The sequence below is a fragment of the Bombyx mandarina genome, chromosome A1 (genome assembly GCF_030267445.1).
Source record: "Bombyx mandarina strain Sakado chromosome A1, ASM3026744v2".
Classification (NCBI taxonomy): Eukaryota; Metazoa; Arthropoda; class Insecta; order Lepidoptera; family Bombycidae; genus Bombyx; species Bombyx mandarina.
Genome location: NC_143234.1, coordinates 11,426,767 through 11,555,503, shown reverse-complemented (window position 1 = coordinate 11,555,503; position 128,737 = coordinate 11,426,767). Strand labels below are relative to the sequence as shown.

General features: G+C 40.0%; 4 protein-coding genes and 1 non-coding gene across 5 annotated transcripts; 3 read left to right on the top strand and 2 right to left on the bottom strand.

The window, feature by feature from the left end:
- Positions 1–26,054: 26,054 nt before the first annotated feature.
- LOC114240154 (carboxypeptidase B) lies at positions 26,055–37,987 on the bottom strand. The gene is made up of 5 exons (XM_028170605.2): positions 37,856–37,987; positions 36,554–36,763; positions 33,736–33,838; positions 27,744–28,055; positions 26,055–26,798 (listed from the first exon to the last, which is right to left on the bottom strand). The coding sequence occupies exons 1-5, from the start codon at positions 37,918–37,920 to the stop codon at positions 26,202–26,204; spliced, it is 1,287 nt and encodes a 428-aa protein (XP_028026406.2). The 5' UTR covers positions 37,921–37,987; the 3' UTR covers positions 26,055–26,201.
- A 3,684-nt stretch (positions 37,988–41,671) lies between these two features.
- LOC114240087 (carboxypeptidase B) lies at positions 41,672–44,969 on the bottom strand. Its single transcript, XM_028170518.2, has 4 exons — positions 44,734–44,969; positions 43,321–43,417; positions 42,343–42,654; positions 41,672–42,256 (listed from the first exon to the last, which is right to left on the bottom strand). Exons 1-4 carry the CDS (start codon positions 44,967–44,969, stop codon positions 41,672–41,674), a joined length of 1,230 nt encoding a protein of 409 aa, XP_028026319.2.
- Positions 44,970–58,570: 13,601 nt separating this feature from the next.
- On the top strand, positions 58,571–63,195 carry LOC114240145 (carboxypeptidase B). The gene is made up of 6 exons (XM_028170591.2): positions 58,571–58,691; positions 59,314–59,523; positions 60,661–60,766; positions 61,368–61,487; positions 61,572–61,760; positions 62,468–63,195. The coding sequence occupies exons 1-6, from the start codon at positions 58,621–58,623 to the stop codon at positions 63,059–63,061; spliced, it is 1,290 nt and encodes a 429-aa protein (XP_028026392.2). The 5' UTR covers positions 58,571–58,620; the 3' UTR covers positions 63,062–63,195.
- A 4,407-nt stretch (positions 63,196–67,602) lies between these two features.
- Positions 67,603–72,653, top strand: LOC114240086 (carboxypeptidase B). Its single transcript, XM_028170517.2, has 6 exons — positions 67,603–67,712; positions 69,148–69,357; positions 69,749–69,854; positions 70,850–70,972; positions 71,360–71,548; positions 71,956–72,653. Exons 1-6 carry the CDS (start codon positions 67,603–67,605, stop codon positions 72,550–72,552), a joined length of 1,335 nt encoding a protein of 444 aa, XP_028026318.2. The 3' UTR covers positions 72,553–72,653.
- A 46,954-nt stretch (positions 72,654–119,607) lies between these two features.
- Positions 119,608–119,679, top strand: TRNAE-UUC (transfer RNA glutamic acid (anticodon UUC)). The gene has a single exon. It is a non-coding gene; the product is annotated as a tRNA-Glu (tRNA).
- The last annotated feature ends 9,058 nt before the right edge of the window (positions 119,680–128,737 follow it).

Genomic DNA, 128,737 nt, shown 5'->3' with positions numbered 1-128,737 from the left:
TATTAGCAATACATTATTGTAGTAAAAATATATTATACAGAATTAAAATTTAAATTCTTAGATTTTATTTGATAAGTCAATGGTTAATATGCACCAAGAGCATTGATTGTAGAGTCGAACCTTAGAGTCGAGACCCTGACTCGTGAAACCATGTAGTACAGAATGGGCGTTGCACAACAAGTGATGGATCAGTCCGTAATACACAAATTAGTGATCAAATAAAAATTACACATGTTAGTAAGAGAGTGGCAGATCGGAATTAGAGTTGGGTTGGAGACTTAGTAAAGCGAAATTATAACAGGTGGAGTACAACAGTGACGGAATGGTGGCCAAAAATAGGTCTTAAAGATATCGGAAGAGCTATGGAACGGTGGACTGATGATATAGTCAGGGCGGCGCTGGGTGGGCTTGGATGAGAATGGCCAGCGAACCAAACATTATGGCATAAAAAAAACTAACAAAATATGCTTTTATAGAAAATCCAACTAAAAAATACATGCAATAAAATCATCTTACACTACTTTTAATTCAAATTTCGATTTATTTTCTATTTTTTATTTGATTCATTTTCTATAAAAGCGTATTTTTTTAGTTTTTCAAACTATTATTTTTATATTTTTCATTTATTAGCTGAATTTCAATTTTTTTATTTTTTTTATTATTGTTATGTCATCGGTCCTTAATAACTATACCAAATTTCGAGTTAATCCGACGTTTTGAAGAGGGTCAAAATCATGTTCAAAGATTCCGTTACATACTAACATACATACGTCTGAAACTAATAAAAGCGTATTAAAAAGGGAGGCCTATGCCCAGGAGTAGGTATTAAAGGGCTGAAGATAAATAAATAAACGAATAGGATTATTATTTCCCAGTTTTTCGATGTTGATTTGATGTCGATTCGATCTTTTTTCGTTTTTAAGAAAACTAACTATCAATCAAGACGACCTTGAGCTCTTTTTCAATAATATAATCTAAAAAAGAAAACCTCACGTTATCTCGACACTTATACTCTAAAAGAAAACTTCCGAGTCTGAGCGTTCTTCGATCGCCGAACGAAGAAAACTAATTTTAAACATCTCACAACTGAGAAAGTGAAAAGAATAAAAGAAAAAAAAATACCGCGTAGAAACTTGAGCGGGATCGATTCGTTAAATTGAAAATAGATCCTTCCGCCGTAGATTAAAGAAAGCGATTTGATTTTTGAACGAAAAGAATCTTCGATTTCCCTTCCCTAAAAATATCGTATCCCGAATTTAACGCGCCGCGGTCGAGATCCTTGCTCTCAATAAAACTCTTAATTCCGCAAGCGGATTTTGAGTTCTTGACACTTTAATTTGATTTATTTCCGTATTTATTTATTTTTTATTGTCCTTGTAGGCAGACGAGCATACGGCACACCTGATGGTGGGGGGTTACCTTCGCCCATACACTTCAGCAATGCCAGGAGCAGAGCCAAGCTGCTGCCTAACGTTTCAATATTTGAGTTATATTTGTGTTGGTTTTATGTTTCATATAAAACACATAAGCTTTGGTCATTATTGTTTTTATTGCTCTTGTAGGTAGACGAGCATACGGCCCACCTGATGGTGGGGGGTTACCGTCGCCCATGCACTTCAGCAATGCCAGGAGCAGAGCCAAGCCGCTGCTTACCGTTAATTAATTGAATTAAATTACCGTTAACAGAAAACATTATTAATAAATTGTAATTATCATTGCATTAATGCGATAATGAAGATGCTACACATCTTGAATTGTGCTAGAACGTAATGCAATAAGTACTGCACAAGTAACCTGCATTCTGCTCAAGCAGTCATGCGTTGTGGTCTAGAGGATACAATAGTGGTTACAAAAATGGAGTTTCCAACCTCACATCTCTTCACTTTGGAATATTTATAGACTTATATTTGCAGTTCTTGGGAAGCTGGTTTTACGGGTTGTGTGACTATAAAAGAGCGAGTTTTCCCATTCGACTTTGCGAGAGCGGTACTCCAAATCGATTAATCGAAGCAAAGTTCACATTAGACAAGGTTGAATGGGGAAAATTATAAATGATCGCACCGGAGAGAGGTCAGCTGAAATTATACGAAAACTGCTGACGAGGACGGCGTGTCGCAAACATAACAGTACAGTGATTAATTCCGACCGGACGTCTGCAACATGTCACTGTAAATGTGTCGTTGCATGCTCACCCTGTGATATACAGCGACTCGCACGTTTTGATACTTTATAAATATATACGTTGGAGACGGTCATTAGTTCGGTACCGGTCATCGTTCTCGTCGAACCCGCTTGCGACGAAGGGCTCGACGAGTAAATTAACCCACAGACACAGCCCACCGAGTTTCTCGCCGGATCTTCTCAGAGGGTTACGTTTCCAATCCGGTGGTACATTCTGCGAAGCACGGCTTTTGCTAAGGTTAGTGTTAGCAATGTCATCAGGTTTGAGGCCCATGAGCTCACCTACTTGTTAGGGTTACGATGGAATGGCCTCTCAAGGCGATCAGCTTAGGTTAGATGGGGAAAAAAGGCAAGCGATTTAAGTCCCTCGTACCATCTCGTGGCGGATTCAACAAATTTCAGTCTACTGATATAATTAGTTCATAACGAAGATTTAAAGCTCTATGCTTATGAATGAATGAATGAATGAATGATTTATTTTATTTCAGACAACAGCAACAAGTCCATATGTGTACATAGTATCATTGAAACATACTTAAAATTAACAAAACCAATCAAATAAAAAAGATACATTTATTAAAAATAATTATCAGTTGAATACATTTCAAATATTCCATTCAACTAATACTTCCTTCGAACCAACCATTATTATTATTATTTAGTCCGCAAGTGAACCATGGTACAATGGTTCAAGTACCGACAGTCATAACGGTCTGTTAATACGCCTTCAGGATGCTGTTCAGTTTAAATTTCAAACGTTGTTTACAGAAGGATTAATTCAAAGATGAAATTATTATTTTATGGTAAGAAATTGGTCAACTGTTTTTTATCTTTAATCGTAATCCACAGTGAAAAGACCAAAGTAAAAAAAATTCTGGCCTTACTGATCTCCAGGAGCTATATAGTAACCACTCACCTCACGATTCTTTATGATGAATAGCGTGAGCGCTCTCATCACAAGATTGCACTACTCGTCATAAAAACGCTTTCAGGAGGGAACCAGTTCACTTGCCCAGCTGCAATACCCCTTAGGCTACCAGCGATTGGGTAGGTAAGAAAAAAAAGGGCACTCATTTGATTACGCAAGACTAGATTAGATTTATCTATACTAATATTATAAAGCGGAAGAGTTTGTTTGAATGCGCTAATCTCAGGAACTACTAGTCCGATTTGAAAAATTCTTTCAGTGTTAGATAGCCCATTTATTGGGATATATAGGAAGGCTGTAGCATCACGGTAAGACCAATACAAGTGGAGCACCAATAAAGAATGTTTCAAAATTTGAAGTCGTCGTGGCCTAACGGATAAAACGTCCGATGCATTCGTGTTGAGCGATGCACCGGTGTTCGGATCTCAGGCGGGTACCAATTTTTCTAATGAAATACGTACTCAACAAATGTTCACGATTGACTTCCACGGTGAAGGAATAACATCGTGTAATAAAAATCAAACCCGCAAAATTATAATTTGCGTAATTACTGGTGGTAGGACCTCTTGTGAGTCCGCGCGGATAGGTACCAACGCCCTGCCTATTTCTGCCGTGAAGCAGTAATGCGTTTCGGTTTGAAGGGTGGGGCAGCCGTTGTAACTATACTAAGACCTTAGAACTTATATCTCAAGGTGGGTGGCGCATTTACGTTGTGGATGTCTATGGGCTCCAGTAACCACTTAACACCAGGTGGGCTGTGAGCTCGTCCACCCATCTAAGCAATAAAAATAAAATAAAATAAAATAGGGGTTCCTTACCATTCCATAATTCAACAATATTTTCACTTTCTTCGTAAATGAAATGGGGGGAGTCGCGGGCAAAAGCTTGTAGTAAGTAGAATATAGCAGAATTCGAACACAGCTCTTTTGTCTAGTGTCGCGAAATTCGTGAAGGTAGTTCTTCTGCTGTGATTACTGAGGAGATTCCCACAGATAACTGGACTTATTGAAGCATCTTTGAAGTAGATAAACAAAACTGATTTTAAGAGTTGATTGCGCGTTTTTTATTGCCTTTTTTAAATACTTTACAGTTTTCGTTGGCATTAGTCACGGACGAACGTAACCTATCGGTAAAGATAGTAAATACTGTCTCGAATAGAGTTGCAACCAGCGCCGTTTGAAAAATATTCTACTAATAAGAAAAATTAAATCAAGATAACAAGCTTTTCCTCACAGAGAATAATAGTAATTAATAATATAATTGGGAATAAATCATACACGGTCATCCGGCTCCAATTTAGGATTTCCTGTGTTATGGGCACCAGAGACTGACACACATACTTATCTTATATCTATAAACGAGCAATTCTTGTATATGAATATTTATATAATCTGAATCTTGGAAATAGCTCAACGATTTTCATATGATTTAGTATACAGGGGATATCGGGGGCGATAAATCGATCTAGCTACGATTTATTTTCAGTACATTTTGTTTTATTTGTGTTTTCAATAATCAACTTTATTGACTTTATCAATAATCAACTTAAACATAAACTTTTTTGTTTTTACTGAAAGAAAACAACAAACAGTATACCATAATATCAATAAATGTAATTCGTATTTAAATAGAATTTCGAAAAAAACACATTTATCAAAAAAAAAACAGATTGCCCGTTGTAAGAATCGAACCCAAGACCCCCGGCGTAACAGTCAGGGCCGCTAACTACAGCACCACCGAGTCAGTCAAGAGTCAGAGAAAACTCAACTCAATTCCTTTCATTTGAATTCACGGATCAAGTCTGTTTGGTCGGCGCACACTGCACTACGGCACGCGAAATCCCCAGCGCCTAATCGCTTCATTTGGTTGACATCGCATAATTTACGATATGAAACGAGTGCTCTCATCTTTATAATTTATGACGTATTTTGTAGCCCCACTAATCGTTATGTTAGTGACGTTACAAATTAATTTTAACTAGAGGTCCCGCAGTAGTCGAAATTCGACTATAATTAATTGGAATTGTAAGTTTGTACACAATTATGATTGTATTTTATACTTCTATAATCACAAATTTCGCCAAGACTACACTATAAAAAATATTAACAGAGACAAACAATATTTAATCTCAATTTGACAACAGTCGTCAAGAACAAAAGTTTGACAATAAATAGTATGCATGCGTGTGTGCGTCAAATACATGGTATGTAGTGTGTGTAATGTTTTCTTTATTGATTTAATGTATCTTTTATGCATTATTTTAAAAAATATATTATTATGAGCATTGTGCACTTCTTCTCTATATCTATACTAATATTATAAAGAGGAAAGATTTGTTTGTTTGTTTGTTTCGAATAGGCTCCGAAACTACTGGACCGATTTGAAAAATTCTTTTTCCATTAGAAGCCGACATTGTCCCTGATGAACATAGGCTACTGTGTTAATGTTTCCGAAGCGAAGCGAGGGCGGGTCGCTAGTTCTCTATAAGTGTAGAAAATTTCATACTCCTCCGTCCGCGCAATTTTCGTAAAAAGGGATACAAAGTTTTTGCTTCATGTATTAATATATAGATAATAAAAGTTACTTACGCGCGGGAGCGTTTTTCTGTTGCTATTTTTAATTGGCAGCGTTTTTTAGTGATACAAGATTTTTTTTATTGCTTAGATGGATGGATGAGCTCACAGCCCACCTGGTGTTAAGTAGTTACTGGAGCCCATAGACATCTACAACGTAAATGCTCCACCCACCTTGAGATATAAGTTCTAATGTCTCAGTATAGTTACAACGGCTGCCCCACCCTTCAAACCGAAACGCATTACTGCGTCACGGCAGAAATAGGCAGGGCGGTGGTACCTACCCGCGTGGACTCACAAGAGGTTCTACCACCAGAAAAAAATTCAGATTTCTTCAGATTAGAAGGGAGTCGCCATCTAATTTTGTTTGAGGAACTCTCTGAGTTAACTCTAATTTGTATGTAGTTGAAACAGCCTCTCTAGCGGCATACGAAGTGAAGCTTTCAACTCCATACAAATTTGAGTTAACTTTTACGCGATCGAGAAGTTAGAAAACTCGCACTAAGCCCACAGGTCGCCCACACACTAAAGTCAACAACGACGCCTTAAAGGCGACAGTGGAAGCTGGCGATATTTAATACCTTTTTTATTGCCTTTGTAGGCAGACGAGCATACGGCCTACCTGATGGTGAATGGTTACTGTTGCCCATGGACTTCAGCAATGCCAGGGGCAGAGCCAAGCCGCTGCCTACTGCTTAATACTCTCTACAAGCCTCGTTTGAAGAAGAAAATGTCATAGTGCTCGGGAAACACCATGGAGGGGAGCTCATTCCATAGCCGGATGGTACGTGGCAAAAGAGACCTCTGGAAACGCGCTGTGGATGACCGCAGTGGCTTCAGGTGATATGGATGAACTCTGCTCCGATGGCGGGAGGTGCGATGATAAAAAGGAGAGGAGGGGATCATCTCGAATAATTCGTCGGAGCATTTCCCATGGACCATGCGGTATAAAACACAGAGGGAACCGAAGTCCCTCCGCAGACCCAGAGGTTCCAAATGATCCGTGAGAATGGGATTATCGACGATCCGAACGGCCCTCTTCTGTATTGAGTCAAATGGAAGAAGCTGGTATTAGCTGGTACTAGCGCTGGACAAACAGCAGCCTTCGATGTTAGCTTCAAAACAATGTTGCTCCATTTGCGTCAAATTGGTAAGGTAAAAAACATTCATATGTGGGTGCCACATGATCTGAACGATCGCCAGCGCGACGAACGCGGTAAGGTATGCCTTGCAATGCTTGGTATAGAAACGAATTGTCACTTGCGATGAAAAACTGATTCTTTTTAATATGCTTTTATTAGCTTCAGACGTATGTTTTTTTTTTTTTTTATGATTGAAGGATTACTGGTGGCCCGGAGGCCTTTCCAGTTTCACCAGGACAGGTGGGCGAGCAAAGGCTCACCCAGGAGGGGTGGGATTTGCTAACAGCTACCCGAGCGCCTCCGAAGGAGACCTAACAGCTCAAGAGTAGCTGCTTCGCGAATGAATCTACTACCGGATCGGAATCGCGACCCGCTGAGAAGATCCGGCGAGAAACTCAGCGAGCTGATTCATGGGTTAGGTTGCACGGCGAACTCTTTGTCGAGTTCGACGAGTACGGTTACCGAGGTCCCTAAGCCTGCTCCTAGTGTTAGAGCTGAAGGCGTCTAATGCAAAGGTTATTGGATCTGATGGATCCGTAAGGACGTGTCTAGGGCGTCGACGGTGACTGGCTCCTGCGTGATCAGGATTCGGGGAGTAGTCAGCGGCGGCAACGATAAGGCGATTATCATGACGCATAGCCTTATCGAAGTACCGTTCCGACGCTGACTTCATGTATTTCTGGATAGATTCGAGGCCCAGGTCATCGTGTAGGTCAACGTTCCTCACGAACCACGGAGCTCCGACGGCTAACCTGCAAAAGCGGGATTGTAGAGATTGGAGGGTGTCTATGTGTGTGCGGGCCGCGTGAGCGAACACGACACTCGCGTAAGTCATGACGGGCCTTATGCAAGTTTTGTAAAGTGTCACCTTGTTCCGAAGGGACATTTTACTCCGTTTACAGATCATGGGGTAGAGTCTACCGAGAATAAACGCGGCACGATCACGGACTGATTTTATATGCGGGCGGAATGGCATCGATGCATCCAGGGTAACGCCCAGGTACTTGACTTTCCTGGCTCAGGGTATGGGTTGTCTAAAGAGAGTAATCGGGGGTGTGAGATTCCTCCTCCTAATCTGGGAGGAAATCCGTGTAGAGCTTCCCCTCTGAAATAGCACCGCAGTACTTTTCGCTGGGTTGATGTCTATGCGCCATTTTCGGAACCACGGTCCTAGGGCTGCGCTCTGAAGCTTCTTCGCGATTAGGGACTTGTTTCTACTGGAATAGTAAACAGTTGTGTCGTCGGCGAATAAAGCTAAATGAGTCGGCGGCGACCGGAGAATATCGTTAACGAATAAGCTAAATAGGAGGGGTGAGAGGACAGAGCCTTGCGGGACTCCAGCTGTGAGAGGTCGTGGGGAGGAGCGGGTTCCCTCGACTCGATATCGAAAAGAGCGGTTCGACAAGAAGTCCCGTATGATGAGCACGAGACTATCCGGCACGCCCATGTTGAATAGTTTGAAAATCAAACCATTGTGCCAGACTTTGTCGAACGCTTTTGCGACGTCGAAGAAGAGAGCTCCTGTGTATAACGGTTTTGGTCGATTAAGCCCCACAAGAATGTGCTCCGTGAGGCGGTGCACCTGTTGAACGCATGAGTGATTTGTACGGAATCCGAATTGTTCATCGATGAGAATGCCCTTGGATGAGACGAAGTCTCTGAGGCGTTTGTAGAGCAGACGCTTATACAGTTTGCCTAGAGACATGAGGAGGCTAATCGGGCGGTAGCTCGTCGGATGATTTTTTGGTTTACTGGGTTTATGTATGTCGATAACGTCCGCTTCTTTCCACACCGCGGGAAAGATACAGTTCGCCATAGCGGCATTGAAAATAGATGCCAACATCACGATGAGTTGGACGGGTAGAAGTTTAATAACGCGGTTGGATATACCGTCGGAACCGGGAGCCTTGCGAGGACGTAGGTCTTTGATCAAGTCTTTAACTTCCATCGGGGTGACGGGTGGTAGCGCATCCAAGGGTGCCAAGGAGGCTCTGCGTTCTACCTCACTGTCTACTAATTCTACATGAACAGGGTCTACGGATTGAGTGCTGGGCGTGCACTGGGTTTGCAATGTATCGGCCAGCAGCTCTGCTTTTTCGTCATCATCAAACGCCGCGAGTCGGCCTGAGGGCCCTACGAGGGGGGGCATAGTTACTACCGTATCCGATTTGAGAGTACGAGCTAAGCGGTAGTAAGACCTTTGAGAGGGCGCGAGTCCTTCTAAGAAATCAGACCATCTGGCATCTCGGACTTCGGTGATGCGAGACTTTACGTCGCGTTGTAGGGCACGCATTCGAATACGATTTTCCGCGGTAGGATACCTATCGCACGCACGGATCAGACGTATGTATGTTAGTATGTAACGGAATCTTTGAACATGATTTTGACCCCTTCAAAACGTCGAATTAACTCGAAATTTGGTATACATATTAAGGACCGATGACAATTCCATATTTAAAAAAAAATGAAAAAATTGAAATTCAACTAAAAAATGAAAAATAAATAATAGTTTACAAAAACTACGCTTTTATAGAAAATCCAACTAAAAAATAGAATAAAAATGTTGGGGCGTGAATCGAAACACAGTGGAACGTGTATTTAAGACTTTTATTGGGTTTAATAACATATAGTTAAAGAAAACAGATTTCTACGTATATAGCACAGGAGTGATACGAGCCGGTGACGGCGTGCGACTAACTTATGCAGTAATCATCAATCTCAACCAAACAACACTATACCAGCACGGCTCATGATCTTCGCCTATTTTAACACCTCCCCTCGAAGTCATAAGCCGATCAGTTATATATTACATACTCATCATGCCTAAGTTATGTATGCACTCATAATGTTTTGTTCCACTCAAACCTTTTGTTAAAACATCAGCTGGCATTCTATTTGTACATAAATATTTCAGATCTATTACACCCTTTTCGCACATATCTCGGATAAAGTGGTGCCTCACATCAATATGTTTTGTTCTTGAACGATAATTCCTGTTTTGAGCTAATTTCATTGCACTTTGGTTGTCATTAAACAACGTTACAGACTCACAATTTATACCAACACTATTCAAAATATCACTCAGATACATGGCTTCCTTAGTAGCTTCGGAGAGAGCCATATATTCGGCCTCTGTGCTTGACATGGCAATAGTCCTCTGTTTTCGTGCCTCCCAACTAATAGGTGCGCCACCCAATATAAATGCGAAACCAGAATACGACTTTCTATCAATCACATTTGCACCCCAGTCAGCATCAACCACACCAAATAATGGTAAACCAGTCCTCTCATACATTAACCCATAGCTCAACGTACCTTTTAGATACCGCAGCACACGTTTTGCTGCTTTCCAATGTTCAACATCATAATTGGTATTGAATTGACTTAAGAAGTTCACTACATACGCAATGTCCGGTCGAGTAGACACTGCTAAAAACATCAGTGCTCCTATGAGACTCTGATACGGATATTGACGCATCACACTTCCATTAACACACTGAGGTTTCGCTAATTTGGCATTCACGTCAATAGGCGTTAGTGCTGACTTACACTCACTCATACCAAAGCGTTCAAGAACTTTTTCAATGTACATACTCTGATTCATACATACTCTGTTCTCATCATCCCTAGTAAACTGGATTCCTAAACAATTTGTTATTTTTCCTAAGTCGTTCATCTCAAATGATTCAGATAACTGTCTCTTTACATCACTCAACCACATACTATCATTAGTAGCAATGATTAAGTCGTCGACATAAATAGCAATCAACATAATTCGTTCACTCTTATGTGCTATCAACAAACACTGATCTTGAGGCAGAGCCTCAAAGCTCATGTTAGCTAATCTTTTAATTAACTCTTTATGCCATTGTACCCCTGACTGACGTAAACCATACAAAGACTTTTTCAATAGACACGTACTATCATTACATTCATCCAATATTTCCTTCCAGCGTTTAGCTGTCTCAATTATTATTTTATCTTTAACTATGCTTTTCGATGACCCAATCTTCTCGACATTAACTATTTTTTCTAAAGTCTCATATAATTGGTCAGGTACGTTCATGTACACTTCTTCTTCCAATTGACCGTTAAGATAAGCGGTAACGACATCCATTTGATGTATCTCTAACTCAAGTTCTGCTGCTATTGCAGCTAGTAATCTTACTGACGTTGAACGAACTACTGGAGAGTATGTTTCATGAAAGTCCTCCCCTGGCCGCTGTGAGCAACCTTTTGCGACAAGCCTAACCTTTTTATGCTCATGTCCATTTATATTCTTCATACTAAATACGAATCGACTTCCAATCACTTTTCGACCATGGGGCCTAGACACTATCTGCCAAGTGTTGTTCTTTATTTGTGCTAAAAATTCATCTTCCATGGCACATCTCCATTTATCAACATCGCTTGTCTTTTCTGCTTCGATCCATGACATTGGTTCAATAGTCACAACTCCGGCAACTATGTCACTGTCTTCCTTTGTCTCGTTCTCGTCATTACTTTCTTCTTTTGCATGTATAAATTCTTTTCGTGGTCTTCCCGGCATTCCAGTTCTAATAATTCTTGGTCTTCCTCTTCCTCTTTTAGGAGGTCCTATAAGTTTTTCCCACGATACAGTTGCATTTCGTTTTCTCGATATACTACATCTATCATCTTCTTCATTATCATTATTTAAGTTTTCGAGTGATTTTCTCATTCTCATTCCGTCTCTTCTTGCTCGTATAGGTGCTTTCCTAGTGTCTTCACGATCGTCTCTTGGCTGATATAAATCTACTAGTATTTCATCATTTTCATAATTTCCTTCTTCATCAAGTATTTCTCTATATTCATTTCTAAAAGCTGTTTCATTCATAAACTTAACATCACGACTCACAACTATCCTTTTTGTTTTAGGATTGTGGATCCGATATGCCTTTGACTGCACATCATAGCCCATGAAAATACCTTCTTCACAGACTGACTCAAATTTTCCTTTCAATTTATTTGCACCTTTATCTTTGTAATATACCTTTGATCCGAACACTTGCATATATATAACGGTAGGCTTCTTCCCTTTCCATATTGTAAATGGAATATCTCCTTTTAATCCGGCGGTTGGGCAACGGTTTCGTATATAATTTGCAGTATTTATGGCTTCAGCCCAAAACGATGGTGGGCTCCCAGCTTGACGCATCATGCATCGGGCCATCTCTACAAGAGTTCTGTTCTTTCTTTCAGCAATCCCGTTTTGTTGAGGTGTATGTGGTACAGACAATCTTCTAGCAATTCCATTCTTCTTTAAGAAATCTTCGAATTGATTATTTATATACTCTCGTCCATTATCTGATTGTAAAAACTTAATCTTCTTTCCAGTGAAATTTTCTACTTCATTTTTATAGTTCTTAAAAATATTTAATACATCACACTTGCTTTTTATAAAATAAACTTCACACCATCGAGATTTATCATCGATAAATGTAACGAAGTATCTTTTACCAGCATACGATTCATGCCTCATTGGCCCACATATATCCGTATGGACGACTTCAAGAAAATCACTTGTTCTGTTCTCACTACCCTTAGGAAAAGGTTTGCAAGGATACTTCTCACTGATACATACCTCACACTCTAGCATTTTATCACCCCTTTTTATTGACAGTCCATGAACTAGGCCATTATTCGCCATTGCCAATAAATCACGCTCATTTAGGTGTCCAAGTCGGTCATGCCATATATTTATAGGATTTTTCCTCGCTTCAATATTCTTGGCCTCAGACTGGCTCATCCTTACATGATACAAATTACTCACACGGTCCGCACGCATGTGTATCTTGTTGTCACCATCCACCACAATTGCATCATTTTTCCGGAATCTTACTTCAAATCCACGATCGGTCATTTTAGCTACTGACAATAAATTTGTACGTAAATCTGATACATAGTATACCTTTTCGATATCCACACGGCGCTCTTCGCAACCAGTATCAACAGAAATGCTCACTTTACCCGTACCAGTAATACGGGTTCTCTCATTATTCGCTAAATTCAACTCACTATCCATATCCGTAAATCCTTGAAAGTTTTCTTTTTCATTACACATGTGACCGGTGCACCCACTGTCGATGCACCATACGGATGTCTTGTGATCACTTAACATCAGCTCTTCGGTGGTGCTCAGCATAGTAGTATAATTACTTCCTTGTTTAGGCTCTGTATTCACTCGTTCCGTTTGCCGTATATTTTGTTTCAATTTTCTATCTATTTTAGTTTTACAATTTCTCGCAATGTGGCCATAGCGACCACAACGGTAACATTCACTTTTATTCTTTGGTTTATTCATATTATAATTTTCGTTCAAGTGTTTCTTTTGTGTATTACGCTTAATATACATTGCCCCTTGGTCGACATCTTTAGATTTCCGTCCCTCATAGTCCTCAATAATTTTAACTTTGAGTACATCAGTTGATGGTAAATCATCACGCGATTCCATTGCTGTTCGAAACATTGAGAACGAATCCGGTAAACTATAAAGTAATAAAATAGCAAGCAACTCATCTATCACTATCAATCCGATTTCTTTAAGCTTCTTAACACAGTCGAAAAAGTCAGAAATATGTTTTCGTAGGTCTCCATCTTCTGGCATACGGTTCAATACAAGTTTCTTTAATAATGACGCTTTTCGCGCTGGCCCGCTTGACTCATACATAGATTTCAACTTGTCCCATATTGCTTTAGAGGAGTCTAAGCCATCCAGTGCAATTAACTCGCTCGGGCTGACAGCTAACAATATGTCCGATTCGGCTTTTCCGTCCATTTTAATCCATTCAGAATATTTAGAATCTGAATGTATTGGTTTCGGTATTTTTCCCGATACGTATTCCCACAAATCATTCTTCTTCAGAATAGCTCGCATGTGAATCTTCCAGGTGTCATAGTTATCACCCGTAAGTCGATCAATCTTAATATTAGAAGTCATTTCGTAGTTTCTTCAACACGAAAATAATATTAACAACGTAAACAGATGGCACGGCGCGGCGGCGATCTTCTCGCTCGATGTAACATTAAGTATGTACCTACATACATGTAGCCGGTAGCTGCATTCACAGTTCACATTAATCGAACGACACTCATTAGAATGACTTTCAATATTTTGTTTACGCAAAGTTTTTATCACTATATTTAAGATGATTCACTTTATTTTTCGATTCTCTGGGCCCATAACCTGTTGGGGCGTGAATCGAAACACAGTGGAACGTGTATTTAAGACTTTTATTGGGTTTAATAACATATAGTTAAAGAAAACAGATTTCTACGTATATAGCACAGGAGTGATACGAGCCGGTGACGGCGTGCGACTAACTTATGCAGTAATCATCAATCTCAACCAAACAACACTATACCAGCACGGCTCATGATCTTCGCCTATTTTAACAAAAAATTTTAATAAATTTGAAATAAAAATAATGTAAGAAAAGATGATTTCATTGTAAAAAAAGCGTGGGGTGCTTTTCAGGATATTATCAAAATAACCCTTCTACCTCCTTCTACTCATATCTGTTCATAAAATATTTATAACTACTGATACCATGCATTACTTATCTATAATCGTCAGCAATCCTGTTGGTTAGACCATTAAACTCAAAACTTATTCCTAAATAAGTTATGGTCATTGTTCGGTGGTCTAGTGTCAGTATAATTCAACACAGCTTCTTACGAAATGGCACCAGTATTACTGCGGATGTGCACTGTGAGGAATTGGACACAAGCTTTAAGAGTTAAGGCTGAAAGTTTTGCGTCATCCGCCTTATTCACCAGAATTTGTGCCGACAAACTGCTAGTCTTTCCAAGGTTTGGACAGCTTCTTGACAGGGAAAAAATTCAGTGTCCTAGAAACAGTACAAAGTCCTTTGAAAAATTTGTTAGTTTCCTTATAGCTGACTTCTTTGAGAAGAAATTAGCACAGTCCTAGTAAAGACGCATCGATATCATGGGTGCGTATTTCGACTGATAGAAATAAAAGAGATGTGTGAGAGAGAAAAAAAAATGTAATTTTTTGTACGTTATTACAAAGTTAAGTCGTACTCTGTGTGCATTACTAATTTTTACGTTATTACAAAGTTAAGTCGTACACTGTGTGCATGATTAATAATCCGTCCAAATTAGGTGAAATGACGACTTTTTATGGATGATTATGAAAAAACCTGAACTGACTTGTGAAAACGACACTAAGTATCTCCTATGGGTTTTTTAGCGAACGCCCTTCCTCAAAGTCATCTAACCTCTATTAAAGAGATAGGGATTCACTAAGGCTTCCATTAGGAATGCTTTCAGTCATTACACGAGGAAGGGGATTGTAAATGAACTAATCCGAGATAGGAAATGAACACGATCACTAAAACGATAGGGCATTAAATATCTCTGAGCCTGTTAAATCGTCTTTGGGCTCTTAAGTTGCGAGCACACTTGGACATTTATTTTAATAAAATATATTATGTCGCATGGAAATGAAATGACTAGTAACGCCATCTGTTATTAACAAACTAAATCTGGGTACGATAGAGATATAATCTGTGGAGGTTATCTATACTAATATATAAATCTACAGTGGTTTTTACGGATGTTTCGTTATAACTACTGAACCATGCTTCCGATTGACTTGAAACTTGGTATCCATGTAGAAAATACATGTAAAAAATGGATAGGCTAATATTTATATGAGTGTTGGACTCCCTAATAATAATGATAATAAAAAATAATGCTAATTTTAAATGCCCAGCGAAGCGGGCGGGTACGGCTAGTATATTATAAAAATTAGCTCGAAAATTATTTATTTATTTGGGAAATCAACAGTACAAAACATCCACATAATGTAATCGGGTAAACGAAAACCAAACAAGTGTTATATTATTAACGTTAATCATGAATGGAGCGTAAATAGATTAACTCGTCGTGGCCTAAAAGTTAAGACATCCAGTGCATTCGTATCTAGCGATGCACTAGTGTTCGAATCCCGCTGGCAAGTGCCAATTTTTCTAATGAAATACGTACTTAACAAATGTTCAAGATTGATTTCCACGGTGAAGGAATATCATCGTGTAATACAAATCAAACCTGCAAAATTAAAAATTGCGTAATTACTGGTGGTAGGACCTCTTGTGAGTCCGCGCGGGTAGCCACCACCACCCTGCCTATTTCTGCCCTGAAGCAGTAAAGCGTTTCGGTTTGAAGGGCGGGCAGCCGTTGTACTATACTGAGACCTTAGTTAGAACTCACGTCTCAAGATGGATGGCGGCATTTACGTTGCAGATGTCTATGGGCTCCCGTAACTACTCAAAACCTGGTGGGCCGTGAGCTCATCCACCCATCGAGGCAATAAAAAAAATGTATACATACAAAGGGCACCCCACCTTTTAAACTAGGACGCATTGCAGTTTTGAGGCAGAAATAGTTAGGGCAGCGGTAACTATCCGAGCGGGCTCACAAGACCAACCGCAATTACGTAAATTATCGTTGTGCGTCTGATATTTACTACACGACATAATTTTCCTTCATCGTGGAAGTTACAATGGATTTTAAAGATTAAATTACATTGTAACTCGTAAGTTCAATCCTGTCGTTTAGGGTTGGCAATCGAATTTTCTTTCCGCTGACTCGTCTATCATCTGATCTTACGAAACAAGGATAACCTATTTATGATTACAAAATCCAATGCGCATACAGCCTTAGAACGAAATTATTAGCCTCAATATACCTAACAAGTTACTTTTGTATCGCGGTAAATGTAATCGAGTGAAACGATTCATCTTTACTCTTCCGGTGTTCAGTTTATGATGGATTGTCTGGAGCGAGATTCACTTAGATCCTTACGTTTTATCAAGCGAAATTTTCCGGGTCTCGCCTTGAAGGATGTGTTGATTTTTGATATTGAATGTATCGAAATTTCGAAATTACGTATAGCCCTGAGAATGTGCAATAAGCACAGTATAGTCACACACAGTATGCTAATGCATTACTTAAAGAATTGTTCTTTTCATTATTCTTACGGAGTGGAGACCTGGACGCTAAAAAAGGTCGACAGAGACCGTATTTACGCCTTCGAAATGTGGTGCTGGAAGAAATTGGTGCAAATTCCATGGACTGCCTTTCGCACCAATGTGTCAATACTAAAGGAACTTAATGTTAAAACTAGACTCTACACACTATGCATTTGTAGAGTATTGGAGTTCTTTGGACACATTGCTCGAAAGGAGGGTGACAATCTTGAGCAGCTGTTGGTGACAGGCAAGATAGAGGACAAACGTCCCAAAGGACGCAGTCCCATGAAATTGTCGGACCAAAGTCGGTCGTGTCTGAACATCAAGCTCCACGACGCTCTCCACGAGGCGAAGGATCGCAGCAGATGGAGAACAATCGTATAATAGAGATTGATGAAGCGGGGGAGTCACGACCTTCAGTAATAAGGAGAACGACGCAAGGAAGAGAAGGAGGAAGGTAGAGGCAGTTCTGTTACTTGACTCTGTCTTGAAATGACTTGTTGTTGACTCTACCCCCACTTTATGATTAATGGTTCCCGCCGGTCATTGACATCAGGAATGGCAAGCTGCTAAGCACATTTCGTAAGCCTCGCTTGAAGAAGAATGTACGAGTGTAAGGCTGCTGTATTCCCTCCCATCACCGAAGAACGAACGAATATTTTGGGATAGAAAGAAACTGATTAATGTCCCCTGGAAGGATCCTGTCTCGCAAAATGTCCTACAGCTAGTTAATATCGGAGTTTTATATTTACTGGTATAAAGAGAGTTTGTTATTGTCGATTTTGTGGTCAATCTTTTAGCTTTCTTTTACGACACTTATGGGAAAAGACGCGGTGGTACAATTCAAAGTAGACACTGCGATATTTTACAATTTGGCTTTGGATATAAAATTTTCTCATCTTATTTAGGAGGTATACGTGCTCAGCTTTGTTTATCGTCATGAGTGCGACTTGGTTACAGAGAGTGTAGACGATTTATCCAAAAGAACGGTCCCCTAGTCATAAAAGAAAAAAATTAATATCTCTAAAAACTTACGAATGGAAACGAAAAGTATATTATGATTTCAGTTTGGCTTACGTTTTACTCACCACGGCTTACTTACCAAAAGTTCGATCCAAATAAGCGTCATGTAATATAGCTTTTCAGTTTGCAAAGTCACAGATAAGGGGTATCGGGAGGCCATTTGCCGCATAGCTTATAATTTCCGCCGCAAGATGGCGTCATTTGAACACTGAACGATTTCGGGCGTGGTGTTAGTGCGAGCGGGAGTTGAGTTCCTATTTAAAATTTAAAGTGCTTTTTATTATATGTTTGTATTGATATATATATATATATATATATATATATATATATATATATATAGTAAATCAAAGACAAAACAGTTCAATACCTATTTCTAGTGTATTTTCTACTGAATTTAATCTATTATAAACATGTCTCAAGTTGGGTGGCAACGTTTCCGTTGTTGATGTCTGGGGGCTCCGGTGCCCACTTGACACTAAATTGGCCGGTAGCTCATGTAACCAACTTGATAATAAAAAAACAAAATGTGTGCAATTCACACGTGGTAGAAGTGAAACCTTCCAAAATTAAAATACAATTATCCTAAACGTCTTAAGTATATGTAAAATTTTGTCATTAGTAAATAATTGTAAGGTAGCGCCCTCTGTGAATTGATATTTTAATTTCACGTATAATCCTAAATTAACAAGAGCTTTCATACACACGTTAGTATTAAAAAATCTCACAGATGGCGCTGTATTAAATAGTATGTATATTTCTGTCTCATTCTTTGCTGGCTTCATCCTACACATTTTTGTATTTGTGTCTCTTACCTGTCGTTTTTTCCGTTGCATCCGGTTTGAAATCACAACGATTCTAAAGAAGTTGTCACTTCAAAAATTAAAAAAGTATTACAAGAAATGATGCGAAATTTGAGTGTCAATGATTATTGAAATTCAGCAAGTATGCCACTGTATTTTAGGCGAACAATAGTAAAAACTTAATTCTCTACTTTTTACAATGAGCGTTGATATAAATCTCAAAATTACACACTAAATTAAGCCGCAAAGCTGTTTTAATTATATATAAATATATCTACGAGTAATAAATGTTTTTTTGTCATATCGTTCGCTTTATGTGGGACCACACAATAAATCTTTACAAATACGCAAAATTTTGTACGACACTTCTAAGCCCGCGAAGCTAATTTGAACCCTATTTTGGAAGACTTAAAAACTATCGCACACCGTACTAACGAATTTCTAAGTTAGCTTGTATGCAGAACTGTCTTCAGCCTTAGCGTTCTGTCAGAGAGTGAGACATCCATGATATTTGAAGATAAACAAGTCTTGTGGATCTCAGTAATGCTTATAGCGCCATCTGTTAACGGTATACGCAAAATGCTTCGAAACTCAATTTCCTTAATGGAAAGTGCAGACGTATTCATATTTATATATTTATGGTCTTGAGCTGGATTAAAGTTACAATTGTGTTTTCGCATGAATTTTTGATTAAAAGGACAATGCCCAAAAGTGGGCCAACTTCATGACAAAACTATTTGTACTTGAAAAACTATGCCTTATTTTTTCATGTTGTTTAGTTTATGTATCAATATTTCTTTCACCCTGGCATTGTTTTACAAAAAAATAAATTACTTATTTGATAACATCCCAAAACTGAGTGCCATACTTTTTAAATTCGCCAATAGACAAAGGGAAAATTAGCCCATACAGCCTTATAGTAAACTTATATGCTGACAAACGAAAGAGTTGTCTGTGACTTGAACAACAAATTAAAAAAATTGCTAATGGTTATAATTCACAGACTTTTTAGTTTATTGTTGTTCAATTCAATATTTATGTATTGTAATAATAATTATTACTTAAAACCATGAATTATTTAATATTTTTAGATATTAATGATTCCATTAGTAAAAATCTCAATGGCCTACCATTACTCTATTCTTATTATATATGATCAGAGAGTTTTGGCAGCAACCCGAGTGAAGCGTCACTTGAAGTTTTATTTTATGTTTTTTTAATAGCTTATTGTGATGTATAATATACAAATTGGGTGTTGTTTTGTATATTAAATGTCAATAATCGTTGTTCAAGATTATTGAGGCATTGGAATAAAACTGTGGCTAACATAGCAGTGACTGCTTTTTTTTTCAAGATAAAAGGTCTGCGGAAATTCACGCTCACTCAATGTGCTATTCATCAAGTTGACGTCAAAACTCCCAAAAAGCAATAAAAAGAAATACACCGGATTTTTATTAACATAAAAAATATATAAAAAATATAACTATGACAGACTAGGCTGTATAGGCTACGCTCTTTGCCTGCTTGTTGGCGAATTTAAAAACAACAACAATATCGTTGCCGGCTTCCGGATTTCATTTCATTTTATTATTATTATGAGGATATAATAATAATAAAATGTACGTAAGGGCTTATTTCTAGCAACATTAACCACAATTAACTTATTTAATACTGTAAATAATGATGAGAGCGATTATTGATTTCGAAGAAAACAATTAACAACTTAATTTTAGCTGCAGAAAAAAACAGATTTCTCTTAAACCTGGGTGAGAATATAAAAATCGTTTTCTGAATATGAAACGATATTTCTTTGTCTATCAAATTAAGTTAAAATCATCATCACCCGACAACTTTTTTTAGGGGCCCAAACGCCCATAGAAAATGGGCATTGTCCTTTAAACGTAATATTTCGATTAAAATTTTTTCTTAAATGTTTTTGATTAAATTTTTTGGATAAAGAAAAAAAAATTCTATTGTTTTTATTCTAGCAGTATCGTCTGTATCCTGTATCGTCTGATCAATAAATGCTTTTTTATTTAACGTTTTTTTGCGCGTTGCAAGCGCTTGATATTTTGTCAGGTAGGGATCTCTTGAAATTCGAATGTCTTGGAAAAATAGCGTGCTATAAAGAATACGTTTTTTTCCTCTAGATCAGTGAACAAGGTTCACTCTGTGTAAAGTGGAGCTTTAAGATTTAAATATGTGAATTCAACCACCCACACGGGGTCGTACGCTCAGTCGAATAATATAACGGCTGACCCACCTTCAAAACATGAATGGCAGAAACATTTCAAGGCAGAATAAGATACGATCAAAAACAGGGTAAAAATAAAACACAATGAAACAAAATACAATTCAATTCAATTTAGATATCATAATATAACCGGTCGAACGTCGCATATCATAAGATATACCAACGCTTTCAAACAAGACAGGATCTTGACGTTATGAAAATTCACACACACGAAGGCTACATACAACTTACTACATGATATTATTTCTCTGTGTCTAGGCATGTAACGCGTGTGAACTTTTGGGCGTCGAAGGCGTAATATTTTGATTAATTAACGCCGACAAACATGTGCAGATCTGTTTGAAGTGAATTAACAATATAGTTTACGAAATATAAAAATATTCAGTTTTTTCTTTGACATTTGTCAGTTTTTGGCGGGCTTTCGTTCTTCGCCACAGATTATAGCAGTGTGTGTAGTGAACGCTACTATAGGCTGTAGGTACGGTACTGTAGATATAGATCCAGACATAGATCCAAAAACTCAATTAGACAAAACGATTTGTTTTTGTAAACGAGCCTGGTGATCACCAAGTCGCACCTTTAGAATTAAAGAGACCTATTTCCAAAATTTTGGATTTCGACTTAATTCAAAAATTCGACTCTTAATAATCAAATGACCAAAAGTAGCTTATAAAGCGACAAACTTATGCATCGGTCTCTTTCACTCCATTCCCTTTCCCTACGTCTTTTCGGCTTGAAAACTATTCGATGCTTTCCAAAAAACGTATTTTTTGGGTTGGCTCTCTATAATTCTAACGGCGCGAAGTGAAGAAAAAATCAGAAAACATCTATTATCATCTTCTGACCAGAAGGTCACGACGCAACTGAACACAAGCAATAAGCCAACATTGAAAATAATAATAAACCGACTGTCTTAGACTGTCTGACGTACATTTAATTAATTAATTCTCGTTATTTATTACTTAGACTAATTTGATATTCTGGCAATTACTTTTTAGCTGAAAATTTAATTATTTTAAGGCTTATTAAGTTAATGTTGGTTGTAAGCTCAAGCAGGTCGATCGGATAGGCGCTATTATAATTCAATTGAGACCGAGACCTGATGTCTCAATTGGGTCATGGTGATTACGCTGTGCTGAGAGATCGACATCGTCAGATAAAGGAAAGCTCATCTCTCTTCGGACGGAGATATATGTATTGTTTAAGTGACATTTAATTGATTAGTAGACTGTATGTTTTAACTAGCTCCCTTCCACGGTGTTTCCCGAGCGCTATGACATGTCCTTCTTTAAAAGAGGCTTGTGGAGAGTATTAAGCGGTAGGCAGCGGCTTGGCTCTGCATTGCTGAAGTCCATGGGCGACGGTAACCACTCACCATCAGGTGGGCCGTATGCTAGTCTGCCTACAAGGGCAATAAAAAAAAAACTAGAACTAAAAAACAAAATATGCACCACAATCCGCGTTGAGACACGATTACAAATTTCAATTTAGCTGTTTAACGTTTGTGCTCTTTATCTAGTCGGAACAGATGACTATTTCGTGGTAGAAGTAAGTAGAATGGTAGTAGAGGAAGAGGTAGATCTAAGAAAAAATTAATGGATTGCGTGAAAGACGATGTGTGTAAGAGGGGAGTGAGCGAAGAAATGGTATATGATAGCGGAGTATGGAAGGAGAAAACATGTTGCGCCGACCACAGGTGACTGGGAGAAGGGCAGGAGAATGATGAGTAAGTAGAATGAGTAATACCCGTGCGGACTTACAATACACTCGATTATCTGGTCGTAGCCCCTTAGGCTACCATCGAATAGGTAGGGAAAATATAACAGTAATTTAAAAAAAAAAATTTTTTTTATTCTACTGAATAATATTCCTTTATCATGGAAATCGTTTAAATACATCTTATTTAATTCTTAACAAAAATAAAAATAGATGTTAGCGGGATTCGAACACAGGTACAGTCGCGTCTCTGGATACCAGTAAACCGGGCATCTTATCTTTGAGGCCACGACGTTTTCATCTAATATAGATAGCTTACATTACGATATTTTATTGTAAAATATTTTCACGGAACTTACAAGCGTCATAAAAAAAATACGATACTAATTTTATCGCTTCATTCCGTAGTGACGTTGTAATACGATATCGGAATTCCCCAGTTTCTGTGAGTGCCGCTCCCTTTTCGAACGAAACAAATCTAGAATAGGCACGTATATATTTATTTTATCTGAATAATTATCGATATCGATTAAAGAACTAACGAATTGTTGTTATTTTGATTGGTTGACTTAAGATTGCCGTAATTGGAGGTCAACGAATCCGGAACGAGGTGGTCCGATAGAGAACCAAAGTTATCGACATAGGACAACGGATTAGTGACGTGGCAATGGACTGGCCATGTTAGCCGAAGAACCGATAATCGATAGAGTAAACGTGTTTTTGAGTGGAGACCGCGAATTGGCAAATTTAAAAAAAAATATATTGCTGTATAGGCAGACGAGCATACGGCCCACCTGAGAGTGAGCAACGTCAGCAATGCCAGGGGCAGAGCCAAGTCACTGCCTACTGTTTAATATTCTCCACAAGCCTCGTTTGAAGAAGGACATGTCGTAGCGCTCGGGAAACACCGTGGAGGGGAGCCCATTCTATAGCCGGATGGTGCGTGGCAAAAACGTCCTCTGGAAACGCACTGTGGATGAACGTAGTGGCTCCAGGTAGTATGGATGAACTCTACTCCGATGGCGGGCGGTGCGATGGTAACCACGAGATGATGGTATCATCTCAAATAATTCCTCAGAGCACTCACCATGGAACATACGGTACAAAATACAGAGGGAACCGAAGTCCCACCGCAGACCCAGAGGTTCCAAACGACAAGCGTGCAGTGCAGGATGCCCTCACACTCAGTGGAGTGACGATCTATGCAGCGGGAATGGCAAGAGCTGGATGAGAGAAGCCGAAGATCGTGCTTAGTGGAGTGTAGTTAGAGAGGCCTATGTTCAACAGTGGCCTACTATAGGCTGATGATGATGATGATAAATATAAAAAAGCATAAACACCATAAATCTACCTAGCTCTTTTACTAGTTACAAACAAATTATACACGAAATCTTAATCGTAGCCTCTTCAAACAGTTCCGTCGACATATCGATATTGAATTTTATCGATAAGCCCAATCCCCAGCGTCCATAGGTCTTGACGTTCCGAACCAATATTTTCCGGACTACCCTCTTCCGCGTCCGAGACAACGTGCAGGCATCCCTATGTTATTGCCCACCTGAATTGAAAAACAATGCGAGATTCACAATAGACATTTCCGCCACGTGTAATATAAGTGGTACATGGTTGTTTAGAAGAATTATGGGGTAAGGACAGGTTGAGGGTAATGGGCTTTGTTGTTCTAACTGCCTTAGTTGGTTTTGAAGGTTCCTTTTTTTAGTCAAAAGATATAAATTTATTGCTTTAGTAACAGATTCAAGTATCGCTTGGTTTTGTCGGCAAGTGGAGCTTGTAGACACGCTACCCACCATGAGGCATGAGGACATAGTTTCAAGTGTAGGTGTAATGTAACGGATAATCCTTCAATGGTATGCTTATTCGAGGCTGAAATTTGCAAGATATTTTTGACGTGACAACGTCTTATAATTCGATGGAGCCGGCTGCACGCACGAAAAAACATGACTCATGCGGCGTTACCTCGCTCTGAGGCGTATTTTCTTATGACGTTGTCACGTTCAACTATCGTAAGTAAACCGACTTTACGGACAACCGTTTTTTATTTATTTATTGTTTAGATGGGTGGACGAGCTCACGGCCCACCTGGTGTTAAGTGGTTACTTGAGACCATATACAGCAACAAAGTAAATGCCGCTACCCACCTTGAGATATGAGTTCTAACTAAGGTTTCAATATAGTACACCGGCTGCTCCACCTTTCAAACCGAAACGCATTACTGTTTCACGGCAGAAATAGGCAGGGTGGTGTACTGTAGGCGGGTACCAATTTTTCTAATGAAATACGTACTCAACAAAATGTTCACGATTGACTTCCACGGTGAAGGAATAACATCGTGTAATAAAAATGAAACCCGCAAAATTATAATTTGCGTAATTACTGGTGGTAGGACCTCTTGTGAGTCCGCACGGGTATGTACCACCACACCGCCCACTTCTGCCGTGAAGCAGTAATGCGTTTCAACTTGAAGGATGGAGCAGCCGTTGTAACTATATTGAGGGCTTAGAACTTATATCACGTTGTAGATGTCTATGGGGTCCAGTAACCACTTAACACTAGGTGGGCTGTGAGCTCGTCGTCTACCCATCTAAGCAATAAAAAAAAAACGTCTTCCCGTACTTTCTTGACAGGCCACTATAGTATAATGTAATAATTTAATAGTCGCATTGCTTGATCAAAAGGGCTCGAAGGCTTGGTTGATCAAAAGTAGTTCATAGAGGCTAGATCATATTATTGTTTTTTGGTTATGTTATTTTTTTTTAAAACCTCACCGTTAATAATCTGGCTACTCATTCATTTGACTTTTGACGAAATGGCTATCAACGCAAACAGAAGCATGATATCCTATTGTAGCCTTGCAGATCGATTCCCGGAGACATGCACCGCATCCTCTCATTGGAAACTTTCCGACGCATTTCGATTTCCAACGCATTAACATTCAGAACTGTCTCCGTAGACAACCTTAGTGTTGGGACGTTTGCAATTACATCGATAGAATGTTGTGTATTTTGTTTTTCAATACTTAAGAGCATGGATGCGTACTATAGTAATTAATTCCTGACTTATTTGGCTGCAAAGTAATCTTGTGTTTCGGTTTGACTTATAACTTAGCAGGCTTAGGGACCCCGGTAACCTTATTCGTCGAACTCGACAAAGAGGTCGACGTGCAACCTAGCCCATGAATCAGCTTGCTGAATTTCTTTGCCGGATCTTCTCAGCGGGTCGCGATTCCGATCCGGCAGTAGATTTATTCGCGAAGCAATTGCTTTTGAGTTGTTAGGTCTCCTTCGGGGGCGCTCGGGCAGTTGTTAGCAAATCCCACCCCTCCTGGCTGAGCCTTTGCTCGCAAACCTGTCCTGGTGAAACTGGAAAGGCCTTCGGGTCAATAGTAATATTTCAATCATAAAAAAAAGGATTTCTTTATTTCATAAAGATCGCGACTAACTTTACACTTTACTTATATGTACAATAGGAATTAGATTTAATACCATAAGTTTTCTAGCATAAGAAATGTTGAGATAGGAAAAATAGATGTGGCCGAAACATTAAAACCTTACTTCCTGAAAATATCACCAGCTCTTCTAGCACCAGCTACAATACCAAGCCATGTTTCTTCGCATACTTGCTGAATGTATCTCGGTTCTAAGACGAAACCTTGCATGCCCGAATTCAGACCGGGCAACTCATACGTGTAACTAAACGGAACGCCAATTGAATGAGCGTAGTCTTCCGATGCTCCTGATGCAGCATATCCGATGACCAGAACGGAATTGCCGACGACGTAACGCGGGAAGTGGCTTAACGCTTTACTGTTGATCGCGTCGGCCATCGCTATACCGACCGTGTGAAGTCCTAGAGCGTTGTTCGACAGTGAGCCATCGTGACCCCAAGGGTACAGGATCATGCTGCCAAAGCTATGCATGGTCAGGTACAGTGCGATGCGCGGCAGATGCTCGTGCAGGATGTCGCGTACAGCTCTTACTTCGACCTCGGAGAAGGCTCGGCGCCCGGCAAACGTGTCTGCGCATGCGTTGCTGCTCGTACCCACAGTATTCCAGAAGAAGTCATAGTTGCGGTTACCGTCGACCCCCGGGCAAATAGAGCCGAGAGCTGATTGATCTGTCGATCGGGTCTTGCGCCAGAAACGATTCTGCATAGAAAGAATGATTTGCAAATTATTATATGGCGTAGTTAATTAAAAAATATCAGCGATTTTCTTGAAAAAATATCCTGTCATTTTAGGGACATACACTAATAATTTTTAGAACTGTAATGAACATGAGAGGATCTTATATGTTAATAGTCCGTCTGAGCTTAGGGGCCCTATAAAGGTGGGTATGACCATCTTACTTATTTGCGCTACTAAGCACGCTTCAGTTCGTGGAGTTGGTATACTGGACTTTTTTTTTTCTTTATTGCTTAGATGGGTGGATGAGCTCACAGCCCACCTGGTGTTACGTAGTTACTGAAGCCCATAGACATCCACAACCTAAAAGCGCCACCCACCTTGAAATATAAGTTGTAAGGTCTCAAGTATAGTTACAACGGCTCCCCCACCCTTCAAACCGAAACGCATTACTGCATCACGGGAGAAATAGGCAGGGTGGTGGTAACCACCCGCGCGGACTCACAAGAGGTCCTACCACCAGTAATTACGCAAATTATAATTTTGCGGGTTTCATTTTTATTACACGATGTTATTCCTTCACCGTGGAAACCAATCGAGAACATTTGTTGAGTATGTATTTCATTAGAAAAATTGGTACCCGCCTGAGATACACCGGAACATCGCTCAACACGAATGCACCGGACGTCTTATCCGTTAGGCCACGACGACTTCAAAAGAGCGTATAGGACTATGGAAGGGCTGTGCGTTCCATTGTCTGATGTACCTTGGATCCATGGAAATTGCTCCAAGGAATACCTTCATATGATCATATCACCATCACAGTGTATATGTCCCTGTCTGTTTTGAAAAGACCACGCAGGGATACCGCTATTAAGGGCTAAGCTGGACTTGGCTTAGGTTTGTAGCGGTCACAAAGTTCACTAGTTTAATATAACACTTGTCTCCTTTCATATAAACTAAACTTACGTTGGTAAATGTGAACCGATAACCATCAGGATTGACAACAGGGAAAAGGATCCAATCAAACCGGTCCAAAAGGTCTGGTTCTGTCACGTCTTCCACTAGCTTGCGAATGGCCCAGGTGACTGTCGGTGGCGAAATCCATTCTCTTGCGTGGATACCGCCATCGATGACGATGACCGGCTTCGATTTATCTTCGAAATTGGTGCTGGAAATCTTTAGGTATTTAAGATTTCGACCCTCGAAAGATTGACCGGCGTTGACCAGGGTTGCTCTGTTTGGGAATCGCCGAGCAACGTCGTCAAGGTAGGCTTCGATCTGTAAATGGGGGTAAATCATTATCGAAAAAAAAAATCGGTTTGTCTGTAAAGTCGGTTTACTGACGATAGTTGAACGTGACAACGTCATAAGAAAATACTGATGGAATGTTTTCATTTTTCAATTATCGCAATTATCGTTGCTATAAACAATTGAAACCACATTCACTTTTCACTGAACTTCATACTTGACGAAAACATGTAAATGTATTATTGTATAGCAGCTGTCCACGCGGAAGCATCGCTCACTCAAGTAGGAGAGAGACAGATGTCGAACGCTGCCGAACGTGGAGGCCGATTGTGCCTTTTTGTCGCTCGTTGCGCGCTCTCGCTTGCACTTCAAGACTTAAATGGAACGCCTCAGAGCGAGGTAACGCCGCATGAGTCATGTTTTTTCGTGCGTACAGCCGGCTCCATCGAATTATAAGACGTTATCACGTCAAAAACCTAGCGAGCTTAATTCGCTGGGTCTTTCTTGAACTGTGGATATTTTCGAAGAAGCGAAGAGATAACAATGTTTCGCATAAAGCTGTGCTATGCTCTTTTAAATTTAATTTGTTTAATTAGGGCAAGTGGTTTCGAATATTCTCTCCTCAATTTTCCTTTTTTGAGTATTTTATGTGTTGTGAAGTGCATTCAGAAGTGCCCAAGATTAGATATTTAAAATACTGTTCTGATAAAATGATTATAGGTTCGCCTTCTCTGTATTTTATCTCGGATAACCAATGGTGCAACAAAGCCTTTAGATATTTAGTGGACGCCTGTGTCCCCATAAAACTGAGTAATTCCCAGGTACATTAAAATATTCCGTTTAACGTAATATCGGACTGATCGGACGTTTTTACGAAATACCTACCGATTATTTTTTATACTGTGGCACTTTTGGCTCCATACCGATAATAATATAGTAGTTCCAAGTGCATGTTTTGTTTGGCTATTAAATTACCGTACTTTTCAGTAGCTAGCGTAGTACCTAATAAGTTACAGTGGTCACTTCTAACTTAGAGACAAAGCCCGCTGAGTTTCCGTCCCGTCGCGTCCGGGCGTAGTTAGAATAGCCCCTTAGGCTGATCTCACACGGCATTGTCCTGCACATATCCTCATACGGTAGATTTCAATTCATGTAAAAACAAATGTGAACGAGATAGAGCTATACTATGCGCCACTCCAACGTTAAAGCTCATTCGTTTTGCTTGACGAGTCCGTTGAGTATTCGTTTAGACGCATAAGCGGTGTAAGATTTTTGGAACGAAGTTTCTTATGGGACGATGCGGAGGGGTACCCTAACCGGGGAAAAAACGTCCGTAACGTAAGATTTTTATTAGTAATGCACACAATGTACGACTTAACTTTGTAATAACGTACAAAAAATAACATATTTATATTGTATATTTTTTATAAATCATTGTGAATAAAATAAAGTTGATAACTTTGTAAAGTGGTTTTATTTTATTTTTATCAATAAAAAAATTATAATGAAAAATTTATACCCAAATAATTATTTTCTTTATACCTCGAATAGAACTTAAAATTATTTTTTTTATAATAAGGAACTTTGTTCCTATCCGGTGTCACACGACACCACACATCTTTTTTTTTTGGTTCTATGTACAATGTACGTGCCACTATTCATTCGATAAAGCGTATACGGCAAATAAACGTGCAGGACAATGCTTTGTTAACCCAGTCTTAAGCCTTGTTCGGACTAGGCGAGTATTTTAGTCGAGTACCGAGTAATTTAGTAGCTAAATGTGTCTGAGCACCAAAAATTTAGTCGAGTAGGTTAGTAAATAATGTAGTCAAGTCAATCCATTTTGTTCTTTATTTTTATGATTAAAAGTTTACTGGTGGCCCGAAGGCCTTTCCAGTTTCACCAGGACAGGTGGGCGAGCAAAGGCTCAGCCAAGAGGGGTGGAATTTGCTAACAACTGCCCGAGCGCCTCCGAAGGAGACCTAACAACTCAAGAGCAATTGTTTCGCGAATGAATCAGTAGTAACCGGATCGGAATCGCGACCCGCTGAGAAGATCCGGCGAGAAACTCAGCGGGCTGATGCATGGGTTAGGTTGCACGTCGACCTCTTTGTCGAGTTCGACGAGTACGGTTACCGGGTTCCCTAAGCCTGCCCCTAGTATTAGAGCTGAAGGCATCTAATGCTGATGGATCCGTAAGGACGTGTCTAGGGCGTCGACGGTGACTGGCTCCTGCATGATCAGGATTCGGGGAGTAGTCAGCGGCGGCAACGATAAGGCGATTATCAAGACGCATAGCCTTATCGAAGTATCGTTCCGACGCTGACTTCATGTATTTCCGAATTGATTCGAGGCCCAGGTCGTCGTGTAGGTCAACGTTCCTCACGAACCACGGAGCCCCGACAGCTAACCTGCAAAAGCGGGATTGTAGGGATTGGAGGGTGTCTATGTGTGTGCGGGCCGCGTGAGCGAACACCACACTCGCGTAAGTCATGACGGGCCTTATGCAAGTTTTGTAAAGTGTCACCTTGTTCCGAAGGGACATTTTACTCCGCTTACAGATCATGGGGTAGAGTCTACCGAGAATAAACGCGGCACGGTCACGGACTGATTTTATATGCGGGCGGAATGTCATCGATGCATCCAGGGTAACGCCCAGGTACTTGACCTTCCTGGCCCAGGGTATGGGTTGTCTAAAGAGAGTAATCGGGGGTGTGAGATTCCTCCTCCTAATCCGGGAGGAAATCCGTGTGGAGCTTCCCCTCTGAAATAGCACCGCAGTACTTTTCGATGGGTTGATGTCTATGCGCCATTTTCGGAACCACTGTCCTAGGGCTAGGGCTGCGCTCTGAAGCTTCTTCGCGATTAGGGACTTATTTCTACTAGAATAGTAAACAGTCGTGTCGTCGGCGAATAAAGCTAAATGGGTCGGCGGCGACCGGGGAATATCGTTGACGAATAAGCTAAATAGGAGGGGTGAGAGGACAGAGCCTTGCGGGACTCCAGCTGTGAGAGGTCGTGGGGAGGAGCGGGTTCCCTCGACTCGATATCGAAAAGAGCGGTTCGACAAGAAGTCCCGTATGATGAGCACGAGACTATCCGGCACGCCCATGTTGAATAGTTTGAAAATCAAACCATTGTGCCAGACTTTGTCGAACGCTTTTGCGACGTCGAAGAAGAGAGCTCCTGTGTATAACGGTTTTGGTCGATTAAGCCCCACAAGAATGTGCTCCGTGAGGCGGTGCACCTGTTGAACGCATGAGTGATTTGTACGGAATCCGAATTGTTCATCGATGAGAATGCCCTTGGATGAGACGAAGTCTCTGAGGCGTTTGTAGAGCAGACGCTTATACAGTTTGCCTAGAGACATGAGGAGGCTAATCGGGCGGTAGCTCGTCGGATGATTTTTTGGTTTACCGGGTTTATGTATGCCGATAACGTCCGCTTCTTTCGAAAATAGATGCCAACATCACGATGAGTTGGACGGGTAGAAGTTTAATAAGGCGGTTAGATATACCGTCGGAACCGGGAGCCTTGCGAGGACGTAGGTCTTTGATCAAGTCTTTAACTTCCATCGGGGTGACGGGTGGTAACGCATCCGAGGGTGGCAAGGAGGCTCTGCGTTCTACCTCACTGTCTACTAATTCTACATGAACAGGGTCCACGGATTGAGTGCTGGGCGTGCACTGGGTTTGCAATGTATCGGCCAGCAGCTCTGCTTTTTCGTCATCATCGAACGCCGCGAGTCAGCCTGAGGGGCCTACGAGGGGGGGCATAGTTACTATCGTATCCGATTTGAGAGTACGAGCTAAGCGGTAGTAAAACCTTTGGGAGGGCGCGAGTCCTTCTAAGAAATCAGACCATCTGGCTTCTCGGACTTCGGCGATGCGAGACTTTACGTCGCGTTGTAGGGCACGCATTCGAATACGATTTTCCGCGGTAGGATACCTGTCGTAGGCGCGTATATTAGGAGTTCCCTAATATCGTCGGACAATTTGAAGCGGTGAAGGAAGTCCTCCGCTACAACTTGTTTCGATGACCTATCTAATGTCGAGGTGATGTGTGACGTTAAGATGTCTATGGCTTCAGCGGTATCCTGAGGAGACGGGGTAGAGTCCGGGTTAAACGGGAGCGATGGTGGATCAGATTCAGCCAGGCTGATGCCCAGCGTGTGCCAATCCACCACAGTCCTCGTGACGGGAACGGAGTCGGGAGCGCGACCGAGCTTCATAACGACGGGACGGTGGTCTGAATCTAACTCTGAAACTACTTCGATCGAGTGTAAGCTCAGAGTTACGTTTTTTAATAACGCTATGTCGAGTATATCCGGGCGATGCGCGATATTTAGCGGGTAGTGAGTCGGTGTTAGCGGAGCGACGGTATCGAAGGCGAGATCATCGACTAACGCGTCAAGCCGCCTGCCATTCGGGGTTGTGGTGTGTGAGTCCCACCTGATGTGTTTACAATTTAGGTCGCCCGCCAGAATGACAGAGCTCCCCATGCCGAGCAGCGCCTCGATATCACTGCTTAGAACGATCTTATCCGGTGGAAGATAAACGGACGCGATAACGATCGGCGCGTGTCCCGTCAGTGAGATTCGGCACACTGATGCTTCGATATTAGCGAGCGCGGGAGGATCGAGCGGGACGCAATGCAGGGCTCTTCTATAGTAAATGACGGTACCACCACCACGAGCAGAGAGCCTGTCGTTCCTGACCATGTTATAGTTCGCGATTTTAGGGTCACGGCGCGCGGGCTTAAGTAGGGTCTCCTGCACTAAAAAGACATCAATTTGATGGTCACGCAAAAAATCACAAATCTGATCACGTTGATTTGCGAGACCGTAAGCGTTAAAAAATCCTATCGTTACGGATAGGGGCTTTATTCTACTTATATCCGCCATTGATTACCGGCGGAGTGAGGGGAGGACGTACGTATTTAATGACGCGTATACGTCGGCGTATTCTTGCACAACGGCGATAAAGTGTTGTGCAGTGGAGGCAGCGCGAATGGCGTCGCCCAAAGCGTTAACGCGCTCAAAGTTGATCGACTGAAAGAAGTCGATCGCTAAAGCGAGATTGTCGGACGCGGTCGGAGGGCAAGTCGCGGGAGAGGGACGAGTTGCGGGGGCGGGACGAATCGCGGAGGAGGGAGTTGTAACCGTGTTCGTGTACGGCAGCGGTTTCGCCCAAGCCGAGACACTGGGCACCGGCGCCGGATCGAACGCTGGCTTAGCCTGCGACACAGAGGGTGCCGAGGCTTTGATGTCTGGGCCGGAAGCTCGGAGGCGGTTTTGGCGGGCGACGCGGCGATTTATTTTCGGGGCTCGGGGGCATCCGCGGTAATTTGCGGGGTGACCCTGTGTACGACACAGGACGCAGCTAGGCGGTTCCGTCGCGATTTTTTGATCGCGAGTGCAGAGGGCCGTGGCGTGATCTCCTAAACACTTGACGCATCGGGGGCGCGCGTGACAGTTACGGGAAGAATGCCCGTATAATTGGCAGTTATGGCACTGGCTAGGTGTGCCTTTCTTGTGTGGGGTTTCGACGGCGACCATTTTGTTCTATTTTATCGGGCGAGTAGCGAGTAGTTTAGCTACTAAATCACTCGGTACTCGACTAAAATACTCGCCTAGTCCGAACAAGGCTTTAGGCTACCAACGATTAGGTAGGAAAAAAAATTATCACTATGTTTTGGTAACCGAACTTACCGCTTCCCAGGTCTGGTAATTGTCATAGGGCAGTCTTGCTCCGTTCCTAGCTTTGGTCGCATTGTGTGCCTCTTCAATTAACATGTCGTCGTAATCAAGCTTACTGTAATAGAACATTTGTTTTGTGAAGTTTCAACGATGTACATCTATATTTATTTGCCTATATGTATGTAACCTCTATACGATTTATCTTAAAAGAGGTTAATATGTTATAATCTATATATATATAAAAATGAATTGCTGTTCGTTAGTCTCGCTAAAACTCGAGGACGGCTGGGCCGATTTAGCAAATTTTGGTCTTGAATTATTTGTGGAAGTCCAGAAAAGGTTTGAAAGGTAGATAAATATGAAAATGCTCGGAATTAAATAAAAATAACAATTTTGTTGTTCCTTTCTTTGATGTGTCCCCTGTCGGACGGATTTATTTTGTTTGTTTTAAGTTTATTTTATACAAAAGTTTAGGTCTTTTATTTATCGATTGAGGCACTGCGATGTCTGCCGGGTCAGCTAGTTTGTTATAAAGATGAAATAAATGGAATTTTTAATATTGAAACATTAGAAATATAAAAACAATTTGGGATTTTGAAATATAAAAAACATACAAAAGCGGTGAAGCAATAGCTTTAAATGTCGTTTCTCTATATAGAGCAACTCAATTTGTGCTATAGTTTTACTAGGTTAAACTGTATTGTGATGTAAATAAAATAATACTTTATATTGTGTATTATCGTGGATCGTGATGCGTAGAAGCGAAGATCGGGTTCAGTGGCGAGCTTTGGGGGGAGCCTATGTCCAGCAGTGGACTGCCGCAGGCTGATGATGATGATGATGATGTACTATCGATGTTCGTTTTGGTACTAACCGATTGATGGCAGTGTTTTGAAAATTATTTTTTCTCTTTCGTTTGGGCGCGGGAATGAGTGCGTATGTGTTCACTCTAGTTTTGCGTTTTTTTGTACAATAATTATAAGATGTTGGCTTTTAGTTTAGCTTTTAGCTTAGAACTATTATCTCAAGGTAGGTGGCGGCATTTACGTTATATATATCTATGGGCTCCGGTAACCATTTAACATCAGGTGAGCCGTGAGCGTTCACAAACCCAACCAATAAAAAAAATTGATATTTTTTTCACTTTAATCAGAATGTACAATATACGTATACAATTAAATCACAAAAGGAATCGATTAAGCTGTAGATTAAATAAAGAAAAAAAAAACAAGCTATTAAATTATCTTATCTTATACCTTTAAACGAGCAAATCTTGTATATTAATATATAGTAGAGGTCCCGCAGTAGTCGAAATTCGACTATAATTAATTGGAATAGTAAGTTTCTATTTGATTGTATTGTATTGACACTATTATGATTGTATTTTATACTTCTACTAGCGACCCGCCCTCGCTTCGCTTCGGAAACATTAAAACACACATGAAAACATAAAAAAAAAAAAAAAAAAATGAAAATAAAGTAGCCTATGTTCATCAGAGACAATGTCGGCTTCTAATGGAAAAATAATTTTTCAAATCGGTCCAGTAGTTTCGGAGCCTATTCGAAACAAACAAACAAACAAATCTTTCCTCTTTATAATATTAATACTAGCGACCCGCCCTCGCTTCGCTTCGGAAACATTAAAACACACATGAAACCAAAAAAAAAAATAAAAATTAAAAAAAGTAGCCTATGTTCATCAGGGACAATGTCGGCTTCTAATGGAAAAAGAATTTTTCAAATCGGTCCAGTAGTTTCGGAGCCTATTCGAAACAAACAAACAAACAAATCTTTCCTCTTTATAATATTAGTATAGATATATAGAGTATAGATAATCACAAACACCAAGACTACAGTATAAACAAATATTAACAAACAATATTTAATCTATTCTCAATTTGACAACAGACGTCAAGAACAAAAGTTTGACAATAAATAGTATGCATGCGTGTGTGCGTCAAATACATGGTATGTAGTGTGTGTAATGTTTTCTTTATTGATTTACTGTCTCTTTTATGCATTATTTAAAAAAAATATTAGCATTGTGCACTTCTTCTCTATATTGTCTATAAGTGTGGGAAATTGCATACTCCTCCGTAAGCGCAATTTTCGTAAAAAGGGATACAAAGTTTTTGCTTCACGTATTACTATATAGATATAATCTGAATCTCGAAACCGGCTCCAACGATTTTAATAAAATTTAGTATACTGGGGATTTCGGGGGCGATAAATCGATCTAGCTACGATTTATTTTCAGAAAATGTTGTTTTATTCGCGTTTTCAATAATCAACTTTATCGATAATCGACTTTATGACTCTTCCCGACATCTATTGGTGAATAATAATACTATTTTTCTTAATTGAGAGCAACTAACCGCTTTAAAGACACAACATCATGGCGCTATAAAAAAAAACCGGGCAAAGCTTGGTCATCATCTAGTTCTACTGACTTATCACAATGATTCATCGATATCAGCGTAATTCTAGATTTGAAACCTGCTCGTATTGTTTAATGTATTGTGATATAATATTTAATTGATTACGTAGTAGTCGAAATTGATGATACATACCATAATTACATTTGTTATAATTCATAACTTAGACGTTTTAGGTATGTTTGTAAAGAGTTTTTTATGTGACTTCAAAATGTGATCCTTGTGGAAGTCAATCGCGAACATTTGTTAAGTACGTATTTCATTAGAAAAATTGGTACCCGCCTGTGGGATTCGAACACCGTCGCATCGCTAGATATGAATGCACTGTACGTCCCATCCACGGCCACGAAGACTCATATAGCATACGTGATACAGCGGCATCGCAAATCACTAACCTTTTGATGTCATCAGCATGGATCCTGTAGGCAATACCCTGGCCATCCATTAGACTCGTGAAAGCTTCGAGCTGATCAGGCTGCACGAGGACCAACCCTTCACGCTGCGTGGTCGCATGACCGAGCACATCCAGGTCCAGTTGCTGTATCAGCGAACCGAAAGTCTTGAGTTGGACATCGTTTGATGGTCTCACGTGGAAAGTTTTCCACCTGAAATGTTTATGATTCAATAAATTAAGTACTTCAAGTTTGGTGCTATGAATATTCAAGTTTCCCGTATTGAAAATAGACTATGAGTAGCGAAGGTCGCAGGATGATTGGATACAAGTCCCTTAAAACATATCATTACGAAGTTTTTATATTTTTTTTTATTGCCCTTGTAGTCAGACGAGCACACGGCCCACCTGATGGTGAGTGGTTACTCTCGCCCATGGGCGTCAGCAATGTCAGGGGCAGAGCCAATACTGTTTAACACTCTCCACAAGCCTCGTTTGAAGAAGGACATGTCATAGCGCTTGTGGCCAAGTTTGGAGGATGTCGGCCAATGTTGTAAGAAGCAGGGTGACAATCTTGAAAAACTACTCATTACAGCAAAGTGGAAGGAAAGAGGCAAAGGGGGCGTAGTCCTATGCGCTGGCCCAATCAAATTAGGATGACATTGGACTCCAACATAAGTGTGGCTATCCAATGCACAGTGGACAGGAATGAATGGAGGGACTTAGTCGGAACAAAAGCTCTCCGTAAAGGTCACGACCCTCAGTACTGAGGCGCAAGGAAGAGGATGTTTAATAGGGCACTTTGTAGGCTAATGTTGAACAAAATCTAAGGTACATACGCAAAGTCACGTCATCCCTTCCATTTCATTATTTGTTAATTGTCACATACGTTAAGTAAAATATTCGGTGAACAAATTGTCAGAATATAAGCATTTATTTTCTTTGGTATCACAAAAACCTATTCCATTAAGTAGTCATCAGCTCAGCGCATCTTATAGATCCTATATATCTATACTAATGGACGATTCTGATCTTCTTGATTTTCGTCTTTATCAACAGCATCTTCATCTTATGTGTGAAATACGCATTATTTTGTGCACCAATTGGGAGTATTGTGCTAAGTCGGCTTCTGGATTGAAGCAATTGCGGATTCCAACTTGAAAAATTGCATGAGTATATTCGCAGCTCCAATGAGACTTTAGCTTAATATGTATCACAAGTTTTTACATTTAATTATTAATAAAAATAAAACTGTTCATTTTCCATATAATTTAAATAATTTTCTAAGTAACCAAATATTACTTACCCAATATAATGTTCATGTCTGGCGAACACAAACGTAATGAGACCCAACAGAATCCAAGCCCTCATCTTGCTACAAGAATGTGCCAATGGGAATTATCTTACTTTTTATAACCATATTTTGAAGATAAGGGTGTCGATAAAACGATAACCGTTATCGACAAGACTCATCGTTTATCGGTTTGAATAGTGATTTGCTAAATGTTTAACCGGCCCCAGAGTATGTCGTAAAAATATTAAAGGTTAGAAGAACATCAGTCTTGTTTAAAAGTTGAGTATATTCTCTTCTCTTGTACTACTGGGCGCTATTTCTGGGATTTCTATCCGACAATCCGCTATCAGGTTACTAAATCCTGGATACTCTTATCAAAATAGATACGTCCAATGTCGATGTTTACAACTTGAGTGTAAAATAAGTTTAGCGCTACATTGTAGAACATATAATAATATATTATAATTAGTGGTCCCACAGTAGTTGAAATTCGACTATAATTAATTAAAATTATAAGTTTGACCATTATTATGGTTCTATTGTCAAAGGTTATTTATTATATTTCTATAATCAAAAATTTCGCCAAGACTCCACTATAGACAAATAATATTAAAGATAAATAATATTAACCTATTCTCAATTTGACCACAAACTTGAAGGAATGACAAAAGTTTCACAATAAATAAAGAATATTTAAATGTGTGTGTGTGTGTCAAACACATGGTAGTATGTATAACGTTTTTATTTATTGATTTAAAGTATTTTTATGCATAATTTAAAAAAAAATGTATTCTGCACTCCTCTATATTCTCTATAAGTGTGGGAAATTTCATACCCCTCCGTCCGCGCAATTTTCGTAAAAAGGGGTACAAAGTTTTTGCTTCACGTATTAATATATAGATATAACCATTTAGTTTCACGTTTCGTTTGCCGGTTAGCCGTCAGAGGACCGTGGTATCTGAGGAACGCGAATCTTCATGACGATCTACAATTAGAATTGATATGGAAGTATCCGACGACAGCGTCAGAGTAGTGGCGATAACCCTCTTATCATGTCCGCCACTAATTACATAACCGACCTAGACAACGGGTAACGCAAACCCTCATTTTATCAGATCCTCCCAATCTACTTAGGTGCTTTTAGGGTGTTCAAATATCAGTCACTATTCTCATTGAACTCTTCAAATATGACGAATATTTCGAGATGCAGCATAGCCCACAAACACAACCCACTGAGTTTCTCACCGGATCTTCTCAATGGGTCGCGATTCCGTTGCGGTGGTAGATTCAGGGAAGCACCGCTCTTGCTTGAGCTAGTGTTACCAGATTTCTAGCCGTGACCTTAATAGATTGTGGTTTGTCTGCATATACTAGAGATTTCATGTAGCCCCACAGAGAGTAGTCGAGCAGTGTTAAGTCACACGATCTCAGTGGCCAGTTGATGTCGCCACCACGCCAGATGACGAAGCCTTCGAATTTCTCATCGAATAAAATTAATGTTTCCCGTACCTACCTTATGTTCAGTGGCGCCGTCCTATTGGAACTACACGCTTGTGTGATCCATGCCATCTATCCTAGGCCATCCAATATCGTTCGATATCGGTCGCCATTGACAGTGAGTACGGCTCCTAGCGCATCTTCGAAGAAATAAGGGCTGATGATATCGCCGGACAAGCGTGTAAAGTTCCATAGTGAAATTTCACTACTAAGTATGTGTTCATGCCATATTTGACAGCTATGGATTTACCAAGATGGCCGCTATGAGCTGATCGCATTACCAAGATAGCCGCTATGAGCTGATCGCATTACCAAGATGGTCGCTATGAGCTGATCGCTTTACCAAGATGGCCGCTATGAGCTGATCGCTTTACCAAGATGGCCGCTATGAGCCGTTAAAGTTCGCGCATCCCTATTGAAAAACCCAATACATATCCAGCACATATCTTCCATATTGATAATGCATGTGAACCTACAGCATAGGCTGCAGGTGAAATATTGACAGCGTAGTAGAGTCTACTAAAAAAATTCAACTCATGCTTTTTTACTTTTTGAATGAATTGGCTCTGGCATAGGTCTTTTTTAAAAAAAAATATTCATATTATCAATTTTATTCTTATTGACTCTAGTCAATAACTCAACAGTGTCAATGGACGTTCGCGTTATCCAATTTGACAATGACAATAACAACTTTGTAATACATATAATAAATTATTGGAATTCGATTACTTAAATGATATGATTTTACCACGTTGTCAATTAGCCTCATCATTGTGATGGTAGCCAATTGGTAAGCGAAATGTTTGTTTCGTAACAATTAGGAAGCTGTATAAAACAATTTAAGTACGGAAATTACTATTTGTTAATTAGTTTTTAAGTTTTGGAATGTGGCGTATGTCTATATGTTTAAATGTATTTTGTTAAATGTGTTTATATAATAATATTTGAGGCTTATATTCAATTTGTGTTTTTTTATTTGAATACGGATGACTACCTGTTTATTAGTTATATACCTATATTTAGTTAAACAACAAAACCTTTTATTTTTTCAAAAAATACTATTCGTAACATCGTTATGTCAATTTGATGACTGTCATATATATTTTCTTATTTTAAAATGAAATTAAATAAATAAATAAATAAATAAATAAATAAATAAAAATTTACTAACAATCACGCCACGTTAACTGGTCCCGTGATAAGTTCGTAAAGAACTTGTGTTACAGGTACTAGATAACGGATATAAATGTAAAATTTTTATTATACACATACATTTATTTAATATACATCCATAACCCTGGAAAATACATTTATATTTATCATACAAATATCTTCCCTTGGCGGGATTCGAACCCGCGACCCCCTTGTGTAGTGACCATGTCACTTGCCACTACACCAGACGGCCGTTTAAATTAGTGTGCCGGTGTGAATTAACCAAAAAGTACCGATTTTCCCACTTATATATTACTAATAAGTGGTGGGAAAGACTAATTCGAAGATACAGAAAACGAATCTATTTCTAAGAGACCTAAAATATACTTTAAAAACAAAATATGGAAAAGTTAGGGAAATCAGGCGTTTAGTAACAGAAATTGATGCGTGCGGATTGATGTAAATTATTGTAGAGATGCACAACTAAAGATTATAATACTATTTCTGCCATAAGCAACTGGTAGAGCATAGCAGCCGTCTACACTACACTTGATTGGATAGGATACAGCCTAAGGGTTTGAAAAGGATGTTCGTGACGGCTAGCCTGGTGTTGAATATTTCAACAATTGGTGGTCAGTGGATATTGATATCCTCAGTCAAAAAAAGGGGATAAAAGAAAGTGGAAGCTTCTACTTCGAGCTCTCTTGAAACAGATCGCTACGTGACAATAAAAAAAAGAAAAAATAACATTTTATGGACTAATAATTGATTTGAAATAAAAAAAATGCCTTTTTAGGTAGACGAGCATACAGCCCATTTGATTGTGTGTGGTTACCGTCGCCCATGGACGTCAGCAATGCCAGGAGCACAGCGAAGCCGCTGCCTACCGTTAAGCACTCTCCATAAGCCTCGTTTGAAGAAGAACATGTCATAGCGCTCGGGCAAACACCATGGAGGGGAGCTCATTCCAAAGCCGGACGGTACGCTGCAAAAAAGATCTCTGGAAACGCATTGGCTCCAGGTAGTACGGATGAACTCTACTCCGGTGGCGGGCAGTGTGATGGTAAAAACGAGATGATGGGATCATCTCAAACAATTCCTCAGATTACTCCCCATGGAACAGATGGAAGAAAGATTTTACGAAATAAAAAAGCAACATAATTAATGGTACAGCTTTTATTAAGCTCTAAATAAAATTCCGGATTTTCTGGCACCGGCTACAATGCCTTCCCAAGTTTCAGTAGCCACTTGTTTAATATAAATTGGATCCAAGAAGAATCCTCTACCGCCTCCTGGAAGCTCGTAGGTATATGACAGCGGCACCCAAACTGAATGGGCGTAGTCTTCAGAAGCTCCGGATGCTGCGTACCTCAATACGAGAGCTGCGTTTCCAACGACATATCTTGGGAAGTGGCTTAAAGCCTTAGTGTGGATTGCGTTTGCCATTTCAATACCAACGATGTGAAGACCAAGAGCGTGGTGTGATAAAGAGCCATCGTGTCCCCATGGGTACAAGATCATGCTGCCATGGCTATGAATAGTAAGGTATAGACTGATACGGGACAAGTGGTCATCCAAGATATCACGGACTATTCTAGTTTCAATCTCGGAGAAGGCCTTTGGTCCGCCGTAGTTCTCAGCGCAAGGGTTAGTACTCGTACCAACAGTGTTCCAATGGAAATCATAGTTTCGATTGCCGTCTACTCCCGGACACCTCTCTGTGTTGGGTGAAACGATTGATCTGGTCTTGCGCCAGAAACGTTGCTAAAAAAACAATGATATTTTGTAGTAAAATTTAAAAAACATTTTATAATTACGCAGATTCGTTAAGAACTTTGATATATAATTACCGTATTCAAAGAGAACGTGTATCCGTCGGGATTGGCAACAGGGAAAATGACCCAATCGAAATTATTCAACAGATCAGGCTCTGTCACGTCTTCAACTAGCTTGCGGATGGCCCAAGTAGCTACGGGGATCGTGGCCCATTCTCTGGCGTGGATGGCTGCGTCTATTACAACAACAGGTTTGCTCGCATCTTCGAAGTTTGTTGTGGAAATTTTCAGGTACTTGAGGTTTCGCCCTTCGGAAGTCCTTCCTGCATTAACCAATTTCACTAAATCGGGATAGCGTTGAGCAATGCCGTCTATGTACTCTTCAATCTGTAAGATGTTTTAGGAAGAAATTCTGGAGAAAATCAAACTGTCGTCGTGAATATAACATTAATTCCAAACACATTATCTATATCTATACTAATATTATAAAGAGGAAAGATTTGTTTGTTTGTTTGCTTCGAATAGGCTCCGAAACTACTGGACCGATTTGAAAAATTCTTTTTCCATTAGAAGCCGACATTGTCCCTGATGAACATAGGCTACTTTATTTTATTTTATTTTTATTTTATTTTTTGGTTTCATGTGTGTTTTAATGTTTCCGAAGCGAAGCGAGGGCGGGTCGCTAGTTTCAATTATACTTTCACGTAAATTCATCGGGTCTACCTTAATAATTAAAGAACCTTGAAGATAAATACTTTTACGGGAATAATAGGTTTACCAATCTTGCTAAACTAACCAAACAAATGGTTATGATGAAGTGAAAGGCGAGAGCGTTAGAATAATGCTCTTAGCCAGAAGATAAAATAGTGGTATATAAATTACAATAATGTAAAATTGTGGCGACCATAATTAATGTGGAATGACTAATGGGTTTTTAACTTTGACAAGAATCTTCAAGGATTCATAATCAATCTGACAAGGATCTTTTCAATATTCAAATTATTTTTTGGAAGATTCTACTCAAAGATTTATGATTCTGCCACACTCTCTTACCACTGGCCAATCATGGTAGCTGGTGTATGACAGTCTCTCTGTACTTCTCGTTTGGTTCCTTCTCAATTCCAAGATGGCGTCCTCGTAGTCAAGTTGCCTGTAAGATTATTAAGAAAGATGATGAATATGGTATGATGATATTTAAAACCTGACCTGGACTTCACTGTTCCTTTGTTTTGCTGTAGACTCATCTATAGTTAGCCGGTAACAGAACTGTTAGAAATCGCCAAGTGAACCTCTGTTTAAAACCCAAATATATATACCTATCTCGCTTTTTACTGGTGGTAGGGCCTCTTGTGAGTCCGCACGGGTTGGTACCACCACTTCGTCTGTTTCTGCCGTGAAGCAGTAATGCGTTTCGGTCTGAAGGGTGGGATAGCCGTTGGAACTATACTGAGACCTTAGAACTTATATCTCAAGGTGGGTGGCGCATTTACGTTATAGATGTCTATGCGCTCCAGTAACCATGTAACACCAGGTGGGCTGTGAGCTCGTCCATCCACCTAAGTAATAAAAAAAAGAACACATTCGAAAAAAAAAATGCTGGTACTTATCTTATCGTAGAATTTAGGAGCTGGGCGAACAATTGCTCGAGATTTCGACCCTTAGTATTTTTTTGAAGGCTCATATTACACTAATTACAACATAATTCCGGTTCGAAAAGTGGGGGTTAGTAATGTTACTATAAAACTGAGATTCAGAACTCTAATCTCCAGTTAGATGGCAGTATATAAGTTGTTGATGACTATTCACTTCGTACTTCACACCAGCTGAGTCGTGGAAGCGATCACCGATCTTTCAAACAAATAAAACGGGTTGTCTATTATTGTTAAAACTTGTAATGACAAACAATTGTACTTTTAATTTACGGGAATGTATAACACGGGGCAACACCAAATTTGACTTTGATTGCAAAGCATAAAATTTCGATATTTTAGATCGTAATTAGACGAAAGAAAAATGCATGGCATGAAACAGTTTGCTTTTGAACTTTAATAAATTGACCACATATGAAACAAAATGCATCAGCGTCGTATTTACACTTTCGTGACATTTTAAGTTTTTCTGGGCTTGTACAAAACACCTGGTCGTTGTTTATGACTCGAGTGCCATCTGGTGGCACTGTGTAAACGTAAACACCCCACTCGCATAGCGCGGTTTTTTTGAAAGTATTAAAATTAACTAAAATTTATAAAAAAATTGAAAAATGAGTATTATTTCTAAAGCAAACTTTATACAAACAAAGGTATTTTATTTTCGTTTTTGTGAATAATTAACCGCAAAAACCTAGTATAAACGTTAGGACAAAGAACGAATTTTTTTTTGTAGAGTAGCGTAATTCAATATCACGGCCCCTAAAGGCTTATTCTGATTCCTACAATTTAAAGACTTAGAGATTTAAATGTAACTTACGCTTTCACATCGTCAACATGTATTCTGTACTTGATGCCGTATTTATCGAGAGCATCCAAGAAGCTCTCCTGGTACTCCGGCTTAACCAGAACCAGTCCGTCCCTTCCGAATATCGGCCGGGTCAGAACATCAATTTGATACTCATTCTCCAAGGAAGCGAGTGCTTGGAACTCATTCTCGTGTGAAGGTGATATGTAGTACGATTTGTATCTGGAAAGGATCAATAAATGATTCATTCGTCACAGTAAGTAAGGATTTTTAGGAAGGATGTAGATTTTACTGGTGGTAGGACCTCTTGAGAGTTCGCGCGGGTGGGTACCACCACCCTGCTTATTTCTGCCGTGAAGCAGTAATGCGTTTCGGTTTGAAGGGTGGGGCAGCCGTTGTAACTATACTTGAGACCTTAGAACTTATATCTCAAGGTGGGTGGCGCATTTACGTTGTGGATGTCTATGGGCTCCAGTAACCACTTAACACCAGGTGGGCTGTGAGCTCGTCCACCAATCTAAGCAATAAAAAAAAAATGATAGGTTGAAAGATGATAGATATAGAGAAGAATATGTAACTATACTGAGACCTTAGAACTTATATCTCAAGGTGAGTGGCGCATTTGCGCTGTAAATGTCTATGGGCTCAGTAACGACTTAACACCAGGTGGGCTGTGAGCTCATCCACCCATCTAAGCAATAAATAAAAAAAAACGCTTTTGGAGAGGCTCTAATGAGAAATCAATTAGAATTTAGTGTTTCCTTTGGGTTTCATATGTTCTAAAGGTTATTATAAATGCTTTTACAGTTTAGTCTAAGGTTTCACGGTTACGAGTCGCGACCAAGGTGCCCTTAATCAGTACGCCCTAGTCAACGTGACCAGGAAAACTCTAAAGTATTCGAAATGTGGGAGATAGTGTTGTCACGCTTAATTAAACTGTAATAAGCCTACGTAGGATTTTCGGGTTTGTCGGTCCAGTTGGGAGAAAGAAGGGTGACTATCTCGAAATACTACTCATCACCGGCAAAGCGGAAGGAAAGAGGCTTAGAGGGCGTAGTCCTATGCGCTGATCCGATCAAATTAAGACGACATTGGACTCCAGCATGAAAGTCGCTATCTACTGTGCAGAGGATTGAAAAGAATGGAGGGACATAGTCCGAACAAAAAATGCTCCGTACTGGTCCCGACCCTCAGCACTGAGGAACATGACAAACGGAGGAGGAGTTTTCACTATTTAATTTTTACTTTAAAGTAGTATCATATATCATATGAAATCTACGACGCAGCGGAGTCAAAATTACTGGTGGTAGGACCTCTTGTGTGTCTGCATGGGTAGGTACCAGCACCCTGCCTATTTCTGCCGTGAAGCAGTAATGCGTTTCGTTTCGAAGGGTGGGGCAGCCGTTGTAACTATACTGAGACCTTAGAACTTATATCTCAAGGTGGGTGGCGCATTTACGTTGTACATGTCTATGGTCTCCGGTAACCACTTAACACCTCGCGGGCTGGGAGCTCGTCCACCCATCTAAGCAATAAATAGAAAAAAAATGCGTTATCTGCTTAAAAAACAAACAGAAACGTATTTTTTTTTAAGTACCGTATTAAATGTAAACATTTAAATTGAATTAATCACTTTCAGAAACATAATTGATTGCTGATGTTGTTAATCAAACAAGATTATGAATAAAATTATCACATTTCGATCGAAATCTAATTTCAACTTACTCGTAAGATACCTAAAGTGCCAACGATCAACAAATAAGTCCTTAAAATCGAACGCACCGTTTGTTATCAACTATATCCGTGTGCGTAATACGAATTTACATGTGTACACTCATGACAAATGGTATTATTAGTTTGTGAATATAAGCCATTCATGTATTCAACGACAATGACGTCATATGTTTTTTTATTGCTTAGATGGGTGGACGAGCTCACAGCCCACCTGGTGTTAAGTGGTTCCTGGAGCCCACAGACGTCTACGACGTAAATTCGCCACCCACCTTGAGATATAAGTTCTAAGGTCTTAAGTATAGTTACAACGGCTGTCCCACCCTTCAAACCGAAACGCATTACTGCTTCGCGGCAGAAATAGGCAGGGTGGTGGTACCTACCCGCGCGGACTCACAAGAGGTCCTACCACCAGTAAAAAATGTTATCAACTTGGGTCCAGTCGAATTTAGTACATAATTCGTGCTGAAATTTAAAACAGCAACTGCTCGGTTCCGTGTTATTGCACTGATGCGGTCTGGCATAAGCTATATTGCGGCTTTACAATAGCGATTAAACGTTAATTTTAATACTAAATGAAGATACGTAGGACGATTTGTGAAATTTATTTAATACTAGCTGACCCGTCAGACTTTGTAGTGCCTCAATCTATAAATAAAAGACAAAAGGAATCCGTCCGATGGGAGACACATCAAAGGGAAAACAAAATTGTTTATTTTTATTTAATTCCGAGCATTTTCATATTTATCTACCTTTTAAACCTTTTCTGGACTTCCACAAATAATTCAAGACCAAAATTAGCCAAATCGGTCCAGCCGTTCTCGAGTTTTAGCGAGACTAACGAGCAGCAATTTATTTTTATATATATAGATAGATAGCACTATCGTGAATACCAAGAATATAATAATAAATACATATGGAATAGCAAAACACTTTTTTTTTGTTTCATGTGAAGTTTTGTATCAATCAACACCACGATCAACAAAGAATTTCATAAAACTCATAATGGAAGGATTAGTACATAGTTAATGGGATAATTAAATTGTTTAAAATATTTTTGATTTACTCCCTTATCTGCCCCTTTAATATCTTATCTCATAAAGGTGCTGACCGGGCATGGATGTACCTTCACCTTTACGAAGTCGTCGTGGCCTAAAAGATAAGACGTCCGGTGCATTCGTGTTGAGCGATGCACCGGTGTTCGAATCCCAGGCGGGTACCAATTTTTCTAATGAAATACGTACTCAAGGCTCCACTAACCACTTAACATCAGGTGGGCTGTGAGCTCGTCCACCCATCTAAACAATAAAAAAAAAAGAATAGAAGCTGAGCCAACGACGAGGTGTCACCATTACGGATACGACTTAGACATTGAGGAGCATACGCTCGCTGTCTGCCCCACTTGGGAGGAGCAGCGCCGTGTCCTGATCGCAAAGGTAGGACCGGACTTGTCGCTGCCTGGCGTCGTGGCGTCGATGCTTGGCGGCGACGAGTCCTCGAAGGCTATGCTCGACTTCTGCGAGTTCACTATCTCGCGGAAGGAGGCGGCGGGGCGAGTGAGGCAAAGCTTTCCTGGCTTCCAGGGTCGGGACTAGGGTTCCATTCGTGACCCGGCCCCTAAGAGCTTCGGGCTCTACCCCTTTGTGCGGGGAGGGATCAGGCGTGGGGCAGCGTGCGCGGCACGCTCGCCCGTGATAGGAAGCCGAGTGATGGTAGGCTGTGTTCCCCCGAACGCTCCGGGGGGAGCTGTAGCGCGGTGCCATCAAGGCAGTCTCCCGACCCGCAGACCGAGGGAACTGGTGGCCGTGTCGCTGGCGGCCGCCGGTCCGGTGTTTGGGGGACGGCGTAATGGATGTAATATGCTGTTCGTCAACCCTGTCCCGTCGTATTAATGGCGACGACTGGGCTCCGGCCCGGTCCGGGGTGGGGTTCTGGCTGTGAGCGGCAGGAGTTTTTGGTGAGGTTCAACTCCCACATACCGGATCACCGGATCGGATAGTTAAATATTATGACTTGATACCGGTGGCTCGGCGTCTTGTGTGCCCGCACGGGTAGGTACCATCACCCTAATCATTCGACCGTGAAGCAGTAATAATGCGTTGCGACTTGAATGGTTGGGCACTGTTGTACTGTAAAAACTGAGACCTTAGAACTAGTGGTAGGACCTCTCGTGAGTCCGCATGGGTGGGTACCACCGCCCTGCCTATTTTCTGCCGTGAAGCAGTAATGTGTTTCGGTTTGAAGGGTGGGGCAGGTGTTGTAACCATACTGAGACCTTAGAACTTATATCTCAAGGTAGGTGGCGGCTTTTACGTTGTAGATGTCTAATGGCTCCGGTAACTACTTAACACCAGGTGGGCTGTGAGCTCGTCTAGCCGTTTTAGTCATGTAAAAGAATGCCCACGGCAAGTGATATGTCTTTATGATTCTATTCGAAGTCACCACACACTCAAACCATTTACTTATTTTTTAAGGCAAACATCACTATACTAATCATGATGATGAAAGAACAATTGTTTTGTTATCAAGTTAATTGTGATGAATAAATTACACATGAATACTACTTTTATTTTAGTATAAATTATGGAAAAAAAAATTCAGATATTTGAGATTTTCTGGCGTGACTGATCAGCTAAAGGTGAGCGTCGTAAGGGAAATGAGAAACGACGGTAAATAGCTTTGTGAGATGAGGAACTAGGTTGTTATTACTACCATATGGGTGACCTTACAATGCGCTTTTCTACCAAAAAAAGAATGCTGAAGCTGCTGGGATTTCTCAGAAACGACTTCCAAGCTTATGAAAACTTCGAATGCGTTGGCAATACAAAGAAATCAATAGCAATAAAATGTATTTGACTCATAATTATAAGGATAATGACGTAGCGAGATATTTTAATTGGTTCTAAATTATATTGGAAAACATAAACAAAATACTAGTATTTTCTTGAAATTCATACCATAAAGTACTATTAGTACTGTATAAGAAAATACTAGATGATGACCGAGCTTTGCTCTTTTTTTTTTTTGATAACGCCATCTTGTTGTGTCTTTTAAGCGGTTAGTTGCCCTCAATTAAGAAAAATAGTATTATTATTCGCCAATAGATGCCGGGAAGAGTTGATTATTGAATACACGAATAAAACAACATTTTCTGAAAATAAATCGTAGCTAGATCGATTTATCGCCACCGAAATCCCCTGTATACTAAATTTTATGAAAATCGTTGGAGCCGTTTCCGAGATTATATACATTAATATACAAGAATTGCTCGTTTAAAGGTATAAGATAAATAAACTATTTACAATAATAGTTTTAGAATATATACTAAGTTAGCTGTTTCTTGTCTTTTGTGAGTATAAGTAAAAACAAATTTAAACTCACCCAATGTACATCTCGTGTTTTGCATACGCAAAAGCGAAAGCACAAAGCAGAATAAGTGAATTCATGGTATTATGTTAATTGTTTTTGAAACGAAAAATAATTTACATTTATTTTTATATAACCCGATATTGGTAAGTATTGATAAAATGCTATTGATAAAAATCTCTAGTGAAAAATACAAGATTTCTTAGCTTAATACCATAATTATTTTGATTAATAGGTAATTTTATGTTTTTTTTTATTGCCTTTGTAGACAGACGAGCATACGGCCCACCTGATGGCAAGTGGTCACCGTCGCTCATGGACATCAGCAATGCCAGGGGCAAAGACAAGCCGCTGCCTACTATTAAGTACTCTCCGCAAGCCTCGTTTGAAGAAGGACATGTCATAGCGCTCGGGAAACACCGTGGAGGGGAGTTCATTCCAAAGCCGGATGGTACGTGGCAAAAAAGATCTTTGGAAACGCACTGTCGATGAACGCAGCGGTTCCAGATAATATGCACGAACTCTGCTCCGATGGCGGGAGGTGCGATGATAAAAAGGAGATGAGGGGATCATCTCGAATAATTCCTCAGAGCATTCCCCATGGACCATACGGTATAAAACACAGAGAGAACCGAAGTCCCTCCGTAGACCCAGAGGTTCCAAGCGATCCGCGAGAGCGGGACTATCGACCATCCGAACAGTCCATTTCTGTATGGAGTCAAATGGAAGTAGCTGGTATTTGGGAGCCCCGGCCCAGAGGTGAGAGCAGTACTCCACGCGAGGCTGGACCTACGCTTTATAAAGCGCAAGCCTCTGCCCAGGCGTGAAATACCGCTTCAATACTAATAATAAGTTTGCAACGATTTTATTATGGTGAATACTACAGTTTGTTTTGTTTATTAACCCATAATCTTCTTCTAGCTCTTATCCCATAAGGACGAAACAACATGTTTCTGTTGTATTTATAGGCTACAGTTTTATTATTTATATCTGAAAGCTAAATAGAAATTAGTGGAGGGTTTAACAAAAGACAGACGTTATCCATTGAGTGTCTCTACGCTAAGACTCTCTACTGCGTTGTGGGCCAGAGAAACATAAATACGAGACAATAGTTGGCATCCAGAAATATCTCACGAAAAACCTATGATTTCGAGGCAAAGCCTTTCCTCACGGTGGTGATAGTTAAAATCACTGATTGCTAGATCAACAAGATTAAACTGGTGGTAGGACCTTTTATGTTTTCGTTTTCGCTTAAAATTTCGTGAGGTCTAGACAAGTTTAATTGTCTACTTTTACGGTCCGAATGAATGAATGAATGAATAGCCTTTTATCGAGACCCATATTACAATTATATGATTAAAAAAAATATATAAAAAACTTAATGTAAAAATTTTATATAAAAAATTTAAATTTAATGTAAGCCATAATCTAGGCTTTTATTTGAATTTCACATATTTTCTGTAGATCTGTTTGCCAATCGACAAAGACCTCCTCCAACCCTTTCCACTCATGTCTTTCTTGAGCCACTCTGTTTTATGTGACGCCTGCAACTTGTCTCATGTCGTCATCTCATATTTTCTAACACTTATCTTTTTATTTTCTCTAAGATACCATCGTGTCACATTTTTTTATTACCATAAGCCCTGCCCAACATCATTTAAGCCATCTAATTTTGCACGCTATGTCTATAACCTTTGTTTTGCTTCTTATTACACGGTTACTCAATCAGTCTGACTTTTTCACATTTATCATACTCCTCTCCATTGCACGTTGGCACGATGCGAGTTTGTTAATCGTGTTTTGTGATAAGGCCAATGTTTTGCTGCCGTACATAATTAACTTGAATGGTTACAATTCGTACATAGCTAACTATGCTCTATGTTGACCCACTACTACAACTGTTTAGAGCGGCTTCTGAATGATTGGCTGCAGCGGTAGCACGCGTTTTTATACAAGCGGGGACAAAATATGTTAACATGCAGTGCATACACAAGCGCGGGCCGCTAGAATTACTACAATGCAGTGCACGCCGATTACACGGGTCGCTTTAAAATTGTGCATCTTTTATTAATGTGTTACAGAACTGGTAGTATGCAAGTGTTAAAAAGTTTGCTTTTTATGTTCATATGAAGATTTTTATCTTTCATAATCTCTTTCAAGCCCCAATACCTTCTCCAGCCATTACTGCTTCACGGCGGAAATAGGCGGGGTGGTGGTACCTACCCGTGCGGACTCCCAAGAGGTCCTACCACCAGTGATTACGCAAATTATAATTTTGCGGGTTTGATTTTTATTACACGATGTTATTCCTTCACCGTGGAAGTCAATCGTGAACATTGGTTGAGTACGTATTTCATTAGAAAAATTTGTACCCGCCTGCGGGATTCGAACACCGGTGCATCGCTACATTCGAATGCACCGGACGTCTTATCCTTTAGGCCACAACGACTTCAAAATAATGTGTAATCAATTTGGTTGTTTCCTAAGTTCACGTATGTGATTTCTCTCTACGTTTGTCATTGCTTGCTTGCTTTGCACTTGCTTTCCGCTGATAGTTCGTTTATCATTCTTGTTATGTCTTCCGGAGATTTTGATAATAACATGATATCATCTGCGAATCTCAAGTGAATCAATGAGACACCGTTTACATTGATACCGAGATTTTCGCAATTTAGAGCTCTGAATATTAATTCTAGTACTTTTACGGTCTAATCCTGTATATATTATTTAATTATTTTTTTGTATTTTTTACGTCGTTCATTTTGGTCACCCAGACTATGAACCGGGATATCCTACTGGGCCGGAATCAGGTTGCCGGATCAAAACGCGAAACATCACTAACCGGTCGCTCTTTAGTTATGTCCGCTCTGCGGCAAACAACAATCCTGGAATAGCACCGCGTAAAGTCAGCCTTTCCTGCCGCTCCAAGCTGCCACCGAGACAGGGGCCTTCTACAGAGGCAGGAACTTGGTATAGCCCCTCCTAGCGGCGGGGTATCTTAATCGCGACATAAATAGTGGCACACCTTCGTTGGCACATTGACAGACTTTAGATTGGCGTGCAAGTTTATTTTTAGTTTGGTTCCGGTAGTAATGCTTGGGTTGTGGTTATACTAATGGTTAGGTTTTGATATTAATGCTTTTATCGATAATAAGACTTAGCATCGCTCATGCATACTCACAATTAGCCTTATTTTATTATGTGATTAGGTGGACATATGATATATTATGATAAAATCCATCCGTATATCTAATTGTCATACATTTAGTTATCATTTAAGTATTAAGTGCTCAATAAGCCTATTATCACTGATAGAATATTTTTTCGTAGCATCATTTATGTATTATATTTACATAATGTTTTATTTTATCTAATATATAAAATTCTCGTGTCACGGTGTGCGTGATTGAACTCCTCCGAAATGGCTCGACCGATTTTCGTGAATCTTAGCGTGCATATTGGCCAGGATAGAGAATCGGACAACATCTATTTTTCATCCCCCTAAACGTTAAGGGTAGTCCACCCCGAAATTTTGTTTTTTAATTTTAGACAAAAAAAAATGTTTTTATTTTTTTATGATACAACATACTAAAATACACACAACCCAAAAATTTCACCCCTCTACGATCAACCTCAATTTTTTATTTGTTAATTATAAACTTGAATTTTTTTGGCAAGATTTATTTATTTATTTTGTCATGTCTTAAAATAAAAAAAATCATATGACTCTCAATTTTCACTATCATACGATCAACAGCTATTTTGCCATCCCGATTTTTTTTTTTTTATTCTATGCACAGATCCGCAATAAGCTTGTAAGATGGCAATCAAATATTATAATTGTAGTACGATAAATTCTTATTCAGAGTTTATAATTTCAAGTTCTTTTAATTATGATTATTTTTTAATTCAATTTGATCTCCCGCCCTCGCCGATCGACTACTGATCAACTATCAATCGATCAGTGATCCCCGCCAGATGTCACCACTCATCCAGCAAACATCACGTAGTAGGGATGAGGACGAAGCCGGTCTCCTGTCTTACTCACTATACATTTTTCAGCCATGTTTTTTGGTTTTATTTGTGTATCAATCATAGCTTGCCAGCCATGTTTTTTTGGTTTTATTTGTCTATCAATAGTATGTTCAGTAGGTCTGAGAATCGGCTACTATCTATTTTTCATACCCCTAAGTGATAAGGGTTGTCCACCCCGAACATTTATTTTTTATTTTTATTTTTTGGATATATATTTTTTTTGGTTATAATGAGGTATTATGTGGTTGAATGAGGTTTTTTTTTCTACACTAGAATTTCCCTAGAAATCTTATTTAAGGCAACACAACGTTTGCCGGGTCAGCTAGTATTATATAAAACCTTCTTCGATTGAATAACCTGCAGACGTCACAAAACGTTAGAGCGTCACACAACCTCAGTAAAGTAACTTTACAAGAGGGAAGAAGAAGAATCACACTCACCATCAGCTCAGACCTAATCAACCTAATCCTGCAGCTCATCACCCCTGCTTCAATAGGCAAGGAGTTACAAGCCCGGGCAGAGCGGTTTCCCCGAGGCCCGTCCCGCGCCACTGTAAGGAGACGCGACGACTCGATAGTAAGTAACTTTACTGAGGTTTGTGACGCTGTGACGCTTTGTGAGGTCTGTAGGTTATTCAAACGAGGAAGCTTTTAAAAGTTTGTAGCCAACGATTATTTAAAGTCCAGACATCTAAAAGATTTTTCTGCCTCATTTGGTCGATAGAAGTAAAGGACATGATTAAGGATTTGCGGCTTCGCAAGGCACCCGGGTCCGAAAGCGTATTCAACCGGGTCATTAAGCTTCTACCCGCCCAACTCATCGTGATGTTGGCATCCATTTGCCGCTACGATGAACTGCATAGTTCTCGCAATGTGGAAAGAAGCGAACGCTATCAGCATACAAAAGGCTTGTAAACCAAAAATCACACCAAAGATCATCCCGCCAGTGATCGACTGATTAACTTTCTCTTACAACTTAGCTCAATGGACAAGTAAAAAAAAAAACTGTAATCAAAAATTGTAATCTTGAGATGTATTTTGTTTCACATTGGGAAGAAATCACTGGCCGCGCGTTCTTCTAATAGCCCTTTGGGCTAACAGCGAATAGGTAGTAAAAACAAGTAAGAATTAATAAGTGGAAAGTGCGCATGTGTATGTAAACCCTTACGGAAACACAACCGGCTAGGGAAACCACTTTCTCGCTGATGACGACATTTTTTAATCTTGTTTGAAGAAAGATATGTCATAGCCTTCAAGGATCATTATGGGGGCTATTTGAAAAAACCAATTGTAAGAGCTTAGCTTATTTATTTTTATTTAAATGAAAAACCTCTCGCCGAAAATATTATTTCAAATGTTTTGAAGTCATAATCTAAGCTTATGTTTCAAATGTTTTTAGATACTTGTCATTGAATTCAGCGGTTTTGACCCTTTAATGTAAGCCGTCCTAATGTCAGCTAATTTAAAAATTTGAAAGCAAGGGGGTGCAGAGAAAAAAATTTAGTATATTGTTCGCATTAATTAATGTCTAAAAAAATTGTGGCTTAGTCAAATAGTTTGGTACCAATACTACGTGTCTATAATTGGTTCCAATGCACAATCTGCGCAACGGGAAGGACTTGTCTTTTTCCAAAATTTCGACATTTTTTTTATTGTTTTGTGCAGTCTAGCCATCAGATGGGAAGTGGTTACCGCTGTCCATGGACATCAGCAATGCCAGCAGAGCTAACCCACTACTTAGCTATTCATGTCATTATTCATACTCGGGACTCGGAAGAGGCGACCGAAGAAGACATGGATGGAATGTGTGAATGACGATATAAGAGAGAGAGGAGTGAGTGTTATGATGACGGCTGATAGAAGAGAATGCAAGACAAAAGTTAGCTGTGCCGTACTATTGGGATAAGGTGGAGAAAAAAAAGAAGATCGCTGATGGTAAATAATCTAATCCGTTTACTAAGTCTTCTAATTGTTTCTTGCGGAACTTCGCGGTGACTACGGCGAAATGTTATAAATATATAACGCTATGAAACAATTCGCACGCCATCTATCGTGTTTTATGGTACTGCAACAAAAACCTCAACAAAAGCTAAAATTTTCAATTAAATTCGACAAGCAATTTCAAGTACATCATTAAAGATTAATTTTCAATTGATATATAAATGAATGACTAGATGGCGTTGTTATGAAATATTTACCGTTCACACGTCGAAGGACGTTGAAATGGTTCTTTGATGGTTTTACTGGTGGTAAGACCTCTTGTGAGTCCGCACGGGTAGGTACCACCGCTCCGCCTATTTCTGCCGTGAAGCAGTAATGCGTTTCGGTTTGAAGGGCGGGGCAGCCGTTGTAACTATATGAGACCTTAGAACTTATATCTCAGGGTGGGTGGCGCATTTACGTTGTAGATGTCTATGGGCTCCAGTAACCACTTAACAGCAAGTGGGCTGTGAGATCGTCCACCCATCTAAGCAATAAAAAAAAAATTTATTTAATTTTTTTTTCCTACTTATTCTAGTGACTTAAAGTGAGTGGATGAGCTCTCAGGACTCTAGCCTGACGAATTTGCTAACACTAGCCTTAGCAAGAGCATTGCTTCGGAGAACCTATCACCGGATCGGAAACGTGACCCACTGAAAACCCGGTGAGAAACTCAGTGAACCTCAGTGTCTGAGGAAAAAAAAAAAAGATACTCGCTGAATAATAAAGATTAGGGGAGATTAAGTGAGACGAGTCAGTCGCAATGATCGTTCTATCTCTTTCTTGTGTTTAAATAGATACTTTCCAGCCCTATCACCTCGCGTTGGAGGCACACGCGACAGTTAAGGGTGTCACCAAAAAAAGTGCAGCAACCTTCAGCTAAATATTTATATAGCTATATATAAAAATGAATTGCTGTTTGTTAGTCTCGCTAAAACTCGAGAACGGCTGGACCGATTTGGCTAATTTTTGGTCTTGAATTATTTCTGCTAGTCCAGAGAATGCTAGAAAATATGAAAATGCTCGTAATTTAATAAAAATAACAATTTTGTTGTTATTTTGATGTGTTCCCCGTTTTTTTAAATTTTAATTGAGAATTCGAACTCACGTCTCAAGGTGACAGCGTTCTCTTTGTTATTCTTTTGGGTAATCAATTAACACCATACAAGCTGTATGCTCGTATTAGTAAACTAGTGTAATAAAAAAACGCTTCATTGTGTTCTCCAATGATGCTTTTTTTTATTGCTTAGATGGATGGACGAGCTCACAGCCCACCTGATGTTAAGTGGTTACTGGAGCCTATAGACATCTACAACGTAAATGCGCCATCCACCTCGAGATATAAGTTCTAAGGTCTCAGTATAGTTACAACGGCTACCCCACCCTTCGAACCGAAACGCATTACTGCCTCACGGCGGAAATAGGCGGGGTGGTGGTACCTACCCTTGCGGACTCCCAAGAGGTCCTACCACCAGTGATTACGCAAATTATAATTTTGCGGGTTTGATTTTTATTACACGATGTTATTCCTTCACCGTGGAAGTAAATTGTGAACATTTGTTGAGTACGTATTTCATTAGAAAAATTGGTACCCGCCTGCGGGATTCGAACACCGGTGCATCGCTCAACACGAATGCACCGGACGTCTTATCCTTTCGGCCACGACGACTTCAAACAGACTAATATTGCTTACGTACTAATATTGCTTACGTACTAATATTTGTTTAATTCATTAGCGAAAAGAACTTTTGCAATCAAATACTTTTCAAATTTAATTGATATTAGTTTTATCGACGCCCGACAACAATCGCATCATCGAGATATGGAAGCTGATAAAAATGTATCGAAAGGGTTCTGCAAGGGAATAAAAAAAAGGATTGTGTGGTTTTATGAAACCACGGTAAAAGTGAAACTTTTTTTCATATTATAGACATTTAACTCTGACAAACAACATTTACATTAAACACTGACAAAAATAAACAAAATAGCGTGGAGCACTGGCACAAATGAATAATAGTGTATACACTACACGGTCAGCTGCTGCGAACTATAGGCACCGCCATATTGGCCTCAGCTGCTCTGACGGGTGCCTTTCACTTTATCCCTACTCCGCGGCCGACCGTCACGCGACATGCAACACACAGACGAAAAAGTTTGGGACGATGTAATAAAAGTTTCACTTTCACGTTCACTGCAAGTGTAACACTACACACATCACCCTTCTATGTACAGTTACCTATATATATAAAATGCCAGTACAGTTATCTATATATATAAAAGAAAGTCGTGTTAGTTACACTATTTATAACTCAAGAAGGGCTGAACTGATTTGGCTTAAAATTGGTGGAGAGGTAACTTAGAACCAGGAGAAGGACATAGAATACTTTTTATCACGTTCCCGTGGGACGTGACATAAAACGTGGTATAACAAAACACAACTGACATCTGAATCATTAAAATACTAGCTTCTTTAGTTTACATTAATTATCCAAATAAAAAATTTACCTTAATAAAATCAAAAGTCTGCTTTTTGCCTCTAAGGCGGAACAAAGTTCGCCGGGTCAGCTAGTTTGTTACTAAAATTGTGTTATATTTTTACGTGCAAATCACTCAAGCTACGGAACTTCCGTCGGAGTCGCGCAGTTCACACTTATTCGTAAATTTTTAATTAATATTCTTTTATCATTGAGATAAAAGTCATTAAGGACATCAATAATAATTAATAAATAGACCCGGTAGTAAAGTATTCGTTAAACGTGATCCGGGCAGGCGTGATTCCGCCGCCATCATGAAACAATTCAGCCTGATCTTATGCGTCGTGTTTCATTTCGCTTTTGCGAAACACGAATTATATGATGGGTGAGGTTAAATATAGTGTATACTGTTAAAATCGGCGCAATTAAATATCGTGCGATTACCGACAATTGATCTGTCCGTCTAATATTGAACGATACGATGTAATATCCATCAATAAAGTTTCGATTGTCTGTACTTTGTCATCATATTTTTACGATAACGTAACTTAAGATAGTATCGAATATCCTGTCAATTTCCCCTCTAATATAATATTATTATGTTTGTTCCGTTCCGCCCAGTCGGGTGGCTGAGCTCACGGGCTCAACTTAAGAGAGTTTACAAACACTAGCCCTAGCAGTGCTTCGCTGAATCTACCACCGGATCGGAATCGCGACCCACTGAAAAGATCCGGCGAGAAACTCAGTGGGCCTATATAATGTGTCTATAATTTAATCTTTTTCTTTAGGTATTTTATTTTTTTCTTCATCCTTTTGTCTTTTGTCTTTGTAGGCAGACGAGCATACGGTCCACTTGATGATAAGTAGTACCAGTCGCTCTTAGGCACAGCAATTCTAGCAAAACTGTAAATTCTTTGAAGTTAATTTTTAGTTATTCATAAACACAGAGACAAATGACTATAGCTTTTTTTAATTAGATAATTATTGAAAAAAATATCTATTCGCAGCCATAGTCTTTACCAAGTCAACGTGGAATTCGTCGAGCAAACCCAACTTCTTGAAGAGATTCAGACCAGATACAACCTGGATGTCTGGATATACGCCTACCCTGGTAGACCGGGACAGATCCTCGTTCCAGGTCACCTGAAGGAACAATTCCAAGAAGAGCTTGCTGCTGCGGGAATTACTTATTCTTTGGAAGTGGAGAACATTAAAGAGTGAGTTACGTTGAAGTTAAACTTTTGAATGGGAACTTTTCGAGCGCGTCGATAATTAAAAGAAAAGAGCTTTGTAGCCGCGTAGAATTAGTTATGACACAATTAGCAGCTTTTGTTTCAAAACTAGTTATGTAAGGGTGAAATCTGTTTCCTTCTTCTAAAATTCTGCATTCGTTCATAGTACCACCGATATCGTATTTTCTACGACTCCTCCACAATTTTACAAAGATATAACTCTCTTATATGCTTTGAGCCCTCATATATTTTTACTGTCTCCTTTTTGTGCAGAAGAGTTTTATGTTTGAATTTAAGTCTTAAAGCATTCACGTTAGTTCTGTTTTTCGGTTTCTGTTTAATACCAGAAAAGTCGTGTTTATGACTTAATCAACTTAATTTTTTTGCTAATAAATCAATCAATTCAAATAATAAGTTGATTAAGCCGAGTAAAGTTTTGGGGGTAAAGTTTTCAATGAGTATATTGAGTTTTCAATATTATATACGCAATATGTAGAAGCTGAAATTGTTCAAGTATTTGACTAGTTTGGGCAGAGCTTGTTGTTGGGTAAAATAATTTAAAGGAGAGCTTGAAAGGGGATTTAGCTGGACTGGGCAATGTTTGGCAAACAACGAAGAGTCTTATCCACCCCATTCCACAGTGCTTGAATACAAAAGATTTCAAACTTACTGGTGATAATTGGACTCTTACAGTGCTGCTAGTTTATTATTTTATGGTCGCTCAAAGTCCTATGGAATGAGCATTGTTTGGATTTTCTCTGAATTTCTCGGAATATAGTAATTTGACAGAGAACTAAAGTCATGTACATAGTTCATAGAGTTCGCAAACTTAATGGTAGTAGATTAGACAAATATGTAGAACCGACGATCGCTGGAGCTGATGGCTTCTTGAGTGAAGGCCACGCACCGACAAATTTAGTGGGGGGCGTTCCCTGGCCAGGTGGAAAGATAATTTACGAATGATCGACTAAAGGAAATCAATGAGAGAGTCGAAAACTGGTCTCGGTGGTGTAGCTTAGACCTATATCCAATAGTGGCCAACTGTGGGCATAGACGTGTAAAACTTAGATGTGTAAAACTGATTAAGGAAGATTTATATTAAGTCAAGATCTTATCTTCCAGGAAATTAGACTTAGAAGATTCATTGTTAGAAGCTGCTGCTGCACGTAGCAATAGATCCAGATCTCTCCCCGGATTGTCCTTCGACGTTATCCACAGATATGCAGTGGTGAGTAGGTTTTTATATGAATGGCAATACGCTGATTGAAAATCATTTAAAATATTTTTGTAACGTTTTTGGGACGAAGTTCCTTATGGGACGATGCGAAGGGGTACCCTAACCGGGAAAAACGTCCGTAACGTAAGATTTTATGTTTGTTACCTCATAACTTTTGACTAGGTGAATCGATTTTGATGATTTTTTTGTTATTAGAAATCTGACGCTTTCAGTATGGTCTCATTTTAATTTAGTTCAGTTCTGCTAATGGTATCCATGAGAAAACCATATAAGCCTTCAATTTGCATTAAGCACGTGCGTGACAAATAACTCAATAACTCAATATCACGCCAACCGATTTCGATGATTATTATTTTTAGTGTATATTAATTTGTTTTGGAATATCTTTTTTTTATCAATAATAAAATCATAATAAACATGTATACCCGAATAATTATTTTCTTTATACCTCGAATAGAACTTAAAATTAATATTTTTATAATAAGGAACTTCGTTCCTATCCGGTGTCCTACGACACCACACATCTTTTTTTTATTTTATAGAGTAGAGTGTAGAGAGTAATAGTTTAGTAATGTCCGTTAAATGATCGCAGGTCGACCGGTATCTTGTGGATTTGGCCAACACCTATCCCAATGTTCGCGTCTTCTCAGCAGGCAGGAGTGTTGAAGGCAGAGATATTAAATACATTACGATTTCCACGACCAATTTTCAGGTTAGTTAAATTAGATATATAACAAAATGGTTATAATAATGTTATTTATAATTCGAATTTAATTTGCTTATAAAATACTTTTAGGACACCAGAAAACCGGTAGTGATGCTCCAGTCTCTTCTGCACGCCAGAGAATGGGTAACTCTTCCAGCAACGCTCTATGCCATAGAGAAGTTGGTTATCGACGTCACTGAAGGGGATCTAGTTAATGATATTGACTGGATCATCTTGCCGATCGCCAACCCTGATGGATACGAACATTCCCATACTAGTGTAAGTTGTTCTTTATGATCGAGATAATAATGAAGTTAGTGACTCTAAACATCGATTTCTCTTTCGTCCCAACTAGTAGTTAATGCTAATCATAAATAGAATAATATTTTTCGTTGCCTGTACACTAATTCGTACAGGAGTCTGTAATAAATAAATAGTAGTTAAAAAAAACTAACAAAATACGCTTTTGTAGAAAATCCATCTAAAAAATAGAAAATATAATAAATTTTAATAAATTTGTTACAGAGTAGTTATAAATATTTTATGAACATATATGAGTATGAGTGCCTTTCAGGATATTATCAAAATAACCTTTCTACTCATATCTGTTCATAAAATATTTGTAACTACTGATACCGTGCACCCCACGCTTTTTTTACAATAAAATCATTTTTTCTTACACTATTTTAATTTAAAAATATTAAAATTTATTTTCTATTTTTTAGTTGGATTTTCTATAAAAGCCTATTTATTAGTTTTTTAAACTGTTATTTATTTTTCATTTTAATTTCAATTTTTTTTTTAACATTGACTTGTCATCGGTCTTTGATAAGTATACCAAACTTCGAGTTTATCCGACGTTTTGAAGTGGGTCAAAATCATGTTCAAAGATTCCGTTACAAACATGCATACACGTCTGAAGCTAATAGAAACGCATTAAAAAGGAATTGATTATCGAAAGTAATTTTATTACATTTCTTTTATAGGCACGCTTCTGGCGCAAAAACCGCGCCCGCAACTCCTTTTGCATGGGGGTCGATTTGAATCGTAACTTTGACATATTCTGGGGAACCGCGTCCAGCACCAACCCCTGCTCTGATACCTTCCATGGGCGCCGTGCTTTCTCCGAACCTGAGTCCGCCATCGTCCGTGACATTCTGCATGCGCACAGGAACAGATTGGAGTTGTATATTGACATCCACAGTTTCGGCAGCATGGTCTTATATGGTTACGGCAACAGACAGCTTCCTCCTAATGCGTTGGCCGTCAATTATCTCGGAGTACAAATGGCCCAGGCTATCGATGCTGTGAAATGGCCTCGGAATAGAAACTACATTGTCGGCAATGTTGCTATGATTCTTTACATGGCTTCCGGTGGGTCAAGCGACTACGCCATGACCACTGGCGTTCCATTCAGCTACACGTTTGAATTGCCCTCATACAGAGGAATCACGAGTACAGTACAAGGATTCCTGGTCGAGCCCGACTTCATTCTCCAGGCTGGCTTCGAGACCTGGGAAGCCATCAAAGTTGGAGCCAGATTCGCTGCGAGAAACTTCAACAGACGCGCTGGACAATAAGTAAACTTCATAGAAAATACTTAATTTGTGTTTCAATTATTTATATTGAATCATTACAATAATCTGTTTTCCTTATATTCCCATAATTCGGGAACAAACACATATGACGATGATGTTTTGAGTTGAGAATAAAGAAACATAAATGGTTATAGTTTTTCTTCGTTTTTTTAAAGTCGTTGAAATAATAAAAATTACTTTAGAGGTTAAACAATCGTTTCATTTATTTCTTTATATTAATTATTTATATTATTAAAAAAATCTAAAATAGTGGACAAATTACGTTGGTAATTAAATCAATTATTTAGGTATACCAATACTTAGAACTCTGTAACTATACTGAGAACTTAGAACTTATATCTCAAGTGGCGTATTTACGTTATAGATGTCTATGGGCTCCGGTAACCACTTAACACCAGGTGGGCTGTGAAACCGTCCACCCATCTAGACAATTAAAAAAAAAAAGTGTTCCGCTATCGTAATTCTGTGGGCATAGTGGCATCAGGTTAGCTACAGTAGACCGCGGCTTGGCTGTGCCCCTGTGTGTTCGGTATGCTCAACTATTTTTTTATTTTCAAGACTAATTACTACTTGGAAACATTTTTGTTTTGTCATATCTATTATTTACAGCTTTCGACATAATATACCACCCTTTGTGGGACACCCTGTATATATATGGTTTATAACCTATACCCAAACGATGCATCTCGTTGTAGAGTTACAGAAAACTGCGCGCTTCTCAAAAAAAAGTATAATTACGAATAAATCTATTTATATAACAATGAATTGCTGCTCGCTAAAACTCGAGAACGGCTGGACCGATTTAGCTAATTTCGGTCTCTAACTATTTGTGGAAGTCCAGGGAAGGTTTAAAAGGTAGATAAATATGAAAATGCTCGGAATTAAATAAAAAAAACAATTTTCTTTTTCCTTTGATGTGTCCCCCGTCGGACGGATTCCTTTTGTTTGTTTTAAGTTTATTTTATACAAAAGTTTAGGTATTTTATTTATTTATTGATATTCTCAAAGTTGGACATTGTGTAAGCCGTACTTTAGTCAGACAAAAAGTTGAATGTCACTTTTATATAATGCTTTGAGAAGTTTAGCTTATTGCTTTAGTTATTGCATAAAAGGATGAAAGGAAAGGAGTGAATACCGAAATTTAAGCCAAAGGTCCGGTACCTCGGGTGTGACATTGATCGCGCGTTGAGCATGGCGGCGCACGCTAACCGAAGTATCGGATCGGCGAGCGCAGCCAGGTGCATGTTGCGGCCGGTGTTGGCATCCGGGCTCCCGACCAGGATTAAGCTCGCCATTTACTAGACATACGTCTGTTCCCGCCTCACATACGTTGCTGCGGCCTGGTACCAGCTGTTGTTTCTGTCTCAGCGATCTAAGCTGCAGGCCCAGCAGAATCTTGTCTTCCGTAATATCGTCGGGGCCGGGCGGTACGTCAGAAATGACGTTATCGTCGGTAGGTGTAAAGTCGCTCAGGCAGTTCGTGATTAGGCTCACCCGTAACATGTACGAACGAGCCGAAAACGGCCCCCATGAGCATCTCCACAACATTGCCCGGCTGCACGCCAGACCACCTGATTGAAAGGCGTTGCCGCGGAAGCTTTTGGTACCCCCGACGATGTTTCGGAGTTAAATATCCTTATCGACTGTGAGGCCGGAGAGGAGCTATGAGAGTCCCCCTTGGGGCTGGGTTTCACCAGCCTCTTCCCACATGCCTCTAGTCTGTCTGACGGGTGCTCCCTCAGGGGTCCGCACTCCAGTAGGGAGCGTCAGTCTTCCCTCCATTTAAAAGAGGGTGTTACATTGCCTCACTTAGGGGCCAGACGCTATGCTGCAGCAAAAAAAAAACGGTGTCCACTTAGCACCAGGACAGACGTTACTTCGTTTACCTATACACTATACAGTAACTACAGTAACTATTCAAGATTCAGATTTCAGTTGTATCATATCCTTCCTTACCTTCCGTCTCCTTCGCCTGATCTCATTTCTGAGACTGATTCGGTATCTCAGACGTTTCCAATAATCAGATATGAATTATGATATTTTAGTTTACTCAAAGTAAAGTATGATTCTTAAGGCTAATCACCTATATGTTGTAATATTATATCAAAACCACATTGTACCATTAAAACATAACATTTTCTTTGGCTTTTACAACCCGTAGTCATACTAGTAATTAAAAATTTTGTTACAGTACCTAGTCATAGTAGAACAAAAACATATTTGACAAATGCCTGAATCTCGCCAGCGACATTATCAAGATAAACTTACAGAAATAAAAGTTTCGAAAAACACCATTTGAACCGTCTGTCTACAGAGCAATTTTACTGAGGAATTATTCGAGATGATCCCCTCTTCTCCTTTTTATCATCGCACCTCCCGCCATCGGAGCAGAGTTCGTGCATATTATCTGGAACCGCTGCGTTCATCGACAGTGCGTTTCCAAATATCTTTTTTGCCACGTACCATCCGGCTTTGGAATGAGCTCCCCTCCATGGTGTTTTCCGAGCGCTATGACATGTCCTTCTTCAAACAAGGCTTGCGGAGAGTACTTTATGGTAGGCAGTGGTTTGGCTCTCCTGACATTGATGAAGTCCATGGGCGACCGTAACCACTCATCGTCAGGTGGGCCGTATGCTCGTCTGCCTACAAAGGCAATAAAAAAAAAAACTTGTACTGTGGAAGATCTCCCCATTATCGGTATCTCCCAAAACGAATTATACCTTTTTATTTCACGTTTATTACATAAAAAATAATAATGATATAATTTATTGCTAAATGCGAAAAAAAATTTTAAAAGTAATTTGAACTATATCATTAATATATATGTCAGCACACGTCAGGGATGGCTGAGCGGTAGGTTCCGTCATCACTCGTATTTGGTTGAACTCAGTTTATAAAAAGTAAATAAACCTTTTGAATAATAATTATTGAAACTCAACACACACAACTTTCACAATGACAGGATAAACCGACAGTTTCGTTGCACATACCGACAGACCGACTGACTGACTGACTGTCAGAGACTCACTGACTGAGACGGACGGAATGACTGTCTGTCACGGAATGCCACGACTCTGTCCACGTACCGCCATTTTATTCTGTGGCGTTACGGAGTCTACCCTTAATTTTGTGATATTTATCAAAACAACATTTCATCATTTAAAATAATAATCAAAACCACCGTCTTAATATTACTAAAAGTCGTTATCCACGACATATATAAGTAATTATCGAGAGGTTCGTATTTACGATTCATGATTTACATGATTTTAGTTTACTCAAAGTAAAGTAGGAAAAAAAGGCTTATATCACTTATAAAATATGTTGTAATATTATATCAGAACCACATTGTACCATTAAACGGGTATTTACGACCCGTCGTCATAATTAAAAATGTAATTAAAAATTTTCGTAGGTTGCAGTACCTAGTCATAGTAGAACAAAAACATATTTGACAAATGCCTGAATCTCGCCAGCGACATTATCAAGATAAACTTACAGAAATAAAAGTTTCGAAAAACAACATTTGAACCGTCTGTCTACAGAGCAATTTTACTTGTACTGTGGAAGATCTCCCCATTATCACTATCTCACAAAACGACTTGTACCTTTTAATTTCACGTTTATTACATAAAAAAATTTTTTATGATATATTATAATTTATTGCTAAATGCGAGAAAAATTTTTAAAAGTTATTTTAACTATATAATTAAAAATATATATGTAATTAAAACACAGGTTCGTATTTACGATTCATGATTTACGCATACCCTTATCCTTTTACGAAGGTATTGATATATTTCTAGAAGCAATACTATCAAGCCCTCCCAATTCGTGCTATTTATTTAGTAATAAGTTAATATAATAATATATCGTTGATCTATGCACATATACTCAAATTTAGTTACGTTTTTATTCATTGGAATTTGACGTATAATAATTTAATACTTTTTTCTCTAAAATAAATGGTTTCAGTATTTACTAGATTTTTTTTTATTGCATAGTTTTGTGGACGATCATATACATCTACAATCTGTTTTCATAAACGGACTGTCTGTCTGTTTGATTGATAAATTTGATTTCGTTTCCTCTACATTATATTATTACTTGGGATGAACCGAAATACCGATATATGTACCATCTTTTGATATATTTATTGACATTAATAGATTTTATGAAATTCTTTGAGTATTTCATGTCACATTGCTGCAGTGCTTGTAATGTTGCTGATGTCCAATAGCCACAATTATCACCTTTTATCAGGCGGACTAGATCTTTAGTTTTATCGCGATATAACGGTAAAACTCCATATTGAAAATGTATCTTAGATAACAAAAATAATTAAATATCACTAATTAGTTTTAAAAAACGCAATCAAACTTATCATGGTGATGTAGTAATGAAACAATAGAAATTGCCTAATTATATCATGAAAATTAAAATACATCAGTTATTAAATCCCTTTATCGTATGATAATATCCTCAAGGCTATGTTTATTAACTAATAAATAGATTGAAAATGTATGTATTTCGTAAACGCGATTAGAAAAGGTCTGACTATAATGAGAGGTTTCGGTTTGATTTTGTGTCTAATATTTAATTACGTATTTGCGAAGCACGAATTTTATGAAGGGTAAGATTTTTATTGAGTGACATTCATTGCTACTTTTAAATCACGCTTCAAAGCCTTCTTACTGGTGGCAGGACCTCTTGTGAATTCGCACGGGTAGGTATCACCGCCCTGCCTATTTCTGCCGTGAAGCAGTAATGCGTTTCGGTTTAATTATTTGCCAATAATGGCGGTTTGCGCCCTTAATTATATGTTAGACACATCACTTTTATAGCAATTTACTTACAAACTTACAACAAACATTATAAATCAACAGTTATGGTCTATTAAAATATAAATAATTATTTTAATATAAAATATAAAGAACAAATCGGCAAAGGGTAAAAGTAAAAACCCATTTTTAATTATGCAATCTCTTAAAATGTTTATCATAATATACTTAGTCTGGCCATAAATACTGTTACAATTAAAAATAAACAAAATATTACATTTGAATTTGGAATTTGTTATTTTTATATGATTGCTCATTGAGTTTCCTCATTTTGGCGCCAATACATTGTACAATATTTTGCGATATTAAAATGGAGTGGGGTGATAAAGAGAACCGAATCGCTGTGATTACCTTAGGACTTGCAGCCTATAAGAGACGTACTGGTAATTTCTTAACTGATAATTTAAAAGAGAATAGGATGGTAAAATCGAAACAACTACTGAAGCGGTACGCAAAGGGAGGTCATAGAAAAGTATTGTTTACGGATGAGAAAATTTTTACAATTGAGCAACATTTTAACAAACAAGATGACCGTATTTATGCTCAAAGCTCTAAGGAAGCTTCCCAATTAGTCGACAGAGTGCAACGTGGGCACTATCCGACTTCAGTGATGGTTTGGTGGGATATTAGCTATGAAGGATTGACTGAGCCATACTTTTGTGAAAAAGGTATCAAAACATCGGCACAAGTATATCAAGATACCATTCTTGAGAAGGTAGTGAAGCCCCTTAACAACACCATGTTCAATAATCAAGAATGGTCCTTCCAGCAAGACTCGGTGCCATGTCATAAAGCTTGGTCTACGCAGTCTTGGTTGGAAACGAACATTTCGGACTTCATCACAGCTGAAGACTGGCAGCCGTCGTCTAGTCCCGATTTTAATCCGCTGGATTATGATTTATGGTCAGTTTTAGAGAGTACGGCTTGCTCTAAACACCATGATAATTTGGAGTCCCTAAAACAATCTGTACGATTGGCAGTGAAAAATCTTCCCATGAAAAGAGTGCGTACTTCTATTGATAACTGGCCTCAACGTTTAAAGGACTGTATTGCAGCCAATGGAGACCACTTCGAATAAGCTTTTTATACTTTAAATTGTTTTATATTTATGTATTAAACTAACACACTGTAAAAGTAATAAATGTTATTTGCAATATATATTTTGTTTATTTTTAATTGTAATAGTATTTATGGCCAGACTAAGTACAATAAAGTGTTTTTCAACAGTCATGGCCTGTACCAAGTGGACGTGAGTTTTGTGGAACAAACTCAGTACCTCCATGAATTGCAATCCAAATATGCTATCGATGTTTGGATTTACGCACATCCAGGGAGGCAAGGGCAGATTCTCGTTCCTGATTACCTGAAAGAAAAGTTCGAAGAAGAACTTAAAGTTGCTGGAATTGGATACACATTACTAGTAGAAAATATCAAGGAGTAAGTCTTTGTATGATTAATTCGTAAGTTTTACCTTTTTGTAAGTATGGATATCAATCAGTCTCTATAGTTTTTTAATTTTTTTTATTGCTTAGATGGTTGGACGAGCTCACAGCCCACCTGGTGTTAAGTGGTTACTGGAGCCCATAGACATCTACAACGTAAATGCGCCACCCAGCTTGAGATATAAGTTCTAAGGTCTCAGTGTAGTTACAACGGCTGCCCCACCCTTCAAACCGAAACGCATTACTGCTTCTCAGCAGAAAATAGGCAGGGTTGTGGTATCTACCCGTGCGGACTCACAAGAGGCCTTACCATCAGTAAAAAAGGAATCCCGCTACTGCAGAGTCGACTGTGTGGGATTTGTTCCGTATTTTGTTTTTTATTACAGGAAATTGGACTTGGAAGATTCTTTGTTAGAAGCTGCTGCAGCTAGAACCAATAGGTCCAAGTCTAGTCCTGGATTGTCGTTTGATGTTATCCACAGATATGACGTGGTAACTAGAGAACTTTTATTTGGGTTGACGATAGGAGAGTAAAAACTTTGACTCGGTTGTGCAGTAGTTAGCGCACCGACCGATTTTTTTTTGTTCTTTTTTTTTTTCTTGCTCCGGCCGTCGTGATTTCATTTCCTAGATTAGGCAAACATTGTGGGATGATCAAGTTTGTTTAGTCTTTGTCTTGATGTATCCATAGCACCGGGAATCCTAACTTAGGTCGGATGAGCATGCGTAATTTGTTAAAAAAATTAACAAACCATTATAATTGCGCGGACCATGGGACTAAAGATCAGGGTGGAGAATTAGTCCCGATATTGTCACAATGATTCTATAATGTAATGTTGATAAACTATAATTATTAAAAAATATTTGGATCACATGTCTAAATGCCAAAAGTGTTAGTCACTATTCCACCATATTTAATCAGTCTCTTTTAAAACTTTATGTTCGTACCGGCTCCCATGTTGCGTTTCAACAAGAATAAGCAGAAACCAGCGAGCAAAAGAATACATTATCCAAGTATCTAATCGTGCTTCTTGAGCATATTTTTACTTATTTATTTTTTATTGCGTAGATGGGTGGACGAGCTCATAGCCCAACTGGTGTTAAGTGATTACCGGAGCCTATAGACATCTACAACGTAAATGTCGCCATCCACCTTGAGATATGAGCGCTAAGGTGTCAGTATAGTTTCAACGGCTGCCCCACTCTTCAAGCCGAAACGTATTACTACTTCACGGCAGAACAAGGCAGGGTGGTACCTACCCGCGCGCACTCACAAGAGGTCCTACCACCAGTAAAGCATCTGTGGTGCTATTAAATTGACTTAATATCACTCATGTATATTCATTGAACGATACTGCTCATCCAATTTTCAAGAAGTTAACTCAATTCAATCTCCTATGAGTAAAACTGGAATAATAATTGCTGAACGTGATTACTGGCTCTTGTTAACACAGCTTCGAAAATAACGCAGTTTACTTTATGACCAGGTTGATCAGTACCTAGTGGACTTGGCCAATAGCTACCCTGAAATTGTCACCGTTGTTTCGGCTGGGAAAAGCGTCGAAGGCAGGGATATCAAGTACCTAAAAATTTCCACAACAAATTTTCAGGTTAGTCAATGTTTTAATGAGCTACCTTCGCATACGAATGTATAGATTCGGTTAGTCTTTAACTTTCTCGATTCTCACCAATACATTTTTGCCAGTTAGGCCAGTTAGGGCCACGCCTATTTTTGGTTTTTCTTAAAAATGAATTAAAAATTTATCTTGATTAAAAATTTCATTTTATCGCCCCAGGAGAAACAAGTTTGAAAAGTTGATCGTTTGCGGAAAAGTTTGCCTGGATGTGTGGATGTGTTAGTTTCTTAATATTTTTAACCTTATTTGTCTATTTATTTATCAATTTATCATACATAACAGCCATATAATATAATATTTTATGAATCTAATTTAACTTTAAACTTAAACTCTCAACTTGTTTAACTCGAATAATTTCAGGACACTAGGAAACCAGTGGTGATGCTCCAATCTCTTCTTCACGCGAGAGAATGGGTGACCCTTCCAGGAACACTTTACGCTATCGAGAAACTGGTGATCGATGTAACTGAGAGCGACCTTCTCCAAGATATTGACTGGATCATCCTGCCCATTGCCAACCCTGACGGATACGAAATCTCTCATACAGAAGTAAGTTATTTTTCGTTTTTGTGTCAAGTAATTGATACTGCGACTTGAATCACACATTTTGCTTTCCATTGGATGAAATTACCTAGAGATACAAAAATACCACTTGATGATAGCATTTTTTTTATTGCTTAGATGGGTGGACGAGCTCACACCCCCTGGTGTTAAGTGGTTGCTGGAGCCCATAGACGTCTACGACGTAAATGCGCCACCCACCTTGAGATATAAGTTCTAAGGTCTCAGTATAGTTACAACAGCTGCCCCATCCTTCAAACCGAAACGCATTACTGCTTCACGGCTATTTTTGCTATTTTTGCTAGTGAAGCAGTAATGCGTTTCGTGGCATATATGTAATTAATGACCTGACCCTTAGTGGCATATATGTAATTAATAATAAAATTCCATTTTAGTTTCGATTCTGGCGCAAAAATCGCGCCCCTCACGCTTGTATGGGCGGCGTCGACCTTAATCGCAATTTCGATGTCTTCTGGGGAATATGGTCCAGCTCGAATCCTTGTGCCGAGGATTACCGTGGGCCGTATGCTTTCTCCGAACCAGAGACCGCGATAATCCGTGATATTCTACACGAATATAGAAACCGCTTGGAAGTCTACATTGATCTCCACAGTTTTGGCAGCATGATCTTATTTGGCTATGGTAACGGTCAGCTTGCGCCTAATGCGCTGACGCTCAATTTCCTTGGAGTCCAGATGGCACAGGCCATTGATGCTGTCAAATGGCCCCAGAATAGAAATTACATTGTGGGTCATATTCCGTCAATCCTTTACAGGGCTTCTGGTGTGTCTAGCGACTACGCTACTAGTGTGGGTATACCATTAAGCTATACATATGAACTGCCATCCTACAGGGGTATTGTCGGTACATTACAAGGCTTTCTGGTGGAGCCTGAATTTATTGCTCAAGCTGGATTCGAGACATGGCAAGGTATCAAAGTGGCAGCTCGATTTGCTGTAAGGAATTTCAGAAGCCGTACTACTGAAAAGTAGATTATTTATTGATTTTGTTTCCATCATACACGAGCCGTGGATATTCACAAATCATAATAATATTTCTTGTACATGTTTATGAAATTTTAGTTAAGTCGGTTTCCTCGTTTACTTGCATTGAAACAAATATAAATAGTCATTTAAATAAAGTAATCCTTTCCGGCAATGGCTTTGTTTTTATCGACAAACTCTGAAAATAAACGACCCCAACACTAAATAGAATATGGCGAACGCGGATAGAATATTTTGAATTGGAAATTGATCCTGCACAGCGTTCGAACTTCCACTAAGAATGAGACGGGAAGATTCCAATTAGAATCTTCAAGTTTACATGCGCGGATTCACTGCGAAATCTTCCTAATAATTATGCTAATTTTTAACGCAAACGAATATTTTAATGCACACAATTCATAAGAAAGCAGGTAATTAAATTACTATTACTAGTGGTAGGTGGTGAGTCCGCACGGGTAGGTACCACCACCCTGCTTATTTTTTCCCTTAAACAGTAATGCGTATCAGTTTGAAGGGCGGGGCAGCCGTTGTAACTATACTGAGACCTTAAAACTAATATCTCTAGTTGGGTCGCGCATTTACGTCGTAGATGTCTATGGGCTCCAGTAACCACTTAACACCAGTGGGCTGTGAGCTCGTCCACCCATTTAAGCAATAAATAAAAACACGTTGTGAGTTCCGTGAAGCAACCAATTTATTGAGTCGAATTAATTGATTTCATAGGTAATGTTTTGCGATAAAACGAGTTCTAGATAATATCGATTTTGATAAATTTATGTGTTTTTTTTTGTTTTTTTATTGCTTATATGGGTAGACGAGCTCACAGCCCACCTGGTGTTAAGTGGTTACTGAAGCCCATAGACATCCACAACGTAAATGCGCCACCCACCTTGAGATAAGTTCTAAGGTCTCAGTATAGTTACAACGGCTGCCCCACCCTTCAAACCGAAACGCATTACTGCTTCACGGCAGAAATAGGCGGGGTGGTGGTAACTACCCGTGCGGACTCACAGAGGGTCCTACCACCAGTGGCAGTGTTGAATGAATAACATTATATTAACAAGAAAGCATCGTTTAACGAATAATATAATTTAAAATACTTAAATATTCCGATTACTGGAATAATTGGTGATGAAAATTAAATATTCGTGTAGTGATATTTTCTATGAACATTATACATTACTAGAGGTCCCGTAGTAGTCGAAATTCGACTATAATTAATTGGAATTGTAAGTTTGTACACTATTATGATTGTATTTTATACTTCTATAATCACAAATTTCGCCAAGACTACACTATAAACAAATATTAACAAAGACAAACAATATTTAATCTATTCTCAATTTGACAACAGACGTCAAGAACAAAAGTTTGACAATAAATAGTATGCATGCGTGTGTGCGTCAAATACATGGTATGTAGTGTGTGTAATGTTTTCTTTATTGATTTAATGTATCTTTTATGCATTATTTAAAAAAAATATTAGCATTGTGCACTTCTTCTCTATATGCTCTATAAGTGTGGAAAATTTCATACTCCTCCGTCCGCGCAATTTTCGTAAAAAGGGATACAAAGTTTTTGCTTTACGTATTAATATATAGATGAAGTGTTTCGGTTACAATTGTCATTAGTTTATGAGAAAAATATCAGTAATAACTGAATAAATACTTACGTACAGCAAATGCACAGAAAAAGCTGGTGTATGTACTAAAGTGTATGTACTTTAAAAATAATTAGACTAAGGTTTAATAAACACTGAAATTATATTCATCTCGGGATAGGTGGCTTCTTCCGCTTTGTACCAATTGTGTTATATCACTTTAAGATACATAATATTTATTTTTTATTTTTTATTGCTTAGATAGATGGACGAGCTCACAGCCCACCTGAAGTTAAGTGGTTACCTACAGACCAACTGACCAACTACCTACCACCGACCTAAATATCGTCACCTACCTTGAGACATAAGTTTTAAGGTTTCAGTTTTTACAGTACAACGATTACCCGACCCTTCAAACCGAAACGCTTTTTTTACCTACCTATTCGTTGGTAGCCTAAGGCTAAGTTCATATGACGGCGCGGTACAAGTTCTACAAAACTGTATCGATCTGTTCAGTTTTCAACGTAATCATATAAAAAATCAAAAGATGCAACTGACATCCTATAGTAGTTAAAAAAAATTCTTCGTGTAGTATCAGGTCGGGATATAAAGTTACAAAAAAAAAAGAAATTCTTTCACTTAAAATAGGATGCATCCAGTATCGTCTTTGTCTTCTTCTCCAACGTCTCAGTTTTCGGTATAAAATCTCTTCTTCGGTTTAAAAAGTTCTCTCTATGATCATGAACAGGAGCTGCCACGAGGACTTGTTTGAAGCAATTTAGGACAATTTGGGATATATTGCATGTACTCACGTACGACGTAAAATAAATCCAAATTCGGTTTATAAGTGGAAAACCACTGTGTCTTGGTGCTTGGTTTTTTAATACAGTCAATAGAGATACTACAAGAACGATGTTTTTTAAATTAGACAAATATTAAAATTTTATTTCTCGGTCATAAAATTTTCAACTAGCTAATCCACACTGTTCCACAAAAGCATTAAGACTGGCGTAGAAGCGTATATCGTGTACTTAGTACTAGGTCGTGTTAAGAGAGGCATTGGAATCGAACTTTTGGGAAATAGCATGTGCATTCTCGTTAAGTACATGCCACCAGTAGTCAAACAATTGACTACTATCATAAGATAGGAAGCAGAAAAATATCGTACGGATGATGTACATTATATAAGCGGGAAAGAAGCTAGTGATGCCGTAGAAGATAATGATGGTCGCGCAGATTTCTCTATTATTCTGGCCAAAAGTTTAAGCGATGAATTGCAAAGGCACCTCACACTAAAGAAAATTTAAAATTTAAATATTAACACTTAAAATGCCCCAATTAGAATGCAGCCACAAGAGAGCTATATACTAAGGCACACGGTATGAGAGATTTTAATGAATTCTTACCGTCTTTGGTTTGTAGAGCTAAAACGTACTAGATGTGTTTTGAAGCAGCTCCTATGTTTTTTATTTAAGAGAAAATTAACGAGCCTTGATGTTGTAGACGCTAGGAGGTATGTAGAAATCAAATAACGGATAACCTCTATAGCTTTTCAACTTGAGTTTGAACCTTGAATGATAATGAACTCAAACAAACCAATCGAAACTTATTAGCATCACGGGGCAACTATAATAATTTTCTGTTATCGATCGATAGTAATAGTCTTACCACCAGTAGTAGACAAACAGTGGGCAAACAATTGCCCGACAATTGAATACTTAGAATGTTTTGTTAAAAAGAGATGGAGTATTAGACGAAAAATTTTTTTTTTTTTGTAACGTTCATATTAATCACAATTTTAAGCCTGAATGTTTTTTCTGACGATCTCAATGAAATATTTTTATGTCATGTTTTGAGAAATAAATAGAACATAAAAACTTCTATCGCTAACTTTATATTTGATTTTATCGTTCTAACGATGGATCATATAAAGAATGTCATATCTAGTATGAATTACATCCATGTCAAACCTCCTGTGAAGCAGGTAATTAACTGGGAAGGATTTAATGAAAATTATTATTGGACGAGTCCGCGCCTCTGTTTACGAGAGATAGTCCCAAGGAACGGTAAGTTGGCACCGCTGAGTCATTTAAACGAGTTATTGTGGAAATATACTGTATTTATTCAAAGAAAAAAAGAGACTTCATGATGATACGTTAAGTTCGTGTATCAGTATCTACTTCTTAGTGGTGTCTATTCACTGATGATCGCGGTTCATGGTCATCATTCTAGCACGACCACATTCGCGCCATTGATTCCAGTCCATCACCCCCCTGACAACATCTTAGAGCTTTTGAGGCGGTTCTTCGCCTTTGAGCTGTTAGTCGGTGACCTATGCCTTCTCTATTTCCAACAACGATTAACCTCTCAAAATTTTTGTCTCCCCACTCATCTTCTCATCATCCGTCTCATTATATGACCAAAGTACCTCAGAAAGCGTTGTTCCCAGATTGTGAAAAGTCGCAAGTTAAGCTTATGTAGCGAAAGTACCGATTGGTTTTTTGCGCCATTTTGAGAAGGCGGCACGACATGAGAACCCTCTCATCGTAGCCACTGGAAACTACATACCCGACCAAGTAGACCGAATGGTAAATCGTCGACGTCGCCCAAAGCACGTCATTACGGATCCTCCTGATCCATTAACGGTGCTTTTAGACTCCACAAGCACCGGTCACCGGCCTCGTCGAACCCGTCGCTTGCGACGAAGGGCTCGACTAGCGAACTAACCCATAGACACAGCCCACTGAGTTTCTCGCCAGATCTTCTCAGTGGGTCGCGTTTCCGATCCGGTGATAGATTCTGCGAAGCACTGCTCTTGCTAGGGTCAGTGTTAGCAACTCTCCGGTTTGAGCCCCGTGAGCTCACCTACAAACGTTAGAGTGAAGCTGAAATAGCCTCTCAAGGATATCAGCATAGGCAGGAAAAAAAACCGATTGGTTTGTGCACTTAGCGGTCCATGGTGCTCTCAGGATACGCCTGCCACACAACATTTGGAAAGCATCGGTCCATTGCATCTCTCTGATTTTAATTATTCACGTTCCAGACATAAGTGCACCTGGGAAACACTACAACTAGCATAATCAGTACACTGATGTTTTCTTATTACAAGATATTTCTTCTACTGCAGATTAGTTCATGGCTCAACAAGACTGTTCAGTAGCTAATGGAGTTCAAAGCCCAAATATCGTCACCTATTTTGAGGAATGAAGGAGGAGTCATAATTGGATAGTAATTAATATTAGTAAACCCTTTCAAATCAGTGGTAACGATAAGCTCACACTGCAATAGGTGATTGGGAGATTTAGACCCCATTTCTACCTAGATGTTTCAGTGGGATCAGTATTCATGTTGTTTAAGGCCTTCGGAAGCCATCGGATAGTTATGCTGTAACTTCAGAGCTGTGTTTTATACTAATATTATAAAGAGGAAAGATTTGTTTGTTTGTTTGTATTCAATAGGCTTCGAAAGTAATGGACCGATTTAAAAAAATCTTTCACTGTTGGAAAGCTACACTATCCCCAGGTGACATAGGCTATGTTTATTATATTTAAAAAAAATTAGGGTTCCTTACTGAAACTCCAATAATGTAACCCAATATGTAAAAAGTTACCTAAAATTTTTTACATCGCATGCGCTACTTCCCAAGCGGAGCCGGGGCGGGCCGCTAGTAATCAATACAGAAAGCAAAAAAAATATCAGACAAAATCCAATACTTTCAAAGGACAAGCCGAAGCACCCTACGCTCAGACATATTGAAAGAAAAATATCCAACTTTTCAATATAACTTGAGCAGTTTTGTGTATAATAGTTTTTTTTTATTTCTCAAAGTTCGTAGATAGTTGATCCGATACCCGGACAGTGCGCCGGGGGAAGTTTTATTAAAAACGGACCAATAAATACCTCAACGTCGTTTTTTCATACCGAACCCTACGTACAGATCAGCCACGAGTTTAAACTCGAGAAACTTTCGACGGAACCAATGATTATTTCTTTCAGTTGAAACTGGCTCTTCGTGACATTTTATTGGCTGTTGGCAGACGAAGTTTCACCACGATTATCTATGTCATTAAACACGTCAACAGATTGCCGTCAGCGTGTCTAGCCTGTGCATCCCTGAATACACTTCGTATGAAGCAAATGTGACTTCGAATAATAGTTATATTCTGAAGTCGTCGTGGCCTAAAGGATAAGACGTCCAGTGCATTTGTACATAGCGATGCGCCGGTGTTCGAATCCCGCAGGCGGGTACCAATTTTTCTAATGAATTACGTACTTAACAATTGTTCACGATTGAAGGAATAACATCGTGTAATAAAAATCAAACCCGCAAAATTATAATTTGCGTAATTACTGGTGGTAGAACGTCTTGTGAGTCCGCACGGATAGGTACCACCACCCTGCCTATTTCTGCCGTGAAGCAGTAATGCGTTTCGGTTTGAAGGGTGGGGCAGCCGTTGTAACTATACTGAGATCTTAGAACTCATATCTCAAGATGGGTGGCGGTACCCATTTAAGTAATAAAAAAATAAAAATAAAAACATCGGCACAAAAAAGCATATGCGCATTCATTAGTACACAAAGCACTGATCTACATATCCTTAAGGTCACTTTATGTTTAACTATTCATGGTTCTGATGCTACAACAGTGACGCAATGTTGATTAGGTACATTAACATCACACGCTTAGGTCCAATGTCTCAATCGGATGTTGAAAGATCAAAGATATATGAAGGAGCATTAGGAGTGACGTGTGAACGCGTGTGGACCCTTTTCGCTAAAGCATTCGCTTGTACGTTATTCACTTTGCGGAGTTGCAATCAATCTTATCCCGGGCTTGTGAAGGAATGGTGTGTGCTCCGGCGCTATGAAAAAAACATTATGTTATTTGTATATCGCGGATACTAGTCAAATCAAATCAAATCAAAAATTCTTTATTCAACATAAATGAAAGTACATACTTGTTGAACGTCAAAAGAACTACCGCCAATTCACCAAAACTAGCCTCCGTCCTGAGAAGAATTGGCAAGAAGCTCAGCGGGCATGTCTTTTTTTTTTATTATTAGATTTTTAATTTTTAATATTTGTTTTTTTTTATATTCATTTTTACAATGAGTATTATGCCCGGAGCGAGCAACTCATTCCGACTTTGTGCAATCTTCTAGATAATCATTGACTTTACAGTAAGCTTTATTGCACAGATGTTCTTTAATAGTTTTCTTAAACCTGTGTATGTTCAGGTTCTGAACATCTTGTGGGTTTTGTTGTATAGTGGTCCCCCGGTAATCAAAATTTGACTATAATTAATTGAAAATATAAGTTTGTACACTATTATGATTCTATTGTCAAAGACTTCTATGATTACAGATTTCGCCAAGACTACACTTTAGACAAATATTAATAAAGACAAACAATGTTGAATCTATTCTCAATTTCCCCACAGACTATTAGCGTTAAGAAAAGTTTGACAATAAACAAATGGTATGCATGCGTGAGTGTGTCAAATACATTGTAGTGTGTGTAATGTTTTTATAATTGATTTAATGTATTTTTTATGCATAATTTAAAAAAAAAATACATCCTGCACTCCTTCTCTATATTTCTATAAGTGTGGGAGATTTCGTACTCCACCGTCCGCGCAACTTTCGTAAAAAGGGGTACAAAGTTTTTGCTTCACGTATTAATATGTAGATATCGAGGGGTGAAAGGTGATTTGGTTTAAGCGTAAATTTTGCAACTTTACAGGAGAGTCATTTAATGTTTAAAATTTGGAAAAAAATATCATGATAAAAAAAGAACTTCAGCTATATCAATGGATCAAATTTAATTGAAGTTTAATTATAAATACCGATGTTAAAAGTTAATAAAACGCACCTTCAATTACAAAGATAGATGTCGCGTATTAAGAGAAATGTCGCTTAAGACCATTACATATAGATTGTCACTCCTCGATATAACGATATCAAATACTCCAGACAATGAAAGACTTAACTGAGTTTTCTGTAATACAAATAATTGACAATATAAAACTCTAATAAAAATCATCTAACAAAATATTCACTTTTTATTGCCCTTATAGGCAGACGAGCATACGCAATAACGCCCATCAAAGCAATAAAAAAAATTGAGGTGGAGATTTCTAAATTAATTAATTTCTCAATTATTTAATTTATTAATTTCTTGGTTTTTGTTTACATATTTTTATTGTATTATATGTTTGCTTTGCGCTGCTAGTTTCCGAAATAAATAAATTAATATAGAACACAAAGAGATATAGAATAAAGATAGTGAACAGTAAGGTTGATGAAAATAATACTGTACCAAAATCGATCAGCGTAAACACAAACATTCCTTATCGTTCATTCGGTACCAATTGTTTATTTCCTTTAGCAATGGTAAGGGATATAAATCTCTGAATATATTTTTTAAAAGATCAATAACCGAAAAAGTTTACGTAAATTTTATATCAATCACGTTTTCTCATCACCACATAAATACGAACGTTTTCATTATTGGTATAACGACGCGTATAAATGATAAGCGTGCCCACGTATATACATCAAAGGAATCGAATACCCTATGAAAATTTCAATTTACCACCTCCGACCGCGGGCGGCATAAAAATACACGATATCTACCGATTCACGTGTGGTACAAACAAAGGCGTTCGTATATATTTTTTTTATAATCTTAATTTAAATATGTTGAAGTGGCTGGTTGTGTTAGCCTTCAGCCACTTATAGCTTGGACAGAAGAAGAACAATGGCGAAGTTTTTATTTCTTCTATTTGTCCAGTCAATTTCACGAAGCACACTGTATTAATGTAAACATCACACGCACTTATACCTAAAACTAATAGTACTGGCTGGAAACAAAACTAATTGGCAATTGAGAAGAGAGCCGTTCGGATTGTCGATAATCCCATTCTCACGGATCGTTTGGAACCACTGGATCTGCGGAGGGACTTCGGTATTTTGTACCGTACGCTCCATGGGGAGTGCTCTGAGGAATTGCTTGAGATGATACTATCATCTCGTTTTTACTTTCGCTCCGCCCGCCATCATAGTAGAGTTCGTCCATGGTAGGCAGCGGCTTGGCTCTGCCCCTGGCATTGCTGAAGTCCATGGGCGACGGTAACCACTCACCATCAGGTGGGCCGTATGCTCGTCTGCCTACAAAGGCAATAAAAAAAAAAAACTACCACTATCCATACTACCACTATCCACAGTGCGTGTCCAGAGATAATTTTTGCCACGCGCCATCCGGCTTTGGAATGAACTCCCACAATGTTTCCCGAGCGCTATGACATGTCCTTCTTCAAACGAGGCTTGTTGAGAGTATTAGGCGGTAGGCAGCGGCTTGGCTCTGCTTCTGGCATTGCTGACGTCCATGAGCGACGGCAACCACTTATCATCAGGTGGGCTGTATGCTCATCTGCTTGCTAGGGTAATAAAACATAATAATAATACTGGCTGTTAATAAAACTTCAGGTGACGTAGGCGTCATTTGATGTGGAGCTGCGTTTAGGTGTGTACAAGTCGAAGTACAAGAAGATATTAATTAATTAAGATGAAATGAATTGAAACGAGATGAGTATGAATGAAATAAATTCTCAGTAAAATGGTGGTTATTTACTGAGACCATTTCAGTGGACTTTTTGGAAAAACCGGAGAGGCTACCACGTCCAGTGGCATTGTTTCATCTTCCCACATTTGTGCACTTAATAATAAGTTAATAAGCCACCTTTATTACAAGTTATTACATTTTTTTTTATTGCTTAGATGGGTGGACGAGCTCACAACCCGCCTGGTGTTAAGTGGCTACTGGAGCCCATAGACATCCACAACGTAAATGCGCCACCCACCTTGAGATATAAGTTCTAAGGTCTCAGTATAGTTATAACGGCTGCCCCACCCTTCAAACCGAAACGCATTACTGCTTCACGGCAGAAATAGGCAGGGCGGTGGTACCCGCCCGCGCGGACTCACAAGAGGTCCTACCACCAGTAATTACGCAAATTATAATTTTGTGGGTTTGATTTTTATTACACGATGTTATTCCTTCACCGTGGAAGTCAATCGTGAACATTTGTTGAGTACGTATTTCATTAGAAAAATTGGTACCCGCCTGAGATTCGAACATCGGTACATCGCTCAACACGAGTGCACCGGACGTATTATCCGTTAGGCCACGACGACTTTTAAACAATTCACACAATTTCGTTTCTCGTGTTCCCGACAAATCTTTTAGTTTAGCAGCATTACTTGATCTGCTAATGGCTCACATCGAAATTGGGCAAAGGAATATATTTCCACCTTTTCTGAAGAAAATAAAAGATGATCAGCTCCCATAGCCTTTCGCTGAATTAACTAGACTGAGAATCGAATCCGAACTTCGTATTTTAGTAGCTCGAAAACAAATAGTCATTCTAGGCCATTTATCAAGGATCAGTTCTCTTACGATTGTACCAAGCACTAAGAATTATTATTGAAGAATTTAAATGACCCGCACACTCGCGTCTAATTCGATAAAGCTCCCTCAATCCTTATGGAAATGAAAAGGCGGGTCCTCAATAATTTGAGAACTCTTAAGAAAAAAATATTTCTCTGATTCAAAATGAGTTTTACGATTGCCTATGAAGACTTAAAGAGCTTGAGGTTTGATTAAAAATCAGAATTGCGTTAATTGTATAGGAAAATTGTCTTATATCCTATTATTTTCTTCTTTTATTTGTGTTTTGCGCTTTCGCACTTAAGTCATCAGATTAATAACACATATTTTTGTTCTACGCCACATTCATGTTTTGGGCATTTCAATTTTTATTTTACCACAACTCAGAGAGACTTATTTCATCTTTAGGTATTTTATTGCGTAAATAAAAACTATTAAAGATGTCTGAGGAGCTACTATTTGGGATCACTCTAGAAAACATTAGTCTGAAGTATGAAATGGTTGCGCTGAGAAATTTAATAAATCACTATACAACACAAATATATCGGCCTAGGACACAAACAAGACTCGGTAAACTTAGTGTTTATCTTCAGATTCAGAGCTTGTTCAGCGAGCTTCGAAGTACTTAGAGCTTTGGTTGTTGATGTGCGGTCTCGGCGAAGATGCATCACAGGAAACCATGATTCACGAAGGCAGTTTATTATTTTGTTTACGAGGTTTCTTGAAGGCCGACGTATGGTAAGGGGAATTAGAAGTATGGTAATTATAAGATTTAAGAGGGTAGGTTAGGTTAGGTTAGATTGAGAAACATACATACTGGATTAAAATTCTAGTCATCCACGGTTGCACGTTTTCTGTTGATGATGATGACGATCATGATGAGCCATGCCAATGCTCCAGAGACAGTTAGTTTGGTGGTTTTTGTCGCTCATAGAAGTCTTTACTGGTGGTAGGACCTCTTGTGAGTCCGCACGGGACCACCGCCCTGCCTATTTTCTGCCGTGAAGCAGTAATGCGTTTCGGTTTGAAGGGTGAGGCATCCGTTGTAACTATAGTGAGACCTTAGAACTTAAATATAAAGGTGGGTGGCGCATTTATGTTGTAGATGTCTATGTGCTCCAGTAACCACTTAACACCAGATGGGCTGTGAGTTCGTATACCCATTAAGCAATAAAAAACAGTATGCTAGTGGTTCTAGTGGCCTCTCGCCCAAGATCCTTTTCAAACCTACTTTGAAGAATTTGAATGATACATGATAACAGCTATGCATTGGAACGTTTTGATGATGAATTGTATTTAATGTTGTCAGGCAAAACTTTTTGATCTTATGTTAATGATACTGGCAGTCAAATGGACGCCGCGACATATCGCGTGAAGGCACATTTCACGGTCGCCGACTACAGGACCTGCTCGACGTGAATCCAATCTGCTCGCTGTCTGAATAGCCTGTGTGTCGCGGGCTTATTTACTTCTAAATTTCCATACCAACGGTAAAGAGAATATATTGAGAGAGAGAGAGTATTCTTTATTATACACCAAAAAACAAACAAACAGTGCGATATATTAAATACAAAAAAGTACAATTGGCGGTCTTATCGCTAAGAGTGATCTCTTCCAGACAACCATCATGTGGATAAAAATCATTTGGAAACGAATTACATTCTAAAAATTTATACAATAAATATGTTATCAAAATTATATTAGAATATTTTAGCTTGAAAAATGACATTTAATTGTTAAAACATAGCAATGCTTAATACCGTTCGTAATACTTCGTAGCAGAGTATTCAACTATTCAGACATAGTAGATCACAAGTCGCATGCTAAGCTTGTTTCGTAAGAAGTGTTGTCAGCAAGCGACTAATAAACTGAGGTGAAATGCAATGGTCTCTCTCAAGCTCTTAGGTTTAACAGTATATGTAAGCGCCACCACTTTCGTATAAATGATAATGATAAATCTAAGTAAATAATCAGATAACAATAATAAATAATAATAATCTAGATAAATAAGGTAAAATAGTCGATTGAATTGAATTTGTGGTCTACAGAGCAACAAAATTGCATGCATCTTTAATCAGTGCTCACTGCTCAGTAATGTAAAGTTGTCTTAGTTCTATGTATGTTTTATATTGTTTTTTATTTCTATTTTTATGGTTAAAATGGGTGGACGAGCTCACAGTCGACGTGGTATTAAGTGGTCACCAAAGCCCATAGATGATTTATGGGCTTCTTATATTTTTAAACGAGCAATTCTTGTATATTATATATAATATATATAATTTGAATCTCGGAAACGGCTCCAATGATTTTCATAAAATTTAGTATACAGGGGATTGCGGGGGCGATAAATCGTTCTAGCTACGATTTGTTTTCAGAAAATGTTGTTTTATTCGTGTTTTCAATAATCAACTTTATCGATAATCAACTTAAACATAAACTTTTTTTTTATTGAAAGAAAATAACAAATAATATAATATCAATATGTAATTCGTATTTAAATATAATTTCTAGAAAACACAATTTATCAAATAAAAATAAAAACCAAGCAAAGCTCGGTCATCATCTAGTATATAATAATATAAAATAGCTGAAGAATTACGCAGCAATCTTTCGAAATATTTGGGCCAAATGAAGGACTTCTAAGACGATTAGTAAAAAAAACGCATAAAAACGTCAAATAATTGACGAAGAGTAATGAACTATTCTTCTTCTTCTTCCAGTGCCTCTTCAATCCTGAAGGTTGGGCGTTAGCTTCCTGTATTCATTTCTGTCAGCAGCCAGCCGGAGCAGCTGTTCGACGGAGGCAATACCGATCCACTCCCGGATATTCCGGAGCCATGACTTTTTTCTTCGCCCAGCACGTCTCTTTCCGTCCACTTTGCAATATAATATTAATGAACTATGCAATATTTAAATAAAATGTACGTGCTTCCACAGACAACGTATTTTCAAGATATATCCAGTATTCCATATGTGAATCGGTTCAAAATCGTCTCATCTATCATTCTCTCTATCTTCAACGATCGGACGCACCGTTACGTCTATCTTATAATATACGACGGCCCTAAAATGTCTTTCTTGGTCCAAAAAATTAGTTGATCCACTACTGCTTTTACCAAAACCTTATTTACATAATAATATGTGTGTATTATTTTATTTACATCTAAATACAGTTTAGCCTAGTAAAACTATAGCACAAATCGAGTTGCTCTATAAAGAGAAACGACATTTAAAACTATTGCTTCACCACTTTTTACGTTTTATACTTCAACTAGCGGCCCGCTCCGGCTCCGCTCGGGTCTTTAACAAAAATTTCAAGGATATTTGACGCTGTTTTATTTTTTGAAATAAAAGAACACTTATTGCGGAATAACTATAATAGTTAGACATATGCTGTCGCGAAACTTTTTGTAAATAATAATGTGTTCTACAAAGTCGTAGTATTTTATTCTATCATCAATAGTTTTTGCAGGGCACGCAATGTAAAGAATATTTAGGTAATTTTTTTACACCTTGGGTTACATTATTAGAGTTTTACTAAGGATCCCTAATATTTTTCAAAAAATATTATAGACTATGTCACTCGGGAATAGTGTAGCTTCCAAACATTGAAATAACTTTTCAAATCGGTTCAGTAGTTTCTGAGCCTATTCAATACAAACAAACAAACAAATCTTTCCTCTTTATAATATTAGTATAGATATTCCAATATGCTTTTATATTACTAATGTTCCTTCTTCTAATGTTTCGATATTCAAAATTCCATTTATGTCATCTTTATAACATAATTATTAACCTCTTTTAAGATAAATCGTATAGAGGTTATAATATGTTATATTATATACTAACATTTTAAATCAATGACATTCACCAAACATTTTCCAAGAGAACGTTTCTCAATTTCAATTCCACATTTAGCTAACGAAGACCGTAAAGATATGTTGTGAACGTCTGACTTCTTTAAGAACGGAAATTAAGGTAGTCTGGTTAAAGAACGCTCTGGTGTGGTATTGGAATATAAATATTGCGTGATGGTTCAACGAACTTACGAACCCCTGGTGTTTATTCATAGCATGGTATCATAATTAAAACTAAGTTTAGGTTTAAACTCGCATTATTATTTGAGACCTTAAAGAGAACGTTAAAGTCGAACAAAAACTGAACCTTATGATACTGTTGTTTCTTTCTGCGTGAAAAGAAACGTAATTGCAATATGTATTTTTATTAAGGAGGGTAGAAGTAAGGATAAACCTTTTAACAGCATGTTATTGTTGGAAGACTCACCAAAATAGTTCTAGTGTAGGAAATCAAAAAATATATGAGTATAGTCGTTTTAAGCAGAATGAAATGTGTTTTTTTTTTGTTTTTTTTTTTGTCAGGAGGAAATCGCCTGACTTCCGCCCTCCACTGGGGATGGAGGGCGGGGCATGTCGGAGTTGAACCGACTAAAACCTCCTGTCGCTCAACAACCAGCATCCAAACCTCGCATGAGACAGAACTCATGAAAAGGCAAAGGGGGGAAGGTGAAGTGTTTAGTGCGGAGCACATCTCTCCCATCGCCCTCCCCCTCGGGACGCCGGACTGGCGGTCGTCGGCGCCACGACAACCAGTCCTCTCGGTCGGCAGGCTATCCGAAGCCCGCCCAGATGGCACCGGTTAGAATGGTCTATCCTACGGAATACCCCGCTGGGTCAGAACCAGCGTGGGTCGAGGATTGCCGGCCTTCCATCATCCGGATGCTCTTGCATAAAACGCGTGCAGAGCAGCTTGCACGTCATCTTCTTAGGCCCCTTCGCCGGTCCCCAAGCCGACATGTGAGGAAGACCCGAAACACTTAAGAGGGCCAGGGCTTGGGCGAAATCCGCCTCCCTGGCCCCCGCTCGACGGCGGCGGGCCTGTGCGTCTCTGACGCGTCCCTCCACCTCCTTCTGCGAGATGGTGCACTCGCAGAAGTCGAGCATCGCCTTCCACGACTCGTCGTCACCGAGCATCGATGCCACAACACTCGGCAACGACAAGTCGATTCCTATTTTTGTGACGACGACACGGCGCCACCCCTCCCATGCGGGGCAGGCGACGAGCGTGTGCTCCGCCGTGTCCAAGTCGCAACCACAATGGTGGCACTCTGCCGTCGGCTCGGCTCCGATCCGGTGCAGGAACTCACCGAAGCAACCATGCCCAGTGAGCACCTGCGTGAGCCGGAAAGTGAGGCGTCCTCTGTCACGATTCACCCAATTCACAAGAACCGGGCGAATCGCCTCGACGGTCCTACGACCAGCCGAAGGATCGGACAGCCGTCTGGACCATGACTCCAGCACGGACCGCCGAGATTGGGCCCTCCGCGCTCTGACCACACTGGGGCTGGGACGTGCCACGCCCCGGACACGAAGGTCAGCCCGCCACTGATAGTCAGCAGCGAGCGCCTCCGCCTCCAGGACCCAAGGCAGCGTCCCAGCCAGTACACACGCCGCCTCGAAAGAGATGGTGCGATAACCACGGATGACCCTGACCGCGATGGTGCGTTGCGGCCGTTGCAGCAGCTTCGCTACCCCCACGGCCAGGGACTGGCCCCACACGGGCGCCCCGTATAGGGCCATTGACCGCACCACCCCTGTATAGAGACGTCGCGTCACCTGGTCAGGCCCCCCGACGTTGGGAAGGAGCCGGCTTAACGCGCCGGCCACCCCCAACAAACGAGGGACCAGATTCTGAAAGTGAGCACGGAAGGTCGATGAAATGTGTTGGCTTGAAAATTTTAATATTTTTTTTTATTTATTTTTTATTGCTTAGATGGGTGGACGAGCTCACGGCCCACCGGATGTTAAGTGGTTACCGGAGTCCATAGACCCGTATGACGTGAGTGCCGCCACCCATCTCGAGACATGAGTTTTTAAGTCTCCGTTTTTACAGTACAACGACTACCCCGCCCTTCAAGCCGAAATGCATTACTGCTTCACGGCAGAAATAGGCAGGATGGTGGTACCTACCCGCGCGGACTCTCAAGATTTCCTACCACCAGTGATTACGCAAATTATATTTTTGCAGGTTTCATTTTCGTGACTTGTGTAGCTAAGAAATATAAAAAATGATCTGAGGTCTCATTTATTAATTTTTATTATTATTCATCTAGTAAGCGTTTCTTTCCTTCTTTATATAATATCCTACTCTAATACTTTTGGCGTTATTTTTAAAACCTTTCGGCTTGCTACTATTGCGCCACGATTTTCAGCGGACACTTTTTAATATACCGAGCTGGTCCTCCTTGCTAACTACCCTCAAAAATTTTAATACAAAATTTCGAGGGCAAGTAGTATTCAAATCTTATAATAATATCTTATACCTTTAAACGAGAAATTCTTGTAGCGAATCTCGGAAACGGCTCCAAGGATTTTCATAAAATTTAGTATACAGGGGATTTCGGGGTCGATAAATCGATCTAGCTACGATTTGTTTTCAGAAAATATTGTTTTATTCGTGTTTTCAATAATCAACTATTCCCGACATCTATTGGCGAATAATATACTATTTTTCTTAATTGAGGGCAACTAACCAAGATGGCGTTATCAAAAAAAAAACTCTCATCTAGTGTCGATAATACGCTGCTCGTGACCATCAAATGCGTAAAGTATTTGAAGCGACAGTTATAATGGAACTAGTAAAATTAATTTGAATCGGGTTCATGATTCGCTGTAACACAATGATGCACCAGGAGATCTTTGTCTAAACGAATGTCAAATAAATAACAAGTGCCCAGTGAATTTCAACGGACTCTAATTCTACGGATCGCGCGTCACAATACAAAACTAATCAAACGAAATACGAGAGTAGATCAACTAATACAAGCAGTTACGTCGTTTCGTATCTGTGTGTTTCCGTTGTGTAATCCTCTTGTAATTCGATTAGTAGCCCACAAATTTGATTACAGCAGTAGCCCGATCCATCACGGCATTATTAACAATGTATAAGTACATATTGATTCTGGTTGTGTGTTCTTAGAAATTATATTGTTAGGTCTACGTAATGGCGTAGACTTAGAGATTTTGTTTAATTTTTTTGGTTCATTAAGTCCACTTTTGCGTGAATCAAAGAAATGTATTTGTTGCAATTTATTATTTATTTTATTATTATGTGAATTTAGTTTGTCCAGTATTGAAACAGCGACGAATAGTATCTTAGTTACGCAGTACCGAACCTGGCTGAGCCCATGCTCGTCCTTTTATCATGGTCAAGTTTGAATGGCCTTCGAGCAACGAGTTATCTATTCTTTCCAAAAAAGAACCTCTTGGTACCAGAACCTGGTGGAACCAGGGCCTCTTGTGAGTCCGCGCGGGTAGTTACCACCACCCTGTATATTTCTGCCGTGAAGCAGTAATGCGTTTGGGTTTGAAGGGTGGGGCAGCCGTTGTAACTATACTTGGGACCTTAGAACTTATATCTCAAGGTGGGTGGCGCATTAACGTCGTAGATGTCTATGGGCTCCAGTAACCACTTAACACCAGGTGGGCTGTGAGCTCGTTCACCCATCTAAGCAATAAATAAAAAATATACTTTAACTTAACATACTATAATTACTAACTACTTAAGTACTACTAACTTACTAATTAAGACCTGGAAAGTGTGGAAAAAGGAAGAGAAGCCGTCCCAGAACAACTTGGCTTCGCTCAGTAGAGCAGGAACTGAGCGTCTTGGGCATGAAGTGGGAGGAGTTAGAACAGACTGCCCAAGACCGATGCAAACGGAAGAATTTGATTCAAGCCCTACACCCCAGCAGAGGGTATTAGGAAAGAAAGAAGAAAGACTTAACACCACTGACTACTTAATGCTTAAATTCAACTGGCGGTCTAGAATAGCACCACTCTTATAGGTCTTATCTTACTATGGGTGTCGTGAAAGGTAGCTAAGGCATTTACCGGAAAACACAGACCACAGGGTTGTCTCAGCTATAAAATACTTAATTGCGTTTTATGTGATATATTAAGAAAACAACATTTAAAACCCTTAAAATTTATGTAAAAAATTAAACAGTTTTATTAAACTACTAGCGACCCGCCCTCGCTTCGCTTCGGAAACATTAAAACACACATGAAACCAAAAAAATAAAATAAAATAAAAATTAAAAAAAGTAGCCTATGTTCATCAGGGACAATGTCGGCTTCTAATGGAAAAATAATTTTTCAAATCGGTCCAGTAGTTTCGGAGCCTATTCGAAACAAACAAACAAACAAATCTTTCCTCTTTATAATATTAGTATAGATATAGATAATACAAAACTGAACTCTCTTTTCACTGAATGACAGACAGGTCAGCGAATCCGTCTATGAAAAATCTTTTTTAAAACTAAAGACTTTAAAGGTTTTCTTTTCATACCTACTTATACAAATATTGTGATAAAAAATACAGTGGTTTTTAAAGAATACACAACAAACCTTAGAAACGCAATAAAATAATGTTAAGTAGATTCTGTGTTGAAAAAACATGCTTAAAGATATTGCTATTATTTTCATTGTATTTTCAGTAAGTTTTCAAGTCAATCGAACTTTTTCGAATTGGTCAGATTACTTTGAAATATTTAGTTTATTTTCACTGGTGGTAGGACCTCTTGTGAGTCCGCACGGGTAGGTACCACCACCCCGCCTATTTCTGCCGTGAAGCAGTAATGCGTTTCGGTTCGAAGGGTGGGGTAGCCGTTGTAACTATACCGAGACCTTAGAACTTATATCTCGAGGTGGGTGGCGCATTTACGTTGTAGATGTCTATGGGCTCCAGTAACCACTTAACATCAGGTGGGCTGTGAGCTCGTCCATCCATCTAAGCAATAAAAAAAAAGTTTCATGCATGCATATTAAGTGTATTATCTATGCATGCACACATACCAAATTAATAAAAGCCTATTAATAAACTCATCTCATATACATATTTAGTAGCGTTATTATGAATCACACTGCACTAGATTATTAAAAAAAAAGCAGTACATTACAGAAGCGTTCCCAAATTAGGGCTGTTTATCTAAATCTTTTGCCGCTTAAGCCGGGTATATCCGGTTCCATCTGGATTAAACGAAAAAAAACCGCTATTCAAACTATTTTTTTTTGTAAGTTTTCATACAAGCTCAGGACATGTTTCGATATTCTATTATCCGTTAACTGTCTTAAATGTGCTGATGAGCTCACAGTCCACTTGGTGCTATTTATAAGAGTCCTAACACGTCATTAAACAAGGCACCAAGTGGAATTGCCATAGTGAAAATAAATCTTCAGAGCCCATCCACCCGCGTCCAGTTTAAGCTATTTCATTCTGATTCTGAGCCAGTTACAATTATCCTAATTAGAAAAAAAAATGGTATTTTTATTTTTGATTACAGGACCATTGGTGGCTCTGAGGCCTTTGCAGCTAAACTAGGACAGGTGGGCGAGCAAAGGCTCAGTCAGGAGGGAAAAATAGTACCATAAGATCAACTCGCGAGGATCGCGAGGATCACGACCATACGTATGCAAATACTTCCATGAACTTCGGCCCGCTGCGAGGTATATATACCGCCTATGGATATAACCTCCAAATGCCCTCCTTACAGTGTCGGACCATCTCGTTAGAGTCCTGCCTCTGGGCTCGTTTCCCCTGCCTCGGACCAAGAATGAGAAGCTTTTCCAGACTATGCCTTGAAGATCTATGATATGAACTCTAGGACGTGATGACATAGATAAAATGAAAACCATCATTTTCGAAATTATCTATACATAGATGTCCGTTCTCCGGGGCCTTGAAAACTGCAATGCATGGAGTTTTAAGTTTTAAAGTTTTGATCTTCATGTCTCAAGCTCAAAGGCAGAACGATTAGGATACCCAGTGAATTCGTTTGCTCGTTCGAACCCCGCACCAAGAACTTTTCTCATAGTAAAAGAGCACGAATGAAATTACTAGCAAAAACGGGTTTATGCCTGTTTTAACCGGATTAAACCGGATAAAATTGTGAAGCTATCCCGCTTAGAGCGGTTTTAGCGGGTACAGCCGCATTACAGGCAAACGTAAATTGTAAAAATGTTACCCATAAAGACGTTGCACTTAATATTCTCTAAGCTTAATAAACTTTTTCTACAGCTTTGCATTAAATATTTACAGCACAAGATAAGGTGTTAATACTTTAGTTAATACCGAGCTAATTACAGCGTGTTAAAATTTTATATGAAATTTACCGGTAAAATATATATGTCGGACTTCAGTTTCTCCAAACGCTGAAGGAATGTTTTTAAAAAGTGTGACGTCGACGATGACTCACGTTTGGGCTTCCGAAACAAAACTTCACGAGAACTTTGTGACTGCGTATATTTCACGAGAAGCATAACAACATTCCAGAGAGATCCGTACTGTACTACGGCTCGGACACGAATGAATATGAGGTTTTTTTTTTTTTTTCGTCCTACCTATGCTGATAGCCTTGAGAGGCTATTTCAGCTTCGCCCTGACGTTAGTAGGTGAGCTCGCGGGGCTCAACCGGAGAGTTGCTAACACTGACCCTAGCAGAGCAGTGCTTCGCAGAATCTACCACCGAATCGGAAACGCGTCCCACTGAGAAGATCCGGCGAGAAACTCAGTGGGCTGTGTCTATGGGTTAGTTCGCTCGTCGAGCCCTTCGTCGCAAGCGACGGGTTCGACGAGGACGGTGACCGGTGCTTGTGGTGCCTAAAAGCACCGTTAATGGATCAGGAGGATCCGTAATGACGTGCTTTGGGCGACGTCGACGGTATGTAATTTCCAGCGGCTACGATGAGAGGGTTCTCATGTCGTGCCGCCTTCTCAAAATGGCGCAGCGATGCCGACTGCAGATACTTACTAACTGAATCGAGCTCCAGGTCATCGTGGAGATCCACGTTCCTAAGGAACCAAGGCGCTCCGACGGCTATCCTGCAGAATCGGGATTGAATAACCTGAAGGGATTTCAAGTGGGTGCGGGCTGCGTGAGCGAACACTACGCTTGCATACGTCATGACGGGGCGTATACAAGTTTTGTAGAGAGTTACCTTATTGCGGAGGGACAGTTTGCTTCGACTACAAAGCATTGGATAGAGTCGTCCTAGAATAAACGCGGCGCGGTCGCGTACCGTTTTTATATGGGGACGGAATGTCATCCCTCTGTCGAGGGTGACGCCTAGATATTTGACCTTCGAGACCCACGGTATGGGCTGGCCAAAGAGAGTGATGGGACTAACGGTGTGTTTGCGCGCCTACTACGGAGTGGGATGCTCGAAGTGATGTTCGGAGGGCGACCCCTTTTGAAGAGCACCGCTGCGCTTTTCGTGGAGTTGATGTCAATTCGCCACTTCCGGAACCACTGTCCCATGGTGGCTACTGCGATCTGGAGTCGCCGATGAAGCAGCGACATCTTCCTACACGAGTAGTAGATAGCCGTGTCATCGGCGAAGAGCGCTAGATGGGTCTCCGGAGACCGGGGTATATCATTGATATACAAACTAAATAATAACGGGGAGAGCGCGGAGCCTTGCGGGACTCCGGCAGTCAGTTGACGGGACGAGAACGAGTTCCCTCTACTCGATATCGAAACGAACGGTTCGACAAGAAGTCTCGTATGATGAGCACGAGTCTGTCTGGCACTCCCATGTTGTACAGTTTATAAATTAAACCGTTGTGCCAGACTTTGTCGAACGCCTTCGCGATGTCGAAGAAGAGGGCGCCGGTCGTGATTTGTTTACGCCTATTTAGTCCTATCAGGATGTGCTCCGTGAGGCGGTGCACTTGTTGTACGCACGAGTGTTTAGAGCGGGATCCGAACCGTTCGTCTATGAGAATTTTGTTCGCGGTAACAAAATCCCAGAGGCATTTCCTAAGGAGCCGTTCGTAAATTTTTCCTATCGTCGGGAGGAGACTAATCGGACGGTAACTAGAAGTTGCGTTTGTCGGTTTGCCCGGCTTATGTATACCGATAACGTCCGCTTCTTTCCACACTGCGGGAACGATGCAGTGCGTCATAGCGGCATTTAAAATTGTAGCCAACATTGCTATCAGTTGGACTGGCAAAACTTTTAGCGCGCGGTTGCGGATGCCATCGGAGCCGGGTGCCTTCCTAGGTTGGAGGTTGTGGGTCGCGTCTCTAACTTCGTCAGTGGTAATGGGGGGTAACGCGTCCGAGGGCGGCAGGGAAGCTCTGCGCTCGACCTCCCTGTCGACTAACTCGGTGTGTTTTGGGTCCGCGTGTTGAGTGCTGGTGGTGCACTGCTCTTGCAGTGCATCAGCCAGCAGCTCAGCCTTGTCATCGTCATCGAATGCCGGTGGTTGGCCTGAAGGGCGTACGAGGGGAGGCATAGTAGCGGTAGTTTCGGATTTGAGAGTCCTAGCTAGTCGCCAGTATGCTTGGTGGGAGGGCGCGAGTTGTTCTAAATAACTATGCCAATTATCGTTACGCGCGTCGCTTAGGCGGGTGAATATGCGCTAGATAGTACAGCCGTATTTATAGGGCTTGGCGCACGTCAGCGTGTTTACAAGTTTTTTAAAGTATTGGAATTACAATAAAAGGGACTGTTTAACAAACACAGAGTAATTAGTTGATGACCAGATGATCCGATTATCACATTGAATCATTATTATTTTTATAATAGGTAGGTAAATAGTCATATTTGCACCGACATATACATTAAAAGATAAAACGATGTGGTCTGATTTTTTTATGCTTAGATTGGTGGACGAGCTCACGGTACACATGTCGTTAAGCGGCTACCGGAGCACATAGCTATCGACAGCGTAAATTTTGCCACTCACCTTGGGACACGAGTTCTAAGTCTCAGTTTTGTAGTACATCGGCTGCCCCACCTTTCCAACCGAAGCCCATTCTTCACGGCAGAAGCATTTATCGAATTGGCAAAGAAAAAGAATTGGCAAAAGATGGGTAAAGAGACCGAAAAGAAGACATAACCGAAATAATAATGTTACACCGGTAAGAGTAACGCCATCTATCATCGAATAGTGGAACGACTATCGAAGAATCTAGTAGCACTTAGAACGCTCGAGAAGTACACCCTCATCTATTGTCAGATAGCGGAAACACAATACCAGAGATGTGTGGAATATCCTCGATAATTATAGGAATGAGGTAGCGACTACAAAAGCGTTGCAGGGACGGCACGTAGTCAGTCATTAATCGGAATTACTCGAAGCGAAACAGCGAACGGATCACCTGAAGCGAAGCGGAAGAAGCGAATTGAGGATCTTAAAGTGATTGTTGAGTGTTTTAAGTGTTGAATAAAGTTTTTAGTTGTACTTTGGTGGAATTTTATTTATCCCGAACCCCAGCGCGTAACAATAAGAAAGGACTGGCAAACTATCGGCAAGGACAGAGATCAGTGGAAAGGACTGGAGGAGGCCTTCACTCGAGGAGGGGGTCCATATCCAATAACAAAAATTAACTCTTACTAAATGTTTTAGACAATAAGCAAAACATGAATACCTAACTAAACATTAACAAAGAAATACCACATTTATAATGAAAATTAACGATAATTAAATACATGCTTTTTTATTTTATTAATTAATTTCCTAAAAAGGTGTTGATAACCTAAAAAAAAAAGGGTGCGTGTATGTACGCGCGTAAGAAGTTATACTTTATTTTTATTAAATTTATTTCTTTTTTTTTAATTTTAAATAATTAATAATAAATATTTAACGTTAATAATTTAATAATATTTAGTATGAATTATATTAAATAATAATTTTGTCACTTATATTACTAAAAAATGAATGCTAATAACACTTTTTTTTACGAGTGTACATGCGCGAAAGTTCACCTGCGGCTATATTCAGACTCGCCAAGTTACGTCGGTCGTATTGTAATGAGCAATTTAGTGAGCAACTTCATTCTGTTAATTTTGTGTCACGGTGCGCGCGCAAAATTTCGCTCTCATAAATTTTTCATAACCCGCTTAAAGAAGTATAACTTCAATACATACACTTCAATACATCCCGCTAAAATACGATTCGTCCAAAACATTTGATAGAATCCTCTTTGCTCTCTGGAGCTCACCTCGAATAAAGCACCAAGAAAAATATTATTTTATTTACTCCGGCGTGCAATGACCCGTACGTATTGTGACTTTTCATATCAGAATCTGTGTATATGCGAAAGTATGGTGTGCGGTCGTGTTTGTACGTTGACTTGAAAAGTAGCTTCATGAAACCATTATTAGGTCAAGTCTGTCTGTACACTAAAGCCGTTCGCTTGAGCGTACTCGTAGCATCGATAATTAGTAAGTAAATAAATTATACAATTGTAACAATCACTCGAATTGCTATGCTAAAAGTAATTAGAAGTGGCAGTCGATAAATATATATATTTTTTTGTTGTTGTGTTTTTTTTACCGTTGTAGGCAGACTGTTTTCTGTTGCTCATAAACTTCAGCTAAAATAGAGCTCCTCCTCCTCCTCGCGACGTTTTCCTTATTACTGTGGGTCGTGACTCCCGCGCTGCATCAGTTTCTCCCGTACGATTTCCCTCCATCTGCTGCGATCCTTAGCTTCATGAAGGGCATTGTGGAAGTTGATGTTTAAAGAAGATCGTATTTGGTCCGACCATCTCGTGGGACTGCGTCCTCTGGGACCTTTGCCATCTACCTTTCCTGTCACCATCAGCTGTTCAAGATTGTGACCCTCTTTACGAGCAATATGTCCGAAGAATTCCAGCAGCAAAATAGAGCTAAGTCGCTGCTTACCGCTAAGCACTCTCCCCAAGTTTTGCTTGAGAAAAGGTATAACACAGCCCTCGAGAAGCACCGTGGAAGGGAGCTCCTTTCCAAGCCGGTAAAATCGTTAGTGTTAGTTTGATTGTTACATAGACACACAGTGATTAACAGCATCCATAGACATCAGAACGTAAATCCTCCCAATCGCTTTGGAACATCAGATCAATATCTCAATTGTGTTCTATGTAATAATACCCTTCAAACGATTCGTGTGATTTCGTATGCTTTACGATGTAAATTTAAAACGCAGCATAATGATTTTCCAAAAGCTATTGAATAATATTCAAAGACAAATGAAAGCCAGTTGTCTCACCTAGTCGTTAATAACAATAACAATAAGACACGCCTCAAGAGAAATAAACTGATATTCGGGAATCCGCATTCGGTATCCGTTTCCGCATCCGTACTGATAAAACGCGTTTTTGTATTATGGCGTAGTGGATTTATGGGCTACGACGTTATGGCCTTATTGAATTCGGACGTGAAGAACCCGGTGGTGGACTTTTTTTTTTTTAATAATGCCGTGTCTGCTGATTGTAATGTCTGTGTAATAAATATAAAATAGGTGAAAAATCTCACGCGTTCATTTAGTCCGAAAGTGGGATTCCCTGTTCAACTAAGGACTGATAAATATATTTATTTATGTTTGTCGTGAATTGGAAATTGATACCACCCTAATGCACTGGTTATAAGAGGTATTTTTAGCTCGCGTGCACCGTCATGTGTACCGATTTGAATGCTCGATCATTTTAGAATACATATACATATTAGAATACAATCAAGACTTTGATCTGACGATGGGCGATAGTAATCTCGACATTAAATGGTCATTTCACTGACTCGTAGCCGCAGAGTTAGCACCCCTGATTGTTACGCGGTAGGTCGTTGATTCGATTCCCACATCGGGCAAACATTCGTGTGATGAAAAGGTTTGGTTGGTCTTTGTCTGGGTGTTTATTTATCTATATATTTAAACGTATATAAGTATGCATATCGGTCTTTGGTACCCATAACACAGGGATTGCTAAATTGGGCCGGATCACCTTGCATGATTTGTTCCCAGTTATTATGTCTGTTCCTGTAGGAGCAAATTTCCTGTAACGGCATGTATTAACTGTATTATCATCGTAAGCTATTTTCTATTGTGGCAGGTTTAAACGACAAAGGGAAGATCTTCCACCGAGCGGGTGATATTACTCGGTAGACCGGCGATCCAAATGTTGTTGTTCGGAACTTGTATATCATAAATTCTGTCACATGTTTAATGTAAAATAATTGAAACAAGTTTATTCATTATGTAACCATTCATATACCAAAATGAACTTAACAAAACAGATTCTTATGACACTAAAGTTTATTCAAAATGACCTCCGTGATTTGAATACAGGCCTTCAATCTGCGCGGCCAGTCGTCTATCGCAGCACGAACGAGGTCCATGTCAATATCGGCGGCTGCCTTAATCAAGGATGTCTTGAGTGACTCCAAATTGGGATGAGGCTTTGAGCACGCCTTTTCCTCCAAGTATTGCCATATCTTGTAATCTAACGGATTCAAATCTGACTGGAGGAGGGCCAGTCTTCGTGCCGGATGGAGTCGATTTCACGCGCCGCCAGCCAGTCTTGTGTGCTCTTCGCTCTATGAGCTGGCGCCGAATCTTGTTGGAATACCCAGTGCCTGTTATTGAACATGGTATGAGAAACAGGTTCCACAAGGTTCGTCAGGACTGTATTTTGATACACAACTGCATTCGGTTTTACACCTTTCTCACAAAAATGTACCTCTGTTAAGCCCCAATAAGAAACTCCCAACCATACCATGAGCGAGGATGGAAAATGACCTCGTTGGACACGCGGAATACGGTTGCTCGCTTCTTCACTACTTTGTGCGTACACCTTATCATTTTGTTTGTTGTAGCTCTCTTCTACGGTAAAAATTTTTTCATCCGAAAAAAGAATTTCCCGATATTTTTTTCCCGCGTACCGCTTCAACAAAGCGCGGCATCTCTTCAGTCTCAGGTCCATTAGACGAGCATTCAAACGATGTCCTGTTTTTCTTCGATATGCCCGAAGCCCTAAGTCTTCATTTAACATCCTTTTTACCGTGGTTCTGCTTAACCCCATCTGAAGGGCCAACAGTTTCTGCTTACGTTTGGGATTTCTTTGAATTCGCGCCTTCACAGCTTTTATCACTGCTGGAGTTCTAACAGACCGAGGGCGACCACTTCTTGACCTGTCATGTACACTAGAGTCTTCATTGTATTGTTTGATGGTACGATAAACGAATCTTTTGGTTATATTCAAATTTTTCAGTATGTTAAAAATTTGAATTGGCGCGTAACCGCAACGATGCAACGCAATAACTGCAACACGGTCTTCTTTAAGCGTCCACTCCATATTTAAAAATGAGTAAAATTGTAAAAGTATACATTTTTATTTTCATGAACAATTCGAAATTCGAATTCAATAAACTTTTTTTGGCCAGCATTCTAAAAGAAAAGTTTTTACTGTGTGACAATACTTATGACCTGACTAGTTATATGCGAGCTTAACTTGAAAATGTCGTAAGCGAGATTGAAGCATCTGTCAAATACCTTGCGTTGTATGATGGCTACCCGCCACACTGCCGAAATGTTTTGCATACTCAGTGTGCATATACTCAGGACACACCGATGTCAGACACTAAATCACTCTAGGACGCAATAAAAATGCCACGGGAGACCACAATCGCCGATATTAAAACCGGTGCAGAAATTTGGTGCACCATACTAATTCACACAGCATATTTGAGACGAAATTGTTTTAGGTTTACATAGCATCTATGTAATACCTGTGTTGTGTCATAATAAGTGGGCAGAAAATGTATCAGCTTAACAATAAATACTGTTAAATTCAACTGTGAACACTGAAAGTTGTGTGTTGTGAATATCCATCTCTTCGCAACCTTGAGAAATGAGCTTGTGGTTTTGATTGCATTACGTGACGCTTGTCGCGTCTCTTAGACCGGACATTTCCGCTATCTTTTACTGGTGGTAGGACCTCTTGAGAGTCCGCACGGGTAGGTACCACCACCCTGCCTATTTCTGCCGTGAAGCAGTAATGCGTTTCGGTTTGAAGGGTGGGGCAGCCGTTGTAACTATATATGTAACTATATACCTGAGACCTTAGGCGTCATTACGGATCCTCCTGATCCATTAACGGTGCTTTTAGGCACCACAAGCACCGGTCACCGTCCTCGTCGAACCCGTCGCTTGCGACGAAGGGCTCGACGAGCGAACTAACCCATAGACACAGCCCACTGAGTTTCTCGCCGGATCTTCTCAGTGGGTCGCGTTTCCGATCCGGTGGTAGATTCTGCGAAGCACTGCTCTTGCTAGGGTCAGTGTTAGCAACTCTCCAGTTGAGCCCCGCGAGCTCACCTACTAACGTTAGGGTGAAGCTGAAATAGCCTCTCAAGGCTATCAGCATAGGTAGGAGGAAAAAAAAAAAAAGACCTTAGAACTTATGTCTCAAGGTGGGTGGCGCATTTACGCTGTAGATGTCTATGGGCTCCAGTAATCCCTTAATACCAGGTGGGCTGTGAGCTCGTCCACCCATCTAAGTCATAAAAAAAAAACAGACGGATTACAAGTCCATAGTCACATAGTCCAGAAATAGATAAATCTGGTTAAGGGTTAAGCGCTCAAAATATGATTAAACGAGAAATTAGTTCATTGGAATACTGCTGTCCATTGTCCGATGAAATTTGCCACGAAACCTCTAAGAAATGAATTTTATTGTCTACAAACAGAGCCAATGAAAGGTCAAATGACAAAAAAGATAGTAATTAGACGCGAAACAAAAGTTATAGATGCTGGTAAGAGAATAGTAGATCCGAAATGGAGTTGGGCTGGACACGTAGCATGATGAAACGATAATAGATCAGTAGTAGCGGTAAGGTAGACATACTCGTAGATCAGTATAGCGGGCAATCAAGCATTATGGCATAAAAAAGTCAGTACCCGGCAGTAGGTACCAAAGGGCGGAAGGTGATGATGTTGGATGACAATCTTTTTCAGGTAATTTTGATTTAAGAAAAACACTACTCAATTGGATCACGATGAAAGTATGTCAAACAAACTCAATCTTTCGCATTTAGAAAATCGTGAAATGACATGATATCATATATGGAGATTGTCGAAAACTTACAAATAGATATTTCAAGTTAAAATTAAAATATAAGTTAGAATTTGCTTTGTGGATTAGTTTCCGGAGACGTTGAGTATGTTTGAGGCAGATCCGCCCGACTCAGTGGCCACGAGCGGGGTCTTAAATCGTTATCGAATACGACACGCCGAACCGCATGCCAGGGATATCCACTAATACGGCTACGGACTTCAAGGGTGCGACAATAATGAATTTCTGTCCGTATTGTTACGCGTTGGAGTTCGGGATAAATAAAATTTCACCAAAGTACAACTAAAAACTATACTCAACACTTAAAACACTAAAACACTTCACAAACACTTTAAAACACTCAATTCGCCTGTTCCGCTTCGATTCAGGTGATCCGTTCGCTGTTTCGCTTCGAGTAGTTTCGATTACTGACTGACTGCGTGCCATCTCTACAACGCTTTTATAGCCATTACCTTATCGCTAGAATTATCGAGAATATTCCACACATATCTAGTTGTAGTTTCGCGCTATCTGTCTATAGATGGTTTCGTACTTCTCGAACGTACTAGGTGCTTCTAGGTCCTTCAATATTTGTTCGACTATTCGGCGATAGATAGCGTTACTCTTAACTGTGGTCAGAGGTTTAAGTTACAATTGGATTTGTTAAGTATGTTACATCCCCGATCCAACCTTTATGGTTTTAAGCATTATAACCGGATTACAACAGGATGTGCAGCTATACCTATTGAGTTTCTCCCCGGATCTTCTTAATATGGTTACGATTGGGATGTAGATTTAGCGAAGCCCTGCTCATGCTAGGGTATACCTTAGCAAACTAACTCAGGTTGAGCCATTAGATCTGACAGACCAAGCTACGCGAAGTCAGCACAACCCCTCGAAGCTAATAAGTAAGATAGCTAATAGGTACGGAAAAAAAGAATTATAAGAATAACCGAGTACAGCATTTTTATAATAGTCTTGTGATATGCCCAATAATTTTATTAAACTAGATCCAGCTTTGAATTGTGACAAAGATGGTTCGGTTTTTTTGCTATCTGCTATCGAGTTTTTTTGGACAGTGGAGATGGTCATTAATGCCAACGGCTAGTATTTTTTTAAGATTGTTGCTAAAGCTGGGACGATTTTTTTTTAAATTTACATTATTTATTTATTTATTTATCGTATGGCATTCGTTTACACTGCGTGGTTATAATTTAAATTTACAGTTTGTCAAATAATCGATAGCTTCTTCTGTTACATTTTTGAGATCTTCCACTTGGCCTGCGAAACACGTTAGTGGGCATTCCATGACAATGTGGCGTATAGTTTTCTCTGGGCATCCGCATTCACAGCTTTCGTTTTCCGTCCAGCCCGATCTCTTCCGCAGTTGGTTACAGTGACCAACTCCCGTTCTCAGGTGGTTAAGCATGCACCAGATTAGGCGTTTTTCTTTGAAACCAGGTGGGCGGGAGTGTGGATTCAGCTCGAACAGTTCAGGTGGGATACATCTGGCTGACCATTCTTCTTAAATTTACAAACAAGAGGGCTATGCTGATATTAACATTGTTTAACAGACTTTTTGGTTGGAAACTATGATGGAATAGAACTAGGATGACTAGGATAGAAGATATCTATCTTCTTAAAAACGGTTCTAAAAGAGTCCTCAGCGGGAGAGAGTGGCTTAGGTGTATCCGTAATGCAACACCAAATTGCTGATGACCACTAGTAACAGCAGTAACTTCAGGCGGCCCCTGAGTTGATCGGCCTTCATTGGCCATGAAAATTCTATTGACTGCATTTGTTCATTTTTTTTTAAATACATTTCAAACAACGCACAGTATAATAGCGTATCTATTATTTTTAATCAGAAGAGCACAGGATTTGACCCCGGCACCCGTCACTCGCAAGATTGCCAGATTATATTCTCTATATCCATACGTAAATACGGCTATGTGGGGGAGCGCGTGAGGTATGTGTGTTTGGATAGTAGATGAATTGGTTACGCATTTCAAGGGATGAGAAATTGTTATGTATTCGCCTTGTGAAGGCTCTGGGTAGGAAAACCGTTGTAGAATAGACTTCGAATACTTCGACTTCATGATTTCTATGGTTTCCGATAGTGATTCCGGTAATGATAGCAAGGACGTCGATTCTCAAATTTTAGCAATAAATTTTAGTCGTTTTGAGGGAAGTATTATATTTTTAAATAATTATGAATCTAACTTGAATTCGTTGAGATGCTTACGATTCCATTAGAAAAATAGTGAAAAATAAATAATCAAATGGTTTTTCTAATGCGATTCAAACTGCGATTAATGTCAAAGGAAATGATGTCATCGTCACAATGACAGTAATTTTAGCGTAATCACCATGGTTAGGCAATGTTGCATCGAATTGCGCAATATTGGGCAACCGCTTGAAACTGAAAACGGCACATTACATATTAAGTGTAATACTTGTGAAACAAGATTTTTAATTACATGAAACGAATGTTCCTTTAACGAACAAAATAACCAACAAAGAAACATAATAAAAAGGTGTCAAATTGATATAACAAAGGCACAAATATATAGGATGGAACAAACATCTGTAAGATAGCCAACACTTGAATGATGACTCATAGATCGATGAAATCTAGAATCAAAAGCGAATTTCACAATGTTATGTAATAATTCGATATAAAATAATCAGTTCGGCGTCAGAGTAATCACAGTTGCTTCGGCTAATCACCAAGCCAGTTCTCTTCATATTTTCAAATCTACATACGACATGCGCGGAGTCGTTGAATTCTTTGGAATTTCTCCGTTTGAGAGGAATCGAGTGCGTGGTCCGTTTTGGGAGTTTGACAGACGTGGCTTTTATGGTCCTGAAAGGCATTCGATACGACATGAAGCGTCACGTTGCTGGAGTCATTTCGGACCACCAAAGCCTGATTCTGTTTGCCATCATCACAGCCCAGACCGTGAACGACTATGTCAGAGACCTCCAAGGCCGCCATCTGATCAACATCCACAAATAAGCCATGGACACCAATATTGCGAATGCTCGCGAAGTCTTTGTAAAAGATTTGCTGGAATACCCCACGGACCGCCTTGCTTCAGACGCGAAGACCACAGTGCTGAGCGAAGACATGAACACCGTGGACCACCTGGACGAGGGGTTTCACATAGGGGTCATCGTCACGGGAAAGGTCCGGAAAGAGACTGTTCGAGTGGGATGGACAGCAGTCCAGAGCGTGGTAGACGCTATGGACCAATAAGACATAGCCGTTGTCGTGGCTCCCGTAAGAGCCCAGGAAACTCGCAAAGGCTGACTCAGGAAGGTAGATGTAGAAAAAGATGCGTCCGTCAATGGAAAAATTCACGACCTTGCTGCGCTGATGATAAGGTACAAAATACTGAAGGATCTGGCGAAGAACACACAGGTGGAGAAGATGGCAATGGCGGGAATAACACCGTTTTGGTTCAGACCGTTTTCGTTGACACAGATCAGAGGTGCAAGTCAGTTTAATTTATCGCAAAAACCATATTAGTTAGTCACATATTTAGATATTTTAATATCAGTTTTTTATTGTAATTCTCGACGAACAAAACCCTTGTATTTTTTTTCATAATAAATGTCGTCTATTTTTAACATAGAAATGTTTAGATTACGATTTGTATTTTGCTTGTGACGCGATCAAAAGAAACAAGATACGGCTTAGCATTAATAATGTTTTTTTTATAAATATTTATAAGCATTAATAATCTTTCGTTTATGGTAATCACTATACCGACGATGCTAATTACTAGTGTTGATACTAAAGCAATTAAAAAAAAGTCTGAACTTAAAAATATGAACAGAATATTAAAAAAAAAAAAAAAATACCAGTACATTTTATGAAACTAGAACATGTCTTTGCAGACACACAATCCTGTTTTATATTCCATACCAATATTAAAGTTGTGTGTTATACATATTTTTCGTGTCTAATAAATAAAACAAGTTTTTTTAGCGCGAATGAAATAAAATTTTGCGTAAGAGAATACGAAGATTGTTTTGTCAATATAAACCATTAACATATTGAATTGTAAAATCTAAAACACGTAGTTATTATTAGGTATTAGGTATAACATTAAATGGAAATTTGAATTAGATTTGAAACAACGTTTGTTTAGTAATAAAATTTATTATGACAATGAAGTGTATTTAAAAAATCATTAGGATTTTTATTTTATTTATTTTGTTTTTAAATATTTTTGTCACTGGCATGCCGTTGCAACTGCTTTAATAGGAAAGAAGTAGTCAATATGAGTTTAATTTAATTTATTAAATTTTTTTTTGGGTTTAATGCTTATATGGGTGGAGGAGCTCACGGCCCACGTAGTGCTAAGCGGCCATCGAAGTATATAGGCCTCCACAACGTAATACCGTCGTCCCTCTTGAGACATGACTATTAAGTCGCAGTTCTTGTAGTAAAACGACTGCCCCACCCTTCAAACCGAAACGCATTACTGCTTCACGGTAAAAACAGGCAGGGTGGTGGTACCCACCCGTGCGGACTTACAGAAAAACAAGAAAATTGTTTCAGAGACAAAGCAATTCATACAGTCAATAATATAAGGATATCCAGTGTCGTTGTTGCATTAAGCGTCACGGTTTAGTCCAGTTTGTGGAAAAAGTATTTTGAATCGAAGATCCTCCCACACAAACTCGCAATCCGTGTGTATAATCAAAGTTGCAATCAAAGCTTACCTTATTACTCTGAATAGACAGAATAGATGTTTTGAAGATTCAGACATTTTATTTATTACCAAGATGTATGTACAGGCTCTTGGCACACATGGCATTAAGTGACTTGTGAAGTGAAAATATCAACCACATTAATTCCGTCACCCAGCTTGAGATATGAGTTCTAAGTCTCAGTTATGACAGTACAACCAACGGCTGCTCCATCTTTCGAACCAAAACGCATTACTGTTTCACGACAGAAATAGGCAGTAATTACGCGAATACAATTTTTGGCGGGTTTAATTTTTATTACAATTCATGCACCGTGCAAGTGATTCGTGAATATTTGTTAAATACGTATTTCAGTAGAAAATTTGGTAGATGCCTGCGGGATTCGAACACCGGTACACAATATCCTTAAAGCTACGACGACGTTAAAAAGGCATGAATTGAAAGCATCAACAAGGACGAAAAATAAACAAATTCATCAGTTCATGTCAGAGTAACTCCTGGATATGGGCCTCTCGTTCGAAACCCGCACTTAAAGTTCCCTTAAGCCCGCCCGGTCTGCACCGTAAACCCTAAATCATGTTCCCTGTCTAGTTGTAGTTGCACAAGGTAAAGCAGGTGATACAAGTGCTGTACTTCCGTAGATCAGGCTAGGTGTACACACAACAGCTCGCGTAGCTGTACGTGTGTTCGCAGCAGATAACAGAGGTAAACAGACTATTAGCGCGAACACAGTGACAGATAGAACGGCAGACATGTTGTTACTCGTAAACGGCTTTGTTTGGTTAGTCGTTGTAGTAGCCAAAAAATTCCCAAACTATGGTCGGACCAAATAGCGGTGGAACTGAAAATACCTGTCAGCGACGCACTCCATCAAGCTACAGAATGGGATCGATGGAGACAGCTGGTTGACGGAATCGGACGGAGTCACGATCCTCAGCAATGAGGGACCGATTGAAGAGAGTAGTAGCCAACTAGTGAGATGAGGTCGCTTGGTAATCGAATAATATGAATGATTTGTTTGCGTCTGAGGTTTTTTTTTTTATTGCTTAGATGGGTGGACGAGCTCACAGCTCACCTGGTGTTAGGTGGTTACTGGAGCCCATAGACATCTACAACGTAAATGCGCCACCTACCTTGAGATATAAGTTCTAAGGTCTCAAGTATAGTTACAACGGCTACCCCAACCTTCAAACCGAAACGCATTACTGCTTTACGGCAGAAATAGGCAGGGTGGTGGTACCTACCCGTGCGGACTCAAAAGAGGTCCTATCACCAGCGTCTGAGGCTGTTTAAGCGATAGTATCCTGATGCGTCAGACTAGACCATAACGGGAAAGCGCGACAACCAAGAAAGTTGAAGGGGTGTTTTTTGTAAAATTCATTCTGACTGACGCAATAGGTAGCGGCCCTGACTCTTACGCCAAGGGTCACAGGTTCAAATCCTACATCGGGCAAAAATTGGTGATGAACAAGTTGTTTTGCTCTTTATTTGAGCGATTATTATCTAAACGTGTACTTATGTAATCTTTGTCAGTCTCTGGTACCCATAACACGGAGAATCTAAATTGGGGCCGTCTTAGCGTGCGTTATTTGTTTCCAGTGTTATTACTATTTCAACAATGACGTTTCATTGACATCACATAGACTTTTCATGGTTATTATTCTGAATGTCAATGTAGCACGAATTTAAAATGCCAACAACATTTTTATTTCCGAACAGCATTTCACTTCGTTTTTATTGATAGGCTGTGTTTTTTTTTATTTAAATTTTTTTATTGCCTTTGTAGGCAGACGACCGCACGGTCCACCTGATTGTGAGTGGTTACCGTCGCCCATGGACTTCAACAATGCCAGGGGCAGAGCCAAGCCGCTGCATACCGCTGTGTTTGTGTATAACATAAAAAAATCTTAGTCGTCCGTGAATTTTGGAAACAACTACTGGAACGCACGATAAGACTACCAGAAGAGGCATCATTCAGACCGAGCATCGAATAAAAGCTGACCGAACTCCACGACCGTGTGTTGATTTATAACTAACATCGTAGGCAGGCGGTTGTATTCATTAGCATAATAAATTCGAAACAGCTGCAAAATGTGTACCTAATAGATCCTTTATTATAACATTTACACTTAGTTCTGTGATGTGAACAGCTCGGTAAATGTTATTAGTACCTACCGGTGATTTTATGCTCTTTATTATCAACTATCGACCCGCCTTCGGAAACTGTAATTTATTATTGATTTCTCCACTATTTAATGGATGTTATTATACATATAAACCTTCCTCTTCAATCACTCTATCTATTAAAAAAAACGCATCAAAATCCGTTGCGTAGTTTTAAAGATGTAAGCATACACAGGGACAGATAGATATAGGGACAGAGAAAGCGACTTTGTTTTTTTTATACTATGTAGTGATGAAAATAACTTCGTATGTGTAGAGATGCAGTGCGTAATAAAAGCACGCCTTAACATGAGTAAGATCCTAACTGTAAACACCTTTCTGGGGTCTTATTTCGAGTTCAATGACCATGGACATGATTACGGCGAGAGAACTGATAAATGTGAACATAATGCTATTATTATCTATAGACGAATGTTCTCCGAACACACCTATTTCAATTAAATGTAAGGAGAGTGTTTGTTTTTTGCCTTTTTATTTACTGACGTTTGTAGCTTATATGGTTTTTATACTGTAACAAAAGGCACCTGATAATTTTATTGGATCAACAGCTTCAGTAGTCTTTAAACCAGGACTGAATTTACAACCTAATATATTATTTAGTTTAGTGGCATCTATTGTATTCATATAAAATACTACATTGCAAGGCAATTGTACAAAGGTGTGAACAGTTTAGTTTCTATAAAAAAAAGGAAACCACAATACTACACACTGCAAAAGAAGTTTCACGTCTTTCACGTGCACCAAGTTGCAGGCGCAAAAAAATAAGAACGTACATCAGAAAATACCAAGCTGTTATCAACTTAAGATATAAGTTAAAATAAACAAAATAACGAAGTTCCTTATGGGACGATGCGGAGGGGTACCCAGACCGGGAAAAAACGTCCGTAACGTAAGATTTTTATTAGTAATGCACACAGTGTACGACTTAACTTTGTAATAACGTACAAAAAATACAATATTTTTTTATCATTCATTGACCACGATCTCAGAGCGTTCGTTTGCGCAATACACTAACTCTTATGCAAACAACCGTGAATGAAGTGTACCACAATAAGTTCGTACGTTACCGAATGACCGTGGGTTGTTGCGAAACCTCCAGTTTTATTTTCTTTATACCTCGAATAGAACTTAAAATTAATATTTTTATAATAAGGAACTTCGTTCCTATCCGGTGTCCCACGGCACCACACATCTTTTTTTTTAATGAATTGAGTATTATAGTTCTGGAGTAATTTCTTACCTTTATGATATATAGTCACAAACTAGACCAGAAACAATAAAAAAGACGAAAAATTCAAAGTGATTTCCACGATGACGTTCGCACATGGCTGTATGCGTAGAACAATCGTGGCCTTTATTTATGAGCCAAATTGGTAGATTGTCAATACTGCTTGGGATAAGTGAATCGTTACATTGGATTAGCTTCACGGCTGATTGGTACGGCTCAATTATTTTACCACATCCATATGTTCCTATTAACAGCCCATGTCGCATTAACTCGTATATGACGGCGTTAACGATATTTATGTTATATAGCACGTGCAATAGGAGTGACTCACACAAGCCAGGTGCACCGGCCGTGTCGTACGAGTGGAAACTCGTAAACAACAGCTGCAACAGAAGTGACTCATAAGCCAGCTGCGCCGGCTAGTATAAAAAGGCGGAACGTGCCTTGTAATGAACATTCGTTGGACTGCGTTTGCCTGGTGCACTTACTATATCCTTGTTACGTTGTGTGATTCAGTGACTGTTGTACGTACTGGTTAAAGTTGGACAAGTGTTAAAGTGAATTGTTAAGATAACATATTGTTGATTAAATCAGGAATCAAAATGTGACATCGTTTTACTTGGTGTTCAACAAGATAATATCTACCCTCAAGCCAACATCAGAAGTGAGATCAGGACTCTACTCTCACTGGCGTGACGTGTTTGAACATGTTCGAAGTACAGCAAAAAAACATGATGCAGATCAGAATACTAGTAGTGGTACGCCACAAGAGCGTGAATGCAGCATACGTAAGTCGTGTAATAACGTCTCTGTTACCTCGATGGAAGATCTGAGCCACGAAGAAATCGTCACATCTTACGTTCTGGCTCATGTTGCCCAGTTTGACTGTCGACTTCATCACATGGCATTTACTAACGGAAATACAACACGTAACAAGCTATTGCAAGAAATTAAGGCAAGTGCAAATCTCAAGTGAAACTTCGATCGCAATAATGGATCTGTCATGACGAGTGGGTAGTTCCGACACGAATCGTTTTTAAGCCAATGACTACTGCTAGAGTTACATGGCACTAGTACAGTAAACCAGGACATGAGACTGTGAATTGTCGCTGAAATTTTAGAATCTACTCGATTCAATACCAATAACACTACACGTTCGATGACTTCGGGCTCCAGCAAGCAAGCAAACAAGAAAGCAAGCAAGTTTCCGTGGGGAAGAAAAATTGACACATCTGAAGTCGTCGTGACCTGTAAGATAAGACGTCCGGTGCGTTCGTGTCTGGCGATGCGGCGGTGTTCGGGTTCCGCTGGCGGATGCAGGTTTTTCCGGTGAAGTGCGTGCTTGTGCGTGCTTGACATGTGTTCGCGGTTGGCTTCCTCAGCGTGGGAGTAACATCGTGTAGCCGGAGGTGAGACTTCCGCGGTCGCGGCCCACCCAGTCCGCGAGAACCGGGCAGATCGCCTCGACGGTACGGAGGCCGGCCGACGGGTCCGCCAAACGACGAGACCACGCCTCCAGCACAGACTGCCGATATTGGAGCCCCCGCGCTCCGGCTGCACTTGCGCTAGGGCGCGCCGCCTCGTAGGAGACTGTGAGCAAAACCTGAACAACCTCCTCATCCGTGGGCGCCCGGCTCTCGCCTGCAAGTCAGCTGTTACGTGTGCGGTGATGCGAGTCATGTAGCTTCTGGGTGTTCCATGCTCTACAAGAAGAAAAACGGACACTGCTCCAGGTGCTGTGGCAGGTGCAACCAGAGACGTCAACGTGTGTTCCAGAGCTTCAGTGTGTTACAGATAAGTGGTTTTGGCTTCCCCTTTATGTTCCATTCAGGGTCAGAATGTAGTCTTATAAAACAAAGTCATAGTAATTTATTCAATGGTAAGCGGTTTCATGAACAAGTCACTCTTTGATCTGAAAGTAATTTAGACCAATCATGATGGTAAGAGCACTTAGGGGATATTCAACTCGCCCTTAATAGTGCACGTTGTCGAGTAAACTCCAATAGAATAGACGTTTGCCGTTCAGGGTAGTTCACTTGAAATATCTTAAAGTTTCAACAGAGTGATAATCCCTCTAGATCAGATCTTGATTTAGCACGGTCGAAGACCGGCGAAAACATAAAAAAAAAGGGCACAAACAGAAGCTTGGTTTAGTCGAGGCAAAGCTAAAGTCAACCTCTTTTCCGCTGGGGATTTTGTTTTCGTAAGTTGACCGAAAATGTAAAGGTCCCTTCAACATTACTGCAGTTTTGGAAAACGATAGGTATAAATTGAGACATGTAAATAGTTCTAATAGAGTGTACAAATTTCCCCATGAAAACTTACGTGAAATACCTCGAGGCCCGTCAGGCCTACTAGAAATTTCTGAAAATTATAGTGACGATGACGTGACGGCGTACACAGATGGGTTAATTAATCTTGTTCATGAAACTGATCTTAATGATGACGACTCTATCACTGACAATAGAAGCGACATTTTTGTCCGCAAATAGCGATACAGCAAACATAGTCTGTGGGTAGTGATACAATGTCTGTAAGCTCAGGCACCTCAGATGCAGGTGTTAGAAATGTAGAAAACGATGGTCGGTCTCGCACTATTTCTGAAGAAATTCCGTATAAATGTTCTGGTTTAAGAAATGTTTTAACAAACGCTACCGTACACGCAGATTAAAAAAAAAAAAAAAGAAAGAGAATTGTATGTGGCTAGAGAGATGTTAATCCGGACTAGCAAAAAAAAAAGAGAAAAAAAAAAAAAAAAGAAAGTGTGAAGTCATTGAAGGGTCTGTCCGGTCCAATGGCTTAGCTATAGGGATTTTCATCCAGATTAGCCACAACAATTAGCTACAGGGATTGCGATTCGGTCTAGCATTATCCGGTCCAGTTCGAAAAACTGAAGGGATAACAATTCCGGTCTAAGTTAAAAGGGACATACTTACATACCTGAAGAGTTTTAAATGAACTGGCCCAGGTATGTAAGCAGTCTGAAGGTTATTTATAGCCAGTATAGGATTTTCTGAAGAATTATGCGAACCGAACCGTACTAGATTGTTAATATCATAGACCACGTTTTAAGTTGCATCCGTTAATGTCAGGATGAACGAACACGTTTGTTGTTCACAGACATACCATAAGAATGCGCGCACGAGGACGAGCGCACGTCAGTATGGCCGTGACGGCGTTAACGATATTTATGTTATATAGCACGTGCAATAGGAGTGACTCACACAAGCCAGGTGCGCCGGCCGTGTCGTACGAGTGGAAACTCGTAAACAACAGCTGCAACAGAAGTGACTCATAAGCCAGCTGCGCCGGCTAGTATAAAAAGGCGGAACGTGCCTTGTAATGAACATTCGTTGGACTGCGTTTGCCTGGTGCACTTACTATATCCTTGTTACGTTGTGTGATTCAGTGACTGTTGTACGTACTGGTTAAAGTTGGACAAGTGTTAAAGTGAATTGTTAAGATAACATATTGTTGATTAAATCAGGAATCAAAATGTGACATCGTTTTACTTGGTGTTCAACAAGATAATATCTACCCTCAAGCCAACATATACATCGCCACTGTTTAATGTTTTGGTTTACAAAAACAAATACTTTAAGCGCCGTAAAATCTTGAGTCGATTCTTTCTCAACAAAATGAATTCAAATTCAATTTTATAATAATTAATAATTTTGATAATTATCTGAAATAGTCTAAGTCCAGATTGCTATAGTTTATACGGTTGCTTTTTTATATTTTACCGAAAATTAAGGTCATATATCTTCGTGATATTGCTTTATACCCACTGAGTTTCTGGCCAAATCTTCTCAGTGGTCGAGTGTTAACAAGTTAGTGTCTCTCAGGTTGAGCCCGTGAGCTCACGTATCCGTTCGCAAGAAGTTGGATTTGCCCCTAAGGCTATCAGCGAATTGGTAGGGAAAAAATGTTTCATCATCTACTACCATACCATACTATGTACTTCTATCAGCCCGCAGACGTCCATTGCTGGAAAAACCTTTTTTTTATTGCTTAGATGGGTGGACGAGCTCACAGCCCACCTGGTGCTAAGTGGTAACTGGAGCCCATAGACATCTACAACGTAAATGCGCCACCCACCTTGAGATATAAGTTCTAAGGTCTCAGTATAGTTACAACGGCTGCCCCACCCTTCAAACCGAAACGCATTACTGCTTCACGGCAGAAATAGGTAGGGTGGTGGTACCTACCCGTGTCGACTCACAAGAAGTCCTACCACCAGTAATAAACCGATTGTAATCTGGTTGTAATAAGTCTTGGCCAAAATAGAGCGCTGAGATGGTTCCAACAGCAAACCGCCACCATTATTTTCCATCAAGAAATCGACAAACACTTTTTGATTTGATGGTAACGATTTAAATAACTGATTTTTTCATAGTGTTTGTTTGTTTGTTTGTTTTGTAAAGTTAGGTATTGGACTACAAGCTTCTACCAATCTTTAATCGCGCTTAAATAGTTTAACTATCGATAAATCCGGCTAACGGTAATCGACCACAAATTAGCTGATCTGCGTATATCGTAGCTGGCGACCGCGGCGCGTGCAAGCGCAACGTTCCGATCTAATCCGGATCGAGATAGCTCACACAACACACAAGCGGTAGCGTTTTAGAACTGCAATCGATAACCAAAACTTTTCTCTGAGGAAATTTCGCATAACTGACGCATATATATAAAAAAAAAACAATTACATATTTTTAGATCACGCACTTTTTGTTACCGATTTGAAATTTAATGGGTATTCATCTTAATAAGTAAGATTGTAGATCTTAGATTTCAGGGGCTGACCAAGCAATTGCCTAACACTGTGAGCCTGCACGGGTGGGTTCCACCAGCCTGAATATTTCTGCTGTGAACCAGTAATGCGTTTCAGCTTGAAGGTTGGAGTAACCGTTGCATTGTAAAAACGGAGACTTAGAACTCAAGTCCCAATGTGGGTGGTGGCATTTACGTTTTTGATGTCTATGGGCTTAAGTGACCACTTAGCACAAAGTGGGTTAGGAGCTCGTACACTCACCTTAGCAATAGAAAAAAGAAAGTTTACCCCAAGGATTCGCTGCCGACGGAAGAGTCGAGGCTAGTTGAGATACCGAGTTGCTAAGCGGTCGCTCGTCAACTGTCTTCAACTTGTTTGTCCAGTGCGAAGCGCTAGAGTGCTGGTAGCGCTCCGCACAGCCTCTATCCCCTCCACTCGCCCCATGTCCTCACTGGGGAGAGGCCGCATTACAGAAGCAGTGACTAACGCACATAAGGCCTCCTCTGGCTCACGTCTTCGGTCTACAATTTGTCATCGAAAATTCCTAAAACCTGAAACCATGTCTCATGCTGATTGACAGTATTCACGTCCTGTTGACGGTAGCTATTTACGCTTGGAATTTAAGTTCGGCAGCAATCAGAGTATTGAAAATGAAAACGCTATCTGCTATCACTGTATCACTGTCCAAGCTAAATAGAGTATCAGTGATTTCAGTATTCAAAGCTGAGCGGCGTGGATCCGTGAGAGCACTCACTCGAGGAGCTTAGCGCCTGTCGCAGCTTTAAGCTCATCGAGTCGGATTCTTGACAAAGGTCATTTGTAAGCGTTTCCTATTAAAGAAAAATAGGCAGTAAAAGAAGCATAGGGACTTCAATGACAGGGAGTGATCCCTAGCATGCGTTGGGAAGACGGGATTTTCGCATTGGGGTCTGTTTAGTTACAATTCAAATCGCACATACTACCCCAAAGCTAAAACACGTGGCGTGACGAGCAAGCGATTCAACCTTCCAGACATAAAAGCATCTAAATATTTTTTTCTCGTGCTTATTTTTTTTTATTGCTTAGATGGGTAGACGAACTCACAGCCCACCTGGTGTTAAGTGGTTACTGGAGCCCATGGACATCTACAACGTAAATGCGCCACCCACCTTGAGATATAAGTTCTAAGATCTCAGTATAGTTACAACGGCTGCCCCACCCTTCAAACCGAAACGCATTACTGCTTCACGGCAGAAATAGGCAGGGCGGTGGTACCTACCCGCGCGGACTCACAAGAGGTCCTACCACCAGTAGTTATGCTATTATGATTAAATGCGCTTAAATTCTGTTCACGAATGTAATTCAATAATATTGATTTATAACTGAAGGATTTCAATAGTTATCAAAACAAGAAAATTCTAGCGAATTTAAACGATTTAATGTATACCTTTGAAGTAATGAAAACATGAAAAAAACCCTCGGCAAATGTGCCAGTTCTATCGTAGGCAGATTGTTTTTATGTTATAGCTAAATGTTGATTCTTACTTTTCGAACAAGGATCACTCCGCTTAATAAATTCAGAGCCTAAACAAACTTCCTATAGAGGTCCTAAAACAATTTTCGGTCCCTTAGATTTGTATTTCTTAAGGCTGGGTTTTATACTGTTTCTCGGGTACGGCCCAATGGGCATGTGAGCTTGGTTGCGTGAATCCACGTCTTGCCGTTTTATTTTAAATGGCTTGTGTGCGGTAACAATTAATTAGTAAAATTGTGTGATCGCGCATTAAATCATCCAGCGTTTTTCCAAAAGAAGGCGGACTCGGAAGAAGCCGGAAGTGGCCAGAGCCGCCTTATTTCACCACTCGACCATTCTCGACGAAGGAAATGGTCGCGCACCACAATCCGAAAAGCGATAATGTAGCTCGCTTTCAAAAATTCGTGATAACATATCGGGTTAATCACTTTATTCTATGCGATAGTATATGCGGTACCAATTTTTTTTCACATCTTCATATTTTGGCGGTTTTTTTTTTAAAGAGAGTTTATGACCTGGTAACTAAGACCTTTAGGTCAAGTCTTATTTTAATTTTGATATGAGATGATATGGGATGAAATATAATCTCAGTGATGGTTAAAATGGTGATTATTTACTGAGACTTTTTCAGTGGGCTTTTTGGAGGATCCCGAGAAGCTACGTCGAGAAGCTTTGTTTCATTTTCTTGCGCACTTTCACAGATATTAAACAGTTAATAAACCACCGTTATTACACATTTAAACCTGAAGAAACACTAAATAGACAAAATAAAACAAAGCACACAACTTCACTCCTCGCGTTCCCGCCAAAAAGTCCTCTTTTGGCGGGAATCATATTAATGTCACAGATTATAATAACATTATTATGCATTATTAATTTAGGTTGTTAATCTTTTGCATGATGGTGATTGATGGTACAAGACAGCGCGGGAGGCCACCAATGCGGTGGACCGACCAAATTAAAACTGCAGTGGGAGGTCCCCTAAATGAGTGCAGTAGAATGGCCTCGAGCAGGGAGAGATGGCGCGACATCGTGAGACGCATCAAGTCTGCCCCTTCCAATAACTACATGACGATCACGACCACTCTGTCAAGAGTGACACGATTGAGAAGAAGAAGAAGATTGCTAGATGGCATTGACCAGATATGTTGGGCGAATGTTTATCGAAGTTCATTCATGCTTAATTTTCTATGGCCAGTCTGATTTCATGGGTTCACTGATGATTATCCCACGGTAGAAATTGGCATGATGCTACCCACGTGGATTCACATTAAGATATTTTCTCGAATGACATAATTTCGTACGGGTCGTTTGAGATACTTTACAGTCTAAATCTACCCTTAAATGCGTACGTAGTTCGACACAAAATATCCCTTATAAAAGGGGTGTTTTTTTCTTGTCACATTCAAAGGGTTCTAGAATTTTCGAAGCTCGTAAGCACTATCGAATGAAACGTTTTGTGATCCGATGCATGGAATATATATTTTTTTTTTGCTTAGATGGATGGACGAGCTCACAGCCCACCTGGTGTTAAGTGGTTACTGGAGCCCATAGACATCCACAACGTAAATGCGCCACCCACCTTGAGATATAAGTTCTAAGGTCTCACGTATAGTTACAACGGCTGCCCCACCCTTCAAACCGAAACGCATTACTGCTTCACGGCAGAAATAGGCAGGGTGGTGGTACCTTCCCGCGCGGACTCACAAGAGGTCCTACCACCAGTAATATTGACGCTATTTTATTAAGGGCGGTGTTTATTGTGCTAACTAAAACACGAGTATGATTTAGCTCGAACAAGCTGTGGGTTGAAATAATATTTCGGTGAGCACACACATATCGTACCTTTAAGGCTTCGTCAAACAGAACGCGTACTTAGCGCTGCGTTTTAACGTCGCGCTCTTTTCATGTCACACAAATTGACTAGATGAGAACAACGCTCCTTGACGGAACTTAACGCCAAATTATAGTGCCTTTCTATAACAGTCTGAAAATTTAAAAATATTAAGATGTCGAGTGATTCACATGTGGCATTTTGGGAGTCTTAACGACAAAGGGAAGATCTTCCACCGAGCGGGTGATATTGCTCGGTAGACCGACGGTCCGAATGTTGTTGTTCGGAACTTGTATATATGCGCTTTATCTTGAAAATGTCGTAAGCGAGATTCAGGCATCTGTCAATTATCTTGCGTTGTATGATGGCTACCCGCCACAGCATTGTATAACCATAGGTATTTTCTAACTAATCCTATCAATTTTTCAGTATTTCCAGTATTTTAATACACACTCGGACGCTAAACTAAAATTTGTAAAAAATTACAACGCCTGACGTCAAAGCGTCCTAACGCCGCGACAGAGCGTTGCGTACTTATAGCGCTGGGTCTCTGTTTGACGGTATATTACCACAGTAGTACAGCACATCTCGGCGTCATAGCGCGCCGTCAGTTTAGCGCTCTGACGCGCGCCTATTACGCGTTCTGTTTGACGAAGCCTTTAGAATTGAAGTGACTAAATCCAAAATTCCGGTTTTTTGGTAAACGCCAAAAATGTAATTGATGAATTGCAATTTTGCAGTTTTGATTTTAATACTTTAAGCGTTTAAGCACATACCTTTAAGCTTAAAGTATGCGATTGATTTAAATGAGACGAAAAGTGTAAGAGTGTACCTACTTGATTTTTAATTTTATAAACCGACTAGCGACCCGCCCTCGCTTCGCTTCGGAAACATTAAAACACACACGAAAACAAAAAAAATAAATAAAAAAAAATTAAAAAAAAGTAGCCTATGTTCATCAGGGACAATGTCGGCTTCTAATGGAAAAATAATTTTTCAAATCGGTCCAGTAGTTTCGGAGCCTATTCGAAACAAACAAACAAACAAATCTTTCCTCTTTATAATATTAGTATAGATGGAATACACGTTTATAAGTTGCCGAAAGTATAAAACACATTTTCTTAAAATTTTTAGTTACGCTACTTTAATTCTAAAGTTGCGATATTTTTTGTATTAGACAGATAAAATCTGGAACTTTCTTGACTGTCTCTATCCTTTCTAAAGCCCCTTTTAAAGAAGGACAGGCAAATATTCCGGACATGCGCGAATGAACAACATGCGGTCGGACTAAAGTCGTGTCTTCAAAATGCAAAAGCCTATGCAAAAATATATAACAGTTTCTTACCGGGCTTCACTTTAATCCTACTTCTTACTGCGTGCCTTTAATGAAAGACAGTTCATCGTGCTGCCTATTCCTGTCATGAAGCAGCTACGCGTTTCGGTTTGAAGGGTGGGGTAGCCGTTGTAACTATACTGAGACCTTAGAACTTATATCTCAAGGTGAGTGGCGTATTTACGTTGTAGATGTCTATGGGCTCCAGTAACCACTTAACACCAGGTGGTCTGTGAGCTCGTCCACCCATCTAAGCAATAAAAAAAAAAAAAGAACTAACTCTGGGTACATTAAAAAATAATTACTGGTCCGCGTCGAATTTTATGTTAGCACTGGTCGGTACAATACATCTATCAGAAGCATTTTGATTGAAAGTGTGGAGCAGCCATTATCTAATACAATGAATACATTTGACTATTAATACGAGTATGGCATCACAACATTATGTAGGTCATAAAGAACTTTATTGTTTTTTGAAGTAATTTTATGTATTTTATTATTTCGACCGTCCTCACAAGTCCCGTATGGTCTAGTGGCTAGGATACCTGGCTTTCACCCAGGAGGCTCGGGTTCGATTCCCGGTACGGGAAGCCTTTTTGTCTCATATTTTTTTCTCTTTTACTTCTTAATAATGAAAAAAAAACAGCGCTGTGACTATAGCTAACAACTGTATGAAAAACTTAATTTGTTGACAATAATCGCGCGTCACCCACTGTAAGATATGTATAGCCTTGGGCGAATGCGATGAACTCGATAAACTTTGATGACAATCGGAAAATCGTTACGGCGGTGTATAAATACGAACAAATAGAGAGACAATTTTTGAAGTTATACTTCTTTAGGCGCGTTATGAAAAATGGATGAGAATGAAATTTTACGATGCGCGCGCACCGTGACACAAAATCAACAGAATGAAGTTTCCCACTAAATCGCTCATTACAATACGACCGACGTAACTTGGCAAGTCTGAATATAGCCGCAGGTTAACTTTCCAAACCGTACCGAGAATTACCGAATTTATACGATGTCAAGAAAAGGGATGTCCAATATGCGTGTTTGAGGATGTTGTTAATTGATTTTTTTTCAAATTGATTAAAGTTTAAATAAAAAAAAAAGAAATAAATTTAATAAAAATAAAGTATAACTTCTTACGCGCGTACATCAGTACACGCACCCTTTTTTTTTAATGCGAACATTTAGATATGCGTAGATGCATATTGTAACTTCGTGGCGAGATAATTCTGAAGCAAAACGATACGTGAATTATTATCTTTTGAAAAGCAATATCATTATCTACACTTTATATTTGCGACAAGTGTAATTGCGACTAGCAGAATCAGCACGCGCGTAAGCTACCACAGAATTTTCGGTTAACGACCCGTTTTGTTTATTGCTTAGATGATTGGACGAGCTCATCGCCAGCTTGGTGTTAAGTGGTTACCAGACATGCCGCCACCTACCTTAAGACAAGAGTTTTAAGGGCTCAGCTTTTCCAGTACAACAGCTGCCCCATCCTTCAAACCGAAACGCATTACGGCTTCACGGCAGAAATAGGCAGGGTGGTGGTACCTACCCGTGCGGGCTCACAAGACCTACAACCAGTAAAGTCAAATGCATTACATTAATTAATGAAGGTCCACGCGTAGTAATCGAAATCAATTTAACGAAATGTACGATCAGTTTTATTGTATTGTATCTGGATTCCATTTAAAATAAAATGCCTTTTAAATCAATTACAGGGTCGGACCCAGGATCAAGCAATATTATAATATTCTTTTTTTTTTCTTCTCAATCGTGTCATTCTTGACAGAGTGGTCGGGATCGTCATGTAGTGTTGGAGGGGGCAGACTTGATGCGTCTCACGATGTCGCGCCATCTCTCCCTGCTCGAGGCGATTCTACTGCACTCATTTAGGGGATCTCCCACTGCAATTTTCATTTGGTCGGTCCACCGCATTAGTGGCCTAATATTATTAATAATATTATTATATTGAATTTATTTTGTAATTGTCGTATATAATAAAGCCGTCGTGGTTTAAAAGATGAGCCGCCCTATGCATTCGTTTCGAGCGATGCAGTTGCACCGGTGTACAGCCCACTGAGTTTCTCGCCGGATCTTCTCAGTGGGTCGCGTTTCCGATCCGGTGGTAGATTCTGCGAAGCACGGCTCTTGCTACGGTTCGTATTAGCAACGTCGTCAGGTTTGAGTCCCGTGAGCTCACCTACTAGTTAAGGTTCCGCTGAAATAGCCTCTCAAGCTTACGTAGGAAAAAAAATCGTACCTAATTGATGTTCGCATCACAGGAAAGACATCGCGTAAAAAAACCCAACTAGTAAAAATTATAATATACTAGTGATCGCCCTTTGGTCGAGCCTCGACCATAATTCATTTAAGTTATAAGTTTGAACTTCTTTACGGTATTATTGTCAAGGACTATACTTCTGTTTTCACAGATTTCGCCAATACCTTTAGACAAATAATATTAAAGAACCAAATAATATGACCAAATAATATAAACCAAATAATATGAAACAGAAAATGTAGATTTCCTCGGTGTAAAAATTGACAACAAATTAGATTGGAAATCTCACACAGACGGACTGTGTAAACGTGTCAGCTCCTCGGCCTATGCACTCTTTAAATTATCCTCCATTTTAAACACAGACGCCTTACTAACTGCATATCGTGGTGTAGTAGTATGGGGGTTGGTGCTTCCCGCTTCCGTAGGTTTAACCCGCGATTCCCTACAAGTGACCCCTGGGTGGTGCTAAACGGGAGCCGAAAACATAACCGGTGGTAGGACCTAGTCCGACTGGCTGGCGACCACCCTCCAACTAGAGTCCGCCGCCAAATAGCCTAGCTGTGTTCCGGCGTGTGGGTTGGAGAGCCAGTTCTATCCCTCCCCTTTCCCCTTCCTTGTTGGGGGTGAGTCTTGGTGACACCTGGAACTTGCGGAGCAGACGTGCGTGCGAACTCACGGGGCGTGATTGTTTGACGGGGGTATAGGGAGACCCAGTGAAACGGTACCCGCTGCCGCCCGCCGGTCAGTAGGGGACCTGAACCCGGGTGTCTCTACTAAACTCCGCCCCGGGAAGCTGTCCCGCCAACCGGTGTAAAATCCTGTCGTGCGGTCGTCGTGCCGGAGTCGGAGACCGGAGTGGATCCCGGCGATCGCACGCAGAGTGGACTGGGGGCCCTTCCATGCCCTGCGTCGGTCTCTCACGCAATCCGTGGTCGAGCGCGTACTATGCTCCGCGCTTCATTCAGGTGTTGCCTCGATCTCACCTCCAACATCCTACCTCTCCTAATCCTACTCTCCGAAAATTTAACAACTATGAAGTCGACAAAAAAAAAGAAAAGGGTTTCACAGGCGGTTCCCCATTCCACATTTAATGTGGATTTCAGCAATGTCAGGGGCCTACATAGCAACCTTGACGCCGTACACCACCACCTTGAGACGGCGCAGCCTGCCCTGCTTTTTTTAACGGAGACGCAGATATCTGCTCCGGATGATACCTCATACCTTGAGTACCCCGGCTACGTATTGGAGCACAACTTCCTGCGTAAAGCCGGGGTGTGCGTATTCGTCCGGGCTGATGTCTGTTGTCGCCGTCTTCGGGGCCTCGAACAACGGGACCTGTCCCTCTTGTGGCTGCGCGTAGATCACGGGGGTCGTAGCCGAATCTACGCGTGCCTGTACAGGTCCCACAGCAGTGATGCAGGTTCAGCTCTGTTTGAGCATGTGCAAGAGGGGACTAACCGCGTGCTTGAGCAGTACCCATCTGCGGAGGTGGTGGTTCTTGGAGACTTTAACGCTCACCACCAAGAGTGGTTGGGGTCCAGAACCACTGACCTCCCGGGTCGGACTGCCTACGATTTCGCCTTGGCCTACGGCTTCTCCCAGCTGGTGACACAGCCCACCCGTGTCCCAGATATCGAGGGGCACGAGCCTTCTTTGTTGGACCTTCTGCTGACCACAGATCCGGCCGGATACAGTGTGGTGGTCGACGCTCCGCTTGGATCGTCTGATCACTGCCTTATTCGTGCTGCCGTACCACTCTCTCGTCCTGATCGTCGAACGACGACCGGGTATCGAAGAGTTTGGCGGTATATGTCAGCAGATTGGGATGGATTGCGTGAATTTTACGCATCCTACCCATGGGGGCGGTTCTGCTTTTCCTCTGCTGATCCTGACGTCTGTGCGGACCGTCTTAAAGACGTGGTGCTCCAGGGGATGGAATTGTTTATTCCCTCCTCTGAAGTGCCCGTTGGGGGTCGCAGCAGACCCTGGTATAACAATGCCAGCAGGGATGCTGCACACCTCAAGCGGTCCGCATACGTGGCATGGGATAATGCCAGGAGACGTCGGGATCCTAACATCTCAGGGGAAAGGCGGAAATATAACGCCGCTTCCAGGTCCTACAAGAAGATAATTGCCAAGGCGAAGTCGGAGCACGTTGCTAGAGTTGGCGAGCGATTGAAGAGCTATCCCTCCGGGAGCCGTGCTTTTTGGTCGCTCGCCAAAGCTGCAGAAGGAAACTTTTGCAGGTCTAGTCTCCCACCACTGCGCAAGTCCGATGACAGTCTGGCCCACAGCGCGAAAGAGAAGGCTGACCTTCTGGTCAAACTCTTCGCCTCGAACTCGACTGTGGACGACGGGGGTGCCACACCACCGAACATCCCCCGGTGTGATAGCTCCCTGCCGGATATCTGCTTCACACAGTGTGCAGTCAGGCGGGAGCTCCGACTCCTGGACGTCCATAAGTCGAGTGGGCCAGACGGCATCCCCGCAGTGGTTTTGAAAACGTGCGCCCCTGAGCTGACACCTGCGCTAACGCGTTTGTATCGCCTCTCTTATTGCACTAACAGGGTTCCGTCTTCATGGAAGACCGCCCATGTCCACCCTATCCCCAAGAAGGGTGACCGGTCGGACCCATCGAGCTACAGGCCTATCGCGATAACTTCCTTGCTTTCCAAGGTGATGGAGCGAATTATAAATACACAACTCCTGAAGTATCTTGAAGATCGCCAGCTGATCAGTGACCGACAGTACGGTTTCCGTCACGGTCGCTCAGCTGGCGATCTTCTTGTATACCTTACTCACAGGTGGGCTGAAGCCTTGGAGAGCAAGGGCGAGGCTCTTGCCGTGAGCCTTGATATCGCGAAGGCCTTCGATAGGGTCTGGCATAGGGCACTTCTGTCGAAGTTACCATCTTACGGAATCCCCGAGGGTCTCTGCAAGTGGATCGCTAGCTTTTTGGATGGGCGGAACATCACGGTCGTTGTGGACGGTGATTGTTCTGATACCATGACCATTAACGCTGGCGTTCCACAAGGTTCGGTGCTCTCCCCCACGCTTTTCATCCTGTATATCAATGACATGCTGTCTATTGATGGCATGCATTGCTATGCAGATAATAGCACGGGGGATGCGCGATATATCGGCCATCAGAGTCTCTCTCGGAGCGTGGTGCAAGAGAGACGATCAAAACTTGTGTCTGAAGTGGAGAACTCTCTGGGGCAAGTCTCCGAATGGGGTGAATTGAACTTGGTTCAATTCAACCCTATAAAGACACAAGTTTGCGCGTTCACTGCGAAGAAGGACCCCTTTGTCATGGCGCCGCAATTCCAAGGAGTATCCCTGCAACCTTCCGAGAGTATCGGGGTACTTGGGGTCGACATTTCGAGCGATGTCCAGTTTCGGAGTCATTTGGAAGGCAAAGCCAAGTTGGCGTCCAAAATGCTGGGAGTCCTCAACAGAGCGAAGCGGTACTTCACGCCTGGACAAAGACTTTTGCTTTATAAAGCACAAGTCCGGCCTCGCATGGAGTACTGCTCCCATCTCTGGGCCGGGGCTCCCAAATACCAGCTTCTTCCATTTGACTCCATACAGAGGAGGGCCGTTCGGATTGTCGATAATCCCATTCTCTCGGATCGTTTGGAGCCTCTGGGTTTGCGGAGGGACTTCGGTTCCCTCTGTATTTTATACCGTATGTTCCATGGGGAGTGCTCTGAGGAATTGTTCGAGATGATACCAGCATCTCGTTTTTACCATCGCACCGCCCGCCACCGAAGTAGAGTTCATCCATACTACCTGGAGCCACTGCGGTCATCCACAGTGCGTTTCCAGAGATCTTTTTTGCCACGTACCATCCGGCTATGGAATGAGCTCCCCTCCACGGTGTTTCCCGAGCGCTATGACATGTCCTTCTTCAAACGAGGCTTGTGGAGAGTATTAAGCGGTAGGCAGCGGCTTGGCTCTGCCCCTGGCATTGCTGAAGTCCATGGGCGACGGTAACCACTCACCATCAGGTGGGCCGTATGCCCGTCTGCCTACAAAGGCAATAAAAAAAAAAAAAAAAAAAAGTTGAATCCTGTCTTAGATATGGAATAATTTTCTGGGGAAACTCAACGCAAAAAGATCAAGTTTTTAAGGCACAAAAAAGGTGTTTAAGGTCTATGTTTGGATTGGCAATAGCCGACAGCTGCAAGCCATATTTTGCAAAGCATAAACTTTTTACCCTTCCTTGTCTATATATATACGAAGTTGCATCTTTTGTTAAAACTTGTCCCAATAGATTCACTAAGATGTCTGATGTGGCAAACAGAAATCGACGCGACGATAAGCTATGTTTTCCAAAAACCAAAACTACATTAAAGAATAATAGTATACTAGGTATGAGCGTTAGGATATTTAATAAACTACCGAAGAAATTAAGAGACTTAGATGATTTTAATTTTAAAAAAAACCTAAAAGGTAATCTTATTAGTGAAAATTATTATCACATAAATGATTTTCTTAGGGATGACATTGAAAATAAATGGATTTTTAATTATTATTAATTATTATTATTAAAGACAAACAATATTAATCTATTCTCAATTTTACAACAGACCTTAACAACAAACAAAAGAGTACGCATAATTAAAAAAAATAATAGCATTCTGCATTCCTTCTCTATATGCTCTATAAGTGTGGAAAATCTTATGCTCCTCGGTCCACGTAATTTTCGTAAAAAGGGATACAACGTTTTTACTTCACGTATTAATATATAAATATTTACACTTATTATAATTTAAATTTTATGATGTTGACAACTTTCTGAATTGTCTTCGAACTTGTAATTGATGTGACATTTAATTTGTCATTTTAATGTGTCAGTTTAGGAATATTTTTAGGTTGGTATTCAGATAGTAGTTAAAGCTTCAATTAAAAAAATATCTAGCCATAGCCCGTTTTGCTTTACACCTAAATTCATATCTCGACAGAAAACGACTTATCAACCTTGATTATATTCAATATTGAACCTGCAATTAATAATTTGGGGTTTATATAATTAAAAAAAAAAATTGAGTTTCTTACTTCGACTAGATTCACATCTGGTTTCAGTAGTACTTACTACTAGATGATACGGTCAATCCTGGAAATGGTAGTTATTCAAAACCGGGTATTATTCATAAGGATGCTTTTTTTTCCCTACCTATGCTGATAGCCTTGAGAGGCTATTTCAGCTTACCCTAGCGTGTGTAGGTGAGCTCGCGGGGCTCAAACCGGAGAGTTGCTAACACTGACCCTAGCAAGAGCAGTGCTTCGCAGAATCTACCACCGGATCGGAAACGCGACCCACTGAGAAGATCCGGCGAGAAACTCAGTGGGCTGTGTCTATGGGTTAGTTTGCTCGTCGAGCCCTTCGTCGCAAGCGACGGGTTCGACGAGGACGGTGACCGGCGCTTGTGGTGCCTAAAAGCACCGGTAATGGATCAGGAGGATCCGTAATGACGTGAAGTTAAGGATGCAGTAAGCTGAATGCTTGTATATGTTTCACGTAACAGATTAGGACAAAACCAGAATTAAATAAGTGGAGATTTTTGGCCAAATTCTCAATTGGGTTTGTTTGACCCTCGAAAATAAAATCTGAGTACAGCCCTGATTGATAAACTCCGCGGGGACTCCGACAAATATAATGTAATAAATAAAAACGACACAACAAAAGATTGGACCCGCACCGACCTTCAGGATCGTGCACAAATTAATTGGATATTTTCGTGTACGCTCTGTAGTGTTATCATTATTTTGATATATTGACAAAGTAGAAATGGATCTCTTTGTGTCTTGCTACGAACAATATTTTTGAGACCTGGAGCAGGAATAGCTGCTATTCCAATGCCAGTGAGACCACGACTTTGTGTCAAGGTAATATATAAATACTGGGTGTTAGAAGCAGTGTGACCATATGTGGCAGGATCCTGCGCCATTTTGGCAGGATTGGACTCTTATTTTAGCTTTTGGCAGTTTTTGGCAGTTTTGGGAATTGGGATAATGAAAATAAATTTCCTTATGGCAACACAATAAAATGTAAAAAATGACAACCCTGAAGATACTTCGTGAGCATGTAGGGGATTTCCCCATACTTCTCGTGCTATATTCGTATCACATTCAATTAACAACTTTAAAACTTTGCTTAGAAAGTTGATAATCTTGAAACGAGTAACCTATTCATAAACACGAGCTTACAGTTTATATTTCAATTTAATCAGTCATAGAGACATACTTATAGATCGATTCGATTTAGATTTTAAGGTGATAATATCTTGTTAGTGACAGTTCTTGGGCGATAGTTATTATTATTGGTGGTGGTGATGAAGCGAAAATATGAAAGAGCGTATGTGAAAATATGAATCTCCTGTATTTTTACTTTTCTTGGTTTATTACAACGGTTAATAAAGTTTGGCATTAATTAGGCATTTTTTACAACAGACGTTGGCAGGATTTGGCAGGTTTTCAACTAAAGTAAGGCAGGATCTATAGTTTAGAGATGGTCACACTGGTTAGGAGACCGCTTCCAAAAATTAAGACAGACGATAGTACTAATGACACTTTGGATGGTGGACAGGAAATTGATCATGATATAAAAAAAAAAAAAAAATTTTAATACGTTTTTACGCTTCATCATACTAGTGCAGCTAAATGAAACGAGTTTCATAAAAAAATACATTACTCTACTAAAAAAAAAAAACCAGCAATGAAAATTTGTTAGCCGTCCCATCATCAAATGTGTCATTATATAGTACTATCGTCTTCGTTTTCGGAAGCGGCCTCTTAACACCCACCAGTATATTGTAGACAGTTTTATGACTACAGTCCTTTTTTTCCCCTACCTAATCGTTGATAGCCTAAGGGGCTAGTCCAACCTCACGCGGACCGGTAGGTGAGCTCACGGGACTCTAACCTGTGGACGTTACTAACACTAGCCCTAGCAAGAGCGGTGCTTCGCTAAATATACTACAGGATCGGAATCGCGACCCACTGAGAAGATCCGGCGAGAAACTCAGTGGATTGTGTCTATCGGGACTACAGTAAAATAGTATATGGCTACCAGTGTACTTCCATACTTAAATCCATTTAAAGTACCGAAATTCACGAGTAGAAAAATTATGATAAATCTGTGAACAGAATTATCATACTGTACACGGAGCGTAATACAGGGCGATGTGGCATTATTTATTTCCTAAAACCAATATTTTTTTTACTTACACACATAAATAGCACCAAATTTAAATGCTATTTAAAAATCAGCTTAATCCGCCCAGGAGTTAATTTTTTTTATTAATTTTTGTCTGCCCACAGCTCACCTGGTGTTAAGTGGT

Bases quoted from the DNA above. Each gene is read 5' to 3' on its own strand.
- LOC114240145 (XM_028170591.2), top strand. From the start codon at position 58,621: ATGAAACAATTCAGCCTGATCTTATGCGTCGTGTTTCATTTCGCTTTT. The intron at 58,692-59,313 runs GTGAGGTTAAAT...ATCTATTCGCAG, and splicing joins AAACACGAATTATATGATGG to CCATAGTCTTTACCAAGTCA. The intron at 61,761-62,467 runs GTAAGTTGTTCT...TTTCTTTTATAG, and splicing joins ACGAACATTCCCATACTAGT to GCACGCTTCTGGCGCAAAAA.
- LOC114240086 (XM_028170517.2), top strand. From the start codon at position 67,603: ATGTATTTCGTAAACGCGATTAGAAAAGGTCTGACTATAATGAGAGGT. The intron at 69,855-70,849 runs GTAACTAGAGAA...CTTTATGACCAG, and splicing joins TTATCCACAGATATGACGTG to GTTGATCAGTACCTAGTGGA. The intron at 71,549-71,955 runs GTAAGTTATTTT...ATTCCATTTTAG, and splicing joins ACGAAATCTCTCATACAGAA to TTTCGATTCTGGCGCAAAAA.
- LOC114240154 (XM_028170605.2), bottom strand. From the start codon at position 37,920: ATGAGGGCTTGGATTCTGTTGGGTCTCATTACGTTTGTGTTCGCCAGA. The intron at 36,764-37,855 runs GTAAGTAATATT...TAAACATTTCAG, and splicing joins AGACATGAACATTATATTGG to GTGGAAAACTTTCCACGTGA. The intron at 26,799-27,743 runs GTAAGTTTAGTT...CTTTCTATGCAG, and splicing joins ATCGGTTCACATTTACCAAC to AATCGTTTCTGGCGCAAGAC.
- LOC114240087 (XM_028170518.2), bottom strand. From the start codon at position 44,969: ATGAATCATTTATTGATCCTTTCCAGATACAAATCGTACTACATATCA. The intron at 42,655-43,320 runs GTAAGAGAGTGT...AACATCTTACAG, and splicing joins GCTACCATGATTGGCCAGTG to ATTGAAGAGTACATAGACGG. The intron at 42,257-42,342 runs GTAATTATATAT...TTGTTTTTTTAG, and splicing joins ACACGTTCTCTTTGAATACG to CAACGTTTCTGGCGCAAGAC.